Source organism: Centroberyx affinis, unplaced genomic scaffold (genome assembly GCF_046629955.1).
Source record: "Centroberyx affinis isolate AG114_WGS23_722 - 3 ecotype Tasmania unplaced genomic scaffold, CSIRO-AGI_Caff_v1 ptg002724l_1, whole genome shotgun sequence".
NCBI classification, from domain to species: Eukaryota; Metazoa; Chordata; class Actinopteri; order Beryciformes; family Berycidae; genus Centroberyx; species Centroberyx affinis.
In genome coordinates this window covers 224320-368498 of record NW_027280892.1, presented here as the reverse complement: position 1 = coordinate 368498, position 144179 = coordinate 224320, and the positions used below count along the sequence as shown (strand labels likewise).

At 40.6% G+C, this 144179-nt stretch overlaps 6 protein-coding genes across 10 annotated transcripts; 4 read left to right on the top strand and 2 right to left on the bottom strand.

Moving 5' to 3' along the window:
- Positions 1-1037: 1037 nt before the first annotated feature.
- gabrb1 (gamma-aminobutyric acid type A receptor subunit beta1) lies at positions 1038-44352 on the top strand. Its single transcript, XM_071535497.1, is given in 7 exon segments — positions 1038-1243; positions 29358-29440; positions 33474-33608; positions 34195-34347; positions 42396-42643; positions 44010-44129; positions 44131-44352. Coding segments are annotated over 7 exon segments (1167 nt in total).
- An 8088-nt stretch (positions 44353-52440) lies between these two features.
- commd8 (COMM domain containing 8) lies at positions 52441-64665 on the bottom strand. 2 transcript variants are annotated; one of them, XM_071535504.1, is made up of 6 exons: positions 64574-64665; positions 64347-64466; positions 62556-62711; positions 58945-59097; positions 57196-57351; positions 52441-52975 (listed from the first exon to the last, which is right to left on the bottom strand). In XM_071535504.1, the coding sequence occupies exons 2-6, from the start codon at positions 64389-64391 to the stop codon at positions 52955-52957; spliced, it is 531 nt and encodes a 176-aa protein (XP_071391605.1). In that variant the 5' UTR covers positions 64392-64466; positions 64574-64665; the 3' UTR covers positions 52441-52954. The 2 variants fall into 2 exon arrangements, with proteins under 2 accessions (XP_071391605.1, XP_071391604.1); XM_071535503.1 differs by lacking the exon at positions 64574-64665 and having other exon boundaries at positions 64347-64471.
- Positions 64666-64992: 327 nt separating this feature from the next.
- atp10d (ATPase phospholipid transporting 10D) lies at positions 64993-111556 on the top strand. Its single transcript, XM_071535509.1, has 23 exons — positions 64993-65126; positions 73050-73434; positions 75077-75271; positions 83254-83458; positions 83693-83778; positions 85191-85297; positions 87082-87213; positions 87961-88073; positions 89196-89448; positions 90122-90339; positions 92583-92786; positions 94071-94767; positions 95451-95557; positions 97311-97437; positions 99324-99508; positions 99914-100214; positions 100678-100754; positions 102643-102768; positions 104933-105133; positions 107758-107838; positions 108708-108812; positions 108971-109158; positions 110160-111556. The coding sequence occupies exons 2-23, from the start codon at positions 73148-73150 to the stop codon at positions 110353-110355; spliced, it is 4191 nt and encodes a 1396-aa protein (XP_071391610.1). The 5' UTR covers positions 64993-65126; positions 73050-73147; the 3' UTR covers positions 110356-111556.
- A 4047-nt stretch (positions 111557-115603) lies between these two features.
- On the top strand, positions 115604-127926 carry dapp1 (dual adaptor of phosphotyrosine and 3-phosphoinositides). Its single transcript, XM_071535498.1, has 9 exons — positions 115604-115757; positions 119594-119716; positions 121207-121340; positions 122347-122477; positions 123041-123088; positions 123414-123476; positions 123826-123911; positions 125337-125424; positions 126993-127926. Exons 1-9 carry the CDS (start codon positions 115696-115698, stop codon positions 127014-127016), a joined length of 759 nt encoding a protein of 252 aa, XP_071391599.1. The 5' UTR covers positions 115604-115695; the 3' UTR covers positions 127017-127926.
- Positions 127927-128057: 131 nt separating this feature from the next.
- On the bottom strand, positions 128058-133164 carry lamtor3 (late endosomal/lysosomal adaptor, MAPK and MTOR activator 3). Of its 2 annotated transcripts, none has more exons than XM_071535499.1 (7): positions 133074-133164; positions 132762-132808; positions 132205-132239; positions 131655-131713; positions 130726-130859; positions 129645-129708; positions 128058-128474 (listed from the first exon to the last, which is right to left on the bottom strand). In XM_071535499.1, exons 2-7 carry the CDS (start codon positions 132768-132770, stop codon positions 128401-128403), a joined length of 375 nt encoding a protein of 124 aa, XP_071391600.1. In that variant the 5' UTR covers positions 132771-132808; positions 133074-133164; the 3' UTR covers positions 128058-128400. The 2 variants fall into 2 exon arrangements, with proteins under 2 accessions (XP_071391600.1, XP_071391601.1); XM_071535500.1 differs by having other exon boundaries at positions 132762-132826; positions 133074-133113.
- Positions 133165-135383: 2219 nt separating this feature from the next.
- LOC139657612 (protein YIPF5-like) lies at positions 135384-139076 on the top strand. 3 transcript variants are annotated; one of them, XM_071535508.1, is made up of 5 exons: positions 135384-135482; positions 136578-136713; positions 137099-137244; positions 138049-138230; positions 138914-139076. In XM_071535508.1, exons 1-5 carry the CDS (start codon positions 135384-135386, stop codon positions 139074-139076), a joined length of 726 nt encoding a protein of 241 aa, XP_071391609.1. The 3 variants fall into 3 exon arrangements, with proteins under 3 accessions (XP_071391609.1, XP_071391607.1, XP_071391608.1); XM_071535506.1 differs by having other exon boundaries at positions 135384-135508; positions 136568-136713; XM_071535507.1 differs by having other exon boundaries at positions 135384-135512.
- Positions 139077-144179: the final 5103 nt, after the last annotated feature.

Below are 144179 nucleotides of genomic sequence, written 5' to 3'. Positions count from 1 at the left end.
CACCCGTTTGTCTTACTATACTTGTGAAGACCTTTCATTGACGAAATTCATTCCCAAACCCTTGAAGACCCCATGAAAACGGCATCTTTACTTCCTTGATTTGATGTATATCCTGTTGAAACAGGATGTTGGGGAGGGACATAATGCAAGGAAGGATCACTGAAAAGTGTAAACCAATGGAATATTAGTCAGGTAGAGAAAGGCAGTTTTATTTGATGGGAGGGGTGGAAGGGCGGGACTGTTCAAAAATCTATCATGGTTAACTGCAACCTTAACCCTAACCCTAACCAATCCAGTAAAGTAAGGGTAACCTAAACCTAATCCTGAGTCTAAACCTAACCCTAAACCCAATCCAAATTCTAAACTAACCCCTAAAGTGAGGAGCGGCCAAAATGACCTCACATTCAATCAGGAGAGACTAGGATGAATGCTCGAATGAAAAAGTTTATTCATGACATGAAACAAGATGTAAACTTTGGCATAACATCCATGGAGGAACCCCTCCCATTTGTGAAGTTAGGAGTACATCCGGGATAGACGTAGGAATTAGGAAACTCTCTCCCCCAGGGGAGTTCCTCTGCAGCCTGGACATTGGTGGTGATGGTGGAGGAAGGACAAAGGTAAGCACAGCGAGTGGAATGACAGCAGCATACGGCATAGATCTGAGAGAAGGGCAATAGCATAGAAGGTGACATGTATATACTCCCGTCACTTAGACGATTGGCTCTTTGAAAAAGAGAGGGAAGTGATGGCGTGTGTGTTCACCGACTCTGATTGGGTAAAGAGAAAACATGAATGAATGATAAGTAGTCTTCCTAATTGAAATTGCTTAATACTTCACTTCGAAGGTCAAAAACTCAAGCCAGTTCCCACAAGGACAGAAGTCCACGAACGCGCTCGCACATGCAGGAAATTTGCACAGGGCAAGAGCGATCCATGAGTCATGCAAACAAAAGCCGAATGCCCGGTCCGTGTTGAGGTCGTTGTCGGGCGGCTAACCTTCCTCTCTGCCTTTCCCGCAGGACTACACTATCACCATGTACTTCCAGCAGTCATGGAGGGACAAGCGCCTCTCCTACACCGGCATTCCTCTCAATCTGACCCTGGACAACCGGGTGGCGGACCAACTGTGGGTCCCCGACACCTACTTCATTAATGACAAGAAGTCCTTCGTCCACGGGGTGACGGTCAAGAACCGAATGATCCGACTGCACCCGGACGGAACTGTGCTGTATGGTCTCAGGTGAGAGGGGTTTTCACTTTCTACTGTCACACATCTTTCAGGTGGTTCCTGGGTATCGGTACTCGATACCTTTAAGGTATCGACCGAAATAACCCAGTACCAAGTAGTATCGAAACTTCTCCAGTCAAACGATACCTGCATTCGATACTTTTTGTACACGGATCTAGAAAAAAATGACTATTTGTATGGTTTTGCTCGCAGCCAATCACCGCAGTCTGTGGTGGTGAAGTCGAGCGCGGTGTATGTGACAGAGTTGGCAGTTCAGCGTGCCGAGATGCCACCAAAACGTAAAAAAAAAAAGGTATCGAATGACGTACTCTATTGGTATCGGTATCACTTTAAGGGTACTGGTATTGGTACTGGTATCGTAATTTTTTAAACGATACCCAGCCCTAGTGCAGACACATTCTTGTGAAGATAGTAACTCAAGAGCAATCCATGATAGAAACTTCATACTGACACCACAGGTTCCCCCTGTAGAGCAGATGATGAATTAATGCATTAATTAGCTTAGTAAATGACCGTGTTGGCATAACTCGTTATGTTTAATATATCATGGTGATTATGGCGGGACATAAGGCGACTCAAGTGCCTCTTGTTTTATTTTGTCTCTATCTATGGTGCTAAGTGCTCTTTGTTTTTTGTTGTTTTATTTTGTCTCCATCTAAGTGATCATTGCTGTGGTGTCAATCAGTGTTGCCGCAACTGTGACTCTTTTTCCTTGGATTTTCTGTTGATGCAGTTTGAGTGTCTGTAGGTGGCGCTCTTTTCTTTGTCTGTTCAGCCACGGTGGCTATCGCTTCTCATGCTAACTACTCAGTTCTTCTTCTGTTTTTTCCAAATAAAGCGGAAACGTAAATCTTCCTGTGAACCAGAGGATTTTTCTACGGGAAAGATGTTTAGAACAGCAAATATATTAGTTGTAGACATACATTTGTGTGAAAATGTCACAGATTATCATTACTTACATTTATGAGTGGGTATCAGGTATGGTACTCAGGTGAGCCTGTTATGTTTTTTACCAATGCTAGTGCGATTCCATGGGGAATAAAAATCCTAACCCTACCCTTTAAAATTGCATATAGGGCATAGTGAAGTGCAAAGAGCTCTGCATGACAACCCAATGTTCATTATTCAAAAGCTCCCGATGATGACTTTCAACTTTCAAACTGCCGAGTGGTATATGAGGAGACGGTGGTACATCTGTAATCCCACCTATTCTGCACACTCTGCATGAAGCTCTGATGAAACATTGAAATTGCGGTTGTTTTTATTTTTAAATAATGAACAGTAAATCATAAAATGTAGTGACTTGCTTTCAAGCAACAATATTAAATCACAGATCCAGTAAACACATTTGCCTTATTAATCACATAAGGATTGCTGAACATTCTAAAGCTTATTGGCTTGTCCAAATGACAGACCAGTGGCAATGACAGACCATTATTTCCCACTTGACGTGTGTGTGTGTGTGTGTGTGTGTGTGTGTGTGTGTGTGTGTGTGTGTGTCCGCGCACAGTCGTGTGTATGCTTTTCTAGTCCTATTTTCTCAACACCAATCAACCCTAATTTGAGTATGTCAGTTGGCCATGCTTGCATAGAAAAACATCATGGAAATCACTTTGTAGTACATGATTTGCATGGAGAACGTTCCTCAAAGGCTTCCATCAGCCAGTCAGCATGGCTCTTTCTGCCGGCTCTCTGGAGCGTACAAGGGAGAACCAGGTGGTGAATCATTTATGGAGCCTCTCCTGGCCCTCCGGTGCAGTGTACACACGGCCGTGGCCTCTGCAGCAGAGCAAAGCTGTGATGAAGTGAGTTGCGCTGAGCTAACTAAGGAAACTGTGGGCCGGTCACTGTCAATAATGCAGCTTTCCCAGTTCAAAGGGATTCTGCGCTTTGGTGGGAGAGGAATGATGACTTGACAGTTTTCAGCTGAGAGACACTTTTTTTTTTTTTTTCGCTTTGAGGCAAAGCTGCACATTTTGATAAGGTGCTCACATTGCAGTGCGGCAAGGTTTGTCCTGGATTGGCACCTGATCATGATATTTCTAAACACCGTAACATGGTATCCCAGTTTAGTTTAGCATTCTCACCTTACAGTAAGGTTGTGGGTTTGATTCCTGGTCCTTTCTGTGTGGAGTTTGCATGTTTGCCCCATGTTCCCCCTGGGTTTCCCCCACAGTCCAAACACATGCAAGTCAGGTGGATTAGAGCAGTGGTTCTCAACGTGGGGTCCGGGGACCACCAGGGGTCCTTGAGGGGGTTCCAGGGGGTCCCCAGCAAATCGCTAAATTGTTAAACTTCAACATTATTTCATTCACAAGAAGTTAACACAATTAGAGAATGTAGAAGAATGACTATTTTGATCATAGTTTCACTGTTATCTCTCTACCTACAATACAGATAGTCAAGGAATTCTGGATAAAATCGTATCTGACAATAAAAATATTCTCAGATTTGGGTCAATGAGACAAAATCTCATCAAATGGGGGTCCGTGGCACTACTGTGTACTACATTAGGGGTCCATGATATGAAAAAGGTTGAGAATCACTGGATTAGAGACTCTAAATTACACATAGGTATGAATGTAAGTGTAATGTATGTAAGTGTTTGTCTATCTGTGTTGGCCCCGTGATGGACTGGAGACCTGTCCAGGGGGTCTCTGCCTTCCACCAAATGCATGCTGGGATAGGCTCCAGCCTCCCCTGACCCCGAACAGGAATAAGCGGGTAAAGAAAATGAATTAATGAATGTAACGTGCAGTAGTTACAATCAAAAGGATTTACTGTGTAGTTAAGGTGTTTATATCTTGACTCAGAAATATTAAACGAGTTCCCCCGCTTGCCAAATGAGAGTGAGGAATGAGATGCATAAGTGCTGTTCATTTTGATAGTGGTTTTGGCTCATTACCTTCCTGGACTAATGGCTAGAGTGTTACCTTTAGCACATCTGGCTCAAACGCTCAGGCGAAATGGCATCGTTAAACGGAGGACACACTCTGGGCATTCTCACCCACACGTCCACGTTTGCTCTACTTTGACATTTCTATGCATTTTATTGCCCACACACTCAGGAAGTCATGAGTCACTTTCACAATAACGTAACCAATAAGGATTTACGGCGATGGCGTTGACTCTTAAAGAACAGAGTGGTGCTAAATCTGCAATCTAGCCATTTGCTCCGAGGCTAACATCTGGAGCCAACAGCTGTCTCCAGGTCTGGGGCTAAGTTACACCACAGCAGAGGCTGATGATAGCTGAGCAAACAAGCTCATTAGCAACAGTAGCATGTGATTTGACAATGGTTGGGTAAGGCTGATTCGTTATTGCTGCTGTCCTTGTGGAGGGATGCAGTTGGTTTGGACATCGCTAATTGTGGCTAAGAGCATGTTTGCATGTGCGTAGGAGTCTAATGTCCACACTTGGGAAATGTTACTGCTTTATGTGTTCAAGTTAGGGCAGAAACAATTAATCAAAGTTTTATTGAAATCGCAATATGGCCTACTGCATTTTTCAAATCGCAGGAGGCGCAATATTTGTTAAAGGTGAAATGTGTGTCAAAATACCATTTTAAATGAAATATTGTGGTGCTACAGAGATGTCCTGGCCTACACATCATATTCTACAGACTTAAGAAAACATCTTTGTTTGGTATAGATCCCCACAAAAATCACACCATAATCATTTTAATACGTTTTTCAATGAAAATTAGAATAATGATGTAAAAATTATCATTCCCTCTAATATCACAAATCATATCGCAATTGCAATATCAGTCAAAATAATCGATCGAATCAATTAGATATTTTTTCAAAATCATTCAGCCCTAGTTCAAGTTAATAGAGGCTTTGTAGCTATTGTGTCACAGCTCTCCCAGCAACCATGTCTGACTCCATTACGGAGGTCCACTGGAGAGTTGGCTGTTTAAATATATAACCAGGCTAGAAAAAGAGAAATATCTGAAAAAGTATTTTTATTATTGTGGTGGGGCTGTAGATCCATTCAGTGATGTTGTAAGTAAAAGTGAATAGTCGGATATGGTAGATTTGTTTGTAGGCTGCTATGACACAGTAAACTGTCTTGTCTTTAGCCCTAGTCTCTACTCCAAAACACTCTGAGTTGAAGCTTGTGAAGAGGCAGCTCAGTTAACCTGAACAAACTGTTTTTGACTTTGGTAGCTAGCTAACTAGCCAGCAAGCTTATGTAGCAAAGCAGCCATTGTTAATGTTAACATGCGAGTACTAGCCACTGCTAACACTAATCTTCTACTAGATATTAGGGATGGGCATTTCAAGCAAAAATTCGATATTCAGTGGGAACTATTCAACCATTCTTCGAAGAATGTACAAAACCTCTGTAGAAAAACTAGAGAAAACTGCACTTGATTTATTAAGACCACAGTCACAAGTCACAATTTTACAGTTAGAATACCAGAGATGTACGAGTGTGTATGTCTACCAGATCAAAAATGGATGGCAAGGAGTTTTAACATTGCACAGGTGAGAGAATGGACTGTAATTCCCCACCGTAGCTGAGCCATAGACCATGATAACAGGTTGCCAGTTTTGTCAATATGGGCATGGCATGACTCCTCTTGGTCTGACGTTCCAGTTCATTTTTTTTTTTTCATAAAGCAGTGAAAAAATACTATAAATATCATTATTATTATTATTATTATGTGACTTGGCGATCTATAATTTGTAATAATTTTAATCTCATCCTCCGACATTTGAAAGAGGATAATTGTCATATGGAACACCCTCTCTTATTTGTTGTCCCCTCTGCCTAATGTGCCTTTGAGCAAATAACACAGCAACCATTTCTCAGCGTGAGAATTTAGGACATGCTTCCTCTGACTGTTAAATACCATATGTGTGTTTTAGTTTAGTTCATTGAAGGGAGTGATCAATTTCAATAATTTCCTCCTCCATTTTTATGCCCTTCCATTGCCTCTCCTCAAAATTCACTACATGGCCAAAAGTATGTGGACACCTGCTTGTCGAACATCTCATTCCAAAATCACGGGTATTAACATGGATTTGGCCCCCCCTTTGTTGCTGTAACACTGGAACATTCTGGAAAGGCTTTCCACTAGATGGTGGAACATTGCTGCAGGGATTTGCTTCCATTCAGCCACAAGAGCATTAGTGAGGTTGAGCACTGATGTTGGGAGATTAGGCCAGTCAGTGTTGCAATTCATCCCAAAGGTGTTGGATGGGGTTGAGGTCAGGGCTCTATTTACAGTTGGCACTATACATTCGTGCAGGTAGCGTTCCCTGGCTTCCGCCAAACCCAGATGCGCCCGTCGGACCGCCAGATGGTGTGATTCATCACTCCAGAGAACACGTTTCCACTGCTGCAGAGTCCGATGGCAGCAATCTTTACACCACTCCAGCTGATGCTTGGCATTGCGCATGGTGATCTTAGGCTTGTGTGCAGCTGCTCCCCCATGGAAACCCTTTTCACAAAGCTCCCGACGAACAGTCCTTGAGCTGACGTTGCTTCCGGAGGCAGTTTTGGAACTCAGTACTGAGTGTTGCAACCGCAGACAGATGATTTGTTCACACTACCCGCTTCAGCACTCGGCAGTCCCGTTCTGAGGGCTTGTGTGGCCTAACACTTCGCGCTTGAGCTGTTGTTGCTCCTAGAAGTTTCCACTTCAGCACTTACAGTTGACCAGGGCAGCTCCAGCAGGGCAGAAATTTGACGAACTGACTTGTTGGAAAGGTGGCATCCTATGATGGTGCCACGCTGAAAGTCACTGAGCTCTTCAGTACGGCCCATTGTGCTGCCAATGTTTGTCTATGGAGATTGCATGGCTATGTGCTTGATTTCATATACAGTACCAGAGGTGGAAAGTAACTAAGTACATTTACTCGAATACTGTACTTAAGTACAATTTTGAGTTGTGTTGAGTTTGATAATGCATCAATAATTATAATTCAATAATATAATATATACTGTATTATTCTGAAATGGGCATAATTCTGCATAATGAGTACTTTTACTTTTGTTGCTTTAAGTACATTTTGATGCTAATACTTTTGTACTTTTACTTAAATAACATTTTGAATGCAGGACTTTTACTTGTAACAAAGTATTTTTATACTGTGGTATTTCTACTTTTACTTAAGTAAAAGATCTGAGTACTTCTTCCACCACTGTACAGTACCTGTCAGCAATGGGTATGGCTGAAATACCCGAATCCACTAATTAGAAGGGCTGTCCACATACTTTTGGCGATGTACATATTAATTGGGTCAAATGCACTAAAAGTCTCCTGCAGGTGTAGCCTACCACATTTCCACAAGCAACATGCTTGTGCACACAGGCTAGTAGAATAGAAATGGCACTTTTTATGCACACATAGTGCTACCGCAAGTCCTTTTAAATATGTCCCAGTGATGATTAGCTGACCAGATACTATGGTTGCCTAGGTAACTTGCTGACATTATCTAAATGCAAAATCAATCAGATTTATCAGCGGAAAATTATCCATGTCCAGTCACAAACAGCCAGAAATTAACCATGTCTATTGAATTTTGTTGAGATGGCCAAATTGTATGTTTAGAATTGTGTGTCACCTGAAAGCCCTCTGTATTTGTGTTTCAGTAGGCCTATCTATTTTTGGTAAATATTAGGGGTGTAACGGTTCAGAAAATTCAGGGTTCGGTTCATATCACGGTTTCGGTTCGGTACAGTATAAAGGCCTATATCTGGTGCACTGGGCAGGGGAAGTACAATTGTACTACAATTGCATTGTAGGCTATGTAGGACAACATCAACATAAATTGCAACATAAAATGCAACCTTCAGTGGCTTTACTCTAGGGCATCAACATAAAATGCAACTTAAATCATGCAGCCTACCTACTGAAATCTTCCACCACTGAACAGGGCTACAAATCTTTGCTATAAACAGCCCAAATAGTGATGTGCAGGTAAACCCAAAACCCGCGGCTCCCACTTATGTTAAAACGGCGTCATATCTACCCGTCAGCAGATATCCACAATACATTTGTGGATATCTGCAATTGCATTGTTTCTAGTCATAATTCTAATTGTAGATATCTGAAATTGCATTTTTACTAGTCACAATGTATTTTGGATATTAAAAATTACATTATGGATATCTGAAATTAAAATTATGACAAGTAACAATTGGATTGTAGATATCTGAAATGGGAGTTTTTCCTAGTAAGAATTCTATTGCAGATATCCAGAATGTTCATTCTGGATATCAAAAATGCAATTGTGGATATCTGAAATTGAAAGCCCAATACACATGAATGGCAAAAGTGACGTCATTTGTCCTAGATAGAATGACGTTGTGGATATCTGAAATTGTGGATAGGAAGAATGTCATTGTTCTTTTTGACTAGGAAGAATTGAATTACAGATATCTCCAATACATATCCAGTCTAGCTATTAAATGTTAAAACGGCCCCTTATACTTTTTAAGGATTTTTAGATATCTTAAATTTACTTTTGACTAGTACAATCAAAGTTGTAGATATCTTGAAATACAATTTCTACTAGTAAGAATGTTATTGTGGATATCTTGAATTACCATTCTGACTAGTGAGAATACAATTTTGACTAGGAGAAATGCAATTATGGATATCTAAAATGTAATTACAGATAGGAGTGTGGTTCGATTAAATGTTAAAACGGCTTGCCATACTAACTCCTGTGTTAGTAGACTGATCCAGCTGTGATGTCATCGTAGATTGACATGTAATTCTGACAACCGATTGGACAGATACTCTCCAGGGAGATCGGACCCACGTGCGTGTTTTTTTTCAGTATCCGTTGGACCCCTAATAAATATGAACAGTCTGTGTTGAATAATTTGCTGGTTTTGGCTTGCCTTGGTCAGCACCATCATGATCCACAGGATTTGGTTATTGTGTGGCAGGTGGCTGAGCAGCATGCCTCCGATAGTTTACCGGCACAAAAATAATACAGGCTTGATTATCATGGCAACGCTCGATTTAGAATGAGACACTGGGGGGACTGTGAATACTACTCCATACAACACCTGTCACAGCATCTTAGGACAGAAAATTATAAATCTAGGGTAGAGAGGGTGCAATAGATTATTATTTGGACCACAGATATGGATATCATAAGTGATGTCATATTCTACATGCTTGTTTGTACTGGATTCAAAATAGAAATATTAATTCTGTAATGATTCTTAGAGGTCAAGTACAAGTGCACATACCGTCCAAACTGTTTAAACATTTAAAGGCCCAGTGCCCACATACTCAGGATATGGGTAGTGGATTTTAATGGGAGACACATTTTTTTCTAAAAATATTTTTTTGATAATGAATTTCACAGTGCACAAACCAAAATTATCATTTTCTTTTAAGGTATATTTTCCAACACATCCGATATTATCACCCAAATTGTCATACCATCTCAAAATTATGAAAATAAATTAGCTTCTTGAAATAGTACTCCAAAAATGGTTGAAATACAAGTACTTGATCCCTGGATTAGTGTTTTTGCCAATATGATTCAGCATCAAACGACTGTATCTCTAATTTTAATTATGTTGCTTATGCCCCACGGTTCCTCACAGAAAACATGGCTGAAAGTTTTAATTAGGCTCCTGACAAGGTAGGACAAACATAGAGTAAGACCCCATGGGTCAAAAACACTTTGATTAAAGGACTAATGCCCCCCCCTTTTTTTTTTTTTTGGCAAATCAGCTCTTTGCCCAGCATGTGTTTGTGCAATGAGAAGATTAGATGTGATTTCACCTGTGTGTTTAGTATTTTATGTACGATGATGCTCTTTCCTCATGCTAAGATAGCTTGTATTTTCAACTAAATATATGTACTGTGTAGTGTGTTACAAATACATCATAGCACAGTGGTTCTCAACGTGGGGTCCGGGGACCACCAGGGGTCCTTGAGGGAGTATCAGGGGGTCCCCAGGCAAATTGATGAATTGTTAAACTTCAGCATTATTTCATTTACAAGAAGTTAACACAATTAGAGAATGTAGAAGAATGACTGTTTGGATCATTGTTTCTCTGTTATCTCTCTACCTACAATACAGATAGTCATGGAATTCTGGACAAAATCATATCCAACAATACAAATAATAATTGATTACATTTATATAGCGCTTTTCTAGGTACTCAAAGCGCTTCACATATGATGGGGGGGGGGGGGGGGTCTCAACTCATCCACCACCGATGTGTAGCACCCACCTGGGTGATGCACGGCAGCCAGTTTGCGCCAGAACGCTCACCGCACATCAGCTATCTCAGTGGAGAGTAGAGGACTGAAAGAGCCAATTAGGTAACGAGGGATGATTAGGTGGCCATGATGGAAGGAAGGCCTGTTTTTGGGAATTTTGCCAGGGCACCGGGGTTACACCCCTACTCTTGCGATGAGTGCCGATGGGATCTTTATTGACCACAGAGTCAGGACCTCGGTTTAACGTCTCATCCGAAGGACGGTGCTCACTCACAGGACAGAGTGAGCACCGAGTGAGCAGATTTGGGTCAGAGAGACAAAATCTCATCAAATGGGGGTCCGTGGCCCTAATGTGGACTACATTTGGGGTCCTTGATGTGAGAATGAGAATTGCTGTCATAGCACACTACAAAAATACTGGATACGCAGAGGTGAAATAGACTTCTCATGGCACAAATAAAATGGTATAGTAAAATGTAATGGTAATTAAGTTGCTGGCCCTATATGTGGTATTTTAAGTTGTACTAGGTTGGTATTGCCCTGTATGTGGTATTTTAGGTTGGTACTGGTTAGGGCTGGGCAATATATCGATATTATATCGATATCATGATATGAGACTAGATATCGTCTTAGATTTTGGATATGGTAATATCGTGATATGGCATAAGTGTCTTTTCCTGGTTTTAAAGGCTGCATTACAGTAAAGTGATGTCATTTTCTGAACTTACCAGACTGTTCTAGCTGTTCTATTATTTGCCTTTACCCACTTAGTCATTATATCCACATTACTGATGATTATTTATCAAAAATCTCATTGTGTAAATATTTTGTGAAAGCACCAATAGTCATCCCTACAATATTGTCGCAATATCGATATTGAGGTATTTGGTCAAAAATATCGTGATATTTGATTTTGTCCATATCGCCCAGCCCTAGTACTGGTGTGGTATTGCCCTGTGTGTGGTATTATATGTTGGTACTGGGTTGGAATTGCCCTGCGTGTGGTATTATAGGTTGGTACTGGGTTGGTATTGCCCTGCGTGTGGTATTATAGGTTCATACTGGGTTGGTATTGCCCTGGTGAGAGCTACATGGCTGTAAGGATCAGGTGAGTCACCCTGCTGAAAGTGGCAGCTGAGAGCCAGTCTTCACCAGACCAGCTCAGCCCAGGCACACACACACACACACACACACACATACACACAGAGCAATATACTAGATCTGAGGTGCGTTCCATTTAGGCACCAAGCAGGACAGAACATGCTGAAAAGGACAGGGAGCACTGCCTAGATTTGTCCAAAAACAACACTGGCTTTCCCTGCCTTCACGGCTGAGTGGACACAAGCCTTTTGGGCTGTCCTCATCATTCCCCGACTCCTCCAAGGTAAACACTTCTCTGTGTGTCCATTTAACCAGGAGTTGATTCCCCCTAAGTCAGTTTGCACACAGCATATCCCCTATGCCTCTTCCAAATCTCTCTCTATTTTTCTCTTTCTGACGGTCTGCCCCCCCCCCCCCCCCAAACACCACCACCCCACCCCACCCTCCTCCACACACACACACACACAGCCGATATGTTTTTTTGTTTTTTTTTCGCAATAACGCTGCCCTTGAATTTTCATTCCACTGAGGAGGCTGTTCCCAAATGGGGAGAGAACATTATAGTGATGAGAATGCAGAAAGCATGCAGCATCCCTGTCAATGCTGAATTCCACTTTGAGCCTCTTTGGGTTCATTGTCTGCTCGATGCTATCCATCTACAGTATATCTCTGCCTAAAAAATCAGGGTCATGTCATTTCCAGTGACACCCATGTCGTGCCGACATGTTCTGATCCATACAGCATTGTTCATGAATATAAAGCTGAATTATGCTCTTTTTCATGACACTTCATGTTCTGCGATTTGTGATTCTAGCTATTGGCGCTGTCATTTTCTTTGACCTTGAGTCCCCTGCTTAAAACGGTTATGGCTGATATGAACATGACTATTCCAATTACACTTGTGTTAAGTACTATTAATGCCCTGGGGTGTAGCAACAGTGTGTCATTTGCATAGAACTGTTATAGGATGTTGTTCAGTGCCGCTCTCTTTTACAGCAATATCCATATATCTGTATTTATATGGCTGTGGTACATGTGTGAAGGAAATCTGATTCCAAAAACAAATTGGAAACTAAAAGCATAGCTATCAGATTATGGATTTTGTGGGGAAAAAAGTACAAAAAGTACTTGTTGGATTACTTAGAAGAGGTATGTTTTTCATAAACCCAAGCATAATTTTAGACTCACAAATGCTCATAATGGTTGCGCACATTTTGATGAACACGTTTGTGAACTGGTGTTAATCCTTATGATTTAAATTGCATGGACTCGTGATGCACGATGTTCCAAAAGCAACAATCAGATTACATTATTGAGTTTGAGTAGTCCAGTGCACTAAATTTGCAGATAAAATTTAGCAGGTAATACAGTATATAACCTGTCACAGATTACATTTTGAGAGCATTCATTAAGTAGGTGTAATGAGCATTCCACTTTCTCTTCCTTCCAACCTCCATCCAATTTCCCCTCAGCTCTGAAAATAATTTTGATGCCATTTTGACAACTTTTCACTTTCTTCCACCACTTTGCAGACAGATTCTCACAGTTTCACACGGTGCTGGCAAGATTTCTCTCACACTGGCATGCTGCAGAATCATTATCCCCTGCAGACTCCCACAATTATTCATCCAGTGTGCTTGCTGCTGACAGAGGGGCTATATTTAGGCTGCCTAAAGTGACCTCACCAGTGACTGGCATGTACACATGTTGGTTGTTAGTGGTTCAACACCTTCCTTCAGAGAAGAACACACATATGGTCTCTTCCCTCTATAGTCACTGCTTCCACATCAGGGCAGCATTAGCTCTGCTCACTAGTGATTGATGGAGGATGGTTGGCCTCATTGGAAGAAAAGATGAAAAAGTAGTGATGACAGAGGGGCAGACTTTAGTCCGTGCTGCTGGGCCCTTGCAGATGCACACTTTATTTAGCTGCTCCTTTGGGGGAGGGTGGGTGGGTGGGGGGGGGGGGGGGGATCGCGAGTCCTGTGCAAAGAAACGGAGGAGCCCGAAGTGGATTCGAATTCAGAGAGGGCTCATGTTGCCAGTAACAGGGCCCTCAGACACAGGAAATGATATCATAATGGTGTTTGTTGTGGAATTGAAACCTGATGTACTGCATAGGCACTCTAGATAATTGTCTGCATTAAGTCTGATCAATGCTGCTTAGGGGATACTGTTGCCTTCATGGTTGATTATTATAGTTTTATACTAATGACCATGACAGTCTATGTCTGATCCAAGTCACCGCTGGTAGAGGGACAGTAAGAGTTGATGCAAATTCACCTGTGAAACCTTCCTGAACTATATGCTCCCATGTATTTATTTTCACAGGGCAAATAAAAATCTACAGCTGTTTTTAGAAATAGAGCTTAGCTAACCTCATCCAAGGTTATTATCGTTAACGAAAATTTACGAAATAACGAAAACTAGGTGTGAAAAAACATTTTCGTGAACTGAAATAAAAATAAAAACGAGGCTTTACAAAAAAAGATAACTAACTGAAACTGTATTGTGTGTTTACAAAACTAACTAAAATAAACAAAAATTAGAGAGAAAATGTCTTTAGTTTTCGTCTTTGTCAATTTATTTCATACATAAGCCTAGTATTTTGAATTTTTGAATCTCGCCCCATATTACAAAAAAAGACTAAAACTAACACTGAAACTAATAAAAACTAAACTAAAACTAAGCATTTTCAAAAAATAAAAACTAAACTAAAATAGCAAACCCGCTTTAAAAACTAATTAAAACTAAACTGAAATTGAAAACAAAAAGTCCAAACGAAATAAAAATAAAAACTAATGAAAAATGCAAAACTATAATAACCTTGACCTGATCTCAAGAAAACAAAGCATCAGAGTTTAGTTACACAAACATTTGCTCTGGAGGTAGACATAATCTCATTAGTTAAGTTAAATCCTACAGTCTATGGTTAAATCTCAGTGGGTGGAACCAAAGAACCACAATTTTTCAGAGTCCAATTTTGCTAACTGGCCTTGTCAGCCTAGCTAACTAGCTCACCTAGATAGCTTTAGGCTATGGCTAGTTTGAACTTGGAAGGTCAGCTAGGCAAACTAGCTAACCTAGATAACTAGTATGGCTAGACTGCATTATTTTCAGTTAGTAGCAAAAATGCTAGGCTTCATAATATTAGCCACCTCCTCTCTTACCTTGCCTTTTTCACTGGTCTAACGTTACCTAGCCAGAGAAACTGTGTTTTTTTGGCTCTGCTCATTGAGGTTTAACTCAACCAATGGGATTATTTCTGCCTCCAAACAAGCTATTCCTAAAAACTAAAGCTAGAACTCCAATCTGCAAAAAACTAGGTTTATTGCACAGTAAAAGGTTTAGACCTACTTTGAGTTTTTGTTGAAACATCTAAGAAATTAGGGCACAAAACATTTTTTGTGCTTGCTATGTCAGATTGCCTCAATCTGGTTGCTTTGGTCAATCCTACTGATTTATTGATTGGTTTATTCAACCATGTATGCATCATATATGTAGCCAGGAGTGATGATTGACATTATGGAATGGGTGGAGAGGACTGCAACAGGGTACCAACCCTTCATGACAGGTTACAGGCCTGACGCTCTCTATTTTTACCCCCGCACTGTCCGTCCACGCTCTCTGCACTTGCTTTATAATTCATCTAGTGCTGCCTAATGCATTCAGTGTGTCCAAGACATGGGTCGACAGTCCCAGAATATTCAGCAGGGTAAGAAAATGATGAATATTAATGCCTTGAGGGGTTTTTATGTCTCGACATTGTAACAGCTGAATATGGACAGATGTGGGTATAGCTGGACACTCACTCTCAGCAGAGTGAAGACGGATGGTTTTCACAAGGATGAGGAGAGGGACTAGCATTAGTGGATCCTCTCACAGCTTCCAAAGTTCCAAAGATTTTCAGAGAACTCCAGCCTTCCCAGACCCACCTCCAATCCCCTTCCTGGCCCATGCAGGCACATCTTTCAAGCACAGATTTATAGTCAGTGAAAACAAGAGTTCAATAAACAAGTTATATTACCCGAGATAACATCTAAAAATGTTTGTGACTACAGTGAATTTTAGCAGCCAGCTACATTCTTTATCACACTAGCCTCCAAGGAACAGGCAAGTGTTCTCTCAGGCACTTTTTAATGCTATTTTTAGTGCTAAGAAGCGTAAAACTGGAAAAATACAGTTCAGTAAAAACCTGAAAACATGAGTTTATAGCTCAGACAGAACTTTGGCAGGCGAGTAAATTTAGAGTAGGGGTTCCTGGCACAACTTCACCTACTTCCAAGGTGCATGGAAAAAGGAAAAAGGGCTAAAAAGGTCAAAACTCCAGCAACACTTGTAGTATATAGAACAACTTTATTGTTAGACCAACGCGTTTCGGCTTGTGGCCTTCATATACTACAAGTGTTGCTGGAGTTTTGACCTTTTTAGGAGAGTAAATTTAGCAGTTACAGGTAACATTCAAGTAAGTATAAAAGTTAAGCACAAAGGTTAAGCATGTCAGGTAGGTTAAACAATGAAATGAATGCACCAAAGAACAGCTCCACAACTTTGACATAATGTCCAGGAACATAAACACATAGTGACAATGGATTATCCTCATACTACAAACAATGGTCTGTCATGCTGTTGAAAAGAGCATTTCTTCTTCTTCTTCTTCCCAATTTAAGGTGATTATCAAATCCAAGAATGCCAAGGTGATACTTGTGTTCTTGTGAAGAACATTCTTTTCGAGTGGTTTTGGAGAGAATGAACTTCTGAAGAACATCTTCACGGTTTGAGATGGGCTGTTTAAACCAGCTCTGTACCAAAGACTGTAGTGCTGTTAGGACATGATGTGACGTTTTTGCAATAAATCTTGGGGTTTCCCATTTGTTCTCATCGGTCAATTAAACTTCCAGGATCTTTATCGATCCGCTCTCCGTCCTCTGCATTCGTTTGTTTAGAAATTGCACTTGAGTGGTTAGATATCATGTCAAATGTGTCATGAAGGACAAAAATGCATATTGAGAAAGACCATGAACATGTGACTTTTCCATTTCCAATGTGAGAACGACATTTTCACCTGCAATTGCATCAGATGATGCTCCTGGCAAAAAATATTCGTATTGATCTTATTGATTTCCTTTTCCCTCAAACTCTTTTTTTTTCTCTCTCCCCTCATACGGTGCAAACTGCAAGCTTACCATCTCCTTCTCAGAAATCACATCTTTCTGTGGTATGTTTCCGTATGACAGATAGAATTTTGTTAGCATCTTTGCTCTCCCCTCCGCCTGGTGTATATGGCCTCTTCCCATCTGTTCTGCCCTGCTATTCTCCCTGGCTCAACTCTCCTTCGAATATTATGATATAACGGTCTGGCCTTCTCCTCCATCTCCCATCTCTCCTGCCATCTCTTTCCAAATGATAGCTTTGGCCTCAGTCTTAATTAATGGTACCTCAATTTTGATGTTCCCCGTTGCAGTGCCTGTTTGGCCAGAACATCTACATCTTCCTTCCCTACCGCCCTGAATGTGCTGGCACCCAGGTGAATCTCACTTGTACACTCAACTGTAATATCCGGCTGAGTGACTGCAGGACTTCACACAGTACATCTTGCCTACTTTAAGATGTGTCCCTTTCTAATCATTTTAAAACTGGACAGCGCCAATGTAAATAAAGCAGGATTGTCTCTGAATCTTTTCCTGACCAAGATCCCCAGCTCTGGCACTCCTTTGACCCATCTGTATATATTTATACCAAGGACGGGCAACCATGTGTCATGGAGGGTCAACAGTCGCACACCTTCAACCAGAGAGGAGGAACGATGAAATCACCTGGTGTAACGTTTGATTGGAATAAGAACATGCATATTCTTGGCCCTCCATGGTACATATGGTTGCCTATCCCCACAGATATAGAACAGTAGAGGTGACATTAAATCAAAAGCCGCAAGATAACGGTCCACCATCTTACCTGGGTACAGTTTACCTATGACGACAACAACAAACTATGAGCAATGACTATGGTTGTCAGTTGTGCAGCACCTACTGCACTAAAAGGACCAAAGTGACCAGAGAGGCTTCATCACTTTCAACACATCAGTAGAGTAGATGGGAGAGATTGTTTTATATACTAGCCTATAACAGAGGCAACTACAAAATGGCTAGCTGTTAGTAGTCATTTGCCAAGCTAGATTTCAAACTGCTTTGAAACCGTGTGTTGTTAGCATAGAAACGCTGATGTTGCTGAGAACAGCACACAGTACAGTATGTATACAGCTGATTGTATAACAAAGTGAGGTAACTAGCAACTAGCTAACATTTGACCATCAGAGATGGCAAATTCAGAGAAGTCAATGTGTGACAAATCCCATTTGATAACATTACCAGATAAGTTTATCAGCCTACAAGCTGCATGATATGCAAAAAAAGCAAAGCAAAGGCAAGTGTGCAATGAGAAGAAAAACATTGTGACTGTGTATCATTATGTGTATTTGTGATATACAGTTGCTGCCAACATAATCCTTTTAGAGTTACAATTACAGTTGTCTTACACACGTTAAAAATAGTAGTAACACAATAATAATACAATAAGGGTACATTAATTAAGGGTTAGTTAATGGTTAATAAGCATTAACTAACCCTTAATTAACAGTTAACTAATGTCTGTCTGGTAATAATTTACTAATAGTGTTCATGTTAACTAAGGTATTAATTTATACATTATTTAATAGTTTATAAAGATGACTATTAAATAATGTATAAATTAATACCTTAGTTAACATGAACACCATTACTAAATGATTACCAGACACATTAGTTAACTCTTAATTAATGTACCCTTATTGTAAAGTGTTACCAATGTTTGCACTATTAAGGCACTAATATGCCACTTTCACCATAGGTTCCAATTACAGCAAATTAAGAACTGGCCTCAGGTAGGATGGCTGCCATATGGTTCCATGCCAGAATATGAATTATTTACGATATATCCCCTCTACTGTTCAGTCTCTATGGCCATTCCTGATCTATACATATCCACTATACACTGTTCTCATCCATCTCACTACTTTCCTTTCAGTTTAATAGTTCAAGATCAACATCTGGCTGCACCAGAGTCCATGGGGGCCTCACTGGTACCACAACCTTTGAATTGAACACCGTACCTTCCAGCCTAATCTCCTTTTCTATTTAATCACATATCCTCCCCAAGCTTCTCTTGCTCCCAGGCAGTGAATTCATCTGGGTGAATTGAGATAAAGCCCATAACACCCAGATGTATTTATTATCACCTCTTATGAATGTCACAAGTTTCTTCTTCATCTATGTATACCGTGCCGTCGTCTGTTTGCCATACTATCACCGGTCACACCTCTCATTCCTTGCCTTATTTCCTGCCTCAGCATAAGATTTACAGTTTTTACAGTTCGAAGCTCTTGCACCTGTACCTGCCTCTTCATCACCTCGGGTGCTCAATATGTCAGACTGTTTGCTCCCTACAGTTTCAGCTATAATGATCACCCTCCTCATTTCTGATAAGGTAAAGGGGGTGCTCAGTGCATCCTTCCCCTCTCCCTTGGTCCGTTCCTATCCTCTCTACGTACTTGAACGAACGTTTTGGCCATCATTTCTGCGTTTCTCCTTGTCTGTCACCTCCACATCCTCCTGTCGCACTAACACTGGATAGTCCCACTCCCGTCTGATGCCATTCATCTTTTTAATTATCCCCCGCACCTCTTCCACAGGAGTCTATCTGCCAATAGAACTGCAGACATGCCTCTTTTCGCAAGCCTGATGGTCCTCCTCGCTACTGCCTGTGCCATCTTATAATCTATCAAGTGCTGAAAGTTACACGTTCTTTCCACAAAAACTGAAGGCCCCATTCCTTTTCCTCACCACCTCCCTCCCTTCCTTTTCCTCCTTCTTGTGCTCTTAGGGATTGAATCTGAAGCTCCCCCAATTATTGCTGCTCTCATTTATACTGTCCACATCTCTACGGATAGCAACTCTAGCCAATTCCTGTTCACACTAATACTTGGTAGTCGTCCCAGTCTACTCCCCCAAAGATCTGCTTCCCCATTCTCTCTAATGGAGATACCCTCAGACCTACCCCGCACTATAGAGTAATGAACACTCCCAACTGTTGTCCCCCTCAATACCTTCCACTCACAGAATCCTGCTATTGTGTTAGAGGTAAGAGTAGCATCCAGAGCTGACTCATTTTCCTGTTGCAACATCAATCCTTGTACTATTACTGTCATTAAGGTACACAGGCCCTCCTAGTTTTGCCCCAGAGTTCTCTGTGAGCATTAAAATCCTAACACCACACTACTCTTTTCCCTTTGACATACTCGCCTTATATCTCCTAATTTTAATTTTGGCTTCTTGCATGACCACTCCATCTCTGTTGGAAGCCTTGACAAAGACTCCCATTAAGCCAGCTGTTTCTTCTTGCTTGATTGTCCGTCATCAGAACATCAGCCTCTTTCAGATCCAGTCTTTTGCTTTACCATTTCTGATGACTCTGGAGTGTGTGGAGGTACTTTTTGCTTTACTGATTCTGGAATTTGCAGAACTCGAACCCTCTTCTACTGGTTCTTGAACATGTTGCCATCGGGGAATTCTTCAGGAAAAGTCTGCCCCAAGACCTCATGAATCATCTTTTAGTGTCCAGCTTCTGGGAGCATAGAGTCTCGGATGGTGCACCATCCCAACTGTATGCTCCCAAGCGCCAAGTGTGAGAAGTGTGGAGCATTTAAAAAACCCAGGCGCATCTCTGCAGATATAGATAAGATAATTTTCTTTTTCATTTTTTGCTGATGTCACTAGAACTTGGAGGACGTAAATTACATGTTAACAAATGTGGCGCTGCTGTTTTCACTGTTTTAATGGAAATGGAAGTGAACAACACTGTTTTCATCTTTTGCTTTAGGTTTGTCCACCATTGGTACACATTGCAGTGATCTCCAATGCACCAAAAATAAGGGGCTCTCTTTTCATGATGGTGCATGGCGGATAGTGGGGCTTTGTGCTCGCGAAGTGGCATTTTATTGGACGTACACAGGTTTTTTTGTCACTTGTGCCCCTTTGGTAATTTGGTGACTTGCCGAAGTGGGAGGAGAGGCACAGTGTGCGTGTGTGCGTGTGTGTGTGTGTGTGTGTGCAAATATGGTTTCACACAATACCACCGCCCGCCTTCTCAGACCAGGTAAAAAAGGCATAAGGCATAGTCGTTTTCATGTGCTATTTTCGTGGATTTACCAAGCAATGCTTGCATGAACAGATCCTATTCAAAAGCTTACCAACCCTTTCTGTGGATTATATGTTGGCCAATTTGACCCCCTCAAGCAGGACATAACTGATAGTATGCGTCATGATGCACAGAGTGGAGATTGTGGAGGTGGCTTCATCCTCTATGGATATCAGAGACGGCTGGTGGATGCCCCCCTCCCATAGCCAAACTGTCCCTGTGCTTTGCTGCCAACTTCTGTTTGGCTCTTCACCTAATATCATTGAACCGTTTCCTACATTGGGCAACGGTTCTCCTAGGACCAGAGCAACACAGTGACCAAATGTGTTATCTAATCCCAGTCTTAAATTTAATTGAAGGTGCCGTATATTTGCCTGTAGCACCTCCTGCACAAGGACATCAGTTTCCTCTTGGGAGAATCTTTTGTGGTGGATCTGTACTGGACCACAAAATTGTCAGAGTGCCAATAAGATAAGAATCGAAAATGGCACCAGAATCGGTAAAATCCTAACAATGCCCAGCCTTAAGGGTGACTTCAGGATTCTATAAATTCAATTTAATTTAAGACATTTATAATGCCAGTTCAAATAAAATTTAAGACCAATTTCATCCCCAAATATGCCTGAATATTTAAAAAAAACAGTTCTGTATACACCTGCTCAACCAGGAAATTTCTCACTCACTAGTGCAAATAGAAACAGTTAAGTTTTGAAGACCTATGAAACCATATTTAAGACTCAAACACAACATTTAAGGCAAGGCTCTGTTATTATACTTGCAAACAGTCCTTGTCTTGTCAGTTGCTATTTTCTTCCTTAACTGGCAACCTAAAATCCTGCTACACAGCAGACCTTAAACTTAAAGATGCAGATTTTTCCATGTAAACAACATGGATTTTTTTACATTCATAATTTCACTCGTACAGACATAGTTATGACATAGAGTATGTTGTTAGACCCTAATGGCTATGTTGGAATAATTCATTACCTTCAAAGATGTTTGGAAAGTCTTAATTTTTAATGTTTACAAGGCTACAATGTTTACATCTGGATTTCAGTGCGGCAGCTTGGCGAGGAAGCTCCCACTCCTTCATTTGCGTTTCAAGTAACCATACCAACAACTTCAACCCTCAGCATTTACTAGAATTTCCAGCTCAATATTGGATTGTAACACAAGTAACATAGCTAGACTAGCTAGCAAGCTAACTTACCAGTTAGGTAAGAAGAATGTTACGTCCACATCGGTAGAAAATGCTTTCTCTAAGTTCTCTAACTTTTCTCCATCGATCAAAAGCTTCTCCAGTATTAATACGGTGTCTCATTGTATCCATGGGTTTTCTCCACTCAACATTACGATCAGGTTTCCGTTTCTTTGCTCTCCCAAACTCAGTTGTGTCTCTTTCCGCTGCTGAACCCATCGTCTATCGGTCTGACGACGATTAGACTCTGGGGGCAACGGCCAATATTTCGGGGTTCGTGGTGTAGCCAGCGGACAAAAAGTATCGATGTTTGTGTATTGTGTGGAGAAACGTTCGACTCTCGCGTCTCAAGTTGCTAATCGGACTGTAAACAATGACCGGCGCACGGAAGAGGAAGTCTTGGCCCGGATGTCCGCTGGCTAGTCTAATCGTCGTCAGACCGATAGACGATGGGTTCCGAGATTGCTGAGTGAGCAGAGAGGAACAACAATCTGGAACAGTGTGCTGGCCCTAAGCCCTCCCTCTCCACATAATATTGTGTACTATGTCACCTCCGTGCTCGTAGCGTGTTCGTACGTCCTTGCGCGCGTTCGTGAAAACCATGTGATAAGTGCTTTTGTTGTTGTACGTGGACCCACTTTGCTCACTAGCGCTACTAGTGGCTGAAAACTCTGTTGTTCATCTTTAATGGACTGTCCTCAATTCCATATTCCCCTGAGTTCATCTTGACGCATTAAGTCATCTACATAGCTCAGCTGCACTTACTGGAAGTGTGATGACACAAGCTAAAAATTGCTACCCTTGCGCTCTCAAACAATGCAAAAGAGAAAACACCATTCTGAATGTCATTTCTTAGACATTAGACTGCAGCTGAAATCTTACTCAGCATATTGTCAAATTTTTGTATAGCAAGATTTTGTGATTCTGTGTGAACTTTCCTTACATCCCTACCAGCTTCACAGCTGCCAGTTCAGGCAGCAGATCTCCCAGCTCATGGAACTTCTTGCTGGACAGCCCAGAAAATGTTTCTTTCTCGAAGAACAAGGTCACCGTAGATCGCGCCCAGGCCCACAGACGGATGATGGGTGTCACCGCTTTGATCCCTCTGGCGTGTTCCACAGACTTTTAGCCCAGCCACTCGCTGAATAGGTTCATCTCATTTGTATTTAAGTCTATGCCAGTGACGGTACTTAGGAAAGTGGATTTCCAGCTCAAGTAAGTCTCTGGCCAATTGTCAAACTTGCTCTGCCCTCCAAAGTCCAGCTGGCACTTTGTAAGAAACCCTAAATCTCTTGGTGGCAAATACCTGCCATCTCCGTTGACTCTTTCTTACTCACTTTAACTCACTTTTATTACCTCGCTTTTAAGCCCTCTTGATTTGTCTGGCTGTAGTTATGTGTGTGTTCTGTTTTTTGTGGGGGTTTTTTGTCCTGGTAGTACTATGTGGATGTTCTATTTTTAGTGTGATTTTATATCTGGGAAACAAATGTCCGAGGAGCAAAGTTGAACGAGGTGGTGGGTTGAACTTCAGTAGTGGTTGCTGATGGTGGTGTGGTGGACTGAGTTGCCTCCTGTCTCTTTGGTGGAACGTTGATCTGTGGTCATCAGGGGGGTGAGCGTCGGTGCAGCTTAGGGTCATCTCTGAGGAATGACGGGGTGAACTCCGGAGACAGACAAGCTCTGCTTTGTCGAGAGGTGACGCCTGCTTCCAGGGAAATGATGTCTCTTTCTGTTTGTGTTTGCTCTTGTCATAGCTTGGAGACCTTGCATTGCTTAAGTAAAGGCCTGGACTGGGCATTTATAATCATTATATCTGCATTTAAAGGTCACGTCACACACAGGTGTCCGATCACCCATTGATTTAACATTATAGTACGCCAGAATCTTGTGACGTTCATGTTAGTGTGGGCTGGTAGGTGTGCAGCACATCAGCTATGTAGGTCGGAGCTGGTTCATGCAGTGATTTATATGTTAGAAGTAGTACTTTATAATCTGCTATATTTAACAGGAGGCCAGTGAAGGAATGACAGCATAGAAGTAATGTACTCATATTTATAGTTCTAGTTGTGAGTCTGATGGCTTTTTGAAGGCATTTTGAAATAACTGGAGTGTGATTGACTTCTTGTCTTATAACAAACCCTGTGTTATGGTAGAATCGCCTTGTACTCTTATTGCTGAGGGCTTTCCAGAAGTCCAAATCTGTAAACAGAGACGCACAAGCTAAATAATACAATTCATTTTTAGTAGAACAAAATACATCCATGGTATACATTTTATAAATAGTGCTGCTGTGAGCAACCATGACTGAATCATGAAGTGTGAGACTGGTAGTGATGCACAAGAAGTTGGCCCCACCGACCAATAAGATACAAGTCCAGGGGCCAGTTGCATAAAGACAGACCTAGCCTTAGATTTAAATGTGACCCTAAGTCAAACTTGCTATAGACACTTATATTTTCCTCTTCCTACTACTTCTTGATTGCTGTAGATCTCTACTGGGTTGTTTCTGTCTCTAAAGTCTTACTCTCTTCTTTCCAAAACCAAAGATTTGCCATCTTGTATGAAATAGCTACAGTATTTAAACTTCCCGCTCTTGCAGTTAGGCCGACTCGTTGCCGTAACAACAAAGTTCTCAACATTAGCCAGGGGGGAGGGGCTAACTTTCCTACCTCAAAATAAATCAGTCATAATATTTAAGTAACAGACAGTCTTAATTAGCCTAGTACAACCTGAGAATCTAAGACTAGTCTTAGGCTTAGACTAGTCTTAAACTAGCTTTATGCAAATGTTCCCAGCCCTCACTTTGGTCCTACCATGCCAGTCAACCGTGGCATGTTGTTGAAATAAAAAATGGAACCAATATTTAAATTGAATGAGCCCCTAAACCCGATTAATCCCAGTTTTGCATGAATCCACAGAGCGACGAATTGAGACTTGTGCTCACAATTTTCTATTTTTCTATTTTCCATTTAGAATTGGAATATTAAATTGATAAGTGTTACTGGCGGGCTAAACACATCCTGTCTCTTCTACCAGAAAGCAAGTTTAGTTTAGTTTATTAGGATCCCCATTAGCTACAGCATTGCAGCAGCTATTCTTCCTGGGGTCCACAAAACAGACTTTACATAGTGACAATGCAACCAATACACTTACATCATAACACATAACATTACAAAATAAACAGGACAAGGACTAGAACACACACACAGACAAGACAAGCTCCTGACAATTCAATAATCAGAATCTAAAAGAATAATCAGAACACATTTCAAATCATAATACGGTCCATTTCACACTAGTATTCAATACAATAATCAAAATACATGACACTCCAGTTTCCTGGTCCACATCAACACAATCAAACTCATATTTATATTTTATTCAAAACTTAGCCAACCTAGTTTCTACATCTTTTCAACGTCTCTAGTCAAAAGATGCTGTTTTACTAAAATTTTAAATCGAATTTTTCTTGTGTGATATGTCTAGGGAGTAAATTCCATTCATGCATAGCTCGGTACATGACCGTTCATTTGATTGCGTTTGTCCTTGCTTTCGGTAATGTACAATTTCCTCCTGTCTATCTAAACTGAGAAATAAATTCTTATACAAAATACTGAATTTTTTCTTTTTTTTTTCAGAGGGAAATATTGTACTTTTTACTCCACTACCTTTATTTGATAACTTAAGTTACTAGTTACTTTGCAGATTCAGATTATTAATACAAAATATAATCAACTAATAAATCGTGTTGTATTACTATAGATTACTGTAAGCTACCCAGCAGTATATAAAGTAGTGGAAATCAGCCCCACCTTTTCCAGCTGCAACATTAAAGTGATGCTTACACATTAATGCATCAATAATTATAATTCAATCATATAATATATACTGTATTATTCTGAAATGGGCCATTCTGCATAATGAGTACTTTTACTTTTGTTGCTTTAAGTACATTTTGATGCTAATACTTTTGTACTTTTACTTAAGTAACATTTTGAATGCAGGACTTTTACTTGTAACAGAGTATTTTTATACTGTGGTATTTCTACTTTTACTTAAGTAAAAGATCTGAGTACTTCTTCCACCACTGTTAGCAAGTCTGTTAGTAAGTGCAACAGCCGGACCTCTCGAGAAACAAACAGTTGCAACACAAGACGAGTCATTTTGTCTTCCGAGTCATACTGCAGGTCTCTGCCGGAGGGAGATGCTTCGTGCATTTTGTTACCCTAAACAGACTTGTGTAGTCCGCTTTCCAGGTAGAGCAGTGGGAGGCTCTTTGCCTAAATTAAACAGGTGACAGCTTGAGTGAATGTTTCGGAGCTCAGTGAGGCATGACATTTTGTGGCTGGGGAAGTGGGCGAATAATGGGAAAAGCTGCAGAGGATCCCTGGAAGTGCTTCTAACAGCTAGAGGGCCCCGTTCTGGTTTGGGGGAATTCATATGTAGACTACAACTCACATACACACACACACACTCATTTGCTTTCTCTTCTTCCTCTGTATATATGTGCGTGTGCCTTTATGCATGTGTTTCTAATTTTAGAGTTAGGCGTCGCAACACATTTCTTTCTCAAACCAAAAAAAAGAGCAAATGTCAAAGCAGTGCTATTTATGCATGGTGATATGCATATTATTATATTGTGAAAATGTGACTTTAATATTTCTGTCCATCACAGGTTATTGTAGGCTAAACTGTAGATGTTGCTAAAAGTCATATATCACTTAATATCCCTTGAATTACAGCAGTGTCAGAACATTTATTCTAATTCAAATCTATTGATATTTATGATCTAGTTATATTAATATATAGGCATGTAAGATACAGCTTATAGTACACACTGACACTGATGTTTCAAATCAGGATTATGCACTTCGCTGCAGTTCATCCCTTCTCTCTCTCCCATCTTTCATGCCACTTTCATCTATTGGGACATATTGCACCGTGGCCCCAGATGAACCTCAAATATAGAAAATAAAATTCCAACAGTTCTGCAAAAGATCACATGTCAGAGTTCCCTATGATTTCATTGCATAGTAAATTGTGCAGAGCATTTTGGTGTGCATGCATTATCTCTTACTGTATGATGGACGTGCAAAGACTTGTTTCTGGATCCTCTGTGCTGCCAAATTTGCAGTTTAAATGCCTGTAATTGCATGTCAACAAGTAAATTCCTTGTCCATAAACACTAGAACATATTTTCCCATCACTGCACATTAAAGTTAATATGCCCAAAGGGTTATTCCCAGTGATTAGCTGGGGATGAGGTTTTATTGTGTTTGCTGTTTTAAACAAATGATGATGGATGACGATGCAACAAGCCCATAATCCACATGCAGCTGTATGTGGCCATAACCTTGAGCTTATTCTGTCCAGGGGGGGCCAAATGAGTGGGATGGATATAGCGGCGGTTCTCAATGTGGGGTCCGGGGACCACCAGGGGTCCTTTAGGGCTAGTGGTTCTCAACGTGGGGTCCGGGGACCACTAGGGGTCCTTGAGGGCATTCCAGGGGGTCCCCAGCAAATTGATGAATTGTTAAACTTCATTATTTTGTCATTTTAGAATGACTGTTTTGATCATAGTTTCACTGTTATCTCTCTACCTAGAGTACAGATAGTCATGGAATTCAGGGCAAAATCATATCTGACAATAAAAATATTCTCAGATTTGGGTCCAAGAGACAAAATCTCATCGATATGAAAAAGGTTGAGAGTCACTGGGATATAGTACATGACCACAGCCTCTCATGCCTTGCCAGGAACTGTTGGTGGCTTTCAGCAATGCAAAAAATACAAAAAAAAAAAAAAAATGAAATCACTCTAACCGCTAATTCAATCCTAAATCGTCAAATTGAAGTGCGCTCCTTCAAACGGAAGACCTCAAAGTGAAGAAGTCACGGATTTTCCAGTCGCCCGATTGCCTGGATTTTAGCGTTAATTCTTAATTACTCGTAGTTGTAATTAAGATAGAAACATGGAGGATTTCAAAGTGGGGGGGGGGGGGGGGGGGGCCACAGTCATGACTTAAGCGGTACGAAGGCAATTATGGGAGAGAAACAGAGAGTTCGGTTCCAGTCGAGGCGTAAAGGGATTTGGGTGATTGAAGGCTGAGGAGGTACGGCGTGTGCTTTGGGATTCAGTGTGTGTGTGTGTGTGTGTGTGGGGTTAGACAGTATTGTTCATTTTTTCCTCCTTTTACAAAGTCAACCTTTTTCCCTTAATCACAAGGAAATGAGTGTTTCTTTCTATTTTGAAACTTGATTGCTGGAGATGTGACGTTGTGTACTGAATTGCTCCTAGAGTCCATCTGAATTGTGCGTATTATATTATAGTGCGTGTTATGATTTCGTTACACTTCTTCTGGATGTAATCTAACGGCATACTTAAAGCAATATTCCACTTACTTTTAACATAACCAGAATTTATACCATATAACGGTAACACTTTACAATATGGGTCACTAAGTTAAGGGTTTGTTAATGCTTAATAAGTATTAACTAACCCTTAATTAACATTTAACTAATGTGTCTGGTAATCATTTACTAATGGTGTTCATGTTAGCTAAGGTATTAATTTATACATTATTTAATAGTCATCTTTATAAACTATTAAATAATGTATAAAGGAATACCTTAGTTAACATGAACACCATTTGTAAATTACACATTAGTTAACTGTTAATTAAGGGTTAGTTAATGCTTATCAAGCATCAAGTAACCTTTGTTAAGCATTAACTAACCCTTATTAAACATTAACTAACCCTTATTAAGCATTAAGTAACCCTTAACTTAGTGACCCTTATTGTAAAGTGTTACCATAGCGTTCCGATTTTTACTTCCCATTCATTTGAAAGAGCCACGAAAATAACCAGAAAACTGACATTTAACACGTTTGTGAACAGATTCAACATCAGATCCCACATTTTAGACAATAAAACAGTCTTGGGTCCGTCATCATTTTGCATTTTTATTCTTGGTTTACACTAAAATTAGTATTTTAGAATAAAAGTAGATCTGGTCTCCCAAACAGGAACTATCTCTCCTCAATGGTATCCCTCCACTACATTCTTTTCTATCAATAAAAATGCTATTTGGGGGAATTATGATCTAAAACATTGGACTTGTATTAAATGACAGTTTTCAGTCTCTTTTCATATAGTAAAAGTAAAAATCCGAACGCTACAAACTCGTCCAGCTGCATCTGATCTTGTTGAGTCGTTTTATATTCTGGTTTTCATGGCGGTCAAGTACCGAATAACCCCCCATGTTGAAACTAAGTGGAATATCGCTTTAATTGTGAAATGTTATTCTCTGTGTGATGAATTGGGATTGTATTTCAGATCTTGAACATGAACCCTTTGTCTTCCTCAGGATCACGACCACGGCCGCCTGCATGATGGACCTGCGCCGATATCCGCTGGACGAGCAGAACTGCACCTTGGAAATAGAAAGCTGTGAGTGGCACTGTGTGCAAGTGCGAGTGTGTGAGTGTGTGAGTGTGTGAGTGTGCATGGACAACCGTAGTCCTAGTCCAAACTCTCGCCTTGAGCACCAAACATTCTGTAACGCGGCGTCCTCCGCCAACACTGAAAACCCGTGTAAATATAGCGCCAAAAATTACAGTTTAGACCTAAATATCTTTCTGACATCGGTTCAAAACTGTTCCCAGAGCTGTTTTAATTTGAATTTTCACCGTGTATGTGAGGAAGTGAGAGAGAGGTGACGTCACACCGGAGGTTTATCTCCAAGCCGGTGACACTGCACGCCTCGCCTTGATTGGCCCATTGTATTTTAATATGATTACTAATTAACACGCAGCTTAAGCGCGCAGACTTAATCAGCCACACTGGGGGGGGGGGGGGGGGGTTGTTGGAATTTTCCATCTAGGTTTTAATAGCTTGGCATGATCCCGCCTTTCCGCCAACCTATTCCACCTCTTGTCCCTCGCCCCGCACAGCAGTGACTTCAGGTAAGAAGAACGCGCTTTCCTCCAAAGTCTCTGCAGGAGAGACTTCGGAGACGCTGAGGTCACGCAGCACTTTACGCCCGACTAATGCGAACTGGCATTTCTTGTTCAATCAGACTTGGCCGGAGTGCCTCGGTTGAATAATAGATACTACCTGCATGCATAGTTAAATCAACCCCCGCACAGTCCACACACACACACACACACACTCGAGTCATTGTGTGCCCTCTGGACGACTAGCTTGTGATGAAACATCACGTTGTGTTCACAGACCCCATGGGGAAATACCTGTGCATTCTTTTTAGCTTAAACTGTAATTGCACTCATAATAAAAACAATAATATGTTGGGAGATTAGTGTGTAATGAGTGGGTGTAATACTTGTGTCGAGGTCATTTGCATCACAGTGTGCTACTTATTCTCTTCATGGTTACCGGGGCCCAAGGCGGATCCAAGGTGTGTTTGGTCCCTGGACATTAAAACCATTATTATGGGGGCAGGGAATCCTTACATTTATTTATTAATTTATTTATTTATTTGTTGGTTTATTTAACAGGGGCAGTGCACATTAATAAACATTGCTGTAAACACGCCAGAGTTAGCCAAGAGGCTATTTGTCATCTGTAGTCCCTGGACAGATGTTACAGAGTCACCCTAAAAACATAATATAATATAATATAATATAATATAATATAATATAATATAATATAATATAATATAAGATTGAAATTACAAAGTTATTGAGATCATTTATAAGCATGCAGAACAATAATAAAAAGAAAAGAGAATATTATAATCACAGACATAAAAAGTTCAAGGCAACTGTTTTGACTTTGTTCAAGGCAACTGTGTTTTTTGTTTTTTGTTTTTTTCTGGTGCCCACTGGATTTACAGTAGTCTTTTCCTCAGGATCAACTGACCAAAAGTATATCTGAAGAATGGTGAAGTGTAATGTCTGCTTTCGGCAAGTCCACACTCTATGAACATTGTAAAAAGGTGTTCTTGTCTTCCTCTTAAATTTTTGCAATTTTGGACCTACATATAATTTGTCTTTTACATACCTGTAGCACTTGGACCCACAGAGAATATTGGCTCCAGAGTCAGCTGCCTCTTGCTGCTAACAGTGAGTCCAAATCTACTGTTTGCAATCTGACCTGACCGTCCAAAACTAGATCACTCCGCCAGTAATGCACTTGGGTTAGGGTTGTGCTGCGGCAGAGAAAAATAGTTCTCAACCCTCAACTCCCCTGTGGAGCCTACAAATGGCTTTTTTTTTTAGATATTTTGACGAAACCCATTTGGACATCATTGTTAGAGGCAACGTTGCTCGCCATTTCAACTAGGGCTGAATGATTTTGAAAAAATATCTTATTGCGATTATTTTGACTGATATTGCAATTGCGATATGATTTGCGATATTAGAGGGAATGATCATTTTCACATCATTATTCTCATTTTCATTGAAAAACAAATTCAAATGATTATGGTGTGATTTTTGCGGGGATCTGTACCAAACAAAGATGTTTTCTTAAGTCTGTAGAATATGATGTGTAGGCCAGGACATCTCTGCAGCACGACAATATTTCATTTAAAATGCTATTTTGACACACATTTCGCCTTTAACAAATATTGCGCCTCCTGCGATTTGAAAATTGCAGTGGGCCACATTGCGATTTCGATAAAATTTCGATTAATTGTTCAGCCCTAATTTCAACTGACAGCTGACTCTGGAGCCAATATTCTCTGTGGGTCCAAGTACTACAGGTATGTAAGAAACAAATTTTAAAAAGGGTCCAAAATTGACGAACGTATCCTTTAACACAACCCCTTGGAAGAAGTTAATCTTAAAGCATTTCCAAAGATAAATTGCCGCTAGCTCTCACGATTATGATTGTGTACCTCACTATTCAAAGCATATCCTCCATATTCACAAGTCATTCTCCACAGCTTGCTGGCCGATTTGATATCTGCGCGGTCTTCTCACACGTACATTAAATGGATGAGGGAAAAAAAAAGGCAAAAACATGATGAAGTCCATCCAGTAATGAGAAGGAGCTAATTCCCTGAAATCCTGCAGCTCCCTTCAGATAAGCTGGGGAATCTGAGGGGAGGAAGACGAGCCCCGTCCAATTAAGTTGGTCTAATTACTGAAAGGGCAGCGAAGGCCTGTTTCATACCGGTTCAGGCTGTAGACATAGCTTAGAGACTAGCCAGAAAAAACAGTAAAGGGAATGCGTTACTGCTGTTCCAGTTCAGCCAATGGGAAAATGGAAGATGCTCTCAGACAACAGAGAAACTGTCCTACTCCAGATTACAATTTTCTGAGAAAGACTCTACCAATATTTCTTCCCTTTTTACACTTGGAGGATATTAGTCATGACATGGGATTCTATTATATTTAGTATTGGACCTATTTTCAAAAGGTCGCAACTACCGATGTCATGCTCGTTTTTGTTCCCTTTCGAGGACGGAGCCACGATTTGTTAGTGAATTTCAGCCGACAATCATAAGTCGACAAAAGTGGGTTGAATTTCTATTGTATATATTTTTTTATTTTTTATTTGAAACATGACGACCCGGACCCCAGTACCATCCATGAGTGAACCTCACATTTCACATTCCCACTCATGTTTTCTGACATTGAGTCTATCCCACTCCATTGAAACTTGTTATCACCTTTTGTTGGCTAAAAAGGCAGAATAAGTACAATTTTGAATTTTGACTCAATTTAGCTTAAAGAGCATACTTACTTTTGCACACCCTATTTTTCATTTACTGTATTTCCTCTAATATTGGCCCGGGCCTTTATTTACCTCAACTGCAGAGGGTACCAGGCCTTTATTGGAAGCAGGCTTGGAGACAGGCCTTTATTTCTAATTCCCTCTGTTTGATAAGTATATTTGCTCATATTTTAGTACGAAGCCTCCTTGTTTTCTGATCTGCTTCTGTTGGGGTTCGTTAGGTAGCCGTTTTTTTGTTACTGCAATGCATTACCGATAATTACGGTAATCGACGACGGCACGCTCCAGAGACTTCCGCCGGCCGAGCCGTCTTGTGGCATACTGCCATCTTGTGGCACTTGTACGTTACTACAAACTACAGTTACATTATATAACAGGCACCAGGAGTATTCCGGTATCCACCGTTGTTTTTTCCTTTGTTTTTTTCCCCGGCCTGTATTTGGGGCCGGCCTTTATTTGTTCGTGTCGACCACGGCCCCGGACATTATCGGAGATCCAGCTTTTAATTGACTACTGGCCACTATTAGAGGAAATATGGTATTTTAATTTTATAGCTTCATAAAAATATATAAAATTTTCTCATTCCTTGTAAGAGAAAACATTGTATTCAGACAGAAAAAAAATCATTCAGACAAAACATTTCAAATAATTTCATTTTAAAATCATTTTGAAGCCCAACAACTTGTGAAAAAATTTACAAACTTTTTCACTGTAAAGTCAAAATCCTTGTCTCTGCCACCGTTTGAGGCCATATGTGTTGTGTTTCCCCTGCTCTTCCCAGACGGATACACCACCGATGACATTGAGTTCTACTGGCAGGGAGGGAGCTCGGTCACCGGGGTGGAGAACATCGAGCTACCGCAGTTCTCCATCATAGACTACCAAACCCTCTCCAAGAAAGCTGTGTTTGCGACAGGTAACGGTGTCTTACAGTGTCATTTGGCATATCCTTTTGACATTTTGAAGTTTAGTCATTTCTTCCCCGCAGGCTCTTGTCACACTGTAGGAGAAAGTTTCTAAATTGGGCCAGCTTGCTGCTAGTAGCCCTGGATATGATTTTTTATTTATTTTTTTCACTGAAATGCCAATACAGAACATTTTTCAACTTAATATGACAAGTTCCTGGTTAAGAAAAAGAGACTAAAATTGAAAATGCCAAGGTATGTCTTTAAGTAATTTAAGTTAATTTCAAATTTGCCTTACATCATCATTATAGACTGTTAAACATCCATTTTTCTATTCTCAGAAATGTTAATCTACTGGTATATTGACTGAAATATACGTAAGTGGATTGGGGCCACATGTGAAAAATGTATTTGAGTTCTGAGTTTAAAGTCAGAATTCTGAGTTTATTCTCAGAATTCTGATTTCAATCTCAAAATCTCAGAATTCTGACTTTAAATACATTTTTCACATGTGGCCCCTAATCCTCTTCTGTAGAAGTGAGCTCAGTCATGTCCAGTCGTCTTCAGCTGGCCAGTGCTTTGTGTTGCCTTTCGCAGGCTCCTATCCGCGGTTGTCGCTGAGCTTCAAGCTAAAGAGGAACATCGGTTACTTCATCCTGCAAACCTACATGCCCTCCACCCTGATCACCATCCTGTCCTGGGTCTCCTTCTGGATCAACTATGACGCCTCGGCTGCCAGAGTGGCCTTGGGTCAGTGGCCTTTTAAATTCTTCAATCGGGGATATCTATTTTTTTGTTTGTTTGCTTGATCTTCATTGAATTAGGCAGCCGATTAAGGAAAAAAAATCTGTTTCCAATAATGGCCTGGTAAGCGTTAAAAGGCCTCTTGAGGAAGAGCAGGGGGCAATTTGAGAGCTAATATCTGTCCCCAATCAGTGTCTACTGTCATCTTTATATACCTTTATCTACTCACCCCATCTTAAATAGAGAAAAAATACTTGGTTTGGAACACCAGGAAGTCCTCCTGAGCTTGGCTTTAACACCCATGTTGACCTAAATGTTGACAATTTCATTTAAAACATAATTTTTTTAAGTGTCAAAATGAGAAAAAAAAGGCAAGAAAAAAAAAGGCAAGAAGGTCCCTGGTTTGATTCCCAGCTCCGGTCCTTTCTGTGTGGAATTTACGCGATCTCCCCATGTTCTCCTGGGTTTTCCTCCCACAGTCAGCTGGACTGGACACTCTAAATGACCCATAGGTAGGGATGTGAGTGTCTGTCTATCTGTGTTAGCCCTGTGATGGACTGGAGACCTGTCCGGGGTTGTCTCCCTGCCTTCCCTGTGACCCTGAATAGGAATGGCTGACGACAATATGCGAAAATCTACTGAAGTTAAAAACAACTGGAGTAGTTCATCATGAGTTTACAATTACACAAATGTGGACTGTCTTGTTTTTTTGGGAGGGTTTGTTTTGGTTCTTGAAGTGGAATTTTTAAAGCTTATACATTTTAGAAGATGATTCTGATGATGATTCTGCTTCTTGCCAACTCTCTGTGTCAGCCAACCAACATAATAGTGCTGTGTTTAAGGCTCATAGAGCACCTTGCTAAGCAATATTCCACTTAGTTTTAACATGGGGGTGATCTTGATGAGTAGTTTATATTCTGGTTTTCATGGTGGTCAGGTGTCAAATACTAAGTAAATACAAAACTAAGTTGAATATTGCTTTAATGTACAGTTCTTGGGGTGTTTGAGCAAAATGCCCGATTCACATTCCAGTCCCTGTAGCCATCACATGCTTAGACACAGCTCTTTGGCTCTTACTGTACACTCACCTCTAAATGCACATGCACACACAGCCTTCTAGGGGGAGTATCGACTTGTAAACACTGCCTGCCTTGGCTGAATGTTCATTTGCACACACCCTCAGGGCAGAGTGTGTACCAACCAAACGCCCTCAAGGCAGAGTGAATTCCCCTTGACAGTGTTATGTAGCGCTCACCACTCTGGGTGGGTACAGAGAGGATCGACATTATCACACACGTTCATACACGGACTGTAAAAAAGTCATTCTCAAAAAATCCCCAAATCATAATGAACTTTTAAAAAAATAAAGAGTGGTAGTGGGACATTTTATTCTCGAAGGGCCATATTCAGACTGTGTAAAGTTACATGGGTTTTACATGGATCGAGATCTGCATGTTTGAGTTGTTGGACTAATCGATGTGCACAGTGAGGATTTTGTCCGCGCCTCCATTTGTGCATGAGTTTATTCAAATCCTTGTTTCTTTGGTGCTTCCTCATCAAAATGGTGGCAAATCAGGGCCATGGACTTTTCAACTTCTCATGTCTTTCTGCTGAAGCATTGCCTTTAAACACAGTACACCTTTGATCGTGTTCCATTTAGAACGATAGTGCACAAAGATTACATTGGCAACATGTCCTCGGGGCATGAATTATAATTATATGAATAAAAACATGCTTTACAAAATCTTGTCTCGCAGCTTCTCCCAGCATTCATTGGGCAGAAGGCAAGGAAACACCCTGGACAGGTCTCCAGTCCATCACACAGCAGACAGACAGACAAACACACATAGACAGACAAACACACTTACGCTCACATTGGTACCTATGTGTAATTTAGAGTCTGGAGAATACGTCAACTCCACATAGAAAGGAATAGTTCACCCCAAAATGGAAATTCAGTCATTATCTGCTCACCCCATGTCAGTGGCAAATATTGAAGTTAACAGGGTCGTCTTTTTACAGCTCCAAAAAAAGCTGAAAATGTCCATCAGATTTCTCCAAACAGCTCATGCAGCATAATCCAGGTGCTTTATTGCCATACGATTGCACTATGGGTCCAAAAGTCAAATATTTACCTCATTATATCCTATAATATACAAGTAGAATCTTCTGCGAATAGTATAGTATAGAATAGTATAGTATAATATAGTATAGTATAGTATAGTATAGTATAGTATAGTATAGAATAGTATAGTATAGTATGGTATAGAATAGTATAGTATAGTATAGTATAGTATAGTATAGTATAGTATAGAATAGTATAGTATAGTATAGAATAGTATAGAATACTATAGTATGGAATAGTATAGTATAGGATAGTATAGTATAGTATAGTATAGAATAGTATAGTATAGTATAGTATAGTATATAGTAGTACATAGTACATTTACTACAAAATGACTTATGAGACATGGTGTGCCATTTTAAAAATTCTGACCTCTCAAGGGAAAAAGCCTATTTCAAGGATTGGGTTGAAGACATCCATTTTGGTTGGTTATTACATAATGCACCATATTATTACATTTTCATTAAAAAAAAAGTGCAACTCCTGTATTTTGTAATAACCATCGCAATATGTAATACAAAATACAAAATACGGGGAAATTTATTACATATTGCGTTCAGGCTGTGTATTACAAAATGCGGCAGATTATTACAAAATGCAGGTGTTATTACAAAATGAAGTGAAAATTTATTACAGTTTGTCGAGTTATTACATAATGCGTTGTTACAAGCCCAAACAGCCTCAAGATGTTGCTGCAGTTTATTTGTATTTACTTGCATCTTGAGTCTGAACATGACCCATTCAAAACCTTAGAGGAAATCTTGACCACCTCCTGTATGGCAAGAAGCAGCAGGACATAGATGGGTTCTGATGCGATGGCTCCCTCCTTGGGTATATACAGTATGGATAGATGTGAAAAATAGAAAAAGAGTACAGTCGGGCATGTAGTTGTAATGTCAAAGGTAAAACCCATCCTTGGATACTCTTACACTGTTACCTATCATCAGTCTGTGATGGTCAATGCATTCCAGAAATTATTTTGAGGAAGTGTTGTAATTTATTTTGTTGGTGAACACACTTTCCCTCAACCTGTCTTGTCTAGTTCTACTCCAGCTAGTGATTTCCTACATTTCCCAAAATGCCTTTCAACAACCCCCAGAGAATATGCCTAAACTTGTTGCATCCAGCTGTTGGTTTTAGATGTAGGCGAAGAGAAGAATAATCATACATAGTAAGAGCAAGAGTTTTTCCAGTCAGTGTCGATGGATTCCTCCCTGTATGACTGTTGAACATTGGTGCAAAATGGCGGCTCTAGAAAGAAGCCCATTGTAGCCCATTGTACACCATCAAACAACAAAATGGACCTAGGAATTCAAGGCACATCACCAACAGCTGTTTTTTTTATCAGTGTTAAAGTGCTGTAGGTTGGAATCTTCTTTTAATGTCAAGAGGTTATAGGTTGGGTCAGTGGAATGCCCTCACAAGTGTGGTAACGCCAACATGAGCGAGCTTGTGTGTATGCATGAACACACACACACCTCGGCGTCCTTGTGTTCCTCAATACGTGGCCTCGGCTTCAGGCAGCTCGTATCCTTTTTTTTTACCAGCGGATGAGGCCTCTGATTCATGGTGTGCATCCCAAACTTGAGCGTGAGGTCAGAGCCTGCAATGAGCTGCATCAATTTATCTCTCATCTCTCCATACAAGTCATCTCCTCAAATGCAAACAAAGCCATTTTTATAGTGTTTTAGACACACCCATATAGACCTTTTTCACAAACATGGCTGCCGTACTTCCGCAGGGTAAAGCTCGGTTCTCACCTTTGGCAGCAATGTTAAAAAGCCAACTTTCTGCTGCCCATAACTCTGTCTGTGATCACTTATTGTGTGTTTCAACACAATGTATAACACAATACAGGTGTTGTCACTGACATTTATTTGTGTTTCTGTTGTCAGAAGACTGCGCAACTATAAAAAAAAAAGTGATTTGATCGAGGGTCACAAAATGCTAACTGGCTAACCAAGGCTAACGCTAATTTCTGTACTGTTAGCATTTTGTCACCCTCAATCACAGTTACTTGCGCAGTCGTCTGACAAAAAACAGAAAGATATGTCAGTGATAACACCTGTATTATTATGTTGAAACATAAAATGACAAAAGACAGAGTTATGGGTTTTTTAACATTGCTGGCAATGGTGAGCTATACTCTGTGGAAGTACCCCCAGCTGGAGTCATTCCTATGTTCCCAGGGTCCTATGTTCCCCAGATTAAATGGCACATAATGGGAACATGACAAAGGGTCCTATGTTCCCAGGGTCCTATGTTCCCCAGTTCTACATATGTGCTCTCCCAGGGTCCTATGTTACCAGGGTCCTAGGTCCTAAAAATCGTCATAGAACTGGGGAACATAGGACCCTGGGAACATAGGACCCTGAGAGAGCACATATGTAGAACTGGGGAATATAGGGCCCTGGGAACATAGGACCCTGGGAACATAGGACCCTTTGTCATGTTCCCATTATGTGCCATATACATCTGGGGAACATAGGACCCTTGGAACATAGGACCCTGGGAACATAGGACCCTGGGAACCTAGATACGCTCCCCGGCCAGCCATGTAAAGGGCCTAGCATCTTCTGACGACACAGCCGTATGGAGCAAAATGGCTCATGTGGGTTCTGATGTGTGCTTTCATGGCATTTGCCAAACATTTAGCCCTTTGTTGCTGTCACGTTTAATGCTCGGTGTTTACGCTATGCAGTCCATCACGCTTTACTGGGGAACAGTGATGGTGCGGCGCCTGGGGTGGGCTTTACGCCACTGGAGCGTGTAACTCCACACTTCTCCTGTAACAGTATATGGCATTCTTGGATAGAAGCGCAGAATATGATGTGTTGCTGTCCGGGTGAAATTGAATAGGCGTGACAGCATAAATGTGTGTGCGTTTTACTCTGTGTCGTAACCTTGTTGTGAACCGCTCGTGCTTTCTGAATCGTATATACCGCACGCCCTTGGGAAATGCATAGTTGCTGAGTTAAGACTCTTTGACTGATCCTCACTGATATTAGGCAGAAAGCGGCTTGTCATAATGCAAAAGCCACCTTGGCAATTCCAGGCGTGGATAGGGGTCTCACCGCAGGGGAAGTGAGCACCTAATTTTGGAGTGCGCCCCTAATTTGAATTTTAAAACTACATTATAAAACAGTGTATTTCTCTCTCTTGGTCTCTTGCTCTCTCTCTCTCTCTCTCTCTCTCTCTCTCTCTCTCTCTCTCGCTCAAAAACCTCAGTTGCTTGCCTAGTCTGGTCATACTGCAGTCATAATCATGGTCATGTGGAAGCTAGGCTCGTATTATCATATCTCTAAGTCTCATGAGAGAAAGTGTGAGAGAAATCTGAGTCGTGAAAAGAAAGAAAAATGCCTTTTTGCGGTTTGTTAGTCCAACCCTTATCCTGTCTTTACAGCCCCACCTTGTGATTTTGGCTGATAAGATGGCTGGATTTTTACATAAAAATCATAAACTAAACAAGTCCATATATACAATAACCTATATTTTCACCATCTGGGCACCTTTGGAGGGCCATATTTGGTCTGTGTACCCCACTTTACGCAGCCCTGCTCTAACCACGTGGCCATCCTGCGGTCACAAAACCTCAGATGAAGCACAGATGTGGCACAGCGCTGAAGTCGGAGAGTGATCATTAGTCTCCATTCCACAGCAAAGGCAATAGAGTGCATTAGCTGTGAGCTAGCCCTCTGGAAGGAGCTGAATTATTGAGGCGAGAGAGGCATATCAAGTCAATGGCCCGTCCATTCCAGTGTTTATAATACCCATTAGTCTTCCATTACACGGGTCACGTCTGTGTGTGAAGCAGAGGTGAGCGAGAGTGCACTACAGCTGCTTCTATCTATAGCTTGTATATTTAACACATTAATACGTTAAATTTGTTTTAAAGGAAAAATGCATGTTTTATTCTACCTCTTCAAGTACTTCAAGAACTACTGGACCCTAGATCTGTTAACTTAATGATCAGTGTTGTGTTGTTCTCTATAGCAGTAATGGTACATTAAAGGGGCATTAAGTAAACTGTGACCTGAGACCATAGCAATAGGGAAGGGGAGAGCCTACGTAATCACTCCCCCCTGCCGGTGCCAGAAGTAAATCCCCAAGGGAAACTGCTCATAAACATTCATGTTGTCCACAGCTACTCTAGTTTTGTTCGGTGTACCGGTGCAGATTGTTCCTGGTTTATCCACTGGATAAACATATAGTATGAAGGATAATAAATAAAAGACAATGATATTCTCCAAAAAAAATGAAGGGTACAAGAGTGTATACCTGGTGTCACAGGCCAGAGAACTGCTGCACATACCCTATGGAGCAACGTGGCAACTTGGCGCTTAGTCGCAAAAGCCACAGCAAACAAGCTAGCTGTTTCTAAAGTAGCTGCAATGATTTTCACCTCTCTGAATCCTCCTCATCTCATCCTTCAAAAATGCAATAAACCTGCAATAAGCGATATCAGGCCCTATAACCAATCCTCAAACTAACGTGTGCTGTGTGGAGACATAATGATATAACCCAGTATCCACATGCTGGCCAGCTGTGTTGCTGTTTTCACCTCTTTTCTAAAGCTTGTTGTCAAATTATGATCCTGAGCGAAGATCCTCCCGGAGCATCCAATAGCTATACATTTTTTTAAAGAGTAACTAAACCCTAAACACAAATATGAGGGGAAGCCTAGCACCTAATGGTGAAAAATAGGGTGATGAACTGGCCATCTGCTATTGGCTGGCCTTTGTGCCAGGTGATGTCACCTTCTATAGAGTTCATCACCATTTGGTGACATCACCTGGTGCAAAGACCAGCCAATAGCAGATGGCCAGTTCATTACCCTATTTTTCACCATTAAAAATTTGTATAGCTACTGGATGCTCCGGGAGGAGCTTCACCACAGATTTGGGTGCTGTTTAGTTACTCTTTAAACTAGCTTGGCTCCTCCCTCGCTGTTTAACCTTCCACGGGAGAAAGGCCTGGCAAAGCAAGAGTGGTAACCAGCGAGACTTCTCCTTAGGTATGTTTAGCTTAACTATTAGTCTTTATGCATGGTGCTTTGCAGTGTTTGTCCTTTGCGGGCCTCTGTAGTGCAGTGGGCGTATACGTTGTTTTTGGGATAGAGACAGGGAGGGAGGGAGGAGTGGCTTTTTGAGTCTATTTACAAATGTGTTGCTGTTTTTGTCACCCTCTAGTGGTCTGAAAATTTCGCCGATCACTGCACTAGAGATAGAAGCACACTATGTGATGACGCCTTAAGATGCCACAAAATGTGTTCATTTGTTAGACACTGGCAATTGATAAAATCTAATATCATAAACTTACATAACTTACATAACAACACTGTGATTCAACCTAAAATCTGGAAATTGATGCAAAGGCTAAATTACTGCTATTAGATGGGACGAGTGTGGAAAGAAATGCCTATTGTTGGTTTGAATGGGGAATTTCGTTCTGGCTACTGCAAGTCTCAAATTATAGTCATATTTTCACATTCGAGACGAGTAAGCAAGCTAATTAGGCAGAGATCGAACAGAAACGTAGACCTGGTGAAGAACATAATATATTTACTCGAGAATGGAATGTGTTGTGATGCTGGTCACTCGCTCGCAGCACCGTCCTCACATCGGTGAACAGTTGAAGATGCTGGAAGTGTGTGTGTGTTTGTGTCTTCAAACTTTCAGTGAGTTTGAAAGCCAGAAATCTCAGCACTTGGCCAAGTAATCGATGATTCATTGGTATTGGTCAACAACCCTATCAACCCCGGCATTTATAAATATGGTAATTCGTGCTATGGGACCGTAAAATCGTACTTATTGCACCTCTAAGAAGTAGTTCACATGGTGTTCCCTCTGCTATGCGGTTGTTAATGCTCAGGACTTTCTTCTAACTTTCCCCTCTTGTCTTTCCACTTCTTCCCTCGCTCTTCCCTCAGGTATAACCACGGTGCTGACCATGACCACCATCAACACCCACCTGAGGGAGACCCTACCCAAGATCCCGTACGTCAAGGCCATCGACATTTACCTCATGGGCTGCTTCGTCTTCGTCTTCCTGGCCTTGCTGGAGTACGCCTTCGTCAACTACATCTTCTTCGGTCGAGGTCCCCACTTGCAGAAGAAGGTGGCGGAGAAGGCGGCTAAATCCAACAATGAGAACAAGAGCAGATTGGAAAGCAACAAAGTGCAGGTGGGACAGGGGCTTTAGGGTACACTTCTATATATATCTCAGGCTCTTGCATCAGATTTAGTGCAAAGAAAACAGTAATCTCCAACTCGACTTTTGTGTGGGAAGCAAATACAGATTCTGGTAAACAGAAGAAAGAGGAAGTACGAATAATACATTCTTCTGCAGCTGTGCATGATCTAAGTGTTGAATGAATTCATCTTTATTATTATATCTATAACCATGAAAGTTGATACATCACTTGGCTAAATGTAACCATAAACTGGAGACTGGAGATATCCTCAACCAATGTCCAATGTGATCACAAGGGAAATGTTTCCTCTGTAACGTCTGCCTTTCACAAATAAGAAAACAAAGGAAATTACATTTAGATTAGCATAGTACAGTGGTTCTCAATCATGTGTCACTGTGACCCAAGACTATACAGGTTTTAATTCCAACCAAACACTACAGCAGCAGCAGTGTTTCCCACAGGTTGACGGTGGTTGTTTAGGATGAATTCCTTGTCCTTACCTACAGTGAGAGCGGTGTGTCCAGTGGAAACCAACTGGTGATCAGGGGCAATATGCAATGAAGTCTCTGCACTGCACTCATGTTCACTTTGAGTAGTGTTATAAATCTCAGATTAAAAAGTATGTTTACAAATCCCGTTACTAACACATGCGAGTTTGGAGCAAATTGTGGAATTTTAAGTTTCACTTTCATTTTCACAATGGGAGACATGATGTGATGCACACATTAGGCACATTATAGATTGATTTAGATCAATTTCTATACATTGACTAAGTTTTGATTTTGTGGCGACTGTGCCGATATTGTACTGTAGACTACAGTTGAGCCTATGTATGGGAAACACTGGCAGTTTTCACTGATTAATTAAGGCGTGTTAGTCAGAGACCACTGCACCAACAAACTCAAAAGTCCTCTGTACACTTTTCAGATATGTAAACTTTTAACTTATTGTCTGATAGAAAGGCCTACATTCTAAAGTTTCTAAAGTTTAATTTCGAAGATATGATTGTAAAGCTGTTTAACTACTTAACAGGATTTAAGGATATGACTTTTATCTGATAATCGGTAATATCATAGAGCATTATTTCTTCTCTAGAGGCACAAGTTCCTGTGGCATTCTCCTGGCCACTCGGATGACATCCAGAATGTTGACCTTGTCCGCTGCTGTAGTGGTGCTGTAGTGGTTGGTGGGAATGGAACCTGCATCATCTTGGGTCATGACTGAAAACCACTGGCATAGAAGAATGCTCGGCACACAGTGAAGCTGAGTGTGTTGAGAAATGTGCGGGTGATGTATTGATGTTTGCAGTCTGTTGGGGTTTCGCTGACCTCTGACCACGTCTCTTCTCAGGTCGACGCCCACGGCAACATCCTCCTGACCAACCTGACCAATGAGATGAGCGGAGCGGATATGATGGGCGCCCTCAATGACCCCCGGGCCACCATGTTCTCCTACGACAGCGCCAGCATACCAGTACCGCAAGCCGATGACCAGCCGAGACCTGTACGGCCGGCCGGCCATCGACCGCCCCATGGGCCACAAGAAGGGCCGCTTGAGGAGGAGGGCCTCGCAGCTCAAAGTCAAGATCCCCGACCTCACAGACGTCAATGCCATAGACAAGTGGTCTCGTGTCATCTTCCCCATCACGTTCACCTTCTTCAACCTGGTCTACTGGCTTTACTATGTCCACTAGGGCGGCGATAGCGAGCCTGCGTGGCAACACCGCTGCTAGCAATTTGTTTATCAAGCTAGCTAGGTCTTGTACAGTGAGGGCAATGGAAGGGCATTCTATTCAGCCCGTTTGTATAAATTCTATCGCGGAATGAGAGGAGTCCTGGATGTCTTTTCAATGTAAATACAATTTAATATACAACATATAAATAAATATATATATATAAATATATATATATATAAAAGAGAAGTATAATTTAATAAATTCTCTCACTTTTTGCTGTACTCATCCATACAAAATAGAACTAGACAAATTAATATGGAATTTAAGACACGGTTAAGGTATGGCATTTCTAAGTCTGAACTTTGTGCCAAATGGACTTTGGTGACTCCAACATTACTATAGGCAATGATCTTTCATTTATTGTATCTCCTTTTCTCACCTTATTTTATCTCACTTTTTGCATGTGAACTGAACACAACTTTTATTTGCTGATAAGGTTAAAAAAAAACAACAACAACGAAGAGAAAAAAGCCCAGTGCAAAAACAGTGGGTAACTAAAAAGGTTTTCACTTGGTTCAAACTGATCTCGCGATGGAAGCAGTTTCTGCCGAATGAAACCTCATCTGGTGACTTAACGGGAAGACATCTGGTTGAATTCCATCCTAATATGGTAGTCCTCATTTGGTTCAGCTCAATGCTATGACTAAGTTTATTCTTGTGGAGGTGGGCAGTTGTTCATTGTGTTCAAACCCTCCTCTGACAGTCTTCTGTACGCTGAAGAACAGCTTACTCTGCTCTTCATAAATGACATGATTTTGTTCGGATTACGCTGAGTGCATGTGCATTTACCTGCTTTCTGCACTGTAAAACAAAGTCTGTTTTCTTTCCTTTCTGTACAAAGCTTTGCAGGGCTCTGTTGAGCCTCCCTGTATTATAATCATTATACTGTATGCTTTCGAACAATCATTGCATTTAAGGTAAGTACAGGACAGATGTTAATTGGATCTCGACAAATCTCACAAAAACGAAATTTCTTCTAAATTTGTATCTACAATATTCTCACAGCGTCTGTGAGCATGTAAAATGTAATTTTCTTTAAAAGAAATCAGGTAAAGAATGACCTATGATGTCACCACGCTTTCGAAAACCACATTTAAAATTTCAAGCCCTGATAATACACGCTGTGGGGGTCGAAACCTTTTTGGTGCAGCTTAAAGTGAGAGAGCGGGCATCCTTGTGAAGCAGGCCGAAATTATAGAAACTATTGCAGAATCGGTGTCGGATAAATGAAGGCATCTGTTAGCATTGCATAGAGCTTCGCTGACCTGATCGCGTTAGTTTATAAAAGAGCGGTTGGCAAGATCTCTCACTGCAAAAAATGGCAAGCCATCAAGCGATTTTATCTTGTTTCCAGACCTATCAAGCTTATTTTGTGATATTTTTTGTCAAATTATCTCACTGCACTGGCAGTGGGGGCCGAAACCAGATCACCTTGCTGGTTTCAACACATTTCACTTGATACATGCCAAAATGACTTCTTTCAAGAAATCATCATAAAACAATGAAGAAAATCTTGAAACAGGAAACTTTCTCCAAGACAATTTCACTTTTACCAAGTAAATGTCCTGAAACAAGTTACATTCTCCTGAAAAAAAAAACAATTAAAAATTATAAATTAATTAATAAAAATGAATTAATAAAATAATAAAAGTTACCTGGAGAAAGCCTGGGAGCTCTATATCAAGATAAACTGTAAGTTTGTAGCAGTTCTTTTCAGTGTATTGTTCATTTGAAACCTATCATTTCAAATATGTTATTTGAAAGAATATAGTAGTACTTTATAATGTGGTAATTTATTTTATTTTATTTATTTTTGCTCTTATATGTATCACCGGAAGATGTATGTTTTATAAAATGGTGGTGTCCTGTAATCCCATGTGGGATGGGCCAGATGTTTGGCATGACACAGAAATAAAAATAAACTAACTAACTGACTAACTATAAAATAAGCTTGATAAGTCTGGATACAAGATAAAATAACAAGCCTGTCAGCTTTGGCATTGTTGGATTTCAATAGATTGCCTTTCTACTACTTATTATTAATGCTTATGTAGTCAAGCCTGGTGATCAATTACAAGTCCCACGCTATAATTTGCTCTAACTCTAACTTCCCTAACTGGTAAAACAGCCGTCTCTAATACGTTATTTTATCAAGACAAATAAGTAGTGAGGACAGCTGGAGTAGTAAAGCTGTAATTTTGCCAAGGCAAAAGAGCAACAATTAGCGTCACAATAGGTGTTTGTAGTTTCTGCTAGTTAGGTCTGTAGCTGGAAGGAAAGGGGAAAAGCCTTTAAACAGTTCTGAGAAACCAAAGTGAAGTGAGCTTGCTTTTCTGCATGGGACAACCAAATGAAGAGGAAGGGGTGGCACGCCTACATACTGGCTGATTACAGTGTAAGAGAGGTAGAAGCATGATTCATGTACACTGACAGAGAGACAATCCCATTGCTTTCCCATTGCATACTATCATAATCTGTGACAGTCCACGATTGTCCATTTCTAATATTATCCGATGAGAACATTTTTCTCCCTTTAGGGACATCGACATCTATTTGCCAAATGCGGTGTGGATTTTCTGGATTGGACTTTGTGTGTGTGTGTATGCAATGGGACGTCAGTATGATCGACAGTTGAGTTCTGCTCTTGCCAACTGGGCTTAAAATGCCTGCATGTCCTCCAAGTGTATATAATGACGTCATATTGCTGTCTTAAAGCAGTGATTCTCAACCTTTCTCATATCAAGGACCCCAAATTTAGTCCACATTAGAGCCACAGTATGACCCCCGTTTGATGAGAATTTGTCTCCTGGACCTAAATCTGAGAATATTTTTATTGTTAGATATGATTTTGTCCAGAATTCCATGACTATCTGTATTGTAGGTAGAGAGATATCAGTGAAACTATGACCAAAATAGACATTCTTCTACATTCTCTAATTGTGTTAACTTCTTGTAAATGAAATATTGGTGAGGTTTAACAATTTGCTTTAACATCAATTTGCTGGGGACCCCCTGGAACCCCCTCAAAGGCCCCCTTGGTGGTCTCCGGACCCCACGTTGAGAACCACTGTCTTAAACTTTGAGCACAACTATGACATTCATTACAGTCACTTTATGGCCGGGTATGCCGCAAATATGGCCACCAGCATAGGTGGTACCCAAATTATTGCCAGTATTTTCAATCATGAAGAAACCGAATTATATATGCAATGTGATTGTGTAAAGTAATTTTCTATTCCTCCATGATTCGCCAATGGATGCCAAAAATGTTGTGGTGTAGTAATAGTGGCTCGATGCCAAGTACAAATATGGACCGCCTGTGTTATCAGGGCTTAACAAAAAAAAAAAAAAAAAAAAGCAAAAAAATTAAAAAAAGCATAATCAGATAGGCTTCTACAGGACACAATAGTAGCAGTGTGCTCTTTCCTCATGGCTGAATATTGTGCCTTTAACAAGAATCTCAATATTTTCACAGGGTTTAACTTAACTTATATCTAGTGAGTAGAATTTAAAACAAATCGACTTGTACTTTTTTAGACGACGAAGAAAAAAGAAGAACAAGAACACATTAACAGCGGCGGACTCTTGAGATCTTTTCCGAGGCTCTAAAAGTAAAGTACCATATCTAAGAGTAGATTGTAGTAAGACATTCCAGCATTACGATGACAATCTTTGAATTTAATGCTGAAAAAAATCTCCTGCGAGATTGGTCTCCACGCTGTCGGCGTTGCCGTTTATACGAGCAGAGCGGAGCAGAACGGACGGACAGGTGAAAAAAAAAAAAACAAACACACAAAAAAAAGAAAAAAAACAAAAAAACGGCTTGGCTTTCTTCACCACAAAAGACTCCCAAAGCAGACGGGACACGTTTTCTTCGGACGGAGGAGCAAATGGAAGCCCTGAACAACTGGTTTCCCCTGAAGGCTCTGGAGGGGAGAGGACATGTGCTGAACTCTATTGTGTAAAATTACTGTACAATTTTTCTCTCATGCTCTATATGTGCTCTCATGTGTAATGGGGTGTGTGTGTGTGTGTGTGTGTGTGTGTGTGTCTTTCTGCTTGGGGATGTCTGCAAGCAAACATGTGAGAGACTATGCGTGAATGGAGGCGCGAATGTGTATGTGGGCCGCGAATGGGAGCATATGTACGCGTGTAAGAGGGAGAGGACACAAAAATACAAATTCTTTGTTTGAAATTGTAAGGACTTCAAAGAATAGAATTCAAATAAAATTACTGACATCTCTACCAACTGGGCACAGCGATGTGCATCTCATTTGAATGAACAGTTGACAAAAAATATTTCCTCACTGCTCATATCTGGGCCGGTCAAGAGTGGAGATACGGATCCTTGGTTTGCCAACACTCCTTCACTGAAGGGACCCAGCCTAGAAAAATTCTGGTTTCAACATTTATCAGCACACAGGATCTGATGGAACTATCCCTTGTCCCTGTCTCTATTTTTGGAGAGCAATGTATGCATGTAGAAATCTCAGAGGTGGCTGACAGCTGATATGTCATTAGGGTTATCAAGTGGGCTCTTCCCATCGCAGATGTTCCATTGAATTAGAGCCATGATGACACCTCCAGAAGGAGCAACAGGAGGTCCTGGCGTCCCAGAAGAGACAAATTATATATAGGTCCAAAATCACCAAACTTATGCTTTAAAAGGGATGTGGCATTTTCAATCCATGCATGAGTTTGGATCAGCACACCTTCTCATAATTTTAAGCAGAACACATTAATAACAACAGTATGTTGCATCAACACATATAATAACAATGCTAGCATTTCGCTGTTATTGTGTGAAATCTCAGTATCTCCAAAATGTCAACTTTTCAGGAATTAATAGAACAGCCTTGTTTTTAGTTTGACCACCATGCATTTTTGAGTTTATCCAATGGGTTTGGAACGGGTTTCATAAGACCAAGGGTTGTAGGACTTTCTCAATCCACAGAGGAGCATACAATGCTTCAATTAAAGTTAAAACATAAGAATAAACCAAAATTGGGACCCAACAATGCCAAGATGTCGTACGATGACACAAGATGTGTCACCGTTTTTTTAGCAACTTCATCCTTGCATAACCTCATAACATATCAAATATTCATGTTGCAGATGTCACATCAGAATTATAGATGGAGGTAACTTACAGAAATATGCACAGCAAGTGTTGAGTGTTAAGTATTGATTGGACATGTTTATGACATTGGTCATAAACACTGGCAGTCTTGATTTTAACACTTTCAGAGTTAAATGTGTGTCACAGAATGTGCATATGTGCAATGTTAGATATCACCATGTCACTTTTAAAGATAGAGCAAAGGTATACAGAAATAAGTCTGGATGTGCAAATGTGCATCGTTAGTATTCACACTTGCTGGAAGTAGCATACATACAGAGATGTGTCCAGAAATAAGCATCAGCTCATATACAGATATGTACAGGATTTTGTACCTATCACATGCATGGATGCAGATCATAATTGCGCAAATGGGCCAGATGTACAGAGTCTTCCAGGGCATGGTAGCAAAGAAAAACACTCCAGAGCAGTTCGTAGAGGCGGCCAGGCATCAGCAGCCTCCTACTTGACTGACACTGGTGCTGTAGAGGCAGGAAGCATTGTGTAAACAGATGGCAGCTGGCACGAATGAGTGCTTGAAGTGCTCTTTGGTTCACCTTGGGGGGCATGAGTGAGAGGCTAAAGGTGCTCTGCAGCTGCGTCAGCTCATTGGAGAGAGAGTGGGCTATTTGTTCAGTTTGGACCTCATCCTCCCATCTGCCACTTCCTCCAGCCTTTTATTTTTTTTACCAGTGTGTTGGCATCCCCCACCTTGATATTACCTCCCTAGCACATAACAGCAAAGAACAGTGCTCTGGCCACCACTGATTGTGGTAGGAGATTGTGGAGTCGTCTGTTATATTGAATGACCTGAGCCCCAAGACCCAAGATGTGCCCATAAGTGTCAACCGTCCCTTTGGCCTATTGCTGTTGTCCCTGTTGTTGAGACCAAAGTGTATACAAGGTAGCGTAAATGAGTCTAGTTTTGATAGTGTTGAGATTGGGTGTAGAGAGGGGCGGTTCTGGGATGCCCGAACTTCCTCAGACCATGGACATGAAGTGGTCCCTTTCTGAGATGTTCAAAGTGGGTTTTACCAACAAAGTAGAACTTTTAGCATCTATTTTAACATGTTTTTTATATACTCCAGGAGGAAACCAGCGCATCAAACTGCTGCACAGTCTGTGGTCAAGATTTCTTCCAAGGTTTTGAATGAGTTGGGTTCAAACTCAAGACGCATGTAAATTCAAATGAATCACGGCGACTTCTTGAGGTAGTTCGGGCAAAGGACCAAACCTGCCCAAGTCATTGAAAGTTCTCACTGCATGTGTTGTACCCTCAGTTCTGATTGGCTGTTCTGAGTTCAGCTGGGAGGAGCCTGTTGCTCAGGCTTTGAGTATGAGGTCATCTCTCTGGACACTGGGTGGAATTATCCCCAAAATCAAATTCCAACAAATGGGTCTACCTTAGCTCCCGAGGACAAAATGATTCTGCCTCTTCCTGGTTGTACGCTCATGACTTGAAGGGCCGTTGTCCTTACAGAGCTCCAAGGTCTAATGTGAAACTGTGGTGACGGGAGGAGAATGCCATTAGCCCAGTTAGCATGGCTGTGTCTGTCAGCGGTTGTGCTCATTCTCATCATTAATGTGAAGCTCTGGAGTGAAGAGGAATGCCATTAGCACATTTACCATGGCTGTGTCTGTCGGCCGTCGTGCCCATTCTCATTATTAATCAGACAGCCGGCCGTCTAATCGACTGGAAGGCCACAGTCGGGACGCGCACGTCACCTTGACTTACTCGTGTACTAACAGAGTGCACTATGACTTATGGGCCTTCATTTGGCTTTAATTGTCTCTGTAACTGTGTGTGTGAAAGACAGAGAGAAAGAGAGAGAGAGGGAATGTTTTCTTGACCTCTATTTCCCCTTTCATCTTAAGTAAACATATGGCTGCCCCTGCTGGTCATCTTGGTAAAAAACATCTCTTTTGATATGTTGATTGTGGTAGAGATGCTTCCATTTAACTCATTCAGTAAATCAATAATCCATACTACTATGGCCAACCTCAGAATTCCCCCCCAGCCATATTTCAAGTGCTTTTTATGGTTATGGCTTTATGGTTATGGCTTGTGTAGGTTTTAAATTTGCCAGGATTGATTAAAAAATTTGATTTGGGTTGTTCAAAATATATATATATATTATTTTGAGAAGTTTTTAAAATGAAAAAATGTTTTCTTCAAATTTCCTACCTAAGGAAGGACTACCTTACGAACTTGAATACATTTTTTTTTGGAAAACATCATCATTCTTATTCTGAGACATATGTGAAAACAAATTGATCACTTTGATTTTCAACATCTTGGACTGCTGGTATCAGTGGATTCCCTGCGTTGATACACTTCCAAGCCAGTTGGGGGATATTGGAGCCTACATCCTACTTGGAATTATCAGTAGGAGGCTGGCATGAATGCAGTATTAGAGAGGCAGACAAAATATTTGATATTATGTGTTTATTTAAAAGTTTTGTGTAGTGGGAAGGGGGAGGGCATTCTCATATTTAGCATTCCATCCAGCCATCCATTTTTGGCAGCGTCCAGTTTTTGGCCTGACTACCAGTTTCTATCTAACCAGCCAAAAGTAGCGCTCCTTTGCACTCCAACTGAATGGTTCAGAGAGCTTGTGTGATGAAACCTCACATTCACTTTCCCAGGCCCAAATAGTACTTTTAAAACCCAATGCGAAACAGGTAAGAAATTATTTAACGCAGCCTTTCTCTGTTACGTAACTCATTAAAACATTAATGTGTTGTTGTTGCTCTGCCATACTAGTCATACTGAGCCAGATGTGATGAAACTGGGGAAAAAGTGACTTCCTATCACCCCACCATGAGGAATAGAAGAGTAAAACACTGTAGTCGATGGTGTGTCATGGTAACACACATCCAAAGGGAGGGAAACACTTCAACATGAGTTCAACTCAGTAGAATCAGAATTAATTTCAGCATGTTTATTATACAACACAGTGCATTAGGAAAACCACAAAGTGAGTGTTCAAGAGTTAAAAGGACAGGAATTCTCTTCACACAAAGTTATGAGTTTATCATCAAAAGTGATATAACCTCACAATAGAAATGTTTTTTATTCTGCACACAATATCCACTGCATCTGTCAACCAGACACATGAAGTTGAAAAAGTACAACTGGGCAGGTAACAGTGGGGAAGAGGAAGTTCCAGTCAATTGGTTTTAGAGTATTGGTTTTATGTATTCATATAGGAGTTTAGATGAATTGCTTTACAAACTCTGATGAAGGCCACTTGCCGAAATGCGTTGGTTTTACTGAGAAATATTTGTTTTCAGTACTGCGAGTGTTGCTGGAATTTCCTCCTTCCCAACCACACACATGATGGCATGATTTGTATAGCATCTGGTTTACACCGATGACACGATAGCCATCCTCTTTCTCGTCTTGGGCCTAAATGGCATCAGCATTCCACGATCTGCTTGTCATTTCAACTGCAGCACCACCTGGCAAGACACAAACACATACACACCATTGGCATCAGCAGTGGTCTGGTAGTTTGATTTGATTTGGCTGATTCACTGAGGATAATCAGAACTTCGCAGATGTTTCAAATTTTCAAAATGCTGCTAACGTTTCCAGTAGGGTTCAACTGATATGGGTTTTCAAAGGCCTATACCATTACTTTTGAATTGGATCGTATATACTGGAAATCCGATCCAATCAGATCATGAAGGGAAGGGCCCTCCTCCTATTCTGCTTAAGTGCATTCGAATCATGGTAGTATGATATAAACTTAAATAGATGGAAGAAGCCCTTCTTTTGTGCGTGTCTTGAAATTGCATTCTACTTCCATAATTCCATTAGAATGTCTTGGAGAACAGCTTGCACTATTTCACCAGATGCCTTGCATCCTCTCCACCTCTCTCTGCCCATCTCTGGTTTCACTGGGGGGTGAGGAGGAGACTGTCTATGTCCTGCATTAAAGGAATAGTTCACCCAAAAATGAAAATTCTGTCATCATCTACTCACCCTCATGCCAAATGAAACACAGGTGAAATTTGTTAGTCCATATAACACACAGGGAGGTTGCCAGCACAGCTTGGTAGCAGCCTTCTCCAAAACAACTGAAGTCAATGGGGACCTGTTCTTTAGAGTTCCAAAACAAAAACAGCCAAACAATCACACTGTGAGTAGTTAAGATTTGCACTAAATGATGGTGTAAATATACTGTAGGTCTTTTTGGAACTCTGAAGAACTGGTCCCCACTGACTTCAGTTGTTTTGGAGAAGGCTGCTATGGAGTTGTGCTGGCAGCCTCCCTGTGTGTTATATGGACAAACTTCACCTGTGTTTCAACTGGCATGAGGGGGAGGAGATGATGACAGAATTTTCATTTTTGGGTGAACTATTCCTTTAATAGCTCTTGTTCTATCATTTCATTACATGTCGTGGAGGTGGAAGACCACTGGCACCGACTAGACCCCAGAAAGGAAGAAGGCAGCGCTCTTACTTTGCCTGTGGCGAAAGCTACTTCACAGTCAAAGTCCCGGCCTCTGAGTTGATTCAAGCAATACAGTTTTCATTTTGTTACGGGGGGGACAATTTAGTCCACTTCAATATTGGAGGGGACGTGTCCTCTGTGTCACCCCTGCTTCCTACGCCCTTGCCCTAAACAAGCCTGGCAGGCTTAGACGAGTGTCATTAAAATTAACTAACCATCCAGCCTTAGAGCGGCTACAAGTTCTCATTTTAGGGTAATGCTAGTTGCCTACAGCTACTTAAAGGAATACTTCAGCCAAAAATGAAAATTCTGTCATCATCTACTCACCCTCATGCCAAATGAAACACAGGTGAAATTTGTTAGTCCATATAACACACAGGGAGGTTGCCAGCACAACTTGGTAGCAGCCTTCTCCAAAACAACTGAAGTCAATGGGGACCAGTTCTTTAGAGTTCCAAAACAAAAACAGCCAAACAATCACACTGTGAATAGAAAGACCTATACACCATTATTTGTTGCAAATCAATCAGCTGTAGTTAAGATTTGCACTAAATGATGGTGTAAATATACTGTAGGTCTTTTTGGAACTCTGAAGAACTGGTCCCCACTGACTTCAGTTGTTTTGGAGAAGGCTGCTATGGAGTTGTGCTGCAGCCTCCCTGTGTGTTATATGGACAAACTTCACCTGTGTTTCAACTGGCATGAGGGGGAGGAGATGATGACAGAATTTTCATTTTTGGACTAACTATTCCTTTAACATGCTGTATACTAATGTGTTCTATCTACCAGAGACACAGAGATGATTTTAATGCCAATCCTCTCATCATAATATTGGGTAAGCTGACCAATCAGCCAGACTCCCAAAACGTCAGTATCGTCTTTTAACAGTAGGGGTGAATTCTGCCATAGTGAGAGAATAAAAGCATCACTCTCAGCCTTGGGAGTGTTGAACGCATTCTCTTTTCATGTATGTGAATGGCCATTAGCAATAGACGAACACTGGGTCCTCTGACAGAGCTGGAAATGAGGGTCCAATTAATTACAGGAGAGCAGAACTCGGCACTCATCACTAGTGCCGGTGCTGCCAAGAAGAAGCTTTCAATGTCACCCGAAACACAAGCCTCAAGGACGCCGAGAACACACACACACACACACACACATTTGTCTTACTATAGTTATGAGGACCTTCCACTGATTACATTCATTCCCTAACCCCTAACCCTAACCCTAACCCCAAATCCTAATCCTGAACTAATTTAAATGCTTACCCTAATCTAAACCTACTCCTAATTCTACCTTTAGAGGGGAACATTGGCGTTTATTTTAAAAATGTTAATATTTTTCAGAAGGTAACAGAACACAGTAGAAGAGACACTGATGCCTGCTCATGCTTGTACATTCATCACACGGCAAAACCACTAGGTGGCAGCATCATCATGGTATAAAGCAATAGCCTTCTGATGGGAGAATGAGCACAAACATTCTAAAAAAAAACCCTGAAATAAACATTCACAAACTGAATCTTTTTTTAGGTGAAAAATAAAGGCTTATAACAGGAAAACGAAGCTATAGCTTTCTCTGTTTGGTTTCCCAATATTCTGCCATGACCTTTGACCCGGGGTTTCATCAAGATAGATACCCTCTCCATCTATTCTTTCTGCTGCTCTGTCTTGATGAATGGTAATGCTTCATTTTCCAGGTCTGCGATTTCCTAATAATTTCCTAGAAAGGAACTGTTCATTTCTTAGGCAGTTTCCTGGAAAGAACCATTACATTATGTACTAAACATAGGGAAAATAGAGGAAGAGTTCAGTGGTGGAGTTGGCACCAAAAACAACTTTTTCTTCTAATTTCCTATACATCATTATATAAATGACTTACTAAATCGACCTCTGTCTCTTATTTTTCCAATAAATTGTTTATAGCTTTGCAGTTGTTTACTGGAAACTCTTTTAGATATTTACAGTTCCTTATCAACTCCTCCAAACTGACCACTTCCATTTTTGATATAACCACTACATCATTTCATAGTTCTTTCTTGGATACTCCCAAAAAGAAATGACCAGGGACTTACCAACCATTAAACTCTTCCTCTATGTTCCCCATAATTTCATGGTTCAGGAAACTTCAGAAATGAACAGTTCCTTTCCAGGAAACTATTAGGAACTTGTGGACCCGGAAAATAAAGCGCTATCCGATGAATGTGCAAGCATGACCAGGTGGCAGGTGTCTCTTCTATTATGTTCTACTACTTCAAACATAATCCAAGTGTTCTGTAGTCAAATGATTGTCCAATATTTACTTCATTATCTACTTGATTCTCCTCACTCATGGAGCTCTGGTCGCCCTACAGCGATCTGGAGGAAGAGTCTTGTTGCCTTCATGTGCTCCTCGTAAACTCGTACGTCTGAGTTTTACAGTCGCAAATACTTTTTAGTCAGAACTAACAAAATGGACCCTGAAACAAAAGTAGCTTTTTTTTGGTGACTAGTGGTACAAAGCTTTATTGTTCTGCAACGGCAGAATGAAGATAATCGTCAGTTAGGTAACTGATATTTGAATACGTTTATTGGATAAAAGTTGTTGTATATGCAGGACACCTGAAAGTTAAACAAAGAGTGAGAATGTCACACCTTGGCTGCTTGGATATGATGTAACATTTGACTTTCCCATTTGTATTTATCAGTTTAGTGGGTCTTGTCAGTGCGCTCTACCTGTAATTACAATATTTCTGACAGCATTTATAGGCTGGATCTGCTTGCTGCGGTGCAGTGACTGTTGGCAATGTGTAGAACAAGTGCGCCAAATCTAGGAGATAAGGAGGTAAATATTGAACTGTTGAACTCACAGTGCAATTGTTTGGCTTACACTTAGATTATGCTGCATTTGGAGTCATTTTGGAGCAAGTTTATGGGCCTTTTTGGAACTCTTAAGAACCAGTTCCCGGCCACTTTAGATGTTTTGGAGAAGGCTGATACGGAGCAGGGCTATCTAACTCGCTGTAAGTTATGTGGACATAGAAACTTCACTGGTGTTTCGACATGAGGGTGAGTAGATATGACAATGTTCATTTCAGTCCTAAATCAAAGTCCTTATCATAAACTAGCCTCTGGAAGAAGTGACGACCGGCCAAAATGTCGTCACTCCAAAAGGTCTAAAACTCTAATTTGTTCTCACAGAGATAAAAGCACAAGAACGCACACAGTATTTAGTGTGTGTCTACCTTATTGGCGGCTTCTAGTGAGCTGATGAGTGTGTGCAACTCCTCTCTGTTCATCTCCATGACGATGGGCCGGAGGGCTCCGTTCTCCCTCACATCCAGACTGAGACTCAGCAGAGGAGTCTGCAGAGACGAGATCTTATCGCTGGACAGGGCTAACTGGAGAGAGAGGAGGGGAAACAGAGACAGCAAGAGGAAGAAATAGAATAGGGAAGGGAAAGAAAACAGTTCAATTTAGGACATACCGGACATACCAGAGTTGTAGCAACTGCCCTTGGGTAGCATTATTCCACAATGCCTAGGTATACTGTGACATTTTCAATTTTAGTCAGCTAGCAGTTATGGCTTTTCAGTTTGGAATTTTGATCTGTATTTATAGCGCCTCCATCAGGTCAATCAGTGTAATATTTTTAAACAGCACAAAATGCATCATCCTTCCCAGTGTAATCAAAATCAGACCAGTGGTGTCTGAGAGGGTACGTATGAGTTTAAAATTTTTACCTCTAATTAGTATAAGACCCTCATTAGGCCAATCAGTGCCATTTGTAAGGATGGCTGGATGTGTGTAGCAAGTTCTGTGTCATCTTCTACCAGCTATGTATGTTTGCCACGAACCAGAAAAAGCTTAAATTACCAGACTTTTGAATGGAATTTGGCGCCTATTGGCTAGAGCAGTAGTAATGATGTAATAGGGCTGGGCGATAATTCAATATTATCATTTATCGTCTTTCAGTGGAATCATATCGTGATAATATGAAGATATTTTGATATCGTGACATACATTTCTGCTGTCTGAATTGATGATGACAAGCAAATTTTACTTAAAAACTCATAAAATGATGTATGGTAGGAATATTATTTGAATATTTCTGTTTTGTGTGACATCACACCTAACATCACCATTCAGTTCAATGAGATGAATATTCATTTGATTATTTAACGTGATTTTGCATACATGAACCATATCGTGATATATATTGATATCGAGAAAAATCCTTATGATTATCATGATATTGATTTCAACCATATCACCCAGCCCTATGATGTAATAATCCCTAAAGTAATGATGACCCCAACAGTAAGTACTGCTCTCCGCCATGTTTTTCCATTGTTTTCCCATTACAATGTACCAATAATGGTGTGTGAATTTTGTTTGACAGATGCTGAAAACCAAAAATGAAAGCAGATATTTCCATGCCACAGTAACAAGTTTAATACAGGATAAGCCATGCATCATAACAAGGTTTCTCATAACCAGAATATGAGCTTACTGGGTTTTTCTAACCTAGTTATGGTGTTTACATGTGACAACGGTAAACCAGGTTACCTAAGAAAACGAGCTAAGAACACAACAGACTCAAATATCAACGTCTCACGTAAGACAGTGATTCTCAACCTTTTTGATACCAAGGACCCTAATTTAGTCCACATTAGAGCCACGGACCCCCATTTGATCAGATTTTGTCTCTCAGATCCAAATCTGAGAATATTTTTGATTTTGTCCAGAATCCCAAGACTATCTGTATTGTAGGTAGAGACATAACAGTGAAACTATGATCAAAATAGTCATTCTTTTACATTCTCTAATTGTGTTAACTTCTTGTAAATTAAATAATGGTGAAGTTGAATAATTTGTCAATTTGCTGGGGACCCCCTGGAACCCCCTCAAGGACTCCTGGTGGTCCCCGGACCCCATGTTGAGAACCACTGACTTAAGATATAAAGATATAAATAAACAAAGTGATACGTCACCTTAAGCTGCCAGTCGAAGTCTTGCAGAGTAGCGCTGGAGATGGAGTTGGTTCTCTCCACGAGAGCTTGGTGGATCTCGTCCCGTCTGGCCCTCAGCACGCTCAGCACGGCCTCCCCGTAGCCGCCGCCCGCGTCCGACAGGCCCGCCAGCACCTGCCCCACGGAACAGGCCGGGACAGCAGGGAGGAGACGGTGACACCCTGACCCGTGAGCACCCATTCCCTGGCACCCTACATTCACCTACTCTACGTCTGCTGCTGCATCACAGAGGTTCGTATGAATGGATATCAGTGGAAGATGTTTGTGTCATCCCGCAACTCATAACTAGTCATGAAAGTGCATAATGTAATAAAGAAAATGACATTAAAAACTTGTGATGCCGACCGAGGTTATTATAGTTTCGCATTTTTCATTAGTTTTTATTTTTATTTCGTTTGGACTTTTTGTTTTCAATTTCGGTTTAGTTTTAATTCGTTTCTAAAGCGGGTTTGCTAGTTTAGTTTAGTTTTTATTTTTTGAAAATGCTTAGTCTTAGTTTAGTTTTTATTAGTTTCAGTGTTAGTTTTAGTCCTTTTTTTTGTAATATTGTAATATGGGGTATTTGTCAGGGGTGAGATTCAAAAATTCGAAATACTAGGCTTATGTATGAAATAAATTGACAAAGACGAAAACTAAAGACATTTTCTCTATAATTTTAGTTTATTTTAGTTAGTTTTGTAAACACACAATACAGTTTCAGTTAGTTATCGTTTTTTTGTAAAGCCTCGTTTTTATTTTTATTTCAGTTAACGAAAATGTTTTTTCACACCTAGTTCATATGATAATAACCTTGATGCAGACACATGACGTAATAACCTTTTGGTGGCCAATGTAGTAAGTTGCCATATTTGATGCAAAGCTTTTACAGGCCATTAAAAAGGTACCTATTAAGTTATTATTTGTCACAAAATTGCAACTTAGTTCATAATTTATAACCTACATAAAACATTATAACTTATGACACTGCAAAAGGGTGTTATGTCATTTGTCGAGTTCATTATTACATTATGAGTTTTTAGTTTCATTTTCATTACATTATTTGGTTTATTACTGTGGCCATATTTGATTTACATCTTATGGGTGGAAAAAAGGGAAGACAGCAAAGCAGGTGGAAACAGAGGCAAACTCATCTGGTCTTTGGACTAAAAAATTTAAATATATACCAAAATTAGCCTCTGATACTGTACAGAGATGAGTAGAGATGGAGAAGGTCCAAATCAAACATCCATGATGATCCATGACGTTGATGCACAACATTAGCTAATGTTAGAAGTCAACTACTTTACGTTGTTAATGTGAAATTTATATCTAAACCAGATTATTACCAACTGACAGCACTACAGTTTTGATTTTTAGCATTAGTAATTTGCTAACACTATGCTTAATATCCTAAGTGGTGCATCTTTGACAGTCAAATTGTTTATGTTAGCTGTCTGCTAGCTATCGTTAGTGTTAGTTGACTTAAGCTAGTTAAAAATTATAGTTAAAACTAATTGTCGCCTACAGCTTGCACAATTAAACACTGTTGGCTGTTAATGTAGGGAATTAATGAGAAGAAGAGAATAGATAAATATAACATTAACAACATGAAGCAGTTAACTGCTAACATTAGCTAATGGTATGGATCAACATCATGATGTTCCCTTCAGTCCAGTTGCTGCAGCCTTTGGTTTGGACCTTCTTGGGTAAAATGGCCTCCAGCTCTGCTCATCACTCAACAATATTATAGGATAATTTGGTATACATTTTCATTTTATTTATTTTTTGCCCAAAGACCAGTTGAGTTTGCCATTGTTTACACCTGCTTTGCTGTTCCAGGTATGGTTTCCCACACACAGTATGGCATCCATCAGGGATGGGCAACCATGTGCCATGTAGGACCGAGAGTCTGCAGGTTTTCATTCCAACCAAAGACTACAGCAGGTGATTTCACTGATGAACACACCTTCAACCAGAGAGGAGGAACTAATCAGTGAAATCAGCTTGTGTAGTCTTAGATTGGAATGTGTTGAGGAAGAAATGGGGAAGTACCTATGCTAAGCAACATTCCTATACGCTCACTTAATATGTAACCTTTGACCCATATTTACACTTTAAGTGCATAAAACAAGAATACTGAATCTGCTGCACCATTATAAGATTAAACTCTAAAAGTAACATCTTGTGTAGGGCTGCAACTAACGATTACTTTCATTGTCGATTAATCTGTCGATTATTTTCTCGATTAATCGATTAGTTGTTTGGTCTATAAAATGTCAGAAAATGGTGAAAAATGTGGATCAGTGTTTCCCAAAGCCCAAGATGACGTCCTCAAATGTCTTGTTTTGTCCACAACCCAAAGATATTCAGTTTACTGTCATAGAGGAGGAAAGAAACCAGAAAATATTCACATTTAAGAAGCTGGAATCAGAGAATTTTGACTTTTTTTTCTTACCGATTAATGATTATCAAAATAGTTGCCGATTAATTTAATAGTTGACAACTAATCGATTAATCGATTAATCGATTAGTTGCAGTTGCAGCTCTAATCTTGTGTCTTTCTCACAGAACTGTGAGCTTGGAATGTGCAAATGCCCATATCTCATAGATCAGTTCTCAACCTTTTTCGTATCAAGGACCCTAATTTTGCACACATTAGAGCCACGGACCCCCATTTGATGAGATTTTGTCTCTCAGACCCAAATCTGAGCATACTTTTATTGTCAGATATGATTTTGTCCAGAATTCCATGCCATATTTACGTATTGTAGGCAGAGAGATAACAGTCAAACTATGATCAAAACAATCATTCTTCTACATTCTCTAATTCTGTAAACTCCCTGTAAATGAAGTAATGCTGAAATGTAACAATTGATACATTTTCTGGGGACCCCCTGGAACCCCCTCAAGGCCCCCTGGTGGTCCCCGGACCCCACGTTGAGAACCACTGTCATAGATACCATTGACCAAGTGGCCTTGACAAAATAATAACTTGTCGTCTTCTAGAAGAAGGCGGTCACCTCTTATTACGCAATAATTATTATTGGTTGTTCAGTCTTGTTCATATGACCTTATACTTTTAGCTTATACTAGTTATGACGCAATGGTGACCTTTGACCTTCTCAACAAGGCGGAAAATATTAGTTTTTCGGGTTTGGGCCCCAAATGCCTTTCCCTGACATGAATCCTATATGGCCTCCATGTGAGCAAAGCAAAGTTATTACATTATGAGTCCCTGCAGTGGCTGGCGGTGAAAGCAGATAATGGATTCTTTGATATAACTGACTGAACTATTTGAGTGAAAATAAGGAGAGGAGAGGAATGAGGAACTTGATGTCTGCTGTCATGTAATTCACACCACATGACAGAGGAAACACACACACACACACACTCTTTGTTTCTCTCAAGACTTCCCTATAGGAGACGTGTGAGAGCCAGCCATTTGGTAGAAAATCCCTCCTTCATTTAAAGCAGAACTAGGCGATTTCCCACACATCGGTGGCCCAAAATGGCAGCAGAGAGGCAACAGAACTTCACTATCTAACAGGCCCGAATGAGTGGGGATGGGATTCCGCTTTTTTTTGCCCTCTCACCTCTTCGTCAGAGCTGTTGTTGCCCACGGCCAGCCGGAAGAGGGCGGACAGGGAGTCCAGCAGCTCCAGCCACTCCTCCAGGCTCCAGGTGGCGCTGTAGTCCGCCCTACACGGAGGCTCCCGCCCGCACACCCCATCCACCACCCTGTGACACAGCTACAAGGGGGGGGTGAACATACTGATCAAATCATATGATCAACAACAATCGATGACAGTTTAACCGATGGTCTCCTATTAAAAGTTAAGGGGGGTGAAATAATTAAATAGACTAGGGCTACACCAATGTATCAGCAAACTAATGTATGAGGCTGATATTGGACTTTTATTAAAAATCAGATCTGGTCCAATGGATATGATGCAGTTTGATTGATTACATACTAGGGCTGGGCGATATGGTTGAAATCAATATCATGATAATCATAAGGATTTTTCCCGATATCAATATATATCACAATATGGTTCATGTATGCAAAATCACATTAAATAATCAAATGAATGTTCATCTCATTGAACCGAATGGTGATGTTAGGTGTGATGTCAAACAAAACTGAAATATTCAAATAATATTCCTACCATACCTCATTTTATCAGAGTTTTTAAGTAAAATTTGCATGTCATCATCAATTTAGACAGCAGAAATGTGTGTCACAATATTAAAATATCTTCATATCATCACGATATGATTCCACTGAAAGACGATAAACTATAATATTGAATTATCGCCCAGCCCTATTACATACTGTATTTATTATTTAATTTATTGATTTATTTATTGAAAATGTTGTTTCAGAGGCTTGTCCACCTTGGCAAGAATAACCTTATGTGCAAAACACTTAATACTTGTAATTTTGGATTTTTTTGGCTTTCAAAGACAAAATATCGACTATTATTATTAAATATTGATATTTGTATGGGTCTTCAAAACCCCATATACAGTAGGTTAAACCCTAGTAAACATTTGTTAAGATTTTGTAATAAGTAATCAAATCCTCTCATTTGTTGTGACAATAGCCTATAGCTTAACAGATGAATATAAGTTCAATATCAGCATTGAACGAGCACTTTGTTATATAATTGAGGGCCATTACATTATACCAGGATAAGTGCACCACTAACATCAACAGCAACGGCAGGAACTCTGTTGACACTAGATGAAGCTTACTAGACCTGTATGTTATGCACAAAATAGACCTGGGCGTTTGCTGAGCTAAGTTAGAGAAGGAGGTGCCGTTCTCTCCTGTACGGCGAGTAACTCCATTCAAAACTCTGCCATTTTACTGTTACCGTGCTTATAGGCAATAGTATACACATGGTAGAACAAAACCTAAGACCTAACGCGGATCTATATGAACCACTCTTTAACGCGGCATACATATGATTCACCAAGTAGCACTTATTTCGATCAAATTTCAGTTTTTCTTATTGGTTTTCGCTGCTCAGTACCGTCCTGGTGGAAGAAAACAAGCGAACCAATTGTTCAAGTTAACATTTTTAAGTGCTCCTTAGTGTACTGTATGTATGCCGAATTGCAGAGTGGCTCCTAATGATTCAGACGAGGTCTTAAGTTATGCTCTACGACGTGTATGTGCTTAGCGACAAGCAAGGCAGCTCTGAATTGTCAGATTTTTGAATGGCTTTACGTTTTCTGCATACGATAGAATGGAACATAACAGAGCTAGTCCATCAATAATCAGTCTATCGCCCGATTCAGATTTTTGCTGCAGACAAGCATTTAATTAATGACACTGAGCCTATAGAAAGACAATTAGCATCACCATGCTTGATACTTACTTTTGGACATTCTGTAAGAGGTAACCTGCTCAGTAAAACCACCATTGTTTTTAATAGGTTCCGCCTTTGGCTGCGTCCTGGTCAGCTGATGTTAGTCACGTGCCTGCGTCCAGTCGCCTTCTGTAAAACTGAGAAATTAACCTTTCCGTGGGCAGTTCGTGTGTACATAGCACCATTGAAAAACGCATCAATTTAGCGTAACCTTGGTTGGAGACAAATATACTTACCTCGTGGAACACGACTTAAGACGTTTTACGAACCATTAAGAGGCTCTCTCCGATTCGGCATACATCCAACAGACCAAGCACCACTTATTTTAATAAAATGTCAACGTTTAGAATTGATTTGCCTGCTGTTCCCACAACCTTCTTGCACCAAAATATAGCATGGAAGGCGACAGTGAGCCAATTTTAAAGTTGAAATGTAATTAAAATAAAGTTCGCTTGTATGCCGAATTTACTAGAAAGCCCCATTGATTCTTAAAATGCCTTAACGTGTGGTCTACGGGGTATGTGCTATGGCCGATAAGTAAGAATCTGTGGAATTGCCAGGTTTTTGAATGGAGTTTGGCGAAACCTTCTCTCCATGTGGGAGAGCAGGTCGTATCGCGGCTACGGTAGCCTATTTCACATCCTGCTTTGTGTTTAAGGGGTGTTGGTTTCTCAAGAGCTGCGTAATAGTGTAACAGTTCTCCGAAGACAGTGATGTGACCGACGCGATTTGCATTTCTGTTACTTTATTTCATTGCAAAGCAGCGAACGTATGGAAATACGCAGCGGGGTAAGTTTTCTCCATCAGAAACGTTGATGTCTTTAACGCTTTATCCCAGGGAAAGACCCAATCTCATTCATTGCAGTGATGGTGAACAATATGTAGAGGCGAACAACAATGCCATAGGCCTACTGTGTCGTGACTATGCACCACATAGCCTATAAGTGACTGTATGACCCATTTTACCCTAAACAATAGTCTTTATTTTCAGTTGCCCCAGCATCGATACATGTTTAAGGGGCGTTTCAGAGTCATAAAATAACTCATAGTCATGTAATGCGGTAGAGAAAACAAGTCGATGCTTGCATACTTTCCGTTTTAAACATTTTCTTAGACGTAGGCTATTGAGTATTGAAACAGCTCAGCAGATCCTAAGTGGCCTAAAGCCTTATAGCTATGCCTTTTCACCTTGAAAACTTAATCAGATAAGTTGGTTAAACAGGCGCGGCTGATACAAGTATAAGCATTGTACTGTACATGTCTCCAACTTCTTTTCCAGTCTGATGACTGGAAGCACCTGATTTAAACTCTGATGTGATGGCAAACTCAGAATTCTGACTTTAAATTCAGAACTAACATACATTTTTCACATGTGGTCCTACTCCTCTTCCGTAGGTCATGGCATGTCAGACACAAAATGTTTAATAATGAGTTTTATTCATAGTACTGTAGGATTTCCATCAGCCCAATCTGTCATGTTTCAGTCTGATATCGTGGTATACTCACACATTCTATTCTGCCTGGCAACGTGGTGTGTGGCTGATATATCATGACAAGTGTAAACAACTGTTTTGATTAAGGATGGTGCAAGCATAATTAAGTAATCCTGACCCAAGCCGTACAGATTCTGTTGTGTGGTTGTGACATCTGATTCTGCAGCTTCTGAAGCGCTATTTTCAAATGGCTCACAGGAGGCTTTTATTATAGCAATGATAAATCAGCACAAGCCCATAAAGTCAAACAATACTGTGCAACGGTTCCAATTGCTACCTCCTATCAAGATAAGTATCATAACACCTACATGCCATTGTCCAGCTCACAGGTTAGGCATCTCACAGCGCTGTGTTAGGAACCTGCAAGCAGTTGAGGAGTTGACTAGGGTTGCAAAATTCCGGGAATTTTCAAAGTTGGAAACTTTCCATGGGAATTAACGGGAATTTATGGGAATAAACGGGAATAAACCAGGAATTTACTAAATTGAAGGTATGCTCTTAATAAGGAACTTAAATATAGTTGGGGAAAACATATTTTAGCATAATCCTGACTAAAACAACCAGATATCATGCAAGTACAGTTGAATATCTATGCTATTCCTCAATCACATGCACACATAGCACACTGCTTACTGCAGGGCTATTGAGACCACGCCCCCTACATGCACTGTGCATTCCTGTGCATTTTTGTTAATTTTTGAATGGGTTGGGTCAGGGGGATGAGTAATATTTAACTCAACATTCATGTTTTTGTTCTTCAATGAAAGAATTGATTGTTCAATAAAATATTTAACACTTGATAAAGTTCTACTTACAAATAAATCTGTTTTAATTGTATTATTTTGGATGGATGTCTGCTTATAACAAAACAAATATTTATGCTTGGATATGATAACTTTCCATTAAATTACCCTCAATTCCCAGTTAATTCCCATAAATTCCCATTAATTCCCATAAATTCCCATAATTCCCATGGAAAGTTTCCAATTTGGAATATTTCCAAAATTCCCCAGCTTAACTTCCCATGTAAATTTACTGGAAACTTTCCGGAAATTTACCGGAAATTTTCCACCCCTTTGCAACCCTAGAGTTGACTGACTTCTTAAAGATTTAGGCTGTAGAGCAGGTAGATTGTTTGTCTTGCTAAAATCTGCTCTTGCCTACCTTGTGTTCTTCGCTATGCTTGTCCTATATGATTTCTATAATTCCTATAATTTAGATCTAGCTAGACACATTCTCTGTAAAGTCCTCTGAGACATGCTTGTGATAAAGGGCTATAAATAATCTTGACTTGACTTCATGTCATGGACCCCCAGTTAAGATCTGCTCATATCCCATATGGTAGTGATTCTCAACCTTTTTCATATCAAGGACCCTAATTCAGTCCACATTAGAGCCACAGACCCCCATTTTCCATGACTATCCGTATTGTAGGTAGAGAGATAACAGTGAAACTGCGGCCAAAACAGTCATTCATCTACATTCTCTAACTGTGTTAACTTCTGGTAAATGAAATAACGGTGAAGTTTAACAATTCAATCAATTTGCTGGGGACCCCCTGGAATCCCCTCAAGGACCCCTGGTGGTCCCCGGACCCCACGTTGAGAACCACTGCCATATAGGAAGATTTCTCTTGTTGATTAAGTATTGAATTCTAGAGCTGTCTACAGTGAATGTGGGGAGATGATGTGGTGAGAGTGAAACCTCTACAGACTAAACATCTATAGACTAGCCTAACTAACCTACTTTGGACTGGCTGTGCAAAATAGTAAAACAATATCTATCTGCAGGGAAATGGAAGATTCTCACTTTCTCTTGTTCCCTCTCTGTAGACTGTAGTTAGTTTTTGAATGTTTTTTTTTTTGTTTTTTTTACTGTATTTCTGTCATCTCTGCTACTGTATATTACACCGAGTCAGCAAAGGCTAATAATAGGCCTACTTTAAAACAACAAGAGGCATAATATACCATTTATTGCAACACATTTACAATGCCTTGAGTAAACATTAGCTTGGTTGCCAGCTACAGATGACTAGACAGGCCTACCAATTAGCCAAGAACTCAACTGTGGCTCGCTCCACTAAGTAATTGAGCTTCTCTCATGAGGTACAGTATGGATGTAATGTTAGATGGCTTGTCAAGCAAATGTTAGGTCAGGTGTCATCTCAGAGTATAGAGTTTGTTTGTTCTATTGTTCCAGTTTGTTGTTCTTCTCCCTGAAGTCTGACCAAATGTAGGTCACCTTGTTTTTTAATCTGGTAGAAAGCCCACTTCAGAATGGTTACTGAAAGCAAAAGAAGAAGTCTGTATCATATGCTCAACTGTTGGGCCGTAGCTGTTTCATATGTGGTCAGTCCACATTCCAATGAAGTGTTTCCTACATGAAATCCTGTACACGAGGTAGGGTTACACTCCCGTTGCCAAGCAAATCCCCTAGAGTGTGTATTGACTGTCCTGAAGAGGACACATTGGATTCTTTTGGAAGAGTTTCATATTTTTCATTGCAAAGACTCAGAAATCTAACCCTAACCGCATGTCCTCCACTATTCTTAGCCTTCCTTGATTTGGCTGTGTCAAAACGCCCATGTCATATATTAGGCCTACATGTGGCGGGGCCGGTGCGGTGTACTCACCACAGTGTTCAGTGTCAATAATATCACTTGACAGGTCAGCCCCGCAATAGATTTTCCAAGGATATTGTGTGTTGCTGTCTTGCTGTGGTGAGGTTACTGTAAACTCAAGTTTGTCTTCCTTAGCAACTAGCAGCACTTGTCAGCAAACAGAGTTCATTTTTAAGTGACAAGATGATTATGCAATATGACGCTAATATGGGAAATAATGAGGCTTGTCAAGTTAAAGTATAGCCTACTTTTCCTGCATTTCTCTGCATAATTTAGAATTTGTTTGTTTGCAACCACATTGATTTTATGATAAATTGAAGTCCATTTCAGAGAATAATAATAGACTTTATTTATATAGCACCTTTCAAAACAGAGTTACAAAGTGCTTCACAAATAATACAAAATAATCCACCCACCCCCCATAACAGAGGAAACACAAACATCAAAAAAGATAAAAACAGTAAAATGAAAAAAGTTAATGCAAAAAAGCAAGCTTATAAAATGAGTTTTTAATAGCGATTTAAAAGAAGTCAGTGAGGTTGCAAGACAAATTTCAACAGGAAGACTGTCCCAGAGTTTTGGGGCCCTGACAGCAAAAGCACAGTCTCCTCTAGTTTTAAGTCTAGATTGGGGGACAGTTTGCAAAGCTTTGTTAGAGAAGAAAGACTACCGCACACCTGGCTTAAAGTCTTAGAGACAGGTGCAAAGGGACTAATGGAGCCAGCCTAAATAGAAACAGAAATGTTGTATGCATTTGTTCTCCGAAGACCTTCCTCAGGTATGAGGAATTTGGTTATCACAGAAACATCACAAGCTATGCAAGACACAGTGCAAAACAGCACATACTGTACATGCACAACCATCCATGTCTATAGTAAGCAGACAGGTGGGGCACAAATCCATTATGATCATTTGACAGTTTCATTACATTGGGAACAAAGGAGCATTTGAATTTGAAAACAGGTTTGTGTTGAATCAGTACATTGTGAAGTGGATGATCTACTGCAGTGTTTCCCAACCCAGTCCTCAAGGACCCCTTTTCCTGCAAGTATTGGTTCCAGCTCTACTCTTGCGCACCTGATCCAGTTAAGGTCTTAATGCTGATTGGTAGAGACAGATCTACCTGAATAGAGCAGCATGAAAGTGTGTAGGCCCCATTGGGATCAGGTGTGCAAGAGTAAAGATGGAATAAAAACTTGCAGGACAGGGGGTCCTTGAGGACTGGGTTGGGAACCACTGATCTACTGTATGTTGTCCAGGATACTCTGAAATTTAGACATGGTTCTCCTATTGTGCAACATTAGTGACTGAAGATTACATCCAACAGTTGAACCGTTTTTTTTATCATCTTTCCCAGTCTGTTGTCATCCTCTTTTGATTGGTTTCCTTTTCAGGAAATGAGCATAACTGAGAACACCAACGAGAACACTATGATAAGGAACCAAAAGCATCTTGTCACAAACATGAAGACCTTAGTTTTTCTTAAGGAAATATAACCCAGATAACCCAGTCTTACAAATCTCTAATGAATCCTCCCTCCTCCTCAGCTTACTTCCAGAGTAATACGTAAGTCTTTATGTACTAAGCACTTGATGTAGCAAACTATTCCTGTAACATTAGGATGATCATGTACGATAGCAAAATGCAAGAAGAAATGAGAACTAAGAGCTGAGGAGATAACTCCCAGATAGAAACAGTTTTCTTGAACAGTTGTCAGCTCACAATAAAAGCTAAAGATGTGACTCTGCTGGAGTGGGAATGCCCTTCCACCACTTTGGAGCCAACAGGGAAAAGAGGGAAGAGTCAAGGCCGGGTGAGGTGATGAGTTGATATACTTTATTGATTCCACAAGGGTGAAATTCTCCTTTCTCCCTCTGGTTAAGGTGCAGGGTCAGCCAGCTAGTGCAGTGGCCCCTGGACAAGGTAGGGATTGAGTATCTTGCTCAAGGACACTTCAGCAGGACAGATGGGGGCTTGAACCCTGGTCCTCGATCCGGTTGAAGGATGATCTCCCTACTCTTTACTTTGTACTAGAGTGCAGGGTCAGACCATGACCTGGAGATATTGGGGTGCACCATCCTCAGCAGCCTTGTACGCCACCACCAGGATTTTGAATTTGATACAAGCAGCAGTAGACAGCCAGTGGAGGTAGAGCACGAGGGAGTTGACCTGAGAATGCGGAAGACGCTGAAGACGACAAGGTGGTCTTCAGCGTAAGGTATGAGTTATGGGGGCTGAAGAGAATTCTTTGGGAGCCAAGAGAGGTGCATTTATTCAAATGGAAGATGACTAAAGGCTCATTTATGCTCCCTTTACGTACGAAAATAAATCTGTCTGTTTCAAACGATGTAACCGTCACTGCCCACATACTTCCATGCGTCCTTTACGTTGGCATGGATGTTAAGCAATACATCCACTAGAGGGCAGTAGAGAGTCAAAGGTTTTCTGTCCACCGTCGCCATGTTTGTTGTGAACAAACCAGCCTGTCTCTGTCCCTGTGCACAACCTCTCCTCAAAGAGTTCCGCCATTTTTTAAAATGTCTTCGTCGTGTCTCGCTGGTCTCGCTTGAACTATTGGCTGCACTGCCCCCATGATTTCTGGTGGTACTGTGGTGGTACTGCTCCGTTTCGTCCGTATCCGTAAGCTTTCAGAAAACGTGCACAAATGCGGACGAAATGAACGCAGAGTACGGACAGAAGGCTCCGTCCGTATCCGTATACGTATTTAACGTTGAGCATAATTGAGCCTTAAAGCTTGAAGGTGAGGAAGGTCTGTTTTGTGAGTTGCTGGTGTTTTACATAATCTATGCAAGCAATTCACACAACACAAATGGCAATGCAAGGGGCATTTCATATGTTCTTGCATAGTAAAATGTGTAGTCCAAGTTTTGTAACGCAACTCTAACGCATGCTGCAATGTCATGCGCTTCAGGTAGAGCTGCTAAATAAACAGCCACAAATGAAGAAGCAGTCATTTCCATTGTAAATACACACCAACAACCGTCATACTGGCCAACTTGTAAGTAGCTGCCATGCCAATGCTTGTTGACTTGTTGACTGTGTCACATAGTAGCTCAGTGTGACAGCCAGACACCAGACTGCACTGGCTCTGGTCATGGCCAATCAGAGGCGGTTGTCAAATTTCGATGCTGACATCCAAAAATATCGGGAATCTCTCTCTTCATCAAAGTTCCACATGGGCAAAATGAGAGAATAATGTTCCTCATCTTGCATTTTTGACCTATTTGAAGGACGCACATAACGTCTTCTTTTCAACTTTTCTTACAGCAGCAACTGATAGTGTATAAAAGTAGACAGAACTCTACGTTAGCCATTTTGAAATACCCCGCTCAGGGTGGCTGGCCCTTGGCTCCAGGCTTACTGGCTTTGCTGCCCCCTTGTGGATAAGCGGTTTATGACCTCAAACTGGTTTGAGGAAGCTGGTTGCCTGTACTCTGTAAGCAGAGAGCTTGGTATGGCGCCAATTTGAGTTAGCGTATTGCCTTGCCTTGTATCAGGCCTCATTCCTGTGGTCTAAATGCTTGCATGTTAAATAAGGCAATAAACAATGAGTAGTGAGCCTACCATGCAGCAGTTGTAGGGGCTCCCATTATCTGGTCAGCTCAGTCCACACCAGGCCTGCAACTTACAGTCTATAGGGCCAAAGTGATGCTGGACATTTTCATTATAGAGTGTAATCAAATCATATGATATTACTCTCATCACATGAAAATCTTCTAACTTCTTGACTTAAACTGAAAGTTTACATATAACCATTTCTGTTTTCAGTCAATTTAATGACAGTATTGACAATGAAACCCAATCAAAATGCATTGTAGACTATATCTTAATTAAAATGGGGATTATTGGTATTAGATTATTGGTAATTTTATAATAAGGCTCTTCTCCTTTTCTTTCCCAAAAACTAACTAAACTATTACATTACATCTCTGTGCCAATTTTATTGGTGTATAGTTGCATTGTGGGAATATGCACTGTGTTATATGTGTAGTAAGGACAATTAGACAGGGCCATTGGAGTCAGGAGTTAGAAAGACTTTGTTTTGTGTTTTTTTTTTACATTTTGGGCATTTAGCTCCTGTTGTTATTCATAGTGACTTATACTAAATGCAACATTAGAATAGGCTTCAATAGATCACCCAAAGTTACAAGCAACCATAAACAAAGCATGTCAAAGGTCAGGGCCTTAGAGTATTGCTGTGACCATAATATCATCATGTAAGATTATGTAAGAGTGAGTACTAGGACAATAAATAAACAGAGAGATAAATAGAGAGAGATTTGTGTGTGTGTGTATTTGTATCTGTGTGCGAAACAGAAATCACTTTTAACATTCCTTATAGTGTGTCTATGGTCAAGATGTTGAAGGCAGTTATTTGAACCTGTTGTCTATCCTATATATTGACCTATTTGTGCCATACTGTGAAAATACCCTGAGGAAGACTCTTGTCGAAATGTCAGCTATATATTTTATTGAAGTTGCGAAATTGGTCTTATATTTCACTTGATGAAACTTGCAGACAAATAAGAGCTAGGTAGAGAGAGAGACTTTACATTGTCATTTTCTCTCTATGTGCAGGATGATGACGTTGTGAAAGTTGACCCAGGACCACAGAGGAGGAGGAAGGAGGAGGCCTGGCCACTTTCAGAACCCAGCCAGAGCCACTGCTTGGCTAGATGGAGCGGCTCCACTGGGTCCGGCATCGCTGTCGGCAGCTGCTAGCAGGAGACTCGGGTGGAGGCTGGTACTCCGTCCCTGATGGCCTGCCCGCCAAAAGCTCCCTGGAGCCCCACAGCTCCCCGTACAGGTTTAGCGGGAAGCGAAGGACGGTCGTCGCCCGCCACGGACCCCGCCAGCAGGAGTACGAAGCCATCTCCAAGGGCTATCAAGGCAATGCCATCCGCACCACCAAGTACAGCTTGTTGAGTTTCATCCCCATGAACCTCTTCCAGCAGTTCCACAGGTGTGGTTTTTATACTGTCCTTGAAGCAGCATTAAAGAGTAACTACACACCAAACCGAAATCTGTGTAAAGCCTAACATCTAATGGTAAACAGCATACTACTGAAATTTCCATCTGCTGTTGGCTGATCTTTGGTGCCAGGTGATATCACCACCTGTTGTACTCTATAGAAGGTGACATCACCTGGCACCAATCACTGGGTGAGCAATCTCGGAACCAATCGTCTATCGGTCTGACGACGATTAGACTCTGGGGGCGACGGCCAATATTTGGGGGTTTCCGGTGTAGCCAGCGGACATCCGGGCCAAGACTTCCTCTTCCGTGCGCCGGTCATTGTTTACAGTCCGATTAGCAACTTGAGACGCGAGAATGGAGTCGGAGTTGAGAGACGACGTCTCATATGCAGCTGTTTATAGAGATTAGCCGAAATGTCGTCTGGACCTAAAACACCTACAAAAAGTATTGATGTTTGTGTATTGTGTGGAGAAACGTTCGACTCTCGCGTCTCAACTAACCCGCTGGCTACACCGGAAACCCCGAAATATTGGCCGTCGCCCCCAGAGTCTAATCTTCGTCAGACCGATAGACGATGGGTTCCGAGATTGCTGGGTGGGTGGTATGATCAACAACCCTATCAAGATATATTATGGTCATTTTGTTGAGTTGGGCAGTAAAAACCTTATTGACCCTTTACAGGGTTGAACCCTTATGGTGCCTCCTACACAAGGTGATAGTCATTTGTTTTTAAAATACTGGTGTATGTTCCTGCAGTGGCCATTTTTCATGGAATCTTATTGTTGACTAAGTATGCAAGCCTATAATCCTGACAAAGGCTATTACAACCCAAACATGTTGTTTTTTAACAGTAAAGCTTTATCGATTATTCTCCAAGAGTAGCCAAGTTATTTCATTCTGTTGTTTCATTTTGATTCATAAACCTTGGTGGAGCTGCGTGGTTGTGACAGATTTTTTGCCCTTAAGCTTAGGCATGGTTTAATGAAATCAGTAATTTTTTTTTATGTGTAATTATTTGATGGATGGCCAGGGTTTACTTGCCAAACCAGCATGCCTTAAATTGATTTCACACTTGGGTCAGATTTAGCCCCGGTGTTGGCAACATAAGGCCGTGACCAGATAAAAGACTCAGCTGTGAGTGTCACTATAACAGAGAAAGCAAGAGGTCAAAGTGTACAAGGAGCGTTGCATCATTCTGGTTGCTATACACATAGTTTGACAGTAACTTGCAAGCTTTCTATTTAGCATTAGCTAGCTAGCCCGGAGTAACAAAGGGGATAACATTGAAAACAAAAATGGACAAGAGAAAGTTAGCCCTTTCTGAAACGGAGGATGTAGCTAAAGTTAACGTTACTCACTGGGAAACTGTAAGAAGCTGTTTACTTACCTCCAGGTGCTGCTTTTTTTGTCTCTGTCTGACATTTACTTAAAGGAATAGTTCACCCAAAAATTAAAATTGTCATCATCTACTCACCCTCATGCCAAATGAAACACAGGTGAAATTTGTTAGTCCATATAACACACAGGGAGGTTGCAGCACAACTTGGTAGCAGCCTTCTCCAAAACAACTGAAGTCAATGGGGACCTGTTCTACTGGTTAATGTATTGCTCTGTTGCTTCCTGTGCAGGGCTGCCAACCTCTACTTCCTGTTCTTGGTGTTGCTGAACTGGGTTCCGGTTGTGGAGGCCTTCCAGAAGGAGATTACTATGATTCCTCTGCTGGTGGTTCTCACTGTTATTGCCTTCAAAGATGGCCTGGAGGACTACAGACGCTACCGATTCGACAAGAAGGTCAACAACAACATAGTGCGAGTATACAGTGGGTGAGTAGGCCTGTATGAGCTTAAGTGACTGAGGCTGTATTTTAAAGGATAAGTTCAGCTATTTTGGACCTGCTGTTTCAACAGGCAGCTGACTCTAGAGCCAATATTGTCTGCAGGTCCAAGTACTACAGGTATGTAAGAGACAAATTGTATATAGGTCCAAATTTGCCAAACTTATCCTTTAAGGCTGACTGCTGGTCCTTGAAAAGTCTGAAAAAAAAATAAATCAACTAAATTCTTATATGTTTATATGTTCTTTTTTCATTATATCTGCTTACTAAATACAGCTGGATTTCATGTCCCTTAACAATTTATTTCCTGCTGTCCCTTTTCTTATTCCATTTATAGTGTCACATCTTTCCTTAGCTATGTTCAGTCAGAAATAGGCTGCTTTTGCCAACTTGGTTTCTTTATTTAAGTTTTTAAATCCAATTCAAATCCAATTCAGGGTAGCATTAACAGCGTCTTAAAAGGTTTTCAATTTGGTTTTCTGAAACCTGCAGAACCCTGTTTTAAAAAACAAATAAAATGTTTGTGGTATGAGAAAAGCCCAAGATTCCGCAATAGAAATTGCCATTGTTATCATCCATGATAATTATAGATGTTGGACTTTGGCCATTAACAAAAATATATGATGATGATGAAATCTAAGAAATGGTAATGTTGTCCTAATCTGTATGACCAATGCCAGGAATATGGTTGTCCACAGTTTACTGTTTGCTGCTATTGTTGGGTGTGTTTATGCCTGTAATTTGGTCACTGGAAAGTACGTCATATAATTAAGCCTGTCACAAACAAGAAAAAAAGTTCCTGTAACAGATGGAATAATTAAACCATGCTGTTTGACTTCAACCCAGAAGATCAGTGTATCCATCAAGCACTTCAATCCAAAGGTTACCCTTGCCTGATTTTATTTCCTCTGTTTTGCTTCCTTGTCTCTGTGGAGCTCCGTGCAACTGTTCTGAAAAGTGCTATATATTTTGTTTTTTGAATAGTGTTCTGATAGGATGGTACACAGTCTATGCCGTTTCCCAGTGACCTGCTCCTTTGTTCTATATTTGATTTCACAATCAGTCTTTTAAGGAAGTTGTAAAACTTGAACCTTGAGTTTGTTTATAACGTAAAGGAGTGTTGTCCTTTGGAGGAGTGGCAATGAATTCAGTCACCAAGGCAGTTAGCTCTTTACTTCTCCTTCCCGATCCTACCTTGTCGTCTCCATGTCTTGAGTCATCAACAACAGAAAAAAGAGAATCTAAGCGCAAATGGTGAGTTCGTGGATGGGACCAGCATGTAATGCAGAAGACATATACCGTTTGGATTACAAGTGGAGCACAACAGTGTAATCATTTCCAGTCCATAAGCCCTCTAGACCGTAAGTTTGACATTAACCAACAAGCTGGGCTGAAATCCACTGGACCAGTGGACTCATGTACAGCCTGGAGCGTCAACCCCGACTTACTTCGACCAAGGAGCACCTGGGGAGGAAGAGGAGGACGGTGGTGTCCTCCTCCACAGACGATGAGGAACTGATCAAACTCCTCAAGTCGTACAAAAGCAACAAGATCCGGACCAGCAAGTATTCCCTGCTGTCCTTCCTCCCCAAGAATCTGTTTGAGCAGCTACATCGCTTCGCCAATGTCTACTTCATCTTCCTGGCTGCCCTTAACTTTGTTCCCATCGTGGAAGCCTTCCAGCCAGAGATCGCTTTGGCTCCCATTCTGCTGGTGCTGACAGTGACTGCTGTCAAGGACCTCTGGGAAGACTACCGGAGGTTTAAGTCGGACCGTTTCATCAACAGGCTCCCCTGCCAAGTTTACAGCAGGTAGGCTAAATGTGCCGGCTGCTAGGTGCAAATTTGCTGTGGCAACAATCAATTCTTGCAAAGTTCAAAATGGTTGGATTTTCCTTCACATGAGAATAACACAGTTAAAATATACATAATATTTTTATTGTTAGATATGATTTTGTCCAGAATTACTGACTATCCATGACTATCTGTATTGTAGGTAGAGAGATAACAGAGAAACTATGATCAAAACAGTCAATCTTCCACATTCTCTAATTGTGTTAACTTCTTGTAAATTAAATAATGGTGAAGTTTAACAATTCATCAATTTACTGGGGACCCCCTGGAACCCCCTCAAGGACCCCTGGTGGTCCCCGGACCCCACGTTGAGAACCACTGATCTATTTTATTTAGATCACAAGACATATGCCTACAGTTTGTTCTTACAAAAAAAGTTGTATTCTGGTCTAGCAACATATAAGCATATTATTTTTGGATCCTTCCACTGGTTTGCAGGCCAGTCACAATAGTGGATGATGCTTGTTCAGATATTGGCCCTTTAAAATGTATTGAGAGTTCAGAGCTAGATGTCAGTGCTAGAGGTAAAACAGGAGTAGAGTAATGAGAAGCTCATCCTTCTTAATGTGGCAGAGGTGGCTATCAGTTAACAATTTTCTCTGACTCAACTGCTCCTACACATTCCCTTCGTTTTGAATTCTCTCATTCAGTATTTTTGCAGAGTGCTTATGCACGAATAGACCTCACTTATCAGCTTGTCTGCCAATCTATTGCTGTGTTCTACAGTATTGTTGATTAACAATATAGGCCATCATTTAATCTTAGTTTGAAGTAGACCGTCTTCTTCGTGTGGCCCAGTGTTTTGGCGGTGTAGCTTGAAATCATTTCTAGACCAGTGATTCTCAACCTTTTTCATATCAAGGACCCCTAATTTAGTCCACATTAGGGCCACGGACCCCCATTTGATGATTTTGTCTCTCAGACCCAAATCTGAGAATATTTTTATTGTTAGATATGATTTTGTCCAGAATTCCCATCTGTATTGAGGGATAACAGTGAAACTAATCATTCTTCTACATTCTTTAACTTCTTGTAAATGAAATTATGCTGAAGTTTAACAATTCATTCAACTTTCTGGGGACCCCCCTGGAACCCCCTCAAGGACCCCTGGTGGTCCCCAGACCCCATGTTGAGAACCACTGTTCTAGACGACAAGACCAGGCGGTAGTAGGCCTGGCTAGTGTGTCAACCCCCACACTGTTGTATAGGCTGCACTCCAGTATATTGCTGTAGATCCTTTGCATATTATAGACCTACTGAGCCCAAAGAGCTGGATGCTGACTTCTCCCTGCCAAGCCCAGCATTGCCACCAAAGGGAAAGGTGTGTCCACTTGTTTGTTCTTTTTTGCGCCGAGGTACATCAGCACAGGAGTATAAGGAATGGTGTGTTTAGGAAAATACAAGTCTTGGGCCTGTCTTGGCAAAAAATAGTCTTGGTTATCTTCATTATCTGACACTGTAATTGTACAGTTACAGTAACTGCTCTACACGACTTTACTTCAGTCATTGCTTGGAAAAGGCGTTGGACGATCAGTGTAATGATTAACCACTCATTGCATTCACACTGTGTGCTGTACAGCATGTCAACCGGCTAGCACACCTGTTGATCGATTGATGAGGGTTTTCCTTTTTCCTTGAACCTTCAACAAAAAAAGCCTCTCAGTTGGCTAATGTCTGGAACTTTGACCCTAGGCGTCAACTGATTTTTGAAGGCCGATACTGATATTTTTGGATTGAAACTGCTGATAGCCAACACACTCACCGAGCACTTTATTAGGAACACCTTACTAATACTGGGTAGGTATCAGCTTTCAGCTCAGTGTCAACCGGCTACCAAAGTGACATCCGCCTCCAGGTTTGCTGTGTTGCATTCTGAGACGCTTTTCTGCTCACCACAGTTGTAAAGAGTGCAGTAGCGTAACGAGTCAGCGTCGGGCCGCAATGCAAGATGGTCAAAGCGGGCCCTGCCCATCACAATACATCATAATGTTCCGCTTGCTATTCAGTCTGCGGCCTGCCTTCCTCCTGCCTCTCCTCCTCCCCTCATAACGTAACATAACGTAATGTCAGTAGCGAATGAAAGACCAGCAACAGCAAAATGCACTGTACAGGTGACGCCTAAATGAAATGATTACTAGGAAAACAGACCGCCGTGCTGTACTTGACAAAATCTGGTGTCGGAGCGCCATGACAGATGAAAACATAATCCGTGACAGCACACCCGCACGTTGACAACATTATTCATGTCTGCGCAGAGGCCTTATGAACACAAAACACAAGTGTTTAGGTTGATTATTAGTCATATAAATAATAAATAAGTTCTACTTACATCATCAGCGTTTTCGCTTCTGAAACCCACTTTTGTGTTTGTACTCCATCTCACTTACTTGCTGTCTTAACTCTTCTAACTTCTAACTCTTCTAACACGGTAGTACGCATGTGTCCATAATCACCATAACCCAGAATTCCGCGGGGCGGGGGTGCATTTTGCACTTTTTTGAACGTCAAATCGCCCATTAATCTTTATTTAAACTTAATTTAGAAATGTAACATAGAGGAGTCAATAAACTATATGTAAAACTGTTTTATGTTATTGTATTGTTATTTATTTGGTGAATGAATGACATCAAGTATGTGACACCATGGAGCAGATGACTTGGCACATTGAGTACTATAAATACTTACCACTTACCATTAAAGTTTAGTGGCTGCGTGTATACTGCAGACTCACTGCTTGAGATCTTTTGATACGATAGTGGCGAGATAAAGAGGGGCCCGTGCATGCGGGCCCTAAACTGTTGCGGGTCCCGATGCAGTTGCATTACCTGCATATATGTTAGTTTCGCCGCTGAAAGAGTGGTTTATACGAGGCGTTTCTGTCCGCAGAACTGCCGCTCACTGGATGTTTTTTTTTCGCACCATTCTGTGTGAACTCTAGAGACCGTTGTGTGTGAAAATCCCAGGAGATCAGCAGTTTCAGAAATACTCAAACCAGCCCGTCTGGCACCAGCAGCCATGCCACGGTCAAAGTCACATTTTTTTCACCATTCTGATGTTTGATGTGAACATGAACTGAAGCTGCTGACCTGTATCTGCATGAGCTTATGCATTGCACTGCTGCACATGATTGGCTGACTGGATAATTGCATGAATAAGCAGGTGTACAGGTGTTTCCTAATAAGGTGCTCGGTGAGTGTACGTTGTGCAAGTATTCATTATCTTCAATAATACTTTGTTCATTTTAATTGCTCAGTCAGGGCCAAAACAAAAACAGTAAGTTTTATACAAGTATTCAGTGTTTCTCCCAGAATAACATTCAAATATACTTGTGTGGAATCTGTTCAAAATGTTGTGTTATAATCAAAAGTTAAGGGCTTCCCATACACAACGAGTATAATATTGATCAGTTCTACAATAAAATATCTAATCAATACCAGCCCAGTACATTGGCAAACCGATGTATAGTTCTAACCATAATTCATACACACTACTTCATGCGAACACTCACAGACATAGTGTATACACAAACGTAGAGGGGAAAAACAACAATAGCCATGTGGAGAATATGCCATGTTTGTATGGCCCCTATGTGTGGATTTGTCTGTGTGTGTTTTTAGTTATCGCCTCCAGTAGTCTTCTTCTGCTTCTCCTGACCTAAGTGAAGGAGGTTATGGAACCTATGGGACCAAGACCACCTCTGTTGAAAAGTATTGCTGCGAGCTCTTAGGTGCTTTCTCACTGTTTTCTGACTTGCTCTTCTGCATGTTTCTCTAATTGTTTAGGTCCACCTGTTCTTAGAGGTCTTACACACTAGAAGAGATCATTGGGGATGTTTACATACACATAAAACATGTGATTATAATGCAATAAAGTCAATAATGCAAGTAAAGCAGAGCCCATGTAAACACCATACTCTGATTATATTAATGCAATTTTGTTCTTATTAAAAAAAAGTAAGCATAAACAACAAGCAAAAGTCTTAGGCACCCTAGATTTTTTACATAAATTTTGTCTTAGATGTTTGTTTATTTGTTTTCTGCATTAGTGTGTCAGTAGACTGCTCTTTATTGTAAATGTTTTGATATTTAGAAAGTTATAAGACTTTTGCACAGTACTGCATGTGTAGTACTCAAATTTTAATCGCATTGAACTGTGGTCAGTTTGTGGATGCACCCAGCTCATCGTGTTATATGGAGGTAGAAGGGAACTGAAATCTGTACTAAATACAGTGCTGTACTGTAAATGTAGCCATTGTTTTAGGCAAAAGAGACTGGCATGCTGTGTGTGTGTTTTCTGGAAATCAAGGCACCTTTCATACAGAAGCCCAATTCCGATGTCAAAAGCATCACTATAGAGCAGTGATTCTCAATCTTTTTCATATCGAGGACCCCTAATTTAGTCTATATTAGGGCCACGGGCCCCCATTTGATGAGATTTTGTCTCTTGGACCCAAATCTGAGAATATTTTTATTGTTGGATATGATTTGGTCCAGAATTCCATGACTATCTGTATTGTGTGTATTGTAGGTAGAGAGATAACAGAGAAACTATGATCAAAACAGTCATACTTCTACATTCTCTAATTGTGTTAACTTCTTGTAAATGAAATAGTGATTTGCTGGGGACCCCCTGGAACCCCCTCAAGGACCCCTGGTGGTCCCCGGACCCCACGTTGAGAACCACTGCTATAGAGGACTATAGAGGACATCAGGCTATCACCTACTCTAAATGTTACAAGGTTGAGTGTGTGTGAGTGTGGGTATGTCACTGTGGTTATCACGACACCTCCAGGAGGCTCACCAGTGAGAAACCTCTCTTGACACCTGCTCTTCACACCAAATACAGCTCAAGTTGTTTCCACTACCCTGGACCTACGCTTAGGCTTATCCCTAGGTCCCAACATTACTCAATTTCTAAACTTTTAAAGCTTGCTTAGCCTCGACAGCAACAGGCAAACATGGCTGAACCTGCTAGCTTGAAACAGCTCGCTTAGGCGTTAAGACCCCAAATTGTATCAACAATCCACGGCTAAAGGAGAGAAATCATCTATGTGTAAGCAAAGTCCTATCAAGTGTTCTGCCCCGATGAAGGCCAAGATGACTAAAACTCATTGGCAGCTGTTTTGATTTGCCAACACTTGATTTGACTTCACTTTGACACGAGACTCTGATTTCTCTCATTCTCCCCATATAAGAATGGCTCGGTTCCTTGGGTGTCCTGGCGGCTCAGTTGCCTAAGGCGCATACCGTGTAACCACAATATCCTGGGTTTGAATCTGGCCTGGGACCTTTGTCACATGTCATCTCTGCCTCTCAATACTCTGTCCAGTAAATTGGAAAATGCCATAAAAATAATCTCTCAAAACCAGTGCCTTGATTCCTCGCAAAGCCCAACCTCGCCATACCGCACACTCTATAAGTACAGTGCATTCCTTTTTCAGGTCATTGTCTTACTTACTTGCCTCACACACTGTAACCTCACATCAACTAAAACCCCTTAAGGTACGCCCTTTCTCGAATTGCCTTATTTATATATATATCATATCTACAATACGATAGGGTCATCACAACCGGCTCACCTGACAAGACGTCCTGTGCCTTCTGTGAGCCAGTTGGCACAACAATCGCTCCTTCTCCTCCTTTAAGGCATTCCCCCTCCCTAGGACAGAGCCTTGCAGCTCTGTCCCAGGATTGGCACCTTCCTTCCCCAGTGTTTCGTCGATAAGTCCATGACACCTCAACAGCAGAACCTCCACCACTCGGGTCTGGCCACTGCTCAGCTCTGTCCTGCCTCCTTACTGCCAGCTTGGTTCTGCCACCGCTCATTCCTCTTCAGCCACAGCCACCGAGATGCTGCTTCTGCCTGCTTGGTGATGTCGGCTACCAGCTGTTCCTTCAGCACCAAGCAAACCCAAGGCTCTCCAGAGTGATTGCCCTGGAAAGCCCCTGCAGCCGACTTCAACTGGAAGATTCTGGGCTCTCCATCCTCTCCGCTGGCTCTCAAGCATGAGGGATTGATATGTCCTGAGCTTCCGCTCATGTGCCGCCTCTATCCTCTTAGAATTTGCCTTAGGTGTTTTTTAATCTTCTGGATCTTCTGTTTTTATACTGTGCTACAGCAAGCAGAAAACCTACATTGACCAACGCTGGCAGGATGTCCGGGTGGGAGACTTTGTTCGCCTGTCCTGCAACGAGATCATCCCTGCCGACATGCTGCTGCTGTATTCCTCCGACCCCCACGGCGTCTGTTACATTGAGACCGCTAACCTGGATGGAGAGACCAACCTGAAACAGAGACAGGTGGTTGCAGACCTCCCACTACAGGTAAGATTTACAGCAAAGAATACAAAGTTTATATGGCAGGATGGTGATAAATGACTGTCACTGGAAACCATTTCAGACAGCCAACACAAACTATTATCATCTAAACAAGGCAAACGAGAAGTTTATTGCAGTTATATTTTTCTGCTAGCAAAGAAATTTGTTTGGGTTATTATGTAAAGCTGTCTGCAGGTTTTATTGATTTATTTATTGTGTGTGTGTGTGTGTGTGTTCCAGGGAGTAGAGTTTACTCCTGAGAGCTTCCACAGTTGCATTGAGTGTGAGAATCCCAACAACGACCTCAGCAGGTTCAGAGGTTACATGTGAGTTCCTTCTTTACATCTTGGACTACATAACTCCTACAGTTTAGTTCAAAGTAATATTAGACTGATTTATGGGGCTGATACTGTCCTTTTATTCAGTAGGAATTAGATCATTTTGTGTCCTGTCCTGTGTAATGAGGGTTTTGTACCACTAGGGGGCTGCGTGTCCTGTCCAGTTTATTTCTGTGTCCTGTCCTGTGTAATGAGGGTCTTATACCACTAGGGGGCTACTGTATCCTGTCCAGGGGGGCAAGGATAGGCACGTGATCTACATACCATAGACTGTGAAAAAAAGATGGACGTAGTGAGTGTGATGCCACCCGTTTCTGAAGGGCCATTTTGAAGCCAAAAGATCGGGTTTCCGATCGCTGCCATGTTGACATTTTTTGGAGCCATCACAGCCAGAGCGAGCCTGATGGGTCATCCACAAAGCCACAGCGCCGCCTGCTATTGGCCCGTAATCGGCGACCTGTCGATCACTGGACAGGCGACCTGTTAATCACAACAAAAACAACCCATTTTATAGCCGTTATATCCCGTTAATGACGCAATTATTTTGAAAATCGCCACACATTAGAAGAAGTGAAATTGCTGAGACCATAACCTCTTGTCGAAAAAATGTATTGACTTTATATTTTGAGTGAGAAGTTGGGTTGTGGTCCCATTGACTTGCATGGAGTCAGGCCAGGTTTGGAGTCTTTTTGGAGCCAGCATCTAACGGACATTAGAGGAATTGCCGCCCGACACTTCCTTATTGGCTTCAAAATGTACCCTAAATTTGTAAATCTACAATGGATTATCATTAAATTGAAAAGAGCACGAGTACTAGAGCTTAGAGGCTTTAAAGTGGAATATTCAGCGTAATGAGGTGATGATGACTGATGATTTTGCGACAAACCCCAACTTCAGTTTCAAGTTTTTGCTAGCAAATTACTTTATAAGGGCACATAAAAGCTTTAAAATTCAAGAATGAGAGGTTTAATGGTTTATTTTATCTCACAGAATGCAACATGAAACTTTCTTAAGCTTTTCTTAACCACAGCCCCATTCAAATCGTAATCACTTTTCAGCCGGGGGAATCAAAAATGCTAACTCACTTCTGGGTTTTAGCACTCAAAACCGGACCGCTCGATTTCAATGTCCGGTCCTGTGTAATGTGTGCCCTTTACCATTAGGTGGCTATTGTCCTGTCAGGCTATGTCTTAGCTAACTTTCATTGGATTGCCAACATTAATCACATGTTTGGAAGAAAAAGTGCAGCATTGTGAAATTTTTCCAAGTTTAGAAATGTAGCCCAGTGTATAGCCTAGATAGCCCAAAGCTAACTTTTCAAAATTGCATGCAGTCTGACAACACAATGCACCAATGTCTGAATTTTTCCAAGCTGTTGTATCTGCTCTGTTGTCTAACAGGGAACATTCCAGTAAAGTTCGTGTTGGCCTCCACAACAACAACCTGCTCCTGAGAAGCTGTACCATCCGCAACACTGAGACTGTTGTAGGCATTGTGGTCTATGCTGGTAAGAGCACAAAGCCCCATGACTCCTTGCTGCATTTTGAGGTGCTTTCTGCTTCAAGGTTACAATGACATATTTGATGTTTTTTTTGGGGGGGTTTTTTATCTCATGGTAGAATGCTGATTTCAGGTCAGTAACCAGCCTTGCAATGGGCATCTCATTTGTTGTGATATGGAAGGCGAAAACTGATCCTAGTGCAGTCGTCCTGCTCAAAACTGCTCATTCGATCCGGACCTTGCTCATAATTTTTTTTTAAAGCAAACTTTGCCACAATTGTGTGAAAACTAGGATCAGTAGTTTTCATTTTTCAATTATGATTTCCATTTCAGTTTAGGTTAGTTTTCAGAAAGGGTTTGGTACTTTTAGTTTCCAATTTTCACAGTTGTCTAGATCTCTCTGTATGACATTAGTCAAAAGACTGAAAAGAAAATCTGTTGTATTTTATTTAATTTCGGGTAGTTTTGGAGGTGATGCTTGTCGTTGAGTTCCTTAAGTTTACTTGCCAAGTGTATTGCAGTTTTCTTTACCCATTTTGAGACTAGATCTTAGGTTTAGTTCCTTATAAAATCCTTTGTGGCAACAAATCACAGCGTCCATGTGCAAATTAGATCTCTCACCAACTTTTAGTGAACTTTCCATTACTGCAAGGAAATTACAATAGATTTGTCGCAGCTGGCAAACAATGGCAAACGTTTGGCAATGTACTGCAGCTTGATAAGCGTGTAAGCCAGCTCCAGCTCCTTTGTGTCTGCTCTTACAGTAGACAGAGTGCAGGACAAACCAGTCAGGTGAGTGGGATGAGGTGTCCGCCCCCACCACCACCACAAAACTGCATGCAGGTATGGTTACAAAGCTCATCTGTGGCCTTGGACAGAGATCAGCCTCTTAGCTGGGGGCAGATGAAAACCTTGGCTGAAGAGTATACTGTATAAACATGACACTACTTCCTCCAGCATGCCATTCTCTCTGACCTGCATTTTTAGGATAAATCTCCAAATCTTTTGAAAGAAACACTTAATATGAAGAGAGAGCCCCTGGTTGACAGGGAAGAGGCCAAAGTTGCTCGCTTGGGAATTCCACTGACAGTGATTCTAGGTTGGAATGTGCTGTCGCTTGAATTTCCCGTCCTACTTGCTCAAGTTAACTAGTTTAAAAATTTATCAAGATACTCAAAAGGTTTTCCGAGATTCCAGATCGTTTGCTCTAGAGCCTAGCAATTTAAAAAATGTTTTTTTTTTCTTTTTTTCTCAAGCCCTTCCTCTCGAAATCAGTGGGGAGCTTTCAACTGGTCCCTCCCGCTACTAATGACCTTCTAAATTTAATCCACAGCTATAAAATGCATTTAGATCTTAGAAAGCATATCATATCTCACCACATGACTTATTTATTTTGCACTTTTGGGAGCCTGAGATGATACATAATGTCCTAGTTAATCATCCCTGAAATAGGATGTGTTGTTTTTGATGGCTGTTATGCCAAAATGCTATATATTCATTTTGGAATAAGGCTGTTTCCTTTATTTTCATTGCTCAGTATTTCTTAAGTATGGATGCTTGTGCTCTGACTATTTTATAAGCAATGTCTTAAGCTAACCTAAAGCTTTAATAAAACTAAAAGAGAGAGAGATTTCTTTGTGGAATGAAAATTTTTGGTAACATTTTACTTGGAGCCAATTCTCATGCCCCATTAACAAATCAGAATGGTATTTTATGCATATGCGCTACTCTTACAGAAATGTACCAACCCCAACTGGTTTCTTCTTCTTCCTCTTGTCTTGTCCAACCCAGGTCATGAGACCAAAGCCATGAAGAACAACAGCGGGCCGCGGTACAAGCGTAGCCAGATGGAGAGGCGTCTCAACGTGGACGTGTTGTGGTGTGTGCTCCTGCTCATCATCATGTGTCTCGTCGGTGCTATAGGTTCGTATCATGACTGCCATCATGTAGTCGCATCTCACAAATGGAGCCGATGGACACTGTAGGGATTTTGAAGGCCGATGCGGATTCTGATATGTTTTTGGATTGAATGCCGATAGCTGATTTATTGTGCTGATATTGGATATCTAAGTGTGATCATATTCATGCCAATAATTGTATAAAATTACAAGTATTCAGTGTTTCCTCCAGAATTTTATTCTTGGCATGGTTGAAACGGCATTTAGACCATTGGACACCAAAACTCCATTGAAACAGGATGATACTACTACTACTACTACTGCCACTACTATTACTACTACTACTTCTTCTTCTTCTACTACTACTACTACTACTACTACTACTACTACTACTACTACTACTATTACTACTACTACTTCTTCTACTACTATTACTACTACTATTACTACTACTACTTCTTCTTCTACTACTACTACTACTCCTATTACTGCTACTACTGCTGCTACTACTAACTACTACTACTACTACTACTACTACTACTACTACTACTAATAATAATAATAATAATAATAATAATAATAATAATAATAATAATAATAATAATAAATATAATAATAGGAATGCTGTGTTCATCAGAGTATGATATAAGTTGTGTGTAAGCTCATGCTTTGTTTGTCATGTCCAGATGTGGATAGGTCTTGTTTTTCCACCCACCAATCTTCATAGCCATTCAAGAAAGAGCCATGAAAAAACAAACTTGTTGTGTTCCAGGCCATGGTCTCTGGATGGCGCAGCTGAAAGATCCAGTCTTCCTGGTGGATGCTGAGACGTCTCCTGCCCTGGCCGGATTCTATGTCTTCTGGACCATGATCATTGTGATGCAGGTAAGACATAAAGATGAAAGCTACACAGCTGGGTGGCCAGAAGCTTCACGTGGCTTAGAGAGACAAAAGGATTCGCGAGATTCAAGTTTTTTTTACTCAATGGTTGGGAGTATTCACAGTTATTTTCTTCAGCAGTACAAAATTCTAGCGGCATGCAGTATTTAAGATAAGATAAGATAAGATAGCACTTTATTGGGAAAATTCGGGTGCCACAGCAGCAATTGGCGGCCAATGCCAAGGAAATCAAGTATGTGTCAAGCACAAGGTAATACAAGAAAGTAGGTGCTAAAATAAAATAGAGGTAATGTACATAATATACAACAATAGACACAGTGCAAATAAAGCAAATAAATGCAAAATGTAAAAAAAAATTCAAATTTCAAATTCAATATTAATTTCAAATTTATTTTTGATGGTCAAGTCTCACATCAACTGAGAAATTCTGACTTAAATTCTCACTTAAGTGTGTAGTTCTCCAGTGGAAATTCATTCACTTCAGAGAGCATCCATTTTTGCTATATCTTTGAATTGCAGATCTATTGTGATGCTACATGCATTGGATTTATCCTTCTTCTCTACTGATAAATGTGGAACGTCATGCGCTGATAGAGTACTGAAATTTTGTCTTATATATTTATGACTATATTTGTTTTCCGCATTAGCTTGTCAGTGGCCTGCTCTTTATAGTCATTTTTTTTATATTTAGAAACTTTTCATTTAATAGTTTTTGAAAGCATCTTCACTTTATGGATTTTTTTTTTTACATTTGCCTAACACTTTTGCACAGTACTGTACTTGCAAAAGTGATGCAGCCAAAGAACCATTTTCATGCTGTACCATCAAAAAGGACTGAGTAAGTACAGAATTTGTACTTGTTCTACCTTTCTGTGAAGTTTTCACCATGAAAACATTTTACCAGCGAATCAAAGATTGGACCAGTTTAGTCGTGTAGGTGGCACATTGCTCAGATAATAGCCTAACACTAAATTGTGGTTTCAGTTGGCCAATAATCACAACTAAATTTGGACCTACAGGGTTCTTGCGTAGAGCTCTACAAGTAGTTTTCAGGCACGTAAACGCATTAAGCATAAAGTGTGATCACAGTACCTCTCTCCCTGACAGGTGCTGATCCCCATCTCCTTGTACGTGTCCATTGAGATCGTGAAGCTGGGCCAGATCTACTTCATCCAGAACGACCTGGCCCTGTACAACGAGCAGCTGGACTCCAGCATCCAGTGCCGAGCCCTCAACATCACCGAGGACCTGGGACAGATCCAGTACCTCTTCTCCGATAAGACGGGAACGCTGACGGAAAACAAGATGGTGTTCTGCCGCTGCAGCATCTATGGGATGGAGTATCCCCATGAGGAAAACGGTGAGCCCTGGTTAGAATCCTTTGACCTTTTATCACCCTCTATCAACGACCAAGGAATTGCAACAACATTGACAGGTCTCTGGACAGTTTACATTGGTCTGTAATTGACAGCGTTCGGATTTGAATTTGAATGAGTCACGAAAACAGCCTGAAAAATTACATTTAACATATTTGTGAACAGATTCATCAACAGATCCTGCTTTTAAGACAATAACACAGTCTTAGGTCCTTCATCATTTTGCATCTCTGTTCTTGGTTTACACTAAAATTTGTATTTAAAAATAAAAGTAGATCCGATCTCCCAAACAGGAACCAGCTCTCCTAAACGGTATCCTTCCTCTATGCTCTCATCTATCAATAAAAATGCTATTTGGCGAAATTCTGTTCTAAAACGTTGGACCCACAGTCAGTTGAAAATCACAGCAGCAGGATCTGTTGGTGAATCTGTTCACGAACGTGTTAAATGTCAGTTTTCAGGATATTTTCGTGGCCTCATTCAAATGAATGGGAAGTAAAAATCTGAACACTACAAACTCATCCAGCTGCATCTGATCTTGGTGATTCATTTATATTCTGGTTTTCATGGCAGGGTCAAGTGCCGAAGAACCCCCATGTTAAAACTAAGCGGGATATTGCTTTGACTTCATTTGTCTCTCTTGCTGTGTGTTGGCAGCGCGGAGACTCCAGGTGTACGAGCCCGAGGAAAAGGAGGCTGCCGGTCGGTCTTTGACCCTCAGGTCCGGCTGCAGCGCCAAATCTCTGAGCTGTCGATCCCTCAGCTGCAACCACAGCTCTGTCTCTCTCCACACACTGACCGCCGAGTCAGAGGAAGAAGAGGACGGACTGCCTGGCCACACCCAGCCGAGGACTAGTGCCTTCTGCAGCCGCATGGTCAGTCACACACACACACATACCAAAGACACATGATTTGTATTTTGTAGAGATGGAATATATGGAAAATCAAGGCTTTATTTGACGCCATTATCTTGAATTAGAAGAGCTCTTGAATGCTATTTCAAAATAAAAGTAGCCTGAAGATAAAAAATGGGCATACTTTGCGCCCGGCCTGGCTGAATGGAAAGGAACCCTACTGAGCACTAGATCAGTGGTCCTCAACGTGGGGTCCGGGGACCGCCAGTGGTTCTTGAGGGGGTTCCAGGGGGTCCCCAGCAAATTGATGAATTGTTAAACTTCAGCATTATAAGAAGTTAACACAATTAGAGAATGTAGACGAATGATTGTATTGATCATAGTTTCATTGTTATCGCTCTACCTACAATACAGATAGTAAATTTCTGGACAAAATCATATCAAACAATAAAAAGATTCTCAGATTTGGGTCCGAGAGACAAAATCTCATCAAATGGGGGTCCGTGGCCCTAATGTGGTTGCTTTAGCTCTCATATACCCCAAGATCTTTTTGGCTATGTATAGGCCAGTTTTAGACCAAGCAGTGAATACATTACTACATATTTCAACAATGCATAAACACCTGTAAATATATCTAAAATATGCACCAGAGAAGTCCATATTAGGTTAGTCCATATTAGGGGCTCGGGTTAGCCAACACAGTGTCTTCTTTTAAATCTCTTTTAAAAATATAGTTTTTATAAAAAGGCCTTTTTAACATCTTAATGTAATGTGGGGGTTATTTTTCCTGTTATGCGTAGTATCTTCTTTTAATCTTTTTATAACATATTTTAAACAAAATGTCTTTTAACATCATGTCGTGTACTGCGTATGTTTTAGTTCCTTTTGCTACTGCTTGCTCTTACCTTTGTTTTGCTCCTTTGTCTATTATCTGTATCCAGTGTTTTACTGTTTTTATTTAAATTTTTTTCTTCTCGTTTTATTGTAAAGCACCCTGTAACCTTGTTAAGAAAGGTGCTATATAAACTTTCACTTTTAAACCCTTTGTAGCCTCATTTTAGCCTAGACATCTATAACCATTTAGACGTCTAATCCAGTGGTTCACACCCAACCAAAACTGTTGCTGAAACATGATTTTCATCTTATGAAATGTCCTCTGCAGAGGCCGTTTGAGACAGAAGTGGGGGCGTAGCGCAATGTTTTTCATGCTTGATGTGAGGCGACAGTGCAAACCACATCCTTGTGTAACTTGTAAACATCAGTCTGTATAGGAGACTTGAAATTTGAGTTTCATCTAGGGATGCACCAATACCGATGCTGGTATCGGTATCGGTGCCGATACCAGGCTAAAATGGAATATCTGTATCAGAGATTCTCCCCAAGACTAAAATCCGATACCCAAAGCCATGAGTAACATGTAAGAAATGAAAGCAAACTGTCTTGATTTTATGCATTTGTGGCACATGGAAGCCTGTATCCGGAGAATCGGAGCAGCGGGAGCGGTACTGCGTTCGCTTTACCGCACCGTTGTGACGAAAAGAGAGCCGAGCCAGAAGGCAAAGCTCTCGATCTACCGGGCAATCTTCATCCCAACCCTCACCTATGGTCATGAACTATGGGTCATGACCGAAAGGACGAGATCGCGGATACGAGCGGCCGAAACGGGTTTCCTCAGGAGGGTGGCTGGCATCTCCCTTAGGGATAGGGTGAGAAGCTCAGTCACCCGTGAGGGACTCAGAGTAGAGCCGCTGCTCCTTCGCATAGAAAGGAGCCAGTTGAGGTGGTTGGGGCATCTAGTAAGGATGCCTCCTGGTCGCCTCCCCAGGGAGGTTTTCCAGGCACGTCCAACTGGGAGGAGGCCACGGGGCAGACCGAGGACCAGGTGGAGAGATTACATCTCCACGCTGGCCTGGGAATGCCTTGGGATCCCCCAGTCAGAGCTGGTTAATGTGGCCAGGGAAAGGGAAGTTTGGGGCCCCCTGCTGGAACTGCTACCTCCGCGACCTGACCTCGGATAAGCGGTTGAAGATGGATGTATGGATGGATGGATAGAAGCCTGTATTTTTCAAATGGTGTTAAAAACAAGCATTTTATCTCAATAATTTTGTCCATTGACCCCAAACTAAGGAAGTAAGCCTGCACTGTTCAGTAAAAGTAATGGATCGGATCGGTACTCGGTATCGGCCGATACTTAAATTTCAATCCTCGGAATCGGTATCGGCATTGAAAAGTCCCCCCCCCCTCCCCCCTCCCTCTCTCTTTAGGCTAAGGAGGTGGTTCCAGACCCCGAGCTGGTGAGGAAGTTGAACTGCCTGGCTTCTCCCGTCCTGCCTCTGAGCGACGGCTCCTCCGGGACTCCGTCCAGCCTGGAGCTCACTTACATCGCCGACTTCTTCCTGGCCCTGGCCATCTGCAACAGTGTAGTGGTCTCCTCACCCAGCCAGCCTCGACATGTGGTGGGTAGCAAGGTTATTATGGTTTTGCATTTTTCATTAGTTTTTATTTTTATTTCGTTTTGACTTTTTGTTTTCAATTTCAGTTTAGTTTTAATTAGTTTTTAAAGCAGGTTTGCTAGTTTAGTTTAGTTTTTATTTTTTGAAAATGCTTAGTTTTAGTTTAGTTTTTATTAGTTTCAGTGTTAGTTTTAGTCTTTTTTTGTAATATGGGCAAGATTTTTATTTTTATTTCAGTTAACGAAAATGTTTTTTCACACCTAGTTTTCGTTATTTAGTTAGTTTTTGTTAACGATAATAACCTTGGTGGGTAGCTGACATCCATGAGCCAGAAGGAATTCACAGCTGTCGGATCAAATTTTCAGTTTGCACTCCCAAATTAAATTTGTAGTATGATGTCTACTGTTAAAACATCGTCACCCTACTACATTGCTGTTGACTGTGGAATTTGTTTTCATGCAAGGACTGACGGTATGTGACAGTCAAACCAGTTTTACAAAAAGTAAATCAAAATAGATTATAATAAACATTTATTATGTCATTAAAATTGGAGGACTAGTAGTTATAGCCAATACCTCCCAGACAGATTATAGTAGGGCTGAAAGATATTAACAAAAATTGCTTGACAGAATCTAATTATTTGAATATTGCAATTGTGATATTCTATTCATATCATGACAGGTTTTTCTTGTCATACATTTTTTAGAACTTGAAAATTGTATAAAGTGATTTTGATAAAAAAAAAAAATGTATATGTCAGTACAGGATTTACTGAGTTTGAGTATGATTGGTTTTGATTCATGGACCAAAAATTTAAAACAGCTCTAAAACATTGTGTTCCAAAATCTAGTTTGGTCCAGTTTTTTTTGTTGTTTTTTTTTTAGATTAATTGTTCAGTTCTAGTTTATAGCTATCCAATTGGTCAGCCACAATATAAGGTGGGTCAGTGTTAATATCTTTGGATCCTTGTAAAGTAATGGAGTAATGTTACACTAGAAAAAGGGCTTGTTTTTTTTCAATATACTAGCTTCTCTTTCTCTGTAAACTGGAGCTTTAACAAATGAAGTACACAACAGAGTGGGGTAGATAGCCACGCATGATAAAGCACAGTTCCTCATATCACACAGCCGGTTTGACAGGTTTCTTAGTTACTTCTACTAAAGGCATGAAGGCATCATGTATCATCACTTTGCATACTGCTGTTTAAAGTGCTGAGGTGTCAGGATTTGCATCAACAATCGTTTCAGATGGCTGCAATCTTTCTGTTCTTTCTCTTTCTCTTTTCCTCCTCGTTTGCAGGTGCCTGAGGCCCGAACACCTCTCAAATCCCTCGAGGACATCAAACTGATGTTCCAGCGCTTCAGCTTCTCCCCCTTCTCGGCCCTCTCCACCCTTTCCCCTCCCCAGACCAAAGGCAGCCCCCGCAGCTTCACCAGCAGGCTCTTTGCCCGGGGTAAGGCGGGTTCCTTCACCCCCGCCGCGATCCCCACCGCCGCCAAGGACGGGGCGGATCCAGGACAAGAAGCAGACCCGGAAGCCTCCGACCTAAGGCGTAAACCGGACTCGCCTGGGTCCGCCAGAGCAGAGGGAGGGGATAGGGGGAACCGCAAGGTAGAGGACAGGGAGACAGAGGATGAGGATAAAACGGCAAGCCTGGGCGGGGCCACGGAGGGTCTGGAAGACTTGACCAGAGAGCTTGACGCCGACAACGATGCCGATGACGAACTGGTGTACGAGGCGGAGAGTCCGGACGAGGCCGCTCTGGTCCACGCGGCCCGAGCGTACCGCTGCACCTTGCGGGGTCGCTCGGCCGAGAGCCTCCTGGTGGAGCTGCCCGGGATCGGCTGCCTGTCCGTGCGGCTGCTGCACATCCTGCCCTTCGACTCGACCAGGAAGAGGATGTCGGTGGTGGTGCGCCACCCGCTGACGGGGCAGGTGGTGGTCTACACCAAAGGAGCCGATTCGGTCATCATGGACCTGGCCGAGGCACCTCAAGGTAGCTAACAGAAGGAATATAGAAGAGATAATAAAGGCATAAAAACCTGGCTTAAAGCTGCAATAAGCGATTCCAGACCGTATAACCAATCCTGAATCTAATGTGTGCTATGTGGAGATTTCATTCAATTTGTCAGATTCTGCTCCAGAATGAAGCTGCTCATGCTCCATTCAGCAGCTTTTCATTTTTTTTTTTAAACTAGCTTGTCTCCTCCCTTGTTGTTTAAAAGCAGCTCTCTCCCCCTCCCATTCCTGCAAAAAATCTCGTAATGGCGGAATCGATGAAGCGAGAGCGTAAACTTGTTAAACTAGTAAACTTGCTACCTTCCTCTTCACTTGTCATTGTGGAACATGTAACCTTCAGCGGGAGAAAGTTCTGGCAAAGTGAGACTGGTAACCGGCGAGACTTCTCAGCAGGTACGGTTAGCTTAGCTGTTAGCATTTAGCCTTCCATTTGTCCTTCGTAGGCCTCTGCAGTGCAGAGACTTTGCTGTGTGTTATTTACAAATGTGTTGTGTTTTCTGTCGCCCTCTAGTGGTCAGAAAAATCACTTATTGCAGCTTTAAGGTCTAAATTATTGGTTACCAAAAGTTGTCTCTTGATTGATGTTCCCAGAAAGATAAAGGTAAATGTTAACAGAAATGATGTATTTATCATTATCATATGTCCCTCACTTTTCTCCAGGTGCAGAGCAGGCAGAAGAGAGGTACAGTCACATCAGAGGGCAAACCCAGAAACATTTAGATAGCTATGCCAGAGACGGCCTTCGCACGCTCTGCATTGCTAAAAAGGTAAGACTTCAAACAGGTAGTCATGAGCTAAAAAGAGCATGGTTTGCTGTCTTTGGCTTGTACAGTGTAGGTATGAGAAAACTGCCTTGTACATATTTTAAGTATCATTAACTGTTGAGTAGTAGTCTACTAGTACTAGTAGTCTACAACAGTGGTCTTCAACGTGAGGTCCGGGGACCTCCAGGAAATTGAGCAAATTGAGCAAATTGATGAATTGTTAAACTTCATTATTTTGTCATTTTAGAACGACTATTTTGATCATAGTTTCACTGTTATTTCTCTACCTACAGTAGGATAGTCATGGAATTCTATACAAAACCATATCTGACAATAAAAAATATTCTCAGATTTGGGTCCGAGAGACAAAATCTCATCAAATGGGGGTCCGTGGCCCTAATGTGGACTAAATTAGGGTCCTTGATATGAAAAAGATTGAGAACCACTGGTCTACAAGATCTTGGGTGATTGGGCAATCACACATTTTTCTGTGTTTTCCACATTTTCACCACAACAACATGCGTGGTTCAAGAAAAGAATAATCATACTCCCACACAGTTGCATGATCCGCTCTCATAGATGATGTGGCCAGTCCCTGAAAAACTGTGACCAGAGAAAGGTAAACAAATTAAAAAAAAAAAAAAGAATAATTGTGTGCAGCAAAGAAATGGCAAATATTTTCCCCAGACCTAATCACTTCCTGAGGTATAAATTCCCCTTCATCACCAGACTTAGTCACTAATGATGATTAATGTACAGTACTACCACACTAATTTGAGAACCCACTTGGTCTATTGAAACATTTAAATATGCTGTCCAAAGATAATAATAATGGGACAATAAGGGAATAATGGGAAAGATAAAATAATGGGACATACATTTACAGGATTGGAAATGTACACTATTTTGTTGGTACTCTGGTAATAATACTCTGGAAAATCTGTGGTGATGATGATTAATAGCCATTTCCTAAAGATAGATTAGTACCTGCTTAGTATATCCGTGACACTTTTTCAAATTCGCAATTCTTCCTCTACCACCTTCTCCTTCCCACATCCATGTCATCCGTCTGCATATGACATGCCAGGTGATAGCCAATCAGAGAGCTTGTTACATCCCATGGCTAATTTGCATTGTTTGACCTCGTTTTACCAGCGCAAGGCCCAAAGTGTCACGGAAAGGCTGAATGGAGAGGCTAAAAGGAGAAGATAAATGACTAAGCAAATCGAGTAGCTAATAGGAAAAGGAAAAGCAGCGGGGAAATGGAAATGCAAATGGGAAAGGAAATTGCCCGTTTAAATGCCTGATTAAAATCTGTATTCTTAATTCAATTTGTGAATCCAGTTATTTATTTCTCTTTTTAAACTGCATTTTCAAACAGATTACTTATTGAATGTTTTATTGTTGTTTTTGTCAATCCCTTTTTAATTTGAACTATTTAGTGATGGATTAATATTTCATTTGTAAATTCTTTTTATAATTCCTCTTTTTATTGCCCATTAAAATATCAAATAATGAATTACTTTGTAATTTAGTCTATTTATTCATAGATTAATAAATTAATTTGTAAACAAATTTATTAATGCCTATTTTTATTGTACAATTAGTTATTAATTAGTTATTGCTTTATTACTATTTCCGTGACACTTGTGGTCCTCTATAGCTCAGTAGCGAACCCACCATCACATTTAAACAGATGTATGTGTTGTTGTTATTGCTAATGTTGAGCTGACTGTACCTTTTTTGCTGGGAGCAGATTCTGGAGGAGGAGGAGTATGAAGTGTGGCTGAAGAGACAGCTGTGTGCTGAGACCAGCATAGAGAACAGAGAGGAGCTGCTGATGGAGTCAGCACATAGACTGGAGACCAACCTCACTCTGCTGGGTAAGAGAACGGCCTCATCCACTTCACTGGAGATTCTAGACAGTTACGGTCTATCAGAATTGTGCTGGAGAACAAACACAAATTGCAGCTGTGGCATAGAGGTCACCAGTAACATAGAGGCCAGAGGAGGGGACTCGGGTCACATGACTTGGACTCGAGTCACAATTGTAATTGCTTGAACCTTGACTTGATGCATGAAGAGAAGACTTGAGACTTGACTTGGGTTCTGGTGACTTGGGACTTGACTTTGACTTGTACTCTGACTTGAAAAGGTCATGGAATATACTGAAGAATGTAGCAAATGAGAGGTATTAAACATAATGCAACTGACAAGTCCAAGGTGTCAAGAACATCATATCAAGGAGAAATATGTGAATGAAAGTATGAAAAAATATGAATTACAGGATTATGAGGATGTGCAATAGTAGTAAAACATACTGAGACTGCTGTTATTTTACACAGCCTCCTAATGCTGTATGAGTCGAAAATAGATATGTGCAGAGGTGAGGACTTGAGTCACATGACTTGGACTCGAGTCAGACTCAAGTCGCAATTTGAATTGCTTGAGACTTTAATTGATGCATGAAGAGAAGACTTGAGACTTGACTTGACTTGGGTTCTGGTGACTTGGGACTCGATTCTGACTTGTACTCTGATGACTTGAAAAGGTTTCTAAAGTCTTGACTTGAGATCTTGTGTTTGTGTAAATGACTTAGATTGAAAGTGATGAGATTTGTTCCAGCAGACGACTGAATTTAAATTCTGTTTTCTGAATTTGTATGGAATGATTGAATTTATTGAAGTTGAAACTGATTATAGAAATCAAACTCATGATGCTCTTACCAAGTTTTTATCCTATTAAAACCATATTGCATTGAAAAGTCCTAGATATTTAGTTTTCTTAAAGTTGGTGCTACACATTTAGACTTGAGACTTGACATTAATGACATGGACTTGACTCGAGACTTGTTCTTCAAGACTGACTTTACCAGAGATATTCTAAAATGGAGAGGAGATTCACCACTCTTTCAATGTTCGTTTGATCATGAGCGCCCCCTGGTACGGTCAGTGTAAATGAGTAAAAAATGACTGTGAATGAGGCTACATAGCAGTGGCATTTAGAGGGCAGAGATCATGGAAGCCATGTCAATAACTGATTTGTATATTGTATTTTATTTACTGTATTTGATTATTATATGTTACTGTTTGCCTGCTATGGAAATAATTAGTAGGCTATTATTGTATGTTTCTGTTTTCTCTGTTAGTTTAACTTTTAGTTTACTTATCACCCCATTTTGTAAAACGGGGTGATAGGTTTTGCCAAATTTATTTTAAAGATTCCTTAAAAAAAAATAGGCCATATCTCTAGTAATACTTTGTTCTGCATGTGTCCATATTGTGAGGAGCCGGGTGTGGTGTGGGCTGTGGGTCGCTTGTAATGAGCCGGTCTGTGTCAAAAGTTCAGGGCCATTTTGTTTTATCCCAGTCTGCCCCTGACTGGAAAGGGAAGTTGTCCTCATCACCATGGCCTTGTTTCTTCTTGAACCTGGAGAAAGTTCCTTTTTTACTGCAAGGTCTGTAAATCATGAGGTTGAGTCATGATTTCGTAGAAGTAAGGAGCTTGTGTGACCATTTGTGACCTTTGGTGATGTAAAAAAATGTACGTGTTGGACTCATGGCCATTAAACCTCTATGCAGTTGTCAATAAATCTTGGTTTGCAGATGTGAAATAGGACCTTATTTGAGGAATTTGTAAAATACAACTCTGGTATTTCTAATGAGGATTTCTGTTTTACTGTGTTTCCCCAGTTTTGTCCCTGATGATCACTTGATTAAATCAGTAGTATTACTTCATGTACTTTATTCCTGTATCTCTGTGTGTTCAGGTGCTACAGGGATTGTAGACAGACTGCAGGAGGAGGTCCCGGAGACCATCGAAGCTCTGCAGAGGGCTGGCATCAAAGTATGGGTTCTCACTGGGGACAAACAAGAGACAGCCATCAACATCGCCTGCGCCTGCAAACTTTTCCGACCCAATGACCAGCTTCTGACTGCCAACTGTGGAAGCAAGGCAAGTGATTAAATGATGGAAGGTTTGTTTTTTTTTTGTTTTTTTTTAGTTTGTGCCAAGGTCTAGGTTGCCCCTCTCCATTATTCATGGGTTTGTCTGCACACAGTCAGCATAGTTGGAGATATCGGGGTTTGTTAAAAGCCATTTGCTGCCATTCATTCTTGTACAGTATAAAAAACAACTTCCACTGAGCGAGATAATCCATCACAGTAAACATGAAGCCTTCATTTGTTTTGGTCAAACTTTCTTTTTTCTTTTTTCATTGTGCTGAGTTGAGTGTTTTCACACCACCTGACACCCACAGGAAGAAATGGAAGTCTCCTCCAGGAAATAATCCCTGAAAAACATGTCGCTGGTTTATTATTATTATTATTAAACTAGTTGATTTATGTTTTTTTTTGTCAGGATGCATGTGAGGCTTTGCTTCAGGAGCTCAGGCTGGAAGTGGAGCGCGGTGGGGAGAGTTTGACCGAACCGTCGGCAGGAGGGAGGGGCGGGGAGACCTCGTCGGGCACGGCGGCGGGTTTCATTCTGGTGATCGACGGCCGGACGCTGGACTGGGCCCTGCAGGAGGACCTGAAGGGGGACTTTCTGGAGCTGAGCCGCCACTGCAAGGCGGTCGTCTGCTGCCGGTCGACCCCGCTGCAGAAGAGCCAGGTGGTTCGGCTGGTCCGGGACCAGCTCCGCGTCATGACCCTGGCCATAGGTGAGGAGAAAAGATCAAGAAGATTTCTAAGCGTTTTATCCGAAGGGAATATTTGTCTCATTCGCGTTGTCCCGTAAATCTGAGCATTTCATTTCCTCTATCAAAAGGAAAGCAAGCCAGTCTGTTTGGCAATTGTTGTAGTATTTTGCAAACAGTGAGTGAGATTTGTCATACTACAAAAAGTGCCAGAACGTTTAGACAATCTTGGGAAACTAATTGAAATTGAAATCTGTTGGCGATACTTTGCTTGATGACTTACCTGACACTACCTGAACTGTCCTTTTGTGGTAAACCCCACCCATCTGGTACTCCGAGAAGAATAAAACAACTGCTAAAAATGTGTTGGACATACTATTCCATCTAGGTGTAGCTGAACCCATGGAGGACAGTGGAATAGTTGCATTTGTTTTGTGGGCTTTGGCTGAAACAGTGTTCCTCATTTGGACGTCCATTCTCCCTCTAGGTGATGGAGCCAACGATGTCAGCATGATCCAGGTGGCTGATGTGGGCATTGGGATATCTGGTCAGGAGGGCATGCAGGTAATGGCCACTAGCAACAGACTCAGCCAACACTTGACAAAACAGCTAGATTTTTGTAAATCACATGTAGGTGGCTTTTGCTGGTATGAGTCTTGGTATTTCTTCTGACACAAGTAAGACAGTCAAAGAGCCAGGCTTCATTAAAGAGTAACTAAACCCCAAACCCAAATCTGTGGTGAAGCCTGACACCTACTGGTGAAAAGTAGGGTACTGAACTGACCATCTGCTATTGGCTGATCTTTGGTGCCCAGTGATGTCACCTTCTACACAATATAGAACCTCCTTGAGTACAACAGGTGGTGACATCACCTCTTTAACCACTAATCCTAAAAGTCAAATCCAGTCCAATTTTTACTTTAGTGATGTCAGTTTTTCTTAGGTTGGAGAAAATCTTTCATTTTTTCATGAACATGCAGCTTGCTTTGTAGGCTAGGGCAGTGGTTCTCAACGTGGGGTCCGGGGACCACCATGGGTCCATGAGAGGGTTCCATGGGGTCCCCAGCAAATTGATGCATTGTTAATCTTTAGTATTATATTTACAAGAAGTTAACACAATTAGAGAATGTAGAAGAATGGGTATTTTGATCATAGTGTCACTGTTATCTCTCTACCTACAATACAGATAGTCATGGAATTCTGGACAAAATCATATCTAACAATAAAAATATTCTCAGATTTGGGTCCGAGAGACAAAAGCTCATCAAATGGGGGTCCGTGGCTCTAATGTGGACTAAATTAGGGTCCTTGATATGAAAAAGGTTGAGAATCACTGGGCTAGGGATTATGCACAGCATCAGTGCTTGTAGGTAAACTCTTTGAAAGACCTTTGACTATGACTTTGAAAAAAAAACCCAGCTTCTTGCAATTTAGAAATATTGCAGTTTCAATATTTTTTTGATTTATCATGCAGCCTTAGCTGGTAAAACGTACCTTTGGTGCGTTCACACTATTCTGCTTTTTTCAAACTGCCATTGTCGTCTTTACATCAAAGTCAAGGGGAAGCCACAAGGCCACAAGGTGGACGGAAAGTGGCCGCTTTGGGAAGGTGCTGTGCCTGGCATGTTTTCATGCAGAGTAGAGCACTCTCTGAAGTTGAAAACAGTTCAACTTTTTTAGAGGGGATCACATGACCTGGAGCGCTGACTAATCACAATAAAAGAGGTTTCACACTGTGTAGGCGGCTGACAGTTTACAAAGACAAAAGCCAGAATGAATATGGAGAAGAAAATTAGTAGTAGCTGTTACTACGATCATGAAGAGTCAGTATAGAGCAGTGGTTCTCAACGTGGAGTCCAGGGACCACCAGGGGTCCTTGAGGGGGTTCCAGGGGGTCCCCAGCAAATTGGTGAATTGTTAAACTTCACCATTATTTAATTTACAAGAAGTTAACACAATTAGAGAATGTAGAAGAATGACTGTTTTGATCATAGTTTCACTGTTACCTCTCTACCTCCAATACAGATATATGGAATTCTGGACAAAATCATATCTAACAATAAAGATATTCTCAGATTTGGGTCCAAGAGACAAAATCTCATCAAATCGGGGTCTGTGGCTCTAATGTGGACTAGATTAGGGTCCTTGATATGAAAAAGATTGAGAATCACTGGTATAGAGCACATTGGCTGTGTTGGTAGAGGTTTTGTTAAAGGATAAATTTGATAATTTTGGACCTACATATAATTTGTCTCTTACATACCTGTAGTACTTGGACCCACAGAGAATATTGGCTCCAGAGTCAGCTGTCAGTTGAAACAGCGAGCGTTAAGACTTGAGGTTAAGAGTTGAGGTTAAGACTTGAGACTTGCTTGTGACTTGCACATGTGTGACTTACTCCCACCTCTAGTATATAGTAGTAATTTTTCTGTTGTTTTGCGTCTTTCCCCAGGCTGTGATGTCCAGTGACTTTGCCATCTCCAGGTTCAATCACCTACGGAAGCTGCTGCTCGTCCACGGCCACTGGTGCTACTCTCGCCTGGCCAACATGATCCTCTACTTCTTCTACAAGAACGTGGTGGGAATTCCTCACAAACACATACTGTTATGTGCTCTCTTTCTCTCTCACTCTCTGTTTATGTCACTTTTTGTCTCAATGTTTTGGTTACTGCCTCTCACTGAGTTGGCAGTCTCAGTGATTGCCAACAGGTTTTTATAGCTAGTACAAGTCAGTGGGGAATCTCAAGTTAATATCATTCTGTAAGCCTTATGAAGAGAAATTCTCCAGTATATTTCCTGGAGAAAATGTGTGGGGCTAGCTTAAAGCAGCTGGAAGTGTGCTTGCTTTAGTCTGAAAGGTTTAAAATTGGAACAGAAGAAATTTGAAAAAGCCCCGATTGACTCATTTGTCATAAATGTTTAGAAGTTTGATTCAAAAAGTAGAATATAAGAAGAATCAAAAAGTTGAATACAAGCAGACCAAAAAACTATAAAATGAAAGATAAATGGAACATCTTATAGGAGTAGGAGTTGCTAGTGCACAAATCTAGTCTAGTTTATTGATATAGCCCTTTATCACAGTCAAGTCTCAAAGGGGTTTACATACCATCACATACCATAATACATCATACATATACACATCATATACATCCTATACTAGATCATATACATACTTCATATACAGCATTTACTACACTATATACATACTACACATCATAAATGGGCATTGACATCAATATAGTAATATAATATGCTTCATATTTTATGGCAGCATGTACCTTTAAAAAATATAAACAGTATAAAAGAAACTGAGTTAAAAATACAATGGAAGTCTATTCAGCTAGTGTGAATGTGTTTTTTTTTGTGTTTTTTTTTGGTCAAAATCTGAATATAAATTATATATCTTCAAAAGTAACAAGAGTATCAAAAAGTTGACTACACCAACATTTTAAAATTGAAAGAGAGTCGCTAGCAGAAATTATGCAGTGGTTAGAGCCCAAAGTTTTGGACATAATAATAATAATAATGATAATAACTAGAGAAGTGTATTTCTTGGTGCTAGCTGTAAGAAATAAATGTCTTACATACATATATAGAAGAAAACCTAATAATTCAAAATCTGAAGGAGGCTAAAACATGGAAATCAAGATATGAAACCGATAATAACCCTCAAGGAAAAAAGAGAAGTAAGAATGGTAAGTGTAACATTTCAGGAAATGTAAACTCAGGCAGTAAGCCTTTAATCAGTGTGACTGAGAAACAAGAGGAAGGGATGGAATGAGTGATCAGCATGTTTCTCACAGCTCCCACAGTGAAAATAGTACAAAGTAGAAAGAGCCTGATCAGCTCATCGCTATGTAACTGAACAACTGGAAATGAATTTGTAGTGCAAGAACTGAATGCAATAAATACAGTAAAAGCCTATGAGCTCCATTCACCACCACCAACTCCCAAAGGATTACATTTAGATTACATTATTGTCTCAAATTACTTTTCAATTACATTTAGATTTCAATTTTGTAGTCAGGTTACTTTCACATTATGTTCCTTTTCCCTTTTTGTAATTAGATTACACTAACATTAGTGCATTTGTAATTAGATTACATTAACATTAGTGCATTAATCACCATGTATGAGACGAGCAACAATCATTAAATATCTTAAAAAGTATCAAAAAGGTTGAATACATTAGTGATTTGGTAATAAGTGTTTGAACTGGACTTTGAGAAAAAGTTCATTATGTATTAAGATGCTAAGAATATACTGTATGTATACTAGGGCTGAACAATTAATCGAAATTTTATCAAAATCACAACTGCAATTTTCAAATCGCAGGAGGCGCAATATTTGTTAAAGGTGAAATGTGTCAAAATACCATTTTAAGTGAAATATTGTCGTGCTGCAGAGATGTCCTGGCCTACACATCATATTCTACAGACTTAAGAAAACATCTTTGTTGGGTACAGATCCCCGCAAAAATCACACCATAATCATTTGAATACGTTTTTCAATGAAAATGAGAATAATGATGTAAAAATTATCATTCCCTCTAATATCGCAAATCATATCGCAATTGTAATATCAGTCAAAATAATCACAATTTGATATTTTTTCAAAATCGTTCAGCCCTAATGTGTACTGCAATCAAGGTATGAGCAATTGGTAATTTAACACAATGAATATGTTACTAGCATACTCGCTATCTTACTTACTTACTCTCCCACTTTCTCTCTCTGTCGTAGATGTATGTGAACCTGTTGTTCTGGTATCAGTTCTTCTGCGGTTTCTCCGGGAGCGTCATGACCAACTCCTGGGTCCTCATCCTCTTCAACCTGATCTTCACCTCCGTTCCTCCCCTCATCTACGGCGTCCTGGACCGAGACGTGGCCGCGGACACTCTGATGGAGCTGCCTGAGCTCTACCAGGCCGGACACACCGCCAAGGTGGGTGGAAGACACGGGAAATAACTGCGCAAGTGGAAACGGTTTCAGCAATTCAAGGACACAAATTTGTCTCGATTTAGATTTCCTTGCATATTCACTGTGAGGCGTGAGAAGTACCTGCGAAGACATTGGTCCAAGGGATGGATATGATGGACGGATTTGTTCGTAGGTCCTTCGTATCCACGTTTACACATGAAAATCAGGATTTATCAAAGTTTTCATACGTACGCAAATTTACACCTGCCTGAGACCATGTGTAAAAGTGTGTGTAAAGACCACAGTTCGTCTTTTACCTCGAATCCTTCACTTTCATGGATGAAAATGCACATTCATTAAACAGGCCGCTTTGAAGAAGTATAGGCACAGGTCTGACTTCTTTGCCGACAATGATCTGTGGCTTCTGCGGCTGTGCAACCTCTTGGAGCCAGGTTTAAAGTGATGCTGAACTTTGGTAGTACCCTTGGGTTGTGTAGCTTCAACGATTCGGCAATTCCCTATTATCTGCTTCTCCGGTAGAGGCAATTGGAGAATTGTGTTTTGTTAAAGTGATGTTGAACTTTGGTAGTTATATCATGGCCAGGAAGCTACACAACCCAAGGTACTACCAAAGTTCAACATCATACTATAAAGCAAGGAATCTCTGTCTGTATGTGTGTCCTTCATATCTCGAGAACCATTCGTCCGATCTACTTCACACTTGGCAGGTGTATTGCTGGGGACCCAAGGACGTGCATAGTTGGATTGGACACGCGACACATTCAATATTAATAAACTTTGAATAAACAAGCGAACAGCGCTCCGTGCAGCAGCGGGGCTCAAAGCAAGCGACTGGAAGCGCAGTGTCGAGTGTGAAGTTCTTTGGATGAGCGGTTCTCGAGAAAGCTGCGAGCAGCAATACCGGAGGCCAAGCAATCGGCCCGTTTCGAACAGCCATGTTTTGAACGGGCACTGCACTAGTCACTTTAACAAGGCAAACCAGGAAATCAAATGCCACGCTAGTTATATCATGGCCGGGAAGCTACACAGCCCAAGGTACTACCAAAGTTCAGCATCACTTTAACAAGGCAAACCAGGAAATCAAATGCCATACTGGCGCATATCCAAGTGCTGTCAAGTACTTCAATGTTTGGCACATCAAAGAGAGATTGGCGACCGCTCCGGAATTTCCCAAACTGCATGCTGCCTGGTGTGCTAGATTCTATCGTTAGACTAGCCCCGGAATATATTGGATTCCCTTTACAGCGGGACAAGGGGCAAATGGCTATTAAACAGGTTTTTTCTAATCTGGCTGGTCTGCCCAATACTATCAGCACAATAGTTTGCGTTCAAGCTGCATCAACCCACACCTTTGCAGCTAATGTTGTTAACTTGTTTGAAGGAGCGCCTCGGCAATCTCTTCCAGCGTCTTCGGCATTCGTCTTCTTGGGTTGTGAAGCGCTTCCTCGGTTAGAATCTTGGGAGCATCAGAGCGCGTGTGTCCCGGCGACGTAGAGCCCACTTCCTTCTGGCTGATGCCCAGTTATGGCACCAATGCACTCTTCTGTTTGCGAGAGGGCTCCTGATGTTCCCCGGCTTTGATGTTGCTTTTGTTGGCCGTGATGCGCTTTGAAGTATACAGCTTTAAATCAAACGGCTTTCGTTTTACCTCTTGCGCCGTTCTCGCACAGGATTTAACCGTGTTGACCTGCGGTGTTATCTCCATCCAGATGTCTGCTTTTTGTGGGGTTGTGTACCCGATGCTTCTGCTACAGAATAGTGCTCGTTTGCGCTATTCAACTGCAACTTCAACTGAGTAGAACCTCAATTTCAGCGTGACTGAATATTTTCTTTTTACTTTCTTTGTCGCCATTTCGGTCCAGGTGGAAGATGATTGTGTTTGTGGGTGTTCTCTTTGGCCTCATATAGTATTTCTGAGGTGGTGCTATTAACTAAATTCATGGTAATTAAGGGCCCGTGAATGCGCTTCCAGTTTACAAATGATTGGGGTTAATCGACAAACACACAAATACGTAATTACGATTGAAAAAGGGGTGCTTCTGAACGTTTGATGAATGCGGCCAAAGTTTTTAGTTTGTATAATTTTGCACACAAATTGGCAAACTTAATGATAAATGAGGCCCATTATCTGCAAAGTCTGCATATTCAGGTTCAACTGATACCAATATTTTTGGACTCAAGCTGCTGATTTTCAATGATTGACAAATTTGACAATTTTCATGCCAAACATTTCCAAATAATTACAACTATTCAGTATTCACTGAAACTACCTTAATGCTTTAAGATACAGGGTTCATATTAATACCGCCCATGTGTAATGTGTAGACAGGTATGTTGACATAGAAATATTTTCTAATTATTACATTAATTCACTTAATTAATAATCTGATTAGCCTAACTGGTTATGTTTAATATATCATGGTGATTATGGTGAGACATTAGGCAGCTCAAGTAATTTTAAGTTAAATTGTGAGCAAGAATTGATCCATTGACCTCAGCAGTTTAAAGAATTGAGCAACATGCATGTGGTTAGTGGTACTAAAAGTCATAAGACTGATGAATCCATGCCCATACACACGCTCATTCCATTCAGATGAAATGACAGATAAATTCTCATTTCTCTGCAGGTCTACGTTCCCTCCATGTTTTGGCTTACAATCCTGGACGCTTTTTACCAGAGCCTTGTCTGCTTCTTTGTGCCTTACTTTGTAAGTATATCCGTTTCATGTCAAGTTGTTCCATTCCATCAAATGTTCCCTCCTAGCTATTTTATTCAGTCGGTCCACTTTACACATGTGGTGACCGGTCAAGCTGTTCGTAAGAACTCTGCCCTTCCTTGTTCATTGATTCACATGAAAGGTTTCAAGATTTTGTGACCTTGGTATTATAAGGTTCTATCTGACCTTTTTGTCAAAACTGAGTTAGTCGCATGAACCTATTCTATGAGTGCCTGTTGACTTATGTGTGGTGTTATTTTTTGAAAATAATGATTTTTGAATCTGTAATTTCTAAAACAAAAGGACCCATCTCCATTTAACTCAATGGATGCTGAAAACTTTGAAGCTCAGTATTCTAAGCTCACGATTTAGCTTTATCTTGCACTTTACTGGCTTAGGGGGGGGTGATGTGAACTGTTTTTCCAAAAAGGTAATCCTGTATGACATGAGGCCGGTGTTATGATCAATAATCCTCACCAGATCTGGTAAGGGGAATGAACGATGCCACATAAGAGGCAGCAACTGATTCTTTAAAGTGCTCATCTGAGCCTATATGAGCTGAAGTTACCTAAAGTGACTACAGTACGGCTTGTACGCATGCTTGTTATGGGAAAGATAGTAATGGATACAGACAAACAGGCAAACTCAAACACAAAGTTCTAGTCCACGCTACTAGAAACGTAACGATATCGCTTGCATCACCGTACCTTTGTATTGAAGAGCAATGACGTTACTGCGATCCTGTGTGTTCTTGGTGTGTAATAAGCTCTGCTCATGGTATCCCGGTGCCATCCCACTGTAAGACCAAAGTATTCTAACTTCCATTTGTTGTTATTATTCCTGCTATTACTTTTTGGCAGGCATACGCGGGGTCAGACGTTGGGGAACTGTCCTTAGGCTCTCCGATCAACACCTCAGCTCTCCTCATCATCTTGCTGCACCAAGTCATCGAGAGTCGCACTCTGGTCAGTCTCAAGCCAGACAATGCAGATACATCCATAGAAACATGTACTAGTGCCATCATAGACGCTATTTACACCTGGTAGTAAAATGGGATCTACTAACAAGAGTGCGCCTTCAATGCTGCACCTGATTTGCTCCTACCTTCCTATGTGTTTTCCAGACGTGGCTGCATGTCCTGGTGTTGCTGGGGAGCGCCCTGCTGTACTTCGCCTTCGTCGTCCTCTTCAGCCTCTCGTGTGTGACCTGCAGCCCCCCCACCAACCCCGTGGGGGTGGAAACGCTCCAGATGTCCCAGCCGCTTTTCTATATGGTGTGCGCCCTCGCTACTGTGATGGCACTGTTGCCCAGGTACACACACACACACATACAAGCATATGTATACATGCCTATAGTCTGGCCTATAGTCTAGTGTATAGTTCTTTAGACATTGGGCCTCATGCAAGAACATTTTCGTATCCTTATCTTAAATTTCTCTTACTTTTTTCGCGAGGTGGACTCAGATTCACCAAACGCTCGTATCTTCAGAAAAGTCGTAAATGACCTGCGTAAACATGATGAATTCCACCTGTTCTAAATGAACGCGTGTTCATGAGAATTGTGAATTTGCATAATTGGCGCCCCAATAATGCCATATAAGGTTAGGCGTCCGGCCCATATGTCGGTGAAGCTTCATTCATAAAAATGGCAGGAAGACTAAGGAGAAGTCTACCAGCTCTGAGATTGAAGTCCTACTATTAGAAATAAGTCAACCAAAGCATATGATATTTAATATAATTCAATAGTGGAATCAAAGGCCAAGGAAGCCAAGGAATGGGGAAAAATAACTCTGTGCATTCCCTTGCGATAAACAACTATACAGTAGTATTCCTATACATTTTAGATGAACACTAAATAAGTAAATATCACAACAAACACTGTACTGGTTAATCTTAACATGATTATACATTACTTTACAGTGTCATTTATATATTAAAACTCAAAATTTCTTCAAAGTGACAGAGATACAATCCATTAGTCAACAACAAATTTTTTTTTTTTTTTGCTTTGGAGAACGGCAGGTTGATTGTACGTGACTCACATGACAGGTCTGGACCACTGGTAGTTTTTGTTTGTACCTAAGAGAAAATTGTAAATACGAGAAAATTGGTGAATGCGGCAAAAAATGAATCTGTTCGTACGAGTGGTTCTTGCACGAGGCCCGTTGTTTTACTGTCTCTTGTGCTGCTGTGGTCCCAAATGTTCAATCTGCCACGCTTCCCCCACTTTAGAATTCATTGATCCTTGACAAACCGCAGACCTATTCGACTGATTCACACACACACACGTCCCGTATGTTCCCCCGGCTTTAGGGTTTTGTATCGGGCGCTGCTCAACACCACGCACCCCTCCGACGTGCTGAAAGCAGCTCAGATGGACAAACTGGATCCGGAGACATACCGCAGGAGGATGCAACACTGGAACCAGACCCACTGCCGAACCAGAAGGCTTCCCGTGTGCGTGGACAACCCCGGCCTGGAGCCCGGCACCGGATCAGTGGTCTCCTGACACCCTGCTGTTCGGTCATGAGGTTGTGTCTTCCCCCTGGTCGGCAGAGGATAATAGACTTTGTATCAGCGTATTATCTAGCCGGGGCCAATCTGAAAGACTTGGGAGGTTGGGAAAAGACTGTATATGTTGACATGCTGACATGAGAGACATTTTGGGATGTTTCCCTTGGTGCAATGAAAAACGGTTGATGAGCGCACTACTACGCATCCCATCCACTGATAGCCACCACTGTATGAGCGTGCTAATTTTGCTGTTATGTTGGTATAAGTGAATGTCAACCAAAAGCCTTATGGCTAGTATCGGTGAATTGAATTTGAAATTATGCTGTAAGCTGCTATAAACATCAGCCATGTATTGAATGGTCATAGAAGTTTAATGAAAAAACCTCACTTTCTGAATCATCAGAATGGTTCATGTCTGGTGAAATGGAACACTGGAACTCCTTACCCATTCATAAATGGGAACTGTGAAATGTGGCAAGCATTTTCATTATGCAAAATATAGACTGAACGGTGCTAGGCATATCATTTTAACATCAATAAATCATCACCGCATTCATTTTGAGACGTTATAGTATAGTTACCGTACGCAAATGAGACCATCAGTAAGAGGACTATCAGCCTCTACCTGCCTCTATAGTGCGTTTTACATTGTGTGCCGCCGGGTCGGATTTGGCGGGAAATCTGCCGGATCGCTTTACGGCACAAAACAGGAAGAGGGCGCTGTTCGTCCAGAGCAAACGGAGCTACAGCTTTCAGAGTTTCTGGCAGCAGATGGCGGACGGAGAGAAAAAATCACTTCCAACGAGGTCTTAATTTGGAGAAACACTTGAACTAACAATGCCACTGGTGTGAGACAGAGGCTCCAACGTGGTCTCATTTGTTTACGGTAATTATACAGAGGTATGGTTAAAAAAAAACGCTGCACCTAGCCCCTTTTTAGAACATGTATCCTGCTACACTGAACGCATTCTGTCACTGAATCCTATTCTGGAGCTTTAAACTGTGTGAATTTGCACTGCTCTGGTATGAACAACATGCTGGTATGCTTGCAATGCTTAGAATGTGTTTACAATCCTTGAGCTGTGGATAGTGCATAGAGATAGCTTGGTGGCTTATTTGTGGATGGTGTGTTTCGGAACAAACATTGACATTTTAAGAAAGATGTTACAAGTGGCCTTTTTTTTTTTTTTTTTTTTTTTTTTTTTTTGTATACCCGTTAAACTGCTTCTCTCTCTGAAATGGTGAAATCAGTGGAGATGGGGCAGTTGGGGTAAATGGATAATAATAATCACTGAGTCATATTGACTTAACTTTGGATCAGTCTTTCCAGCCACTGTATATTTATTTGCTGTTCTCTGCTACAGAAGGTGGGAAAAGACCACGTCCATCCAGCCTCAGCACCAGCGCCTCCCTCAGCGGGGGGGGGGGGGGGGGTGTGTGTGTCATGTTTACGTCTGTACTTGGACCATTTCACGAAACCAGTTCTGACACCGGAGACTGTGAAGTCGGATTGTTTCTGGTCACGTGACACCGCTGGCACTCCACAGTGGGTAGTGGCTCTTAGAGGAATTGTTGTTGCGATGGGTATGGCTGCCTTTGAATGCATCATTTGCTGGAAAATCTGAATCTACTTGACCAGGAGCTAACATTAAAATATTAGTATTCCACATTTAAGCTGATGATAAACAGGCAAAGCTTTAGGGCAGATTTGGGGCAAAATTGCTAGCAATGGGCAAAGAGGGCAATGGTCAATGCTAACTGACAAATTTTGACAGTTGGAGGAGTGAAAATGGATGAAATAACATTCTGCTGCCATCACTGTGATGTTTACCCCTCATTTCTACTGAATATGTAATAATTTAATCATTTTTTTTCAAGGTTATCCACTTCAATTTCATGAGTATTATTGCTAGCTACAGCTAGTTAGCCACAGCTAGCTAGCTTGCTAGATTAAATGTTATATAAAAAGCATCACAGCACGTTATTTCCTAGCCGTTTTTACTATTTATTAGCAGTTGGACCATTTGAAAATATTTGAGGCTGAGGACAGGTCACCTGACCAATTTTCTTGTCTCTGATTGGTTGATGTTGAAACCTTGCCAGCAAAGCTTGCTCTCTGATCTTGCTTGGCTAGATTTCAAATTGTTTTCAGTGAGAAAATTTTGCCCAAAAACATTTGCCTGTGTATCATCACCTTTAACCTTTAATGTCAATTTTTATACACATACACGGATTTAAAGATTTTGGGTGCAGTCGCAGTCAAGATGAGAATGATATATTTTTTTTTTTATAATTCAATTGAAGTTTTATTGAATTTATCACCTTAATTTCCAAATATTTGTACTGTATCAGACTTTGTAATAAGTACACTGTTGTTCAAGCATTCTGTAGTCTGCACCAGCTGAAAACTTCAATTAAACATAAGGCAACTTGTTTAACTTGTAATGTGATACCCAGCCCTAACCCACCACATTTAAAGGATGTGCTTTTCAACAAAGTGACCATTGCAAGTAAACTCATTTTTACAGGACAATTTTCAGCCTGAGGAATTCTACAACAACATGCAGAACCACCTGTCCCTGTCCACTCTGGACGCAGACATTAAAGTCACAATGAAACTGCATTTTGAGAGCGTCTTGCTTACTTAATGTGATGTATTTCCTGTTGAAACAGGATGTTGGGGCGGGACATAATGCAGGGATGGATCATTCATAAACCAATGGGATAACAGTATGGGAGAGAAAGGCAGGTTTTTTTTTGATGGGAGGGGATTGTTCAAAAATGTATGATGATTTTATGGGTTGGAATTTTTATGTATGCCTCCTGGTACACAAAGTCACTACTAAAGATTTTCCGTTTTCCAGGAAATAAAAGTAGTGACATTTTGATATAAAAATAAAATTAAAAAAAATTGACATTTTTTTTGGCATAAATAGGTGTATGGTATGATAGAATGAGATAAAAGAATTGAGAAAAAATTTAGTAAATATATATATAAAAAAATAGATTACCTGTTAACTGTGGGAATGGTTTCTGTGTAGCACAACAAAGCTTCCAAGTCAATTAGATAAAGAAAGTCAAGAATAACAATTTTACTCCAATAGTAAATGTTTTACTAAAATGTAACTCAAGAAGTAAAAAATATTGACTTTGAAAAAGACTCAGAAAAGCAGCATTTCTCTAAAAATGTACTGAAATATAGTGGAGTAACTGTATACTTTCCACATTATTTTAAACCACTAAGATTTTGCCATTAAAGGGAAAATGCACTCTCCTCCAAACACTCTTCCCACATTCTTGGTGTCGTGGCTTCTTTTATACGCTGTAAAGTTCCACCGCACAGGTACTCACAGTTTGTTGATCTTGTGTTCTTGTTGGCTTGGATTACTTGGCTTGTTCCGAACAAATAATAACTCAAATACATTCATAAAAATAAAACAGGCCTTTACATAGTCAAATGAAATCCAAAAGGAGCAAAACTCAAATAAAATATTCTTCTCTCTCTAATAACGCCTTTCTTTACACAGGGGCGGTCTTACCATTAGGCAAAGGTAGGCGACTGCCTTGGGCCCCGGCAGCCAGAGGGCCCCCCAAAAAAGACAAGAATAGAACTAATGTAAACTTATTTTTAATCAATATAAAATAAATGTACTTTTTGTTACAATAAATTATTTCAATCTTCAGTCATGGTCACCCACCCTAATCAGTCAGGCTATAGTGGGTTATTCCACTTCTAGTGCGATTTTACTACTTTTCTACTATTTTGGCAAATCTTTCTTGCTGCATCAGTAGCTGAGAGAGAAGTAACACCCAAAACAAAAAAAGCAAGCTACACAAATGTTGCAGAAAAACAACAAAAAGTGCCCTTGCATGCATAGTTTTCTCAGACCCAACTTGATGGTAATATGTAGAAAGGATGGATTAAAAAGTGAGAGGGTTAGGACTCAGGGGGCCCCATGCTTGCCTTTGCCTAGGGCCCCCAAATCACTAAGTCCACCCCTGTCTTTACACTTGTTTCATTTATATTCTACTTTCTTTCTTTGTTGCGGTTTAGAACTGTGGCTCGACGGCATCTTCCAGCTACTGCTTGATTCAATTAACTGGCTAGGGCGCCGCAAGCTATTTGCCTCTATATTGCTTTGCCAACCTTTCACCTATAGGCGGCTCATCGTCTTCAAAACAAAACTGGCTCTAACACTTGGACAGTTAAATAAAAAAAAAATTAGATTTTTTAGGGGAAAAGCTTTTGAAATACTAAGTCCGAAACAAGAGAGCTTGTTTGAAAGGAGGGATAAACATCTCGGACACAGAAAGTACCCAGGAGTTTTTATGGGGAATTGGGATTATTTTCCATTTCATGAAAAACATCCCACTAGTCCAGTGCCAATATGATTCTCAGTGATTGATATATGTAAAGTTCGTCTTGATTGAACTGAAAGTCATCATGGGAATGGCATATTATAGGCTATGAATTCTGATTTAAGGAGGATTGTTGTCTCTGGACTAGGGTTTATTGTTTTTTGAAGGCTGATGCTGCTGCCAATATTTTAGAATTGTAGCTGCCAGTAGCTAATATGTTGTGCCGATATTCAATATCTGTCAAATTTGACCGTTTTCATAACAAAAAATTACCAGTTCAGCATATGCCCCAGAATTGTATTCTTGTCAGGGTGGAAAAGCCTCTGAAACAATATTTAGACCATCATAGGACACTAAAACTCTCCACTGAAACTCAGAGTGATGATATTAATATTAATATTAATAATAAATAGATTCATGTGTGGAATCTGATCAAAATGTATCATTAGAATCAATTCAGGTTAAGGATATATTCAACCAGTGGAGCATTGATCAATTCTGCAATAAACATGTAATCAATCAAACTGCATCATATCCATCATATCAGCCATTTTCAATAAAAGGACAATAGGCCTATTAGACCCATAACCTTACTCTAGTTCAAGCCCAATCACATGTTTTTTTTTTTTCTTTTTTGCATATCAAGTGTAGTAGGCAATATAAATCCACATGAAGAGGAAAAAAACGTTTCCAGCTTTCTGGGTGTATAATTAAAACCCAGAAAATTAAAGATCAACATTTTCAAGCCAATTCAATCAATTGGGCAGTGAAAAAAAAAAAACTCTGCTATGCCACAAGTTGGCATAGACACAGATGCAAGCCACGCCAGTGTTGCAAATCAAACCCGACGAAGCTTATTTCCTATTAGGCGTGTCTGACTTTCACAGCTTTCACTTCAGTCCGGTCACTGTAGTTTTATATGATCACCAAAACATTCAGGCGGTGGATTGAATGAAGCTTCCCCGGGGGAAAAAAAATGAGTTTCTACAGTGATTCATCGAACAATGAAGACATGAACGATGAGTTAGAGACTTTGGGGTAAGAATATAATCAAATCGACGGTCATTTAAAGCGCTCTTCTCTTTCTGTCCTTCTGATACGACGCGACCGCTTCTTTGAGTGGACGAGCCCTTATTCGTGTGCCAAATTCCATAAAAAAAAATCGGCAATTATTTTAGTCTCGCTTGTTGAGAAACGCACACACTTCGTGGAACATGACTTAATAGCTTTTACACACCAATATCGTTTTGTGGTAAATTCTGCATACATATAATTCACCACGCAGCTCTTTATTTCCATAAAATCTCAACTATTATTATTGGTTCCCTTTGGTTGTTACCGCCCTCTACGGTCTATTTTAGTGATAAAATGATAGTAGGAATAACAAGTGAATCAATTCTAAAAGATGAAATTTTATTGAAATTAGAGCTGCTTGGTGGAATATATGTAAGGCCTATGCCGAATTTATTAGTAGACCCTATCGTTTGAATAGTGGTCTTCATTTATGTTTACTGGGTACTGGTGCTTTTCGATAAGCAAACATCATTAAATTGGCAACTTTTTGAGTGGATTTCCGTGTGAGGAAGAAAGCACCTGGGCTCGAGTTGCTTGACCTAGAATGTTGTTGTTTTTTTTACTGACCTAATTGCGGTAAAAACCTTTGAGGGCCTATCTAAAATCGAGACAAAAAAACTTGCAAAGCTTCAAAGAACAGAAAGATTAATAGAGGTAGCCATCCATGTAATAATCCATACGAAATCAGAAATCAGATAACAAAGAATTTAACTTTTGATGTAAAATGTGGAGCTGCTGCATAGCCAATAGGAACTGAATTGGTAATGATTGAACGTGTTCTAAGGATACCTGTTCAACTGGTTCAGAACTGATAGCCTAACATTATGCCTGCTGTAAATTAAAGCTAATTTGTATTTCTGGCTCAGTTGTTCATGTTGACAAAATGGATTGGAATGTCCTTGACCATATACATATATAGGCTATATAAATTCTTAAAATGAGTGGTATTTCCCTTTATGTGCTTACTACATTTTAGAGTAATGGGTAATGGGTCTCAAAATGGAGGTTGGAGGACTTTCAAGGGTCCTTGAGGTGGTTCCAGAGGTACTTGGGGTGGTTGTAGGGGTCCTTGGTTCTAGGGTTCCTTGAGGTGGTTCCAGGGGTCCTTGAGGTGGTTCTAGGGGTTCTTGAGGTGGTTCTAGGGGTCCTTGAGGTGGTTCTAGGGGTCCTTGAAGTAGTCCCAGGGGTCCTTGAGGTGGTTCTGTGGGTTATTGAGGTGGTTCAAGGGGTTCTTGAGGTGGTTCTTGGGGTTCTTGAGGTGGTTCTAGGGGTCCTTGAGGTGGTTGTAGGGGTCCTTGAAGTAGTCCCAGGGGTCCTTGAGGTGGTTCTAGGGGTTCCTGAGGTGGTTCTAGGGGTTCTTGAGGTGGTTCTAGGGGTCCTTGAGGTGGTTCTAGGGGTCCTTGAAGTAGTCCCAGGGTTCCTTGAGGTGGTTCTGTGGGTTATTGAGGTGGTTCAAGGGGTTCTTGAGGTGGTTCTTGGGGTTCTTGAGGTGGTTCTAGGGGTCCTTGAGGTGGTTGTAGGGGTCCTTGAAGTAGTCCCAGGGGTCCTTGAGGTGGTTCTAGGGGTTCCTGAGGTGGTTCTAGGGTTCCTTGAGGTGGTTCTGTGGGTTATTGAGGTGGTTCAAGGGGTTCTTGAGGTGGTTCTTGGGGTCTTTGAGGTAGTTCTAGGGGTCCTTGAGGTGGTTCTTGGGGTTCTTGAGGTGGTTCTAGGGGTCCTTGAGGTGGTTCTAGGGGTTCTTGAAGTGGTTCCAGAGATCTTTGAGGTGGTTGTAGGTGTCCTTGAGGTGGTCCAGGGGTCATTGAGGTTGTTCTAGGGGTCATTGAGGTGGTTCCAGGGGTCCTTGAGGTGGTTTTAGGGGTTCTTTGAGGTGGTTCCAGGGGCTCCCCAATACTAAATCAACAACTATAATCTTCCCATATGGATCCCTGGGACTAAATCTGATCAAATGGGGGTCCATCCAAATTTCCATTAAGTGCATCGTTTAATAGGCTGAAGGCAGGTTTAATATATGTCATAGAGTCTATCATTCAAGATTAACTACAAGACCATAGTGTCTATCAGCCGGTCCAAAACAATGAATGTCAATGTACACTGCAGCAATGGGGAAGGTCAATGGTGAGGTTTATGTAGTATAACACTAAAAACAATATGTGCTTCCCTTTTACATGAAAGGGTGATAACCAAACATAAATTAAACCTTGAGTTGTCGGTCTTATTGTTCTTTTTACAGGCCTTTGGCAACTCTCAATGCAAATGATGAGCTTTCACATCCCTTCAACAGCTGTTTCCTTTGCGTCTGTCTCGCAGCATGAGGTTTCGTTAAGGGGTGAAATGCGTCACCTTTTGTCTGATAACAGAGTATTTAATGAGAAATATGCCTTTTTTCTAAAAATAGAATTCAGGTGCTGTATGCCAGAGATACAAGGCTAACACTCTCTGACTTGATCAAGAGACAAAACCTACGGCAGCTCCACTGACATTTAATTGCAGGAATATGTGACCTCTCATGTATATTTGAGCTTTTATATCTAAATATGTTTTATAAATTCATTGAAAGTGATGGGTTCTGAGCCAGAAAAATCGACCAATATCCCTGTAAAATCACACTAGACCTGTTCACTGTCAAGTTGGTGGATTTTCCATTTAACTGTTTTACAGTTAAGTGGTGGGAAATAGTACATCAACCACCCTGCTGACTTTTCGTTGTTTTTTACATATATCAAATTGACAGCAAAAGCAATGAAAGTAATGTGAGAAACAAAAAAAGGAGGTCAGAGACACTTGATAAAAGATTATTATCTAAAAGCAAGTCTATAAAATAGGCTTTTTTGATATTTAGAAATGTTTTATATAATTTTTTGAAAGTATCTTAGCTTTATGGATTTTTTTTTTTACATGTGCGTAGGACTTTTGCACAGTACTGTATACAAAATTCTATAATAATAATAATAAGTAAAAATCCTTAGATCCCTTGGCCAGATTTGGTTTTACAGTAGTGCTACTGGCCTACATTGAAGTGGCAAGCAAAGCAACTCCTATTAACACTGTACTTTATGTTTCATTAGTGGATTACTGCTCTACTGGCTTCCTCTACTTCTGAAGGGTGTAAATCATTATGAGAAAACACTACATTTAGTTGCTTTGTTTGATCAGGACCTGGGCACTGAATCTATTTAGACTAAGAACACATTGTGATTTACAGCAACAGCTTGGCGGAGGGATTACGCACAAACACACACACACACACACACACACACAGTCAAGAGTTAACCAGTGCAACCGATGTACTTTAAAGCCGACACCATAACATATTACACCACAGTAAAGCTGCACTAAACAAGTAAAAAAAAAAATATATATATTTTTTATTTTTTTTAATGATCCTCAATTATTCATTTCTGTATTATTTATGACAGTTGCAATTGTTTATTAAAAAGAGTTGAAAACATAATGACTGAGTAATGAACGTAGTGACTACAATCATCTACAGGGACTCCACGGCCACCAAAACAATCTGACAAGCACATTTATTGAATTGAATTTAGGACTCAAAAGATTTGTACAAATGAGTCACAATTTTACATGAATCACAATTTATTCCCCTGCTGCTAGTATTGAGACTTTGAGGCTTTTAAAGTTCCGTTTTGTTTTTTTCACAAGACCCTTGAAACCAGATGTAATCTTTTTGAATATTCATGTTGCTTCTCAGAATCGCCCACCACATTACTGAGCTACAGGTGCTTTTTTTGCACGATGCACTAGTGAGAGAGATTGTCTGTCTGATCCATTTTGTTTTTAAGGTGGTACCACTTTGACTTGTCCCGCCATGCTGCAGAGGCCCTTCTCTTGTCCAATGGAAGTGATGGAAGCTATCTCCTTCGAAACAGTAATGAAGGACCCGGCTGCTTTGCCCTGTCTGTGAGGTCAGTCTGCTATCACCAGCCTTCCTAACTAAAAGGAATACACCAAGTTTTTGGGAGATTGTCCCGTTGGTCAACTTACCCGTTCAGTGATAAGAACATAGACACCAAAGTCATCCATGTGTCCCTGGTAGATCATTGGCTCCAGTGCCCCATGCTAACACTTCAGCATACACTATGTTGAGTGATAGTACGCCACTAGCATTATCTCAAATGTGAGGAAGTGAAAACTTGCAGTAAAGCTAAATGGTAAGTTATCTTAAAAGATAGCTTATGTGGCTAAGTTTGGCAGGCTTGTGAAGGAGATTGGTAAAATTTACACAAAACATGATACAAAAATAATGCAATAATGTTTTTAACGAGCAGGGACTACTTTCCATGGTTCCATAGGAAGTGAATATGGTGGGCAATGGGAGTACAACTAAAACTCATTCCGCAGCAGATAAATGGTTCTAAAATAGTTCTAAAAATAAACCTGGCTACATCTGCAATATGGAGTTAATGATATTTCATTTTGAAAATGTATGAATCTATAGGACAAATAGTAAAAACAAGTGTTAGCATGGAGCCTACTGTCACTCAACATGGTGTATGATAAAGTGTTAGCTACCTACTGGCCTGGCATGCTTATGTGAGCGTTTTAAATCATTTTTGCGTTCTCGTGTGGACAGAGAGATTTTCTAAAACACAGTTGATGTGGACAGGATGTTTTTTTAAAACCGAGGGGAAAAAATGCGTTTTCAGAAATATCCATATTATACATATGGACAGGGCCTAAAGTATTCTTGTAACTTAGAGAATTAATTTTAATATCTCGCTTGTATCCAACTCATTAACAAAGTACAATAAATTAGCAATGTTAACAGTCAGATTCCCATCTGCACTCTTCAGACAATGGATGCCATTTTTGAGCAAATTATAAAAAAAACCCCCAACTAAATACTTTCTACTGCTAAAAGGTCTTCTTATTAATATATAATAATAATGCTAGGCGCCTACTATCACTCAACATAGTGTATGCTAAAGTGTTAGCATGTCACACACTGTCACACAACATAGTGTATGCTAAAGTGATAGCATGGAGCCTACTATCACTCACCATAGTGTACGCTAAAGTGTTAGCATGGAGCCTAGGCTCACTCAACATGGTGTATGCTAAAGTGTTAGCATGGAGCACCAGAACCAATGATCTACCAGGGATCCATGGGTGATTTTGGTATCTATTTCATCACTTAACAGGTAAGTTGATAGACCAATCTCCCAGAAACTCTGTGTATTCCTTTAAGCCATCTCTCCATACGGTGTCTCAGCTCACTGTGCACCCTGTTACCATCAAGTCCTACTGTGGGAAGCAATAGATACAAAGATTGGTACCTATCTGTAATGGTATGCTTTCTAGGATCATTCTTGCATGTTAATGACTGACAGTTAAACAAAATTACAAATGACAAATGCAATGTTAAATGTAATTTCTTATGTCATTTGACACGCAGGGCAAAGGATTCAGTCAAGCATTTCCATGTGATGCGCAAGGACAACGGCTATGCCTTCGGTTTCAACGAGTTTGCTTCCCTTCAAGACTTTGTCAACCACTTTGCCAACCAGCCTCTGTTAGGCAGTGACACAGGTATGCTGAATGCCAGTTCAATTCTTCACTAATGGCCTTATATTACTAGCTTATACAATACCACATCTTAGCACTCAGTTGATTTCCTTAGACCTGGTACACAGTTAACACAAGTCATGTATACGCAAGTTCACAATATATGCAAGCTCTGGATTCACTTCCCAACTTATACCAATTTTCTTCTGGTTTTCATTTTTAGCAAAAGTTCTTCTTATTGAACCAAGACCAAAACCTTAACCCTAACCTCAACCAAAGTTGTTTTACTTGCCTAAAATTAACCATTACCTAGCCTTTTCATGTGATATTGTCACATATTCCTTTCATGTTAGAGGAATCTTCACATTATTAATGTCCACAACAACTAGTATGCGTTTCAGAGTTCGTACTCATTTCACGAGACTGTGCTGACTTATTCACAAGGGGAGCCAGTCACCCTGAGCTAGAAATTTAGAGGAATGTCTACTTTTACACATTCTCAATTACCACTAAAAGATGAAGTTAAAAATAAGATGGTACCTTTGTCCTTTAAATAGGAACGAGAACCAGTGCAGTCTGGTGCCTGGCTGTCACAGTGAGGTACTTAGTGATGGGATCAGCCAACAGGCATTGGCAGTTGGCCACTATGACGCTTGTTGGTGTGTGTTTACACCATAAACACATACCTCTTCGCTTGCAGTTGTTCATTTAGCAGTATTTGCACTACCTCTACCTGAAACACGACACTGCAACATGCAATAGCGATATGTTACAAAATTTGGAGTATACGTTTTGCTATGCAAGAACGAGAGAAATGCCCCTTGCGTTGCCCTTTGTGTTGTTGCGTGTATTGCTATCACTATGTAAAGGATCTTTTATGTCACCTCTTTGCTTTGCTCTTTGACTAGTCTGTTTGACTTGCAATCTCAGCATTGTAGGATTACTTGTCACACTGTGAATTCCAGTTTAGCCTGTTCCATGCAGATGATGTAGCCTGCACCTAACACCGCCCTCCTGCCTCCCAACCCAGGAACTCTCATCGTCCTAAAATGTCCGTACCCATGGCGTGTGGAGGAGCCATCGATCTACGAGTCTGTGCGAGTTCACACCGCCATACAGACGGGGCGAACAGAAAACGATCTTGTGGCGAATGCACCATCGGTATGGCAATCTAGAGACCAATTAATCAGTTGGACCGATATACGGGGCTACCGATATCGGCCTTTAGATGTGCTCCAGTCAGTGTCGTCCTCCTCTGATATGTTGGATATGATGCAGTTTGATTGATTCCATATTTTTTTTGTAGAATTGATCAATACTACCCTGGTTGTCTATGGGAAGCCCTTAATCTGAACTGATTCTAATGAGACATTTTGACTGAATTCCACAAATTCTTCTTCTTCTTATCCTGGGTTTCAATGGAGAGTTTTAGTGATCCATTGGCCGTTTCAGAGGCTTTTCCACCCTGCCAAGAATAAAACACATTGCATACTATCAGCAGCAGAATGCTATCTGCAGCTTCAATCCAAAAAAGATCAAAATCAGTATGTGGTCCAACCCTAAGAATGACACACCACGTAGTTCACATGAAGTGTACAGTTTTGGTTTCATGTTCGAAGATTGATATGACCAAACCTACAGGAGGGTTCAAATGAAATTCTCTGTTCAGGTTATCTTTAAAGTCGATGCTTCACTCACTATTAATACAAAGCATCTGTTTACAGCTGGGCACGAAGGAGGGCTATCTGGTGAAGCAAGGCGCAATTGTGAAGGTAAGATCAGTGGATTCGAGTTGTAAGGGATCGGGGCTTTACAGATTCAGATCAGCGCTATTACAGCCTTACATCACGGTCTCAACACAAAGCTGTTAGAATGAGGTTTTTGTTAGGTAATACTGTACTTCTCACGTCGTTTGTAGCTCTGTTTCCCCTCAGTTGTACCGCAACGATCGCAGTTGCAAATGTCATCTAAGAATAGTGCAGCAGGATCCGTCACGTGGTCCTGATTAGTATCAAAAAATGCGAGCTTCAAAGGTTCAATATATTGCTTTGACTTCACTGGTATTTGAAACGCATCCAATTTTATACCTTATCGCAGAACTGGAAACAGAGGTGGTTCACACTCAACAGACATGAACTCAAATACTTCAAAGAAAAAATGGTGAGTTTTCCTTCACACGTTCGGAACATCATTTTGTAAATGTATTTCAGAGAAGCGGCCTCTGCAATGTGAGCGATGAACTTTGAACCCTGATGTTACTGAGGTTGTTCAGAATTGGCATTTGATTCTGAAGTGATTATCTTGATCTATGGCGCTGTTACCCTTAGAGATTAATTATATTTTGAATATTTCCCAAAGCATTTTCTTTAGCCTGCCTGTAGCAGCGATTTAGTTTCAACTGGTTCCAATCGCATTACCAAGCAATGAGAACCAGATGAAGGTTTAGATGATTTTAACTTGTGATTGATCCAGCGATGGTGTAAGCTGTAGTTTGTCCACCTTGTCCCAGTGTGAGGAACCCATTCGTACCCTGGATCTGAGAGCCTGCTCTGCAGTCCAGTTCGACTACTCTCAGGACAGAGTCAACTGTTTCTGGTAAGTTTTGTAGGTCAGTAGAGATTTGGAGTGTCAGAAATCTCAGCACCTGTAATTGTTGAATCGTTGGTATTGTTCAATTACCCTATCAGCCCCCAGCAAACATATTATGGTCATTCTATGGTCATGGCCACACGATATTGGGTTCCCGATTTGACGATACAATGTAATAAATAAAAGTTCAGTGACAACAAATTCTGACTGTGCAGAATTATGTTTATTTCTGAGCCACAAATCTTTCTAGCGATGGCATTGGCTCGCTAGAACGTAAGTTTAATTTCAAAATGTCATTACAAAGTGACAATAATATAATGTGGATGGAGAGCTTGTGAAATCGTGATGGTCAAGCCGTCTCATTTGGGATTACTCCAGCAGAATAAAGTAGTAGCTAGTATCATGATTCATTTTTCTGTCCCATGATACGTATTGTCACATTTTTGTATTGCGATATAGTCAATATATTGTCCCATCCCTATAGGACAACAAAACAACAAAAACAAATATATGAAACTTTTGCAGGCTGCTTCCAGTGGGTATGTTTTGAGTGGTTCTTAGTTGTACTTCCCCGTGGCAGGAAAATCTGACATGAGCCGGTTAAGAAAAAGAGAAGTCTAAGCAGATAAATAACAGAAGGAAATAGAGGAAGGGAAGGGGAAGTCGGCTGAAAGGTAGCAGCATCTGTGACTTACAGCGGCTAGAACAAATATTCACCTCCCTTTACTTTGTACACAATTTCTAAATCAGTTCAAAATATGTTTATGTAGGGTTTATGGTCAAAGTTGAGTGGAAATTAAAGGAATTTATATGATATCGCAGAAAAAACGCTTTATTGTGACTACTTTATTGTGGTCACAGCCTGTAATGTTTGGTGGCAGGTGGCACCAAAGACAATAGCATGGCTTTACACAATAACCATTATCACAATAACCATCCAAGTCAATTTCTGAATTACTTTCAATCAAATACCAGTCCTAAAAATAGAACAAAATATGCTAAATGTTTTTGCGATGGAGACAAAATAGCTTATGTGAGTAAAGGGGTTCAATACTTTTGTACACAAAATTTTTCTGTTATCCGGAATTTTATACTATCACATTTCTTTTTCACTTTCAATTATCACTCTACTTTGATAGATATTTTGTGTAGATTCTGGACCAAAAATCCCAAATAAATGTATTTTGAACTAATTTTGTAGCACAAGAAAAATCAAAAAGTCAGTTTACTTTTTATATCTGTGTATGTTTATGATATATATATCACAGACATACACAGCTGAGAGAGCCAACTGCAGTTTACCACCCTGCCCTAAACCTCATTTTGGGTTCTACTCAAGACTTCTCTATGTTGGCAAAAATTCAACAACATAATGCGCTACTTTCCCTATTTTTGGCTTGAGTGGTTCTATCTATCTGTCTCTTTCCATAGCCTGGTGTTTCCTGAGAGGACATTTTATCTTTGTTCCAAGACGGGCGTGGAGGCAGACGAGTGGATCAAGATCCTGAGGTGGAAACTGGTGAGCGTGTCTGCCTCTTCTAGATTGCGTTCCTTGCACAATGCTGGCAGGACGTGCAATATTTTAAAAAACTGCAATGGGGCCTCCGCTTTTTTGCTCCATATAACGCTGAAAGCTTTGCATCATGAACAGTGCAATTAAAGGAAAAATCAACCCTTAACACTGCTAAAAAAAAGTGATTGGCAATTACTAGGTCCAGTTTGGTGTCAGTCCCTCAGAATCAAAGAGCATACATCTACCTTTGACTGACCTTCTCTTGAGGATGTCAAAAGGCATTCTGGGAAACGTAGGAAATTGCTAACTGAACTAGAACTAGGCGAAGCAGGTTGAGGGAAAGTGGGTTCACCAAAAAAGTTAATTGTAACACTTACAAAATAACTCCTGGAACGCATTGAAAATGACAGACTGATGATATATAACAGTGTAAGAGTACAAGATGGTGGGTTTTTACTTTAAGTACAAGCAACGAGAGTAGAGAGCAACATTGTCTTTGTAGCCTTAAGCCCACACCCTTGTAACAACGCATTATGTAAGAACTCAACAAAATGTAATACATTTTCACTTCATTATGTAATAACACCTGCATTTTGTAATAATCTGCCGCATTTTGTAATATACAGTCTGAACGCAATATACAATAAATTTCCCTGCATTGTGTAATACATTATTACATATTGCGGTGGTTATTACAAAATACGGGAGATGCACTTTTTTTTAATGAAAATGTAATAATATGGTGCATTATGTAATAACCAACCAAAATGGATGTCTTCATTCATAAAAATCGTTATCACATTATAACAACAATGTTTATTTTATGCATTCTAGCATGAATCATACTGACTCAAAATTCATTTTAAAAAGATTCTATTAGTTCAGTAGATTAGTATCTTTCATTGGTCAAAACTACATTAAGTGTCACTGTATTCCTTAGCTTAATAGAAACTGTACTTGGGGGTTCATAGAATTGAAGTAATGAAGTGAAAAACAATCACAGCATAAAGCCTAACAACACACTGATCTGCAGTGGGTTTCTAATATACAAACAGTTCAGTTTTAACTTGCAAAAACGACTTATCAAGTAGCCACGATAGAAAGAACCATAGATGGTTATTACATAATGCACTGTATTATTACATTTTCATCATAAAAAAAGTGCAACTACCGCATTTTGTAATAACCACCGCAATATGTAATAATTTATTACAAAATGCGGGGAAATTTATTACCTATTGCATTCAGGCTGTGTATTACAAAACCCGGCAGATTATTACAAAATGCGGGTGTTATTACATAATGAAGTGAAAATTTATTACATTTTGTCGTTATTACATAATGCGTTGTTACAACCCTTATGACTGAAAAGTCCAGTATTTCCTAAGTGAACAACTGAAGTAATTATTTGGTTATTATGGGATCCTCTGCTAGTCATAAAAACACAATCGTTTTTTCACGGAGTATGCCGCACCGGCCTCAATCAATCTCTGTTTTGATATAAATTCAGGGAAATACTTGAAATACTTTGTGAACCACTAACCTAAAAAGAGTCTTGACACTCTTATTTCCAGTCACAGATAAGAAAAGGCCGATGACTGTTGTAAGCGGAGGCTCACTGGAGGAGAAGAAGAAGAAGAAGAAGATACATCGGCTGTATGGACACTGAATAACCAGCACAGTTAAAAAATTAACTGCAAATTCCCAACATGAGGAGTACTTTGGACCCTGTGTATAATGACTGCCACATGACAACTAGGATGTGACACTCTGCTCTGCTTTATGGTACATTTATTTGTTTGAGTTCCTATTAATTTCCTGTTTAGAGTCTGTCTTGCAACTGTGAATGGCACCTGTGTTTTACTGGTAATATATAATATCAGGCATCAGCATTTGCTTTAACTGTTCTTCAGCAATAATTCCAAAGCATTAGGTGAGTCCTGTGGCAGAAATGCAACGTTTATTTTAATAAATAAAATCGGTACATGAATGAGTCATACAATTTATTAATTTTAAAAAGAAAAGTAAGCGTCAAGAGGAGGACGTCCAGGACATTCAAATGTTAGAAAATTAGGAGGAAATAACAACACAGCATTACCAACACCACAGATAACATAAAAACGAATCAGCTAAAGGTGTGTGTGATTATGTGTGTCTATGTGTATGATGATGCATTCATGTCCTATGGGAAAGACAGTAGATAACAAGCTTCCAACTAGAAAATACCGCTGACCTCAGCTTTCAGGAAATACCTGTAGTAAATGATGTCAATTCCAAATAAAACCAACAAAACGAAAATTTTCATCACGTAATTATTTTGCAGTCACAACTCTAAAAACGCCATAGAAACTTGGAACATTTGTCATTTATTGTTGACATCATAAGGATTTTTCTCGATATCAATATATATCACGATATGGTTCATGTATGCAAAATCACGTTAAATAATCAAATGAATGTCCATCTCATTGAACCGAATGGTGATGTTAGGTGTGATGTCAAACAAAACCGAAATATTCAAATAATATTCACTACCATACCTCATTTTATCAGAGTTTTTAAGTAAAATTTGCTTGTCGTCATCAATTTAGACAGCAGAAATGTGAGTCACGAAATTCAAATATCTTCAGGTCATCACGATATGATTCCACTGAAAGATGATAAACGATAATATTGAATTATCGCCCAGCCCTATGACATCACACGGTTTGGTTTGCTGTAAAACATAAACCCAAACGCCTCACTAAGTGAAACGGTTTAGCAGCCCCAAGTGTCAGCAAGCGATAAGTGAATTTTTTTTTTTTCGTTTTTTTTTAACCTTCAAGACGTTCAGAGGGGGTTTTTTTACCCATAGGACGTATGCAGCTTTAGAAACTGGTGGGGTTGGGGTGGGGGGGGTGGGGGAGATTCAGCGGGTGATCCGGACCGGGTGATTCTGCCGGAGGATCTCGCCCGCGGGGTTGTCGTCGTTTCCCGGAGCCTTCACGCCACCTCCACCACCTGCCGCAGCTCTTCTATCAGCGGCACCAGCTCCTTCTCCAGACTGATGATCAGACCTGTGGGAGCAGAGAGCTTCGGCTGAACCGGGTCCACATTTCAGTGTGAGAGCTGTCATCGTCCTTTCGGTCCCCTTGTTCTGGGTTTTATGGGCTTCGTTTCATTTTGTTATTGATATATTTGACTGACTAAAACCAGGGTTCCTACACATTTTCAGTTAAAAAGATTCCATACTTTTTCCAGACCTTGATTTGTTTTGAAGATTTTGTCTGGTGTTCAATCTGATTTACGCAGATAGACATCTTGCCCCTGCTAACTAGGTCATATCACTGTATAGATGAAGATTGTTCTTCACAGAGACAAATATCAGAATATGTGAGATGATTGGCAGGGTTCCTACACGCTTTCCATTTTAAAATTCCATATTTTTCCCAGACCCTATGTTCTTGACCGGATTTGATTTTGGTGGGTATTTGATATAATGCATGCTGACAGCAGCTGGGTAATAAGAGCGTCCCTCTATCTGAACATTATTCTTCACATCAACAAAAACTGTGGACTCAAAGTGGCTCTACAACAACATAAAAGCTAGAATTATGTGTGTATCGGACCTGAACCGCAACATTTTCCATACTTTTCCAGACCATTTTTTTCAAATTCCCAAACTATTCAAGACCTGGAAATGATCAAATTCATTTTTAATACTTTTACAGACTTCCCAGACCTGCGTAGGAACCCTGTAAAACTCTTTTTAGAAAGATATATAGATAAGATATTTTAGATAGATAAGTATTTTATAACACGTCACCGCATCAACCCCTTGTTGGATAAGGAGTCCACGATCATGATAATAAAAAATATTCAGTTAATATTATATTGTTAATTTTTTGTAAATACATTGTATTCAATAATAAAGTATTATATAGTAGTAGCATATCAACATCATAATCATGGACTCTCTTTATCAGACAATGGGTTGATCAAAACTTGAATGACTATAATGTCATGTAGAGAGGAGAGAGAGAGAGAGAGAGAGAGAGAGAAGAGAGAGAGAGAGGAGAGAGAGAGAGAGAGAGAGAGAGAGAGAGAGAGAGAGAGAGAGAGAGAGAGAGAGAGAGAGAGAGAGAGAGAGAGAGAGAGAGAGAGAGAGAGAGAGAGAGAGAGAGAGAGAGAGAGAGAGAGAGAGAGAGAGAGAGAGAGAGAGAGAGAGAGAGAGAGAGAGATTTTACCTGTGTTGGCATTGCTGCTGGCAATGAAACTGATAACCAGTGGTAACCGATTGAACTGCACAATCTGTTTGACAGGGAGACAACAGAGATGTCTGGTCAAAAACTACACACACTTTATGAGAACTTAGCGTTTTATTTGAAAGGAAAGGCTCAGTATTTCGGCCAATTCTACTAATAAATAATCCTGAAACCACCATTAATATACAAATGTTATGGTAAGGTCTTTCCCTAGACAACAAATGTAGTATTGATCAATTCTACAATAAATATGTAATCAATCAAACTGCATCTTTTCCATCATATCAGAGATGGACAACAGTGGCTGGCTCATGTCTGATCTTTTTGAAGGACAATATTGGCTCTGTATGCCGACAAACTGATATCCTAACATGGGGTTTGGTCAGTAATAAATGAAATAGGCCTCTAACAGAGGTGTGACCAAGTCAACTTTGCTTGAGCCCCAAGTCAGTCTCAAGCCAAGTCTCAAGTCTAAATGTAGACCAGCAAGTCAAGTCAGAACAAATCAAGAGTCCAGTATCAATTTAATATCTTAAAGAAAACTAAATATCTAGGACTTTTCAATGCAATATGGTTTTAATAGGATAAAAACTTGGTAAGAGCATCATGAGTTTGATTTCTAGAATCAGTTTCAACTTCAATAAATTCAATCATTCCATACAAATTCAGAAAACAGAATTTAAATTCAGTCGTCCGCTGGAACAAATCTCATCACTTTCAATCTAAGTCATTTGCACAAACACAAGATCTCAAGTCAAGACTTTAGAAACCTTTTCAAGTCATCAGAGTACAAGTCAGAGTCAAGTCCCAAGTCACCAGAACCCAAGTCAAGTCTCAAGTCTTCTCTTCATGCATCAAGTCAAGGCTCAAGTATTTAACATTGTGACTTGAGTCTGAGTCAAGTCCAAGTCATGTGACTCGAGTCCCCCCCTCTGGTCTCTAATAATTCTGAACCTTTCCTTTAGGTTTGGGAACAAACTATTTACTCAGTATGCTATCATGCTAACATTTCATTTTAAAATTTAACTTGACATAGCTGTACATAAAGCTTGTACCATCTCACCTGGTATGTGTTATAGTAGCAGATGATGCTCTTGTTTTTGGAGAGGCCCAGCTTGCTGCCCTGATCTGTGGCCAGTGCAAAGGTGGACAGGAAGCCAGGCCGCAGAGCGTGAACCGGTGCGTTGTCATTGGCGACTACAAGAGGACACAGCAGTTAGATAAACAACAAGCCCGCCTGATGCCTTACCACTGCTCATGCCAACTTACCAGGTCACACCAGGGTATTTTTCCCAGGAAAGAGAGAGTGAACTAACTATATAGAGTGTGAGCGGTTGAGTAAGAGCTTGCAGTTTTTTCTGATTGCTTAGATTGCTTAGACACTGAAACTATAGGCTTAGACACTGAAACTATAGGCTTAGACACTGAAACTATAGGCTTAGACACTGAAACTATAGGCTATTTTTTGCAAAACTCTACACATTAACCACAAAACCTTACCCCAACCCAGCAAAACGTTATACATCTCTCGCAAAAGCAAACAATTCTTGCAAAACTCTTCAAACTCTTTTAAAAAAATAGTGTTTTTGCGTCAATACAGTTCACACAAACCATCATTTGAATAAGCACACGAAGCACTGACTACGCACTGATAGTACAAATGAAAAACACTTTGGCTTTTGCTTTTTCTGTGTGCAGGGCAGAGCAGTTTGCAATTAAGTTTTGTCATACATGTAGTAAACACACATACACACAGGCATCCAAATGTGTAAAGTATGGATGTGCATTCTGAACATAACACACTATCAATAGAAATAAGGGGGTCATCGGCCATCAGCAGCCAATCAGATTTGCTCACTTCCTTGTTTCCCTAGTGATGTAATTTTGTTTCACGAACAATAGTTCCGCCTACCGAGTGCAAAATGGAGAAGTGAGTCTGAGTTGCCTAATACAGCAAGAGGAAGACTGAAGGGTACAAGAGTGGGATCTTACCTTTGATGACCGGGACACCGTCCCTGTCTGTCACTACAATGGCATGAAGACCTTCAACACTGGTGGAGAACAAACAGCAGGATTTGAGGAATGGCTCAACTGTATCTAGTAGAATTTACCTTTTAGTTGTGTGGAATATAGCTTTTAAAATCATATAAAATTAATTATACAAACTAGGGCTGGGCGATATGGACAAAATCAAATATCACGATATTTTTGACCAAATACCTCGATATCGATATTGCGACAATATTGTAGGGATGACTATTGGTGCTTTCACAAAATATTTACACAATGACATTTTTGATAAATAATCATCAGTAATGTGGATATAATGACTAAGTGGGTAAAGGCAAATAATAGAACAGCTAGAACAGTCTGGTAAGTTCAGAAAATGACATCACTTTACTGTAATGCAGCCTTTAAAACCCGGAGAAGACAACACTTATGCCATATCACGATATTACCATATCCAAAATCTAAGACGATATCTAGTCTCATATCACGATATCGATATAATATCGTTATATCGCCCCGCCCTAATACAAACCTGGGCAACTGTTTGTAGAGATATCTCTTCAAATCCTGCAAGAAAAATGTTCGAACCCGTTAGAACTCATCTGCAGTCACTGTCACACATGTAAAGCAATACAGAGGAAGGCAAAATTACTTCACTTTACTAACCACGGTAACGCAAGCCTCTAAGCTGCCACCGCTCAACTAGCCAGACAGTAACAAGCGGCCATGTTGCATAATGTTCTCTCTTGTAAGGAGAAAATGTCACGCCAGACATCATTGGAAAATGGCAGTTTAATGCTGCCTTGCTTACTGGCACAGGTTAACATCTCGTAGAACATCTACGCTTACATATAATCCACCGAGCAGCACAAAATCTCAGTTTTTAGAACTGGTTCACACTGGTCGCGTCTGTCCTCGGATGCTATTTTGGTGGAAGAAGATTGTGGGAGTAACAGACCAACCAACTCTAAAGTTGAAATTACATAAAGTTGTATGTGCTGCTTGGGGTGTTAAGCTGTAACATTCTCTCCGTATAAGAAAAGGAGACGTAGAAGAAAAGTGGAGGAAAAGACAATAGGCCATACTCACATCAGCCATGGTGGCCAATGTTTATCGTGTCACCAGACGGTCCCAAACTGTGGGGAGAAAACAGACTGACCGTTAGTTAGTCTAGTCAATATAAAGTTAATTGCCTAGTTACATTCTTTCTGACTGTTGAAAGCATTAGAGCATGCTAACGTGTTAGCTAACGTAATTTGCAAACTACCTGGCCACATTTAATTACAATAGCTGCCAACGTTACTAGCGTAAGTTAACGTTAGCAGTCTTGCATATTAAAAGCTATAAACAGCTAAAGCATAATGCTATTTTAAATGGGTAATTCCAGTTTAACATACTTACCTAGTTTGAATCCTTCTTGAGTAAAACTTCGGTGCTATTCACTTTACAAGAGACAAGCAGAAGTCACATGACAGTGTTGTTTTGTTTCCGGCTCGAGAAGAAATGTTGAGGAAAGTCAGACCTGCGTAGCACTGGCGCATAATCGTCATGCTGCATTCAAGTCGCACGGGAAACACAGTAGATATGAACTTCCTACTAGAAAATACCGTTCACCTTAGCTTTCAGCTGCTAAAACTACTTGGGAACATGGCATTTTGTTTTTTCCCATAGGAATTAAATGCAGCATTAAAACCAGCGTTCTAAAATTATATCAAAATTTAAAAAAAAAAAGACGGTTCGGATTAAATGTTATTGTAGCAGGCAGCTAATTGATTTTTTTTATCATAAATAAGACAGTAATGCTCATCCCGAGGGAAATGATGAATGACTTATGGGCACAATTTATCCCAACCCATCTTTTTATTGCCTATAAATAAGACAGTAATGCTCATCCCGAGGGAAATGATGAATGACTTATGGGCACAATTTATCCCAACCCATCTTTTTTTTATTGCCTTAGAATCTTTTAGAATCTACTAGGCTGTAAGCCTATTGTCTTAGACTCAACTTGTAAGATATTTTAACATCTGGTTTGTAAAACAGAAATATAGGAAAGCAAAACTACTAAACAATAAAGGTACTGCTCGGCAATTCTGTCATATCCCCCAAGACCAAGTACAAATATAGACAACTATTAATAGCACATCTCCACAGACAGGGCTTCACATGTTCTTCGGGACCTCTAACACAACACAACCCTCTGAACTTGCTGTGAGGTAGGCCTACGCAATTTGGATTTAATGTGTTGTAGTGACTCAAAGGGGTGAATTTATTTCAGAAAGACATTGTTGCCTGTCTAGCACATACATCTGCTCTTCATTATTAACAACTGAGCCAGTCAACATACAGCCATAAGTTTTTAACGACACATTCAGCACTGTAGATCATATTGTTGTTTTGAGAACGTCAAAGCCAAACTCCATTCAAAAATCTAGCAGTTTTATGTTGCCTTGCTCATCGGTAAACGTGCGTACATAGAAGAACATAGCTTAAGAGCTTGAAAGAATGAGTAGGATCCACCCTTCAATTCGGCATACATATAATACACCAAGCAGCTCTTCCTTCAGTAAAATTCAACTCTACGAATTGTTTTCCCTTGTTACTGGCACAGTTCTTCACCGTGGTGGGCGGTAACGAGCAGTGTGAAAAACATATTTAAAAAAAAGTTTAAATAAGTGCGGCTTGGTGCATTATCTATGTGCCGATTTTACAACGAGTTTGTAACGGTTCAAAATAGATCTGAAGTTATGTTCTACGACGTACGTATAATTGCCGATAAACAAAACAATATTAATTTGATAGAATCTTGAATGGAGTTCCGCGTCATGTTCTCTCCATACAAGACAACGTCATGAGGCTACATGTAGGTGCCAAGGTGCAGTCACCAGTGTCATGATGTTTGTAATCACAGTAATGTTAAAAGAAGGCTAGTGAATGTAAATAGTCGGCTGTGTTGTCAACTGTTTTGTGAGTAAACAGTAGACATTTTACCAAAGATGAAACAGCCTTAGTGCTTATACTTTAATTTTAAATAATGAATGCTTTGTTTCTCAAAATTAATGAATATTATGTGATTTGTTTGTTTTGCAGAGCTAAAATCTTTTATGTTCACTGGCAGATTAAGCTTTAATAATTAATATAAGGAGGCAGAACTGTAGGGTAGAAAATACAAAAGTTCAGTTCAGAAATGTAATAATTTAGATCTAAACAATAACCAATAACCATCATTAGGATTGTAAACAAAAGGCACTGTACGTTTCATGATCATATCATAATATATCATAACTCATCAGTTTGTTACTGCACTGGCATGGATACATGAAACCAAAGACACTCAAATGTTAGATATTATTAAATATACTATATATACTATAGGAGTCATGATGAGCAAGATTAAACATTTAATAACATGTAATATTCAGTATAGTAAGGCATTTTGAATACATTTTGCAGTAGCATTTTATTCCAGTTGCTGGGAAAATGGACTATCATCCATCTGTCACTATATATAAAAGTTTATAGGATTCACTTTTCAGTAGGTTTACTTCTGTCTAGTGTCTTCCATAGTAAAATTAGAGAAGAGACAGCACACTAATAAAGCCCCCTCTGTTCTTGATGGAGGGATGGTAGTTTATTTTTGGTGCCTGTGGAGATGTTCCAGATTAACGGTCTTGTAACTGTGTTGTACTTTGTCTTTGGCTTCTCAGCAGCATGGGGGACTTCCAGCAGTTTGATCAGGACTTCTACCAGACAGGCTATTACATCGATGACCAGGGTCAGCCTGTGGCCTACAGCTACGACACTTATGATGCCATAAGCCCTGGCTATCAGGATGAGTACGTATTTATAGACTGTGAAGGGTGGCCAGTTGGTTTCAAACTCGTACTCATATCTCTTAAATCTATAAATAACTGTTTAACTTGTGAGTGGATGAGCGAGTGGACAATTTCACTCACATTCAGCTAGTGACTAATGTGTGTACTCACTGATCCATTTTAGATTTAAGAGATATGGTAAAGGGGCAATAAGTACGATTTTTACCGCCCCATTGCACAAAATGACTATAATATATCTACAGGGGGTTAATAGGGTCGATGATCAATACAATCAACTCAACGATTACTTATTATCTCAGCCAAGTGCTGAGATTTCTGGCTTTCAAAACTCACTTTCTGGCCCGTACTGTGTTTTGGATACAAGCGACTGGCAACACATTTCAGCTATTAGGGCTAAAAAGCCTCATTCTCAAACCAAAAAAAGCAAATTCCAAAGCAGTATTTCAGCTACAATGGAGTTTAATAGCAGAGGAAATTTCAGCTATCTAAACCATCAATGGTTTGACTCTGATGAAGACAGACATGCGTCAAAACGTTAGTCCCTGCACCTTGCAATAAAGCAATTTAAGGGTATCCAGTGCTTCCTTTGGATCAGTCCACATGAAGTGGCCCAGAGATCTGTTTTAGTTGAATTAATTGTCTTAGACTGAGAGCACTGGTTTCCCTTTGTGGAGTGGTTGAAGCGCGAGATACCTTCTTCTCAAGTTATCAGCGGTACACATCAGGTCAGTCCCTCAGAATCAAAGAGCGCCGAGTTCTTTCTAGACTCACCAATTTGCACCAACGTTCAACAACAGTAGCCCAGATCAATAGACCAGAATGCAAAGCAGCCACAAGATGTTGCGTTTTGAGTAAGGTGTGACTCTCACTTTTTCTCGACTGGAAGAACTCTCGCCCGAATGTAACAAGTTCTCATCCCTTCTCTGGGGGATGACAGGAAAAGTGAATGCCCCTTGAAGTACTTCTAAAGCACGTCGTATCTCACTACTATCTCTATGCTCTTCCAGTGAGGTTTTAAAATAATAGCATGTGCTTTTCTTGCAAATGTGTTGTTTTCAGTGGAACAGAGGCCCCCATGCCTGGTGTTTTTGATCCATCCGTGGGGCAGCAATACACAGGACAGATCTACCAGCCTGCAATGCCGTCTGGGACTCTAGGAAACCCAGGAACAGATAATTATGAAGATGAACCTCCACTTCTTGAGGGTAAAAAGAGACTCCATCCTCATCCTATGGAGACTAGACTACAAACTATTTAACAGGCACCGTACCATGACCAAAGAAACAGATGAATGCAGATAAATCCGGCTAGCAGTAGACTGTTCACATGGAGGTCAGTTGTACAACATTGACTGGCCGATATAAAAAGGCCAAAAGGTCTAACCATAGTGGGAACCAAACCCCTAACCCTGACAGTGGTAGGCCTAGTGCCCTGCTTTACCAATTGCACTATACGGGAATCCAGCTTGTCATTTGAGACACTTATACATTGCACGGCGCATTAAAGTTGATTTTCAAACATTCTTGCTCTGTGAGTTGAGTTGATTAGAAGAGGAGCAAATATGTTGCCCCCTCTCTTTTCATTTTCCAGAGCTTGGCATTAATTTTGACCACATCTGGCAGAAGACGCTAACAGTGTTGGACCCTTTTAAGCCAGCAGATGGCAGCATTATGAATGAGACAGATCTGACAGGCCCCATCCTATTCTGCATTGCACTGGGGGCAACTTTACTGATGGTGAGTTAACGTTATCACTCCTTCCCCCCTTTGAGTGTTAGCATGGAGACTACTATCACTCAACACAGTATGCTTAAGTGTTAACATTGAGCCGACTATCACTCGAGTCTACTATAGTTCAACATAATGTATGCGAAAGTGTTAACATTGAGTCTACTATCACTCAAGTCTACCATCGTTCAACATACTAAAGTATTAGCATGGAAACTACTATCACTCAACGTATACTGAAGTGTTAGCATGGAGCCTATAGTGTATGCTAAAGTGTTAGCATGGAGCCTACAATCCCTCAACACAGTGTATGCTAAAGTGTTAACATTGAGTCTACTATCACTCAAGTCTACCATCGTTCAACGTGTATGCTAAAGTGTTAGCTGTATCACACAGTATAGTGTATGCTAAAGTGTTAGCATACTATCGCACAGCATAGTGTATACTAAAGTGTTAGCATGGAGCCTACTATCGCTCAACATAGTGTATACTAAAGTGTTAGCATGGAAACCACTATCGCTCAACATAGTGTATGCTAAAGTGTTAGCATGGAGCCTACTATCGCTCAACATAGTGTATGCTAAAGTGTTAGCATGGAGCACTGGGGAAACAATCTACCGGGGATACATATGGATGATTTCAGTGTCCATGCTCTCATTACTTACTCATTATGTAACCTAATGGCCTAAAGACTGAGGTTATCATACTCTTACTAGAGCAATTATGAACATGAATCCTAGTCAACACTCATAACTCTCTGTTATCTGGTGTGTACAGTAGTTGTAAAAAATGTATTTCTTCTCTCCTGTGTAGGCAGGCAAAGCCCATTTTGGCTATGTGTATGGAATCAGTGCCATTGCCTGTAATGGGATGTATATGCTGCTCAGACTGATGAGTTCGCTGACAGTGTCCTACGGCTGTGTGGCCAGTGTACTGGGCTACTGCCTCCTGCCCATGGTGGCCCTCTCCGCATTCGCCGTCTTCTTCTCCTTACAGTGAGTCCATTCAGTTGTTGTTTATTGTTTCTACCTTGTGCATGATTTGCCGGAAGGGTTTCCCTACCTCTGCTTTTGATTTGATCATTAAATTTAATCGCCGGTGGGGACATGCCTTTCCCCCCTTTCTGGTATGTTTTATTCTGTCAGTGAATACAATATGAATTTCTCCAATCTGACAGTAGATGGCGCAAACAACTTCCAAAAAAAACTATGGGGTTTTTCTCCCTTTTGACATGGATTATATTCTTTCCAGTATGCAGAGGGCGACACTCTGCCGATGATCCATCTACAGGGAAAAGTAAAACAAGCACAGATTTTGTACAGGCCCACAGTGCGTGAGTTCAATTCAGTGCGCTACTCAGCTAGCGCAACACGGTTATCGGCCAAAATCTCTAACCTGGCGGGATGACAGGTTATCAAAACGGCAATAAACAAGCTACTTGTGAGTCCATGTGACTTTTGTTTACAAGCCCTGCTTTGCTTGTAACCGGGCAGTGGGAACCTAAACGAACCAAATACCGAAATGCAACAAAATAAACTTTTCCACTATGATTTGGATCAGAGAAAACAAACCGCAGGTCTGATCGCACCCTAGGATCCATGCATTTGTTATCCAAGCTTTTGCTCTGGTTGATTTTCATTGGCTGATCTACTTCAAATAACTGTTTTTGTTTTTACAGAGGCTTCCTGGGTACAATTCTAGCCGTGTCGGTGATTTGCTGGTGCAGTCTCTCTGCCTCCAAGATCTTCACTTCCACCCTGGCCATGGAGGGCCAACAGCTGCTGGTGGCCTACCCATGTGCTCTGCTGTATGGGGTCTTTGCACTGCTCACAGTCTTCTAACTCTATCACCAGATTAAAACTGTTTTATTATTAAAGTGGTAATCTGTGAGATCCTTGTTAGGAGGTTATGTTTTCACCCCCGTCTGTCCGTTTTATTAGCAAGATATGTCAAAAATGTCGATGAAATTTGGTGGAGAGATAGTCCTTGGCCATAACTATTATGCTGCGTTCATGTGCTGGTGGGAAAGTCCAGCATTTGGGAATTCCAGGTCAGCTGCTAAACAGCATTGCATTCGCGTGCTATTTTGATGGAAAATCAATGATAAACAAACATAAACCGTTACGGAGGCTGCAGCTTACAAGCTGGAGAATTGTTCAGCTTTGGTGGAGGTTTTCGCTCTACCGAGTGCCTTCTAGTTGTCCCCCACCAATGAGGGGACTATGGATCGGTCTCCGTCCATTAGTTAGTTAGTTCGTTTGTTAGTCACACTGTAACGTTGACTTTGTGCCGCTAGGGGGCGGCATTGACAATGAATGGGGACTCAGTGGTAAAGCAGGTCATACAGTTAAAGTTATCATACAATGTGGGGGACAATGAATGGGGACTCAGTGGTAAAGCAGGTCATACAGTTAAAGTTATCATACAATGTGGGGGACAATGAATGGGGACTCAGTGGTAAAGCAATACAGTTAAAGTTATCATACAATGTGGGGGACAATGAATGGGGACTCAGTGGTAAAGCAATACAGTTAAAGTTATCATACAATGTGGGGGACAATGAATGGGGACTCAGTGGTAAAGCAATACATTTAAAGTTATCATAGGTAACATAATAGTCTACACACGCTACACACTTGGAGACATCAGACTGGGTTGAAGTGTTGAAGTGAGAGTCAATGGAGAATTTTTGGGCAAACCTCTAACCACAAGACACTGTAGTTATTGTACAGTTGTTGGACTGTTGTACTGTTATTGCATCATCACTGCACTACCACTGTGCCTCAGTGTTGACTACTTATATCATATTACCACTTACCTACTGTGCAATACCATATATCACTTATCATTTAGCATTTATATTATTCATAACACTCACGCTCCTGGTGTTGTATGTTATATTGTATATTGTATTATAAATTGTATTGTAGTGTACATTGTGTAATGTACGGATTGTATTTATTGCGTATTGTAGTTCTTATATTTTGTACTGTATTGAGTAAAAACAGGACAATTACAGTTACTACATTTCAAGATATAACTTGTAAGCCTAATTCTGAGGAGAGTAGGCAACAGAAATATATGGTCAATCTGTCCTTTCATTGTCCCATACGAAAATGCTTATACAATTTCACTCATATTTCAAGTACACTCAGCAATCACTGACTGACCCAAGGGTGGAACTACATCACTGGTGGGGGACAACATGTTTACTATTTGCTTGTTTATTTAGTTTCCATATTTGGTGCTCAGCGTTCATTGCTGTGGTGTTTCTGCACTGCACTTCCCAGTTATCACCTGTCAATCAAGCATTGTGCGTGGAGCTTGGACATAAAACGCATCACTTCCTATATGACAGAGGATTTTTTCCCAGGAAAGAGCTACCACACACCGGCTGTTCAAAACAGACAATGGAAAAGCTGTCATGAATAGGATATAGGTTGAATCACCATTGTGTTATATCATTCAGAGAGTAGCAAAATGGACATTTATTTATATGAAATTATAATAGATAATCACTTTAAAGCAAGTTATTGTGGATTGTGTTATTTAAATTTGTATAAAGTATAAATTTTGCTTGTTGTCCTTCCTTATTGTTATTATTGTGCTTGTGAAACTCTTCCAAAACTAACTGTATTATTTCCAAAATACATGGTGGTCAGACTAACACTAAATGTGTTATTCATTTATTGGAGATAAAGTTTTTCTGACAGCAGCAATATTCTTCTATCTTTATTATAGTGTTGTATCTACATCATTTTCTGCAACATAAGCTAATGCTTTGATTTTGCTTTGATCAACATAATTACAGTACCAATACTGTCAATGTGCTGAAAGAGTAGTCTATGTTTATTTGTAGTTTTTCTGGGGTTTTTTCTTTTTACATTAAAGGATTGATGATAAGTCATTTACAGAGAAGAAAGAATACTATGACCATAAATCCATCCATCCATAAATCCATGGTATAAAAAGAAATCCAAGTCCTGGCACTCATGTGGGTTTGAAAAGTTAAAATAAGGGGAATTATTTGCACCATCCTTCCCCACCAATACATACTCACACACAAAGAGAGAATAAAAAAGACCTTTACCTATTAGGCATTCCCTGTTGTTACAGTAGAGGGAGCCATAACATCACATTTCTGAGACAGAGTTCAAACCGTTCTCACTGGGTAGAACTCTCTCTCTCTGGGATAGAGGGGGGGGGGGGCTGAGGAGGTGTCAAGCCCAAACGTCTCGCAATAAACATTACGCACTGAGACATGGGATTCAAAACTGTCAAAAGGTGTCCATTCCTTGTGTTTAAGCCATTTTCAAGCCATTGTCTTTGTTTTGTTTGCCTGTACAAAAACTGCTTGATGCTTCTATCACTTTGTCTTATTCCAAAAGTAAAAAAAACAACAAGTTCTGTGTGTATTAGTGTAAAAGAGGAGGATGTTAAATGCAGGCGGCAACGCAGTCACAATGCGCAGACCTTCTGGAGCATTCGGGGGAAGAAAAGGAACTCATTTTTCACACGCCATCCATGATGCATTGGGGCCTGGGCAGGCTCTGACAACTGGAAAGTAAGTGATGTTCTGCAGACAACTTGCTTTTAAGAGTAGGGGGGCGGGGAGTAGCGGGGGGGTGGGGGGTGGGAAGGCGATGTCGAGACGGTTCGCCGTGATATTAACAACGGGTATGACTTCTGAGGGTCCCCCCAGGTCCGACCAGTCAGGTGGATCCGGTCCCTCAGGTGTTTTGCGCGAGCCGACAAGGTCGACCTCTGCGGGAGAAAACACGAGGCCGCGCTCTCTCTCTCTCTCTCTCTCTCTCTCTCTCTCTCTCTCTCTCTGCTCTGTGTTTCGTGCTCCAGATGAAAGTGCCACCGGGACTGAGCTCCGTCACGCCGACAGGGACAGAAATCCCACGACACAGCTGCTTTCTAATGGCACCGTGCTGAAGGATGTGAAGAATGCCTTTTGCCCCGTTTATTACTTAAAGGAATAGTTCACCCAAAAATGAAAATTCTGTCATCATCTACTCACCCTCATGCCAGTTGAAACACAGGTGAAGTTAGTTAGTCCATATAACACACAGGGAGGCTGCCAGCACAACTTGGTAGCAGCCTTCTCCAAAACAACTGAAGTCAATGGGGACCTGTTCTTTAGAGTTCCAAAACAAAAACAGCCAAACAATCACACTGTGAATAGAAAGACCTATACACCATTATTTGTTGCAAATCAATCAGCTGTAGTTAAGATTTGCACTAAATGATGGTGTAAATATACTGTAGGTCTTTTTGGAACTCTGAAGAACTGGTCCCCACTGACTTCAGTTGTTTTGGAGAAGGCTGCTATGGAGTTGTGCTGCAGCCTCCCTGTGAGTAGATGATGACAGAATTTTCATTTTTGAGTGGACTATTCCTTTAAAGGCCCCACGTGTCGAATGTTTACCTCAGTATATCATTCTCAAATTAGTTTTCATAGCATAGTATAATGGCTGTAGAAAAAAACATGTTTACTGTATTTGTCCCCAGGTAGGATTGGAGCGAAATGTGCAGGACTGACTTACAGCACAAAGATCCTCAACCAAAACAGAAAGAGGATTCACTTTGAATTCCTCTACTTGTTCATATGGAAACACACAGACAAGTATAGATGCTGTCCAGTCCCACAGCGCCTAGCTAGCTGTGCAGCATGATGCTGTTGCTGTAGCTGAAGTTACTACAGTCCTGGGATAATCAGGACAACCACATCATTCACCCAAAGTATTGTCAGTATGATCCACTCTACTATATTGCTATGCTCCGCTGGGTTAGGTGTCTTTCAGTATCATAGTAGCCTGTTAGCCAAAATGTTTAGTTAGCATTGCCTAAACTTAAAGGATAAGTTTGACGATTTTGGACCTATATATATTTTGTCTCTTACACACCTGCACTTGGACCCGCAGAGAATATTGACTCCCAAATGTCAGTTGAAATGGCGAGCTCTGTTGCTAGGCCTGAGTGAGTCCAAATGGGGTTTGTCAAAATACAAATCAATCTGTTTTTAAAGGTCTCATATTCTACACTTTCCAGTTTTCACTGTCTTGAGGTCCATTCAAAGCTGTGTGTGTGGTGTCATGAACCAAAAACACTCTCAATCCATTTTTCCACGTTCATTTTCCAGCATCTCTCTGAGCCTTACCAAGAACAGGCCGTTTCTGTCGCCGTGTCTTTAAGGCTCATTAATATTAACGACCCCTCTGTTCCGATTGGCTAACCGTTTCGAGAGTGAAACGTGAGACACCGCGGCCAGGCAGCTACAGGTAGGGAAAAACTCTCCGGTAATAAACAATGACAACCGCTCAACCGCTTTGAAAAAAACACTTTGTTAGTCTGTTATTTCTTAGAAAAATGATAATGAGCGAACCTTTGTGACGCCACAAAGATACGGAAGTCCAAACAGCTCGTTTAGAGGCTCGCTTTTCTAATATGGATTGTGTGGATTTAGTTGGCGTTTAGTTGCGTTTTGATACTTCTACCATGTTTAGATAGACCATCCAACTCCTTTAGAATCACAGAGGCAAGGGAAATCCTGTTTTACATGATATGGGACCTTTGACTAAAATATTCGCCAGGAAAAACATTTTTTGTCACGCATATAGAGTAACCCCTGTATTTACAAACACACATTGTGGTGGGGTCATCTTTCCGATAGCCAAAGTCATTAAGTTTCAAATTCTATAGTAGCTTTAAAGCTGCACTAGGCCAAATTATAATGTAAAAATCCAGCCACGTTATCAGCCTAAATCAACAAGTGTGGCTGCAACAGAGAAGAAAGCCACAAGACCTGTTCTGAGTTGGGGCTCAACCAGAAAATCACTCAACCAGCAGCTGAATGCCGCAAGTTCAGGCCCGCTCTCTGGGGATGGTCGAAAGGCATTCTGGTAAACGTAGGAAATCGCTAAGTGAGGTAGAAGTAG

What these genes read in the sequence shown, in the direction of transcription:
- commd8 (XM_071535504.1), bottom strand. Translation starts at nt 64,391, where the DNA reads ATGGTGGTTTTACTGAGCAGGTTACCTCTTACAGAATGTCCAAAA. An exon ending in ACAACAGCTCTGACGAAGAG is followed by an intron (nt 59,098 to 62,555) that starts GTGAGAGGGCAA and finishes TCCGTGGGGCAG; the next exon opens with GTGCTGGCGGGCCTGTCGGA. An exon ending in CACTAGAAGCCGCCAATAAG is followed by an intron (nt 52,976 to 57,195) that starts GTAGACACACAC and finishes GTGTCTTGCCAG; the next exon opens with GTGGTGCTGCAGTTGAAATG.
- atp10d (XM_071535509.1), top strand. Translation starts at nt 73,148, where the DNA reads ATGGAGCGGCTCCACTGGGTCCGGCATCGCTGTCGGCAGCTGCTAGCA. An exon ending in GTGTCTCGTCGGTGCTATAG is followed by an intron (nt 87,214 to 87,960) that starts GTTCGTATCATG and finishes GTTGTGTTCCAG; the next exon opens with GCCATGGTCTCTGGATGGCG. An exon ending in CTGCCAACTGTGGAAGCAAG is followed by an intron (nt 99,509 to 99,913) that starts GCAAGTGATTAA and finishes TTTTTTTGTCAG; the next exon opens with GATGCATGTGAGGCTTTGCT.
- dapp1 (XM_071535498.1), top strand. Translation starts at nt 115,696, where the DNA reads ATGAGTTTCTACAGTGATTCATCGAACAATGAAGACATGAACGATGAG. An exon ending in GATGAGTTAGAGACTTTGGG is followed by an intron (nt 115,758 to 119,593) that starts GTAAGAATATAA and finishes TTTGTTTTTAAG; the next exon opens with GTGGTACCACTTTGACTTGT. An exon ending in AATACTTCAAAGAAAAAATG is followed by an intron (nt 123,477 to 123,825) that starts GTGAGTTTTCCT and finishes ACCTTGTCCCAG; the next exon opens with TGTGAGGAACCCATTCGTAC.
- lamtor3 (XM_071535499.1), bottom strand. An exon ending in CGGTGTCCCGGTCATCAAAG is followed by an intron (nt 130,860 to 131,654) that starts GTAAGATCCCAC and finishes GTCCTCTTGTAG; the next exon opens with TCGCCAATGACAACGCACCG. An exon ending in GCTACTATAACACATACCAG is followed by an intron (nt 129,709 to 130,725) that starts GTGAGATGGTAC and finishes CCTGTCAAACAG; the next exon opens with ATTGTGCAGTTCAATCGGTT.
- LOC139657612 (XM_071535506.1), top strand. Translation starts at nt 135,384, where the DNA reads ATGGGGGACTTCCAGCAGTTTGATCAGGACTTCTACCAGACAGGCTAT. An exon ending in TGGGGGCAACTTTACTGATG is followed by an intron (nt 137,245 to 138,048) that starts GTGAGTTAACGT and finishes TCTCCTGTGTAG; the next exon opens with GCAGGCAAAGCCCATTTTGG. An exon ending in GCCGTCTTCTTCTCCTTACA is followed by an intron (nt 138,231 to 138,913) that starts GTGAGTCCATTC and finishes TTGTTTTTACAG; the next exon opens with AGGCTTCCTGGGTACAATTC.